Here is a 144,179-nt window from a genome sequence, read left to right as displayed (position 1 = left end):
TTGCCTCCTCCTGTCCCATCTGATACAGCTGCTTTCCCCCTTGCGAAGCCCTTACTCTGGTTGGACAACCCTCTCCTCTGGCTCCTCAGTGAGGCCATGTTGCCTCAGGGATCTCTGCTTTCTCAGTGGGAGGCCTGAGCGCGTTATTTCTGCTCACACCAGGAACTGCTGGTTCATGGTAGGTCAATGCTCACCCCTTCTAAGGACATCTGCATATGAGCAGTGGACATTGGGAAGCCAGCATCCTATTCGCTACACAGGCCCTTCTAGAAATGAACAAAATTGGTGCCTGTGAAATGTGGACAAGGCAGATTTGAGTTGAAGGTAAGGCCGAGGTGAGTATAGATTTCACAGCACCCTTCCCCACCCCACCCCCAAATTCCAGCCCACTGCTCTGATCCCCAGATGACAGAGCACAGTGTTCCTTCAAGACCACCCAAAGTGACTGCAAATGGGTGCATCACCCCAGCCCTGCAGGGGCAGGCCTGCAGGGGACAGAGAAGGCATGTCGAAGGTCCTCAGGCTTTTTCCTTTAGATTTTCTCTTATTGTCATCACCATGCCCACTAGTTTCTCACACAAACTCATTAAAAATCACAAATCAAACATTCTTTCGAATAAGCACCGAAGGAGATATTGGCATGTTTCCGCATAGACTTAGGGTACGAGGCGTCATCCATCAAGTCGTAATCGCCCCGGCCCATAAGACACCGTGACCTTACGTTTCGTCCCATTCGCCTGTCCTCGGCCAGAGAGCTTGGAATAAAAAAGCGAAGTGCCCCTTCCACCTCCAACGGGGGGCTCAAGAGACATCACCGAGAAACCGGCAGGAAGGACCCCTTTGGAAATTTCAACGCTGGGGCCCCAAAATTTCTATTTCTCCCGTTGTTATGTGCTTTTCAGAATCTCACGAAGCTCTTCTTCAGATCTGCTAAACAGTTACTTGTGAATATACGAATAGAAATTCACATTTGAGAGAAGTACTGGTGTCAGTACATTCTAGAGAGTCTAGAGAGTCCCCAAGGAGAGATCACGGAAAACAGCTTCTTACCAGGACTAAGTGGGCCTCCAGCAGCAACGCTCAAGACCGTCTGTCTCTTCCCTACACATATTGTGGCCACACAGTCTCAGCCCTTGGCTGGGGCTCAACGTTACTGGCCACTTGTCCGCAGTGGGGGGCGGTGGGGCTTCAGAGTGATGCAGCCCCAGTGCCCTCCTGAGCTTACGGCTGTCCCCGCTCTGGGAAGACAAGGCAGCAAGTGTGCCTGTCTGGGCTGTCACAGGCAGTGGGACCAGCCTAGAGTCTGAATCTGCAGGTCCTCTAAGCTGAAAGTGTTTGCTTTCCATGGGGTGGCAAGTGGAGGTCGGGGGGGGGGGGGGAGGAAACAGAAGGAATGGGGAGTAAAAATTTGGAATTTTAAAGAAAGAGTCAAACCAAGGAAAATAATATATGACTGTTTCCCAGGACAAATATGTACAGTCTACCTAAGGTAATAATTGTAATCATCTCATTTTTTATTTTATTTTTTTGCCCTTACGAACAGCTAGGCGTCATCCAACATTATCCACTCGGTGTGCATTCTAAATTGGAAAGCTGACTCTCATTTTACTGGAAAACTGAGCAAACTGCTAAGGCAGCACGTGGCAGAGCGAGGCCTGGTTCCTGGCCTGACTGCAGGGCCCTTGCTCGCAGTGCCTCTAGCTCTGCGTCTATAGGATCGGGGGGAGGGGATTAGCCCTCCTAGAGTGTTCTCGGAGAGTGCAAAGACCACGAGCGTGAGTGTCAGAACGAAGGGTTCGAGGGCCCTCTGAAATATTCTCAGTGTGTAACCTTCAGACAAAGTTTTATGTATCTCTTGGTGTCAGTTTTCTATCCTATAAAATAGAAGAAAATGCTGTAAAAGCTCCGAGTACAAGGCCCAGAATGTGTGAAAAGGCTCAGTATCAAGGACTAGATGCCTTCTTTGGCTTCCCGGAGGATGGGGGGGGGGGAGAAAAAATCAGGCCTGTTGTTTCGTAACCAGGAGAAAGGGGGAGGAAAACAAGTAAAATTACTGGCATCTTGAGGGGGAACAGTGTGTCCAGATATGAAGCTAACAGCATTATTGGGGGGGGAAATAAAAAGATCTTCCTGGAAAGAGAAATCAGTGATCAAGAAAGATACCAGGATTAGACAAGGTTGGAGAGAGGCAAGATTTGTGAATAAATATTTATAAAACAATAAAGAAAGGGTGGGAAAATGAAAGATCTAATAGCCAGTGTGATGAAGTCCTGGCCAATCAGTGAGTACAGCATCTTGCACATCAAAGATAAATGAAATTATGCCATTAAATTCTACTTGCGCTGATATCCTCTGTGCTCAATAAAAATCATATCAGAGATGCTGTTTCTTCTGAGAAAAATGCACTGGCTAATCTTGACTGTCAAGCTGTATAATTTATTCCAGCGGAAATACTAGTATTTGCGTGTACGTGTGACTTGACATCCCATGACAAATGTCCCCACTGTCTTTTAAGAGCAAACAAGTGGACGGTTTTCTAAAAGTCACGTGCAAAGAAGAAACATTTGAAAAAGAATTTCTTTAGTAGCATGTGCAGTTGCCAGTGGGCTAGGACCAGCGCCTTCTCCAGCCTCCCATCTTCCATCCGTATTTCTGAACAGCTCTGTGGGCTCTTGCGGTCGTTTCACAGATTTCCCCGAATGACTATGCGGCAGTAAGGGGAGGCACAGCTGCCGCAGACCGGTCGTGTCACAGCGTTGACAGAGAACCAAGGGCTGGCGCAGGCAGGCTGGTCAGAGAGAGAAGCCTGAAGATTACTATTATTCAACAACCAACCGCTGGAAGACCCACACAGCCTATTAAGGGGAAATGCAGACTAATATGACTTTGTTGCTTAAGCCGAATATTCTGGAACTCATTCACGTTAAGCTCTCCCTTTTTCTGCCCACGGCGCTTGATTTTCTGATAGGTCTGCATACATATTCTTCCCTGAGGCACATTTAGTTTAATTAAATTTTACTATTGAAAAGTATAAAAGCTGCCTCTCATAATCCTTAGGAAGCCTGGCTTGGAGACACGTTACCCGGGTAGCATTTCCCTGAAGGAGCTTAGAGGTCTTGACTCAGGCAGGTTTAAGGCCCAACAGCCGTCCCCAGAGGACAGAGAAAGGGGCTCGGGCACCACTCCAGCTGTCTGGCCCTGAGACCAGCTTCTTTGATGCAGGATCACATGGTAAAAGGGTCCGAGGTGAGAACACTGGGCTCTCCTCTTGGGTCTACCAGCTTTCCTCAGTCCTTTCATATTCTGCTTTATAATATTACAATTCTTTCTCTTCCTTGCCATTCTATAGAGAATTCACAGTCCTGGTGGTCAGGTTACCACCAGGAATGACATGGCGTCAAGGACCTTATTTTGCATCTGAGCCTGAGCAAACTCAGAAGCTGTTCATTTCTTCATTCTCTCGTCCAGCATAGACTAGGACCTACTGTGTGCCAAGGATGAGGCTAGGCCCCGGGTGGACGCAGAGGGGGAAGGCCAAGGCCTTCTGCCAAGGAATTGCAATCTCGTGATGAAAACGCCCCGCCTTAATCCTGTCTCACACGGACAGCTGGTCTTGAAGAAGCGAGTGATGCCAGCTGTTAGTCACCCTTAAGGAGAAGAAATGCGAAAACCTACTGCATCACAACGAGGAAGCCATCCTGGCTCCCTGAACGCTACAGGACTGAAACTGTACCCTCACAGGGAGCCGTAATATTTTTTCCCACGTGGTCTTTCCCCCGACGGGTTCACTGAATGCTCTGACCTGCAACTGGCAATCATCGTGCCCATAGTATTTAACGAAACAGACCCTGCTCTGTTCTCAGGAGGCACCACACAGAGACCCTAAAGCACCGATCAGGATGGAGATCCCTAATCAGGATGGAGAAAAGCACACCAGTCACCCTGCCCTGGAAGCCGAGAGATGCTTTTAGAGCCACAGTTCACACTGGGAGGTCACGAGCAGTGCATCCATCCACGGCCAAGTGCTTGCCACGGGTAATAACGGCGGCAGTTCCCCCTAACGCTTTCAAGTGCAGCATGAATGAATGGGCCGGTGCCTGTGTCGGGCCAAAACAAAGACTCTTCTGTGGTTCTTGTTTATTTTATTCTACATTCCATACTGGGCAGCAAGGATCTTTTTAGATGTCTGAATAAGTCATGAGAAAAAGAACTGAAATACGGACACAGATACAAGTGCCTAGACAAGGCCACGTCACTTCCAAAAGGAAGGCTCCCAAGTCTTCTGTGCTGGTAACTTCACACGTCACCATGAGGGAATCGCAAGCATTTCTTCAAAACGCATTTCATTTAGGCCCCCAAAGACTTTCTACTTTATTCCCCAAGGTACCACTCCTCTACAATGCTGTCAGACTAGTAGATCCCAGTTAGCTGGTCAGGCTACCCAATCTATTTTATTATCACCAGGTTTTGAAGACAAAACAGGTTCAGACTCCAGCTCAACAACCTAATCGGCAACACCAGGTAAGGTTTGTGATTTCTCTAGGCCTCTGTTTTCTCGTGAATAAAATGTAAGTAATAAGTAGATATACTTTGTAGAATGAGGAGAAGCTATGCGATGCTCTAATAAACCACAGCACACAGTGGCTTCACACAATAAAATTTTATTTCCTATTCAGGCTAAGTCCTCTGTGGGACCAAAGGCATCTCAGGGACCCAAGCTACCTAATTACTTTGACCCTCCCAACTCAACCCAGGGCTTCCTCGTAGATTTCCAAACACGATGGAGGAGAGGATCTCCACTGGTAACTGAGTGCCAATGTTATTCTCTTAAATTACTCATCAGAGTGTTTACCTTACAATCAAACTCATTTTTCTCAAATTCCCGGTAAAACCAACACTCTTTTCTCCACACCCATTTCACACCACTGTCTACTCCAGCAGTGATTTTTCCAGTGGGGATGATATGATTTAACATGTTCTAGCTAATTTTTAGGCAGATCTTTCTCCCCCACCACGTATTTGGGAAAATAAATCAATATTTGTTTTTAATCCCCTGAATCGGGGGGAAACATTAGATATTGGGTTTTGGTTGGTTTTTTTATTTCCTTACTATGAAAATTTGTTTTTAATCCCAAGAATAGAGACACAACAGTAGGTGAGCCCATGAAAGGAGTTACTTCTCACTCCTTATTTGTCTCACCCTTTATTTTCTCATCTCCTCATATCTGTCAACCCCGGTTCTAATTCTTTAGTCTTGCGGGGACAACTCTAATAGGCCTTCTGTGATCAAGGAATGGGAATCTACTGTCCTTGGTCCTAAAACAGCAGTAGCAAGCAGCACACAGGCGCACCAAGATTTACAGAAACTCCCGGGAAAGGCTAACCTCAAGAGCAAGGGGATTCAGGGGCTAAGCTGAGGTAAGCAACAGGTCACTGGATAAAACACATAGAAAATCTGACTTGAAGGGTGACCTGAAAACGTTGAAGTTCTGTAGCATTAAACAAACCTTCTAAAGTTCAGGTGCCAATCAGAGCTTCCGTTTGTAAAAGCAGAAATCTCAAAGGCTAACTCTGTTGACAAATTGCTAGCATTTCCTTCCTTCGGTCAGGCCAGAATGTCCCTGGAAACAATGTGTGCATTACTGGAAACTGTGACATCCAGCTACTGTGACATCCAATTGCAGGCACAGGCGAGAAAACCTTTTTAATTACGTTTCTTCAACGTCACTCCAAATTGCTCTTTCCCCCTAATTTGGTTCTTGTAGAAGTAACCACGAGCTGTTGAATGTCTCGCCTGGTCTCGCCTGGGTGAATGTCTTAACCCAGGTCCTCCCGTGTCATATGGAGACGTCTCCCTTGTGTAACACATAACACTGTCCACAGTATTGACACCGTCAGAATGGGCTGTGGCTTCTCTGAGTGAATTAACTGAACGATGGCACGGGTTAAAACTCCATTCTACTGCAGATGCCGGGGAATGAAGACTGCACCACTGGATCCTGACGCGCAAGAAGCATTTTGTAGAACACGTATATGTGTATTTTACATTCACACAGTTTTAGTGGGCTTTCTCTCAATTTTTCAATCGTAGATTTCTAGCTGGCTTTTTAAAAATATTTAATTGTAACTGTGTTCCTCCCCAAAAGCAGGTTGAAGGACCTGCACAATGTTACGTTGGGGGAATGTTGAAAAAGTGGAAGCACGGGGATCTGTAATTACTTTCTGACTTTTTTGCTCCATGGTCTTGGGGCACCCAAAGGGTTTGTGAAGTGAAGAGAGTGAGTGGGGGGCATTGCTGATGTGGTAAAGAAGGGGTCAGTGAACAGAGCCTCCTGGAGAAAGGAGAAATGTGCTGATCGGGAGAAATGGCTCCATGGAGAACGAGCGAGTAGACAGGACCATGGGCAGCCTCGCAGAAGATCTGCTCGTGGGACTGACATAAAGCAGCAGCAGGGACTCGCCACCCCTGATGGAGACACCTGAATCTGACTCATCTTTATCTCCCAAAATGGTTTCGCTCTGGAAAGGTCCATGGAGACCTTGCTAATTCTCTCTGGGCTGCTACCCCCAGTAAATCCCACTTGGGGCACCCAGGCATGACTCCTCTTTGACATCCCCGATATCATCAAAATCTGAACCAAAGCTGCAGAATCAACTTAGGGTGCTGCAGAGTGACAACCCCCAATGGCAAGGACAGTCATTCAGTTGCAAGCTGGGTCCCTAAGGAGGACCTGAGAGTCTTCTGTGAATGTGTACAGTTTGGGCACCCAAATGAGCTCTCCTTTTCCTCTCCCTGAAAAGGAGTCTGGAAGCCTGCCTGCCTTCGCAATGTGCCGTCCATCAGCATTTCCTGATAGCGCTTTCAGGAGGGGACAGAAGGAAGAAAAAAGAAGATGCAGACCTCAGGGACCTGGGTATTATTCAAGGGGATGGGGAGGACTTCATACAGTTGCTCCCCACCCCTCCCCACCGCTTCTGCCTCCTCACAATATGTATCCGGAAGGTTATTTCTCAGAAGAACCTACCAGCAGCCACTCACAGTATAAACTTTGCTCTGACCTTTGTCACCCTCTTCAGAAGCTCTTAGGTAACAAGTCACACACTGGAGTCATCTACAACCATAGGTCTCACCCTTGGTGAGGACCCAACACTACAAGGATGGAATGTTTCTTTCTGTCAAGAAACAAACTCTACATTAGATTCTTCGTGGCATACACAAGACACAGACCGACCCAAGAAATACAAGTTTAAATGACTATATAGGTATAAACATGTTTGCCTGCTTAAAAACTTCACAGTGTTTAATTAAGCGCCCTACATGGCAATACTGTCCATGTCCCCAACCCATACTGTATTTTTTAGGCTGAAACTAACATCATGACCTACTCCGATGTCTAAACAACAACAAACGAAGAGTTATAAGGGCTGCAAAAGATAAAATAAAAATAATATAGGAAATAAGTCAAAAAGAGAAAATCAGGAATCTCCATATGAGGTGGGCAGTTCTGTCTTAAAGCACGCGATGACCATCGGGGGCAACGGAGTTTAGAATGAAAGTTCAAACATACATGTAGGAGGAGTTCCTGCAACGAGAAGACAGAAGGTAGGGGAGATGTAATATTCTAAAAGAAAAAGGCTGAGAATGAAGAATGGCATACTTTTTCTAACGATGGTCTTGGGCAGGATAGATAAAACCAAACAGGCTTCTAGACCCAGTCGAGAGAAACTGGGGAACACTGAAGACAAAGATGAAACAACCATGAAAAAAAGGAAAAGTACCCGTGAAAGGATGACAGTTAACAAGCTTTCCATTAGCAACAGGAGAGGCCACAAGTGAGAGATTGATATTCTTTCATTATTTTCAGCCCTGCCGTGGGCTGTACTCTGTTATGGCAGCCCTAGGGAACTACGACAGCGGACGTTGCACCTTTCCAGGCACTAACGTCAACCTTGGTCAGGGGTCAGGGCTCAGGTTCATTTCATTCTGAAAAATGCAGCTCGTCAATCCCTTCCCCTGTGTCGAGTCAACCATAAAGAGGGGTTACTGAACGCAAACACACAGTGAGACCCAATTAAAATGGGGCTAGACAGCACTTTGTAACAGGAGGTATCGGGGGACCCAGAGCACATGCCAAGATGTCTAGCCTCACGCTCCTGACGATCAGGTGATGATTCCGAGCATCTGCCATTTCAACAGGAGGTACTCGCAGAGCACTCCTGGGAAAATCTCTGGGAAGCAAGCACCCCGCTCCCCTCTGTAAAAGCAATGGGGATACAAAGGTTCCTGATCCCAAGAGAACAATCACCCGCAGCCTCCCATGGGATGTTTTCCCCCCATTGCCCCCCACTCAGAAGGCCCTGGATCCAAACAAAGCTGGCCACGAACGCCAGGTGTGATAAAACAGGAAGCTGGACGCGGGCACGTCCATGCACAGATCTGTCAGGGCCGATTCCTAAATCCTGCGAGAAACGCATACGCCACTAATGCCCAGATGACAATTCGTCAGGTAAAGGGAACACTTACTTTTGATTTCAGATGAAAGAGAGAAAATCAATTTAAAACGCTATGAGTCACTTCATTATTCGCACTCACTGCTTGAGGACGTGGGTGAAGGTTGCACTGAGCTGCTCCTTCTAACTGGTGCCGAAGACACGGGTTCCACAGGCCTCGACCCGAGGAGGGGCCAAGCCTGGCGCAGGATGGGCCCGAAGGCGCCTGAACAAACACCAGCCCCCGTGGCTGTGTTCACACCTGTAAGCAGAGAGGAGCTCCAGTTTCCTGTTTGTGAGTGTAATTAAATGAAACCCGGCGCTGGGGGGCTCCGTGGGGGGCTGAGGAGCCACACGGGGCCGACTCTAGTTCAGGCCTCAGCTCAGTACTTCGTATGTTGCACAGGGCTTTCCACAGGCCAGAGAACCCTGCCACAGCCATGCCCTTCGAGAAAAAAAAATTAAAAACTAAGCTCTCTTATAAGAATAATCAGGCATTAAGTCTCTCTTTAAAAGTGTACGTTCTGCGTCAAAGTAGGGCTGCATTATAAACAGAGACTGCTGCTGATTCCGAGTCCCGAACTGCAGCTGGCTTTCTCTTTGCAGAAACGTCTACAACAACGTGAACATCCTACAGCTCTGCACAACTTGAACTTGTTTGTGTCCTGAAATGTGTTAACAGGCAACCACAGAGCACGTTCTCACGCCATTCGACCAGCAGACTTTGTTGTGTACAACATACCAGAAAAGTGTTCAGGAAAGTTCAGCTGACAAGGTGGAAGGAGGCAGACATTACAGTCCGTCAACTGCAGTTAGAAATGAAGGTCTCGGTAGCTAATGAAACCAAGGAGCTACAGCTGGTTGAAGAGCCAGTCTTTCACCCAGCCGGGCCTGGCTCACCGGTTGAGCATTGGCCTAGGATCCGGGAGATCTCGGTTCGATTCTGGTCAGGGCACATGCCCGGGTCGCAGGCTCCACCCCCAGTGAGGGGTGTGCAGGAGGCAGTCGGTCAATGACGACTCTCTCATCATTGATGTTTCTATGTCTCCCTTCCTCTCTCTGAAATCAATAAAGATATTTTTTAAAAAAAAAAAAAAAGAAAAGCCTGTCTTCTAACGCCAGGTACAGAGTTCTCCCCATACACGTTCAGAACTCCCTGAAGCCTTAGGACAGGAAAAAGAAGAGGCGGCCAAATGAATGCAGGCGAGGAGTTAGCGAAACACTTTAGTTTTCCCAAGAGAGGTCATTTCTAAAGGTAGGGCCAACTCTGTAACCACAGGTCTCTCTTGCCCATCCGCGCCCGACCCTGCCTCCATGACGAGCTGTGTCACCACTGAACCCTGGCCCTGGCCCTCAGCAGACTGTAAATGTGTCAACTCATCTGACCTCCCTACGAAGTTCTGAGCTTCTAGGACCACGTCCCACTCATCTCTGCGTGCGTCAGACCTCACCCAGGGTTTGGCATGAACTCACGACTTCATAAACAGCGCTTTTAAAGAACTGCTGAAAGTCACAGATCTAGAGAGCACACACATACATGACATGTGGCCATATTTAGGGAGGGGACATCCATGAAAACACAGAAACCAAAATTAAAAGCAATGTCTCCAGATATGTTGTATTTAAAATATAATTATAAGAATTCTCTGCTTCTCTCCTTAGGAAATTTTCATCTCTTAAAAGGGTAAAAGAGTGGACGATGACTGATAGGAAGGAGAAGATGAAGAGACATAGAGACAGACTATCTTTTCTTCTTATTGGTTTGGCCAGTAGCCCTCCTTTCTCTCTGCCCCAACACACCAGTTCCCTTCCAGTCATCGGACGCCTGAGATTCCTTCTCTCTCGAGCCCCTTCTCCTTCCTTCCACTGTAAGGAACTTCAACTGTCCTTGTCACTTGACTTAGCGCCTAGACTCTACCAAACGTGCTTGTCAAATTAAATCAGCGGCACGCATAAATTCAGAAAAGCGCTCCGGGTAATCCGAGGCCGGCTGTGTGCAAATAAGAGGACACGTTTAAGGTTGTCCGGGGCCAGGCTTCGTGCCAGATGAGGCCAAGCCACACGGAGGAGCAGGAGGTGCTTCGACTCCCCCGGCGCTGGCTTTGCTGTTTTTGCAGCGTGCTCTGAAATTACAGTGTATTTCCCTTTTTCACTCACAGGATGCGAAACATCTGCTCCCACCCTCTGGGTATAATCAACCTTCATATACTTGAAAAATGTTGAGTAATCATTTCCAATTCTCTCTTTAAGGTAACTAACCCAGGGAAAGAAGGAACCCTCTTGGTAGAGATTTGTAGTAATTTCTTTTCCGAATGTGAATGTTTACTTGTGACCGGGGTGCGAGTGAACCCACCTCAAATTCTCTACTTCTCCCTCAAAATGTAGAACCACGAACTGCATTCGGTCAACGTGAACTTAAAAAGGAATGGTCCTCATTTCTGTTACATTCGGGACTCTGGTTGGAATTCTCACTCTTGCGGGTTTTGTGACATCAGAACCCACCTCTGGTTCTTAAGTTTGCTGTCGTTCACTGTTGGACCTCCAAGCCCTGCTCAGTTTGTGAGGAGCTCACACGTAGGCTGGGAACTGGGGCATTCGTTTTAAACTCTGAATGTTGATAGAGGGGGGAAACCAGCTTGAATCAGATCAATTTACTTTCAACTTTTATATTGCTAGCATTACATTTAGTGACTTATTTTGGACAGAGAGTTTTGCCCCTTTACTCGAGAACATATAATAAATCTTTATTTCATGATAGTTGTTCATGGCTTCTTGCTCTTTGCTCTTGTCTTTGTTTCACTTACAATTCCACTACATGCAAAGGAGAACAGGTAAAGCATAAAGGTACATACCTCAATCAGCCAGGCTTCTCATGTCAGCAACACTCACAGAGGTCGCATGTGCAGAGTATGAAGACCACGGATAGAGTAAGATATGAAATTCTCTTGATTAAGAATAAAGGTAAGTTCAGTATTTCATGAAATCACGAAACAAAACAGGTTTTTTTAAGCTAGCATAAAAGAATATTTCTGTGGCTACATATTTTTTATTAGTATTCATTACTTGGACTTGAAGTAATATTATACTTTGGATAATAGAGTGCATAGATTTTTGCTTTTTTTTGTAATCTAAAGGCTCCCTCTTCTGATTGTGTGGAGTATTTCTTCATGTATTATTCTTTTCACATTTTCAAAGTTCTTGCCAAGTCGTCATGAGAACAAATCCGATTACTAGAAAATACAATTTGTGCTCTAACCTTGACCTGAAACATAACAACAGTACGTTTTAAGTTATTTTTTTCTGTCCAAAGTTTTGCTAAGTAACATTTCTGAGAAAATCAGAATTCCTTGTCTTAAGTAGTAATGACAAACTGTTTTGCTGCAAATATTACATCACTGAACCACCAGGGGTGGGGCAAACTCTTTGGTTTTTACAAAAATAACAAAATGTTATATAAATAAACTATCTCACAGAAAATTTTGAAAATATACAAGATGAGTTTAATTCACAGCACATTAATTTAGCAATTAGAGTCTTTAAAGATGCATCTTTCGCGGCTGTGTAATAATCTATGACCAGCATATGCCATAATTTTCTGAAATAATAATAGAGCTAATCTCTCCCATCAGCTTCCTTTTTCTGTCCATTGTGTTCAGTTTGGCTCCTGATTAAAAATTCTGCAGTATCGGATCTGTTCTTTAGGACTTCTAATACTGTTTTCAGTCCCACTGCTGAATTTCTAATTTTCCCAGATAATTTTACTTCCTTTTCATTTCTGATGTGTAGATAGCTGTGCTCACCTCAGTCTTGGGCCAGCCCTTGTCACCTTTCACTTCTCACAGCAAAGCCCCACTTGCCTTATACTTTACTGACACCATAAAGCAGCTATTGCCCAAATCTAATTCGCTCCCTGTAGTAAATCTTTCCAAAACCAGGTCCTTCCCTGGGTGCTGCGCAGGGTCCCTCTGCTCTGAGCTCTGAAATCCCCCCCAGGCTTTCTTCTGGAGGTTTTGTCCATGGTCCTCGAGAGAGGCCGGGCTCTGAGCCTCCTGCTGGCAGGTAAATGGAGGGGACGATTCCCGTCTCCTCACTGCCCATCTGCTTGCTGCTAGAAATCTCTTAAAGTTCAATGTTGAGGATTGTTGTTTTCTATTTGTATGTTTCTATTTAAATTTGCTTTACCAGTTTAGTGAAACCCGCGGCCTAAAAGACACAAGGAGAAGAAGAGAGCCGAGGGCAGCCGAGCCGTCGAGGCCCTGCTCCCAGGGCTTGTCCGCGTGCTCCCTGCGGTCCCCATGTCCCTGGGCCCCCGGGTGTCCGTGACAGGCCCACCCGCCCAGGCTGCTCCTGCCCAGGCTGCAGTTCTGAGGGCACTGCCTCGTCACTGCCCAGGGGAAGCTCTGCCCCCCGGCCCTCCGCCTGGAAGGGCTTCGCTGGAAACTCTGGGGCCTGCCTGGGGCAGCTCCTGAATTCCCAGGGCAGAGGCCGTCCCGAGGGCAGTGCGGCCCTGTCTGCCCAGGTTAAGGCCCATCGCTGCGGTTCTGCCGAGCTGTGCTCTTTCATGCCACATGCGTGCCATCATCTCGGGGGGGGGCGCTGAAAGGTCTTCATTGTCCCTTCGGTGTGAGACATCGGCCCCCATCGCTCTCGCCGGTAGAAATTCTTTCAAACTTCTCTCCAGTGACTGGGCCTCTTCCCTCGTTTTCAGTAATAACAATTTTCCCTCCCTTTGCTCTATAGCCTTTTGGGCATTTCAAAGATCTAGAAAAAGAATGAAATCCTTGGACTTCACAAGTTCCAAAGTGCTGTTCGCTTAATGTTTCTCCTCCATCCCCCAGATATATCAAGGGATTTGCGCTCGCCCGGCCCCAGCTGCTTTCAGCTGAAAATAATTTCTCCGCAGTCCCAACTGAGCGCTTTATCTTATGCTCCCTCTTCCATGTGCACTTCTCTTTCCAATTAGATGGTAAGTTCTTTGAGGACAAGTAGTGTAATCAACTCCACATGGTTTGCCCAGGATCTCTCCAGATTTGAGACTGAAAGGCCCAGGAATGCCCTCAGTCCATGGTGACCCAGAGCAGATCAAGGTCAATGTAAGCTTTAAGCCTCTCTCTCCCCCACCAAATAAAATGGTCTTGCCTGCCCAAAGCAGAAGCTAATGAAATATAGATTGAATGAGTCACTTTTCCCTGCCCCCAAGACTACATGCACATATGTATTCATAGGGTCACAGTCTATAGCGGTTAACAGAGAAACTCAGCAAATTAACTGGCACTGCGGGTACATTCATGTGGCGGAGCTGTGAACTTTTCATCATAAATAACGTAACCTGGCTCCTAATCTCTAGGCTCTGACAAATTAAAAGACACCTCATCACTGGAGAAGTTTCAGACATAATTACAAAGAGTAATGTATGGATAGAACGATTCCCCTAAGACTAATATTTTCAGAGAGTAGCTATTATGCCATTCAGGAGATATGCAAAATCTGTTGCCAACAGCACTGGTGCCTCGGGCTGCCCTCCACAGCCATTTAAAATGTTAAAATTAATTACTGGATGTGCAATAATACACCAAACGGGCTTCAAATGGAAGGAGTGGCTGAGAGCTGCAGCCCTTAACCTTTTCCCCGGGGCCAACTTAGTATCAGCCCAATGCCCCCCACCTGAACTAGGTTTTGAGCAGTTTCTCATTTTTCACAATATTTCTAAATGACTTTCTCTCTTTAAACAGGAAGGACAAGTCTTGCTTGCATCATAAGCACGACATCCAAGCCCCAGAGAGTTCCATGAGGAGGGGAGCATCCTCTCGGGTTCCTGGAGGAGATCCACCCACCCACGCGCTGTCTGCATCTCATGTCCAGCAGGACTTTGGAGGCACTGAGATCCAGGGGAAGGTTGAAGAAGCAGATAAGTCAGCAAGGGTTTTTCAAGCTACAACCGTGTGGTGCGGAAAAACCATGAAAGCTGGAGCAACCATGCAATTGATGCTGGGGAAAAACTAGAAACCAGAAAATGCTCCTAAGAGAGCAAAGGAGCAAAAAAAAAAAAAAAAACCACCTGTGAAAAAACAAATTTTCTTAAAGGAGTATTAGTTTTACAAATACAAGGATGGGCAAAAGTAGGTTAATAATAATAGTAAGTAATACAATAATAAATAATACAATAATTAAATAATAACACATGTGTTTCAGGTACTCACAGTTGTAAACCTACTTTTGCCTACCCCTGGATATTTAAGTTTCTTGAGGGCAAAGATTTTTCCTTATGAATTAATCCATTTTTATTCTCAGACCTCAGTGCACAGAAAGTGGTTCTGCATGTAAAGAAAAGAACTTGGATTTAGATAAATGCCACTCCCAGGTAGATGTTCTCTAGGTGGAGAAAGGAATGAAGCACAGGGAGGAACAGTCACTTGGAAATTAAAATTAAAAATCATGTATTGGGCCCAGCCAGCATGGCTCAGCAGTTAAGCACTGACCTAGGATCCAGGAGATCTCAGTTCAATTCCTGGTCAGGGCACATGCCTGGGCTGTGGGCTCGATCTCCAGCAGGGGGTGTGCAGGAGGCAGCTGATCAGTGACTCTCTCATCATTGATGTTTCTATCTCTCCCTCCCTCTCCCTTCCTCTCTCTGAAATCAATAAAAATATATTCAAAAATAAAAAATAAAGTAAACCCATGTATTGATTGTGGAGTGACTAAGCATTGGACAGAGATACCCACAAGTTTGCCATCTGTCTTCAGAAATTTCCAAATATAGCAACTGCAGGGCTGAGTGTGCAGATGATCACCTCGGCAGATGATCCTACGGTGAGCACATGGCCTCATTCAAATCCCAGCTCTGTCACTGTCCAGGTGAGTGACCTTGACCTCACTAAACCTCAGTTTCCTGGTTTATAAGAAATAGATGGTAAAAGCACCTTCCTCCTAAGGTTGCTAGTGGAATAATAAATGCCCCTTTAGAAGAATGGGTTTGTGAGAAATGATGCTGCAACTCTCTCTTCTTAGGATTTGAGTCCTTTTTGGCAATTGTTCTAATTTACCTCTAATGTGTAATGGACCCATGACATTTTCATATTCTACTAAAGATCACACTTAATGCCTTCTGCTTCCAAACCTTTAGTGGTGTTATGTAAAAACTCTTCCACCCAGCTCTAAAAGTATCCCCCAAAATTGGTCTCATTATATCGAAACCTTTGTCCCTATATTCCCAAATTCATATGTTTATATGTCTCTTCCATCCCGAATAGCTGCTTCATTTACCTCCCCCCATATGTTATATTTGTTTCTCCTCTTACACCCCACTATTTGCCCCCTGAAGTATTTTTCCCTGGGCCAGTTTTGTGCCTGTTTGGCCAGAAAAATTCATTCCCTGCCCTCCCCCTACTCCTGACTTCTGCAAATATTATCTAGGCTACGTTGACAGCTGGCTTCCCCTTGGGTTGGGCCAGTGGGGCAACTGGAGAGCAGTGGGTGAAAAGAAGAGAGCATATGTCTGCCACTAGCTATATCTCCTCCAACTCCTGCTCCTGCCTCAGAGTCCCTCCCTCTGTGGTCCTGGCCCACCACGGGCAGCCCTGTCCCCGCAGCCCTGCCAACACCATCTTTCCCTTGTCCTGCTAGCCCTCAGGTTGGTCCGCTTTCCATTGATCTAACTTGTAGCTTGAGCTCCTGTCCCTTCCTTTTCCTCTAATTTTTTTTTTGTGTGTGTGGTAAAATACACATAACCTAGAATTTACTATCTTAATCACTTTTAAGGACATTTCAGTAATAGTAAGTACATTCATATTGTACAACCAGCACTGTCTCCAGGACTCTTCATCTTGGAAAACTGAAACATGGTACCCAAAAAATATAACTCCTCCCCTTTTTATGTGTTTAGTCTTTCCAAGACTTTTTCCGCTAGTTTTCCCTATTAAATACCCTGTCTTGGTGGAGCTGGTGTAGAATTCTCCGCGTTCCTCATACACAATTTCCAAAACTATTTAACAGGTAGTTATTGAGTAGCCGATGAGGGTATGGCCCTGAGGGTGCAGAACTGAATAAGGCACCGTGTGGTTGCTGTTCTCGAAGAACGTACAGTCTCCCAGGAGACGGGCAGATCTATATGTGATTACAACACGATCTTGTGGATGAGCACAGGGGCTTTGGCGGCAGAGCACACAGATACGAGTCCTGGCTCTACAACTCTTGGGCTCTAAACATGGGCAGCAAGTTAGACACCATGCAAGAAGGATTGTGCATTTGGCCAGGAGGATAGATTGGGTTGCACTCTTTGCACAGTGGGGAGATAATTAAGAAGAGGCCTGAGCAGGAGCATTTCAGAGGCATTAGAAATGTGAGTCCACCATTTAGAAAGATGCTGCCTTAGCTGGAAGTGCACGTAAGGAGATGGAGGCAGGAAAGTTACTTGGCTGGTAGCATCATCCTGAATTATTGGTAAACTGAAGAGGGAAAGGGGAAGGGTTGAGAAATAAATAACAAATTTTCTGGTCATTTCTAAAGCCTTTCATGACTGTTCCAGGGCAGGCTGATCTCTTCTCTCTGAATTCCTGTTGAGCAATAAATAGTGAGCACCAAACAGTAACCCATTTCACTCTCTCTGTCTAAGGTGTTAATTCTTGCCCTCCTCCCATCCAGGTTGAATGATGGGTTGTTAAAGAAGAAAGCAATAACCCAATATTTTTCTATCCCCCAGAGCGTTCCTTATAATATTTCATATATAAGGGTGTTTAATAGATTTCTTTGAGAAATCTAGATTTTTAGAATGTTCTTCAAAAAATGATACATTACCACAAGCCAGATTAAGTAATAATTCAAGAATTTAATAAGATAACTAGAATTTTAGCTTTCCAAAACATCACCTCACTAAATATTATCAAACGGGATAAAAATGCAATCTTGTTTTCCAAGTGTTTGGTCTTCTACAGTTTCAATTTAATCTTACTAACCATCTTTACTAATAAAGAGCTAGCATGGGCTTGATGATTTGAATTCAGAGACCCAATTTGATTAGGTTTTCTGATTAAGTGGACTGATGCTAACTATGAAATATGACGCACGATAATATATAAAACCCCATTTTGGGGTTCTCTCTTAAAGGAGGGCTTACTGCATGATTAGAAAATGAAAAACGCACTTTTTCAAGATTCACTTACTGTAAATTGACTGAAATTGAGTGGAAAAAAACCCAAGCCTATTTGCCTTATTGATGCTATTTCCATGTATATAATAATTATTTCTTCACTTCGATTTGAGAAACTCTAATTTGCTTTCACATTTAATCAATGGAGAGCAACATTTGGATCTGAGGCCTTCTTGAGTAATATCATAATTACCACATCATAGAGCCTCTCTTGCCTTTCTCTTGCTAGCAAGCCTAGGTTTCCATTTCCCACTAAACCGTTTAGACTGCTTGGGATTCATGTGACATTTTACATGTAAAGGAGTGTGAAATGCCACTTTCCCTACTGCTACCTCATAAATTAGTCACCCCTGCTGTTTATCAGGCAGCTTCTGCTTATAGATAAGAGGTCACCTCTCTTTGCCGAACACATCACAACGGCCTAAACAATCAAAAATGATGGGGAACCTGCCAAGGGAGCAAGGAGAAAACCTAAGCCAGCACAGTCTGGGATGAGCTCCCAAACTGCACCCAGCCCCACCAATCTGACTTGATGAGAAATGATGACACTGCGTTTGCCAAAGTGTAGAGTTGGAAGAAAGGCCCGCACTCTGACTAGGGGACAGACACCAGAGTGTAAACTGCCTCCGTCTTGGTGGGTACGTCTACTGAACCAAAACCCAAATGAGGAAACGCTGGCACCCTAACAAGCAACCTTACAGATTGCCAGAGCTTTAACTATCAAGAGGCTCTATCTTTTAATTTTTTTTTTTTTTCAATTTTGGAAAATGTGGCAGCATTCCGAATATCTATATTCTCTCACTATCCAAACTTTGCTCCCCATAACTTTGTGGTGTTCTCCGTTGTGACCAGGTTTTGATCTGACCTATATTTTGACCTGGAATATCCATGTTTCGCCAATTTAAGAAAATTGATAGACTAACAATGCATCTTTAAACACTTGAGACTTAGTGGATGACAACTTGGCCAAAGATGCCTTGAAGTGATCATTACCAATAAAAGACCATTGAACTAAATACAGCATTTCTGGGCCGGCTCAGTTTGCTTCATTGAGTAACTTTCTTCACCACATTTGACTGAGTCTTACATTTGCATATAGTAGAGGATTAGATTTCTTTTACGATCTTATTATTTATTTTTTTAGAGAAAGATTAGTTGTCCCTCTTATTTTGGCCTTCATTGGTTGATTCTTATATGTGCCCTGACTGGGGATTGAATTCACAACCTTGGTGCATTAGGACAATGCTCTAACCAACTGAGCTACCCGGCCAGGGCCAAGATTAGATTTCTTTTGGCCTCGCACATCTCATTATGCGTGTAAAAATAACCATTTTCTCAATCAATAAAAAGCATAGTGAAAACCCTACCCTGTGCCTAACTGTGCTGAATGAGATGGTACAGTGACCTGAAAAGAAACCTAAGCTACACAATGGAGTGATTAGTATTAGATACCTCATGCTCTGGCCCCGCAGGGTGAGGTTGTCAGGGCACAGACTCGGACTAAAACAGGTTCCCTAACTACTCAATGGCAGAGCCAACACCAGAGTTTATATTTCCATCTCCAAAGCTATTGTTTTCCCACTTGCTCAAGGAGCCCGCATTCTGCCTGGGCAGTTAAGAATTAGACCTGCCTGGAGCTCAGAACAAAGCAGCATGTAGACTGTCATCAAGTGGTATGCTGGGGACACTAAGGGCAGCGCGAGTTTAGGAAATTGGTAGAAATGTTTTAATATGAAGTTCAAGGAAGGCCTTAGGGGAAATTTTCCTAGGTCACTAGTCACTAGCAGCCAAGGGGGCACCGTGTATGGCAGATGGCACCCTTTGGCCCTGGTTCCTCGCCCCTCCTGTGTCTGTCCTGTTTCTCATTCAACTGTGCACTGCGCTCCCACCGTGGTCAGGGTGACCTGCCCCGACTCTTGATTTTGGGCTCAGCCATGAACTTGCTTTGACCAACACGATGCTGGTGGAAGCGACATGAGCAGAAGCTCGAAAGCTGTGTTTGGGGCTCATTCCCTTGTGCATCCACCAGCTCCACAAAGAGACTGTCCTCGGGCAGATGAGAGACATAGGAAGCTGCGAGCCAAGTCCAGTGGAGGCTCAACCCCAGCCAACCTCAGCTGCCTCAGTGAGCCCAGCCGAAGTCAGCAGAGGCCTCGAGGCAAGCCCAGCCTGGATGGGGTGAACCCAGCAGGTGTGTGAGAAATGCATGCTTATCGCTGTATGCCACTGAGGATCTGGGGGTGTTCATTCCTCTGTTCATTACTCTGCCATTCCTACTTTTATAATATGGAACAAAATATCCAGAAGTATGGAGGCTAAAGAAAGGAGATCAGTGACCTTCTCCATGACCACAGCGTCTAGCTTCATGGACTGGATACCATGGGAATACGAAAGTTAGACAGCAGCATCCTAGTGTGTATCACGTGTCATACACATAAGAAAAAAGAGGCAAGAAAGGTGACTCGGCTGTTTCAAAGTGGAAATTGCCTTTCTCGAATCACTCTCTGTATGTGAAATGCTGCTAAGCAGGTCAGGAAAAATAGGGAACTGGCTTAATGGTGAGGAGAGAAGCCCCTTAGGGAGTGCACAACATCTGGAAGGGAAGTGTGTGCCATCCTGGTATTTCCACAAGCAACCTGAGTGTTAATCCTGGCGCTTCAGGGGCTCTGCCTAGCCCTAGACCTGCACCTCCTCGAAGATGAGAGAGACCCTCTCGCAGGCCGCCTCCGAGTGGAACTTTCCCAGGAGCAAGGTCCACGGCTCAGCAACGGAGCATCTCCGCTCCTCCGTTGGCCACTCCAGGCAGATTCCGATCGCCAAATACAAAGCCTAACAAATTCAGACCATCAGGTAAGCTGATAATTGTTCCTTTAAAAAAAATGCTACTCTAAAGAGATCCCCTCCAAGCACTGTGATGAGAGCACGGTGATGAGAGCACTGTGATGAGAGCACTGTGATGAGAGCACTGTGGTGAGAGCACTGTGATGAGAGCACTGTGATGAAGTTAGGAGCAACTCTAGGAGCAGGTCCTTTCCTCTGGGCAGGAAGAGAAGTGAAGTCGGCGTGGAGATGAGGCCTCTCCATGCTCCTCCCTAAGCGCCGTGTGCAGCTCAGCCCCGCTCTGTTCTGTACCAAGGACAAGCCCCACCAGGCAGGGCTTTTGCCTGGAGTGTCTCATCTCTGCTGTGACCTTGCTGTCACATCGCATTTTTCTCTTGGCCATTTGCCTCTATTTTAATAGCATGTTCAACAGACAGTAGGTTCTAAATGCATAAGACCAGGCAGCGTGAGAATTTAGGAAGAAGCGCTGCTCCGGGAAGTCAGAAGTGGCAGGCACACCACAGGATTATCGGCCGCGGGGGAGTCCGGGTGCCAGGGTGAGGTTCTGGGTGAGGTTCTGGGAGAGCCACCCTTAAGCGGGCCAGGGTCCCCAGCAGGGGAGCCGGGGGAAGCTGCAGGGACAGTGGGGGGAGCAGGGCTCCCGCGGCTCCGGTCCGAGGGGAGCAAGGCCTCCTGGCACCGCTTCCCGCTACCTGCCCTCTGGGTCACTCTAGATTACTCAGAGAGAGGAGGGGAGAAAACAGGAAAGAAAAGAGAAGTGGGGTGATAAAGGGAAGGGAGATTCGAGGTAAAATTTAAGGACCAGGAAAGAAAATTAAGTAGAGTCAAAAGTTTAATACAAACCGTGAAAGACCCAGTAATATTAAAAGTTAAATTTTAAGAACTGACTCAAATGTGACTAAGGAATTTGTAAGCTTTCATATGGAGTTAAAATAAGAGGGGTTTTTTCCTTCAAATGTGTTAAAAACGAGAATTTGGAAAGAAAAGATAAAAAGGAGAAGCAGTGGGCCTGAAACGCAAGCAGAGGAGGCCGAGGGGGCAGAAGAGGGAAACCCAGGGGAGGCGGGAGCTGGGAGCAAGACGCGGGGCCCGGGGCTGGGCCGGGCGTAGGAGGCCTGGCAGAGCTGCGCAGAGACGTGGGGACAGGGGGCAGCAAACCCGAGGACGCGCCGGACGCCCGAGGGGCGACACGGTGCACAGGAGGTGGCCGTGGCCGTGGCCGTGGCGCGGGCTCCCCTCTGGGCGGCGTGCAGTCACGTCACCCTGTGCCACTGGACACAGACGTAACTCGCTGAACCTCGGGACTGAGGCATAAAGGCCACCCCCTTTCTCAGCCTACACTGCACCTCACTGTCTTTTTCTCCCAATTTGCCCAAAGACTAGGCTTGGGAAGCCACGTGTCGGGTGGGGTCACAGCCCCCCAGAGAGGCACCTTTCCTCACTGTGCCCAGGCCCCGAATGGCTGGCTGTCGCCCCAGGTGTGACTCTTAAATCGAGCCCACGACCTCACCAAACAGTGTCAGGCCCAGTGCCTGGGCCTCTCAAAATCTAACTTCCCGAGAACTTCGCTATTTCAAACTCTTTTAATCACACTTGCACGTGATTCACATTGAAAGGATTCAGGAGTGAAATTCAAACAAGTATGTTAAACAAAAGCCACTTATGTTTAACAATAAGTATTTTTATTGGCAGCAAACAAACTCAAGAAGTTACTAATGCGGTTATCTTTCAAGAATATTTTTTCCTTTGTGACTGTTGGTTTATGCAAATCACTGCCTCCTAAGAGCCTCTAAGAGCTCGGCGTTGCATGTTGATGCCTGAGGATTTAACAGTCTTGTTGTAGCCCCTTTAATCTTCACCCAGCCTGCCCTGGTACTTGTACAGTTTAATCCTCGCATTAATATTTTAATGTGGGTTTGATTTGGGGTGAAATGAGAAAGGAGAGTCACCGAGCTCTATCTAAAGAGATCACTTGTGTGGTTTCATTGTGCTCCATTAGTATTCTGTGATACATATATTCAATTATCAGAATATATCTACCTCTGAGTCAGGTGTCTTGCCACAAGGCAATTTGACAGCTGAGCTTGAGGTTCATAAATAAAATAGCTATTTGGTTCAGGAAAAATAAAACAACTCTCAACTTCTCAGTTAAACCAAACTTTCTCCACTTTTCCAGATAGATTAAGAAATAATTATGGCTAATAATACATTCTTACAGGCATGTTATGTATATATGTAAATACACACATAACCATATATTTTAAATAGTCTTGTACTCTATATTCAATTGGACAATATCTTTCACTTTTTATTGTAATGTCTCTGTCAAGGAGACCTACCTTTAAATGTGATGAACCATAATTTATATATCCTAGCTCCAATTAATGGACTTGAAACTATTTTATATTTTCTACTCTATGAATAACTCGGTGACGATCATTCCTGTATGGATATCCCTAAACGTTCATTCAACTCTTTTTAGGCTAACTGCCTGCAAGTATAATTTCTATCTGAAAAAGTATGCATGTGCTAAATTATAGTATGTGTGAATTTTTAACCATTTGATCAAGACTGTTTACATCCCCAGGTTTTCTATTGGGATAGTGTTGAATTTGTAGAGTAGGTGAGCGAGGATCCATTCACTCATTCATTTAAGGAATATCAATTGAACTCCTGCGATGGGCCAGACATGAGCACAGCCGTGGGAAAAGCAGAGAGCCCTCCATGCGGCACATTCGCATCGAACCGTCAAAACCGATGAGCACGCAGCGCTCAGGCCACGAAGCCGGGGCAGGGCGTGGGGTGTGCTAAAGGTTAAGCGCTCTGAGGAAAAGATAAAACACAGTAAGGATGGCTTATCTGCTTTCCTGTATAGAAGGCGGTTAGGTGGGTTTCTCAAATCCATACTGATCAGAGACCTGATTCTGAGAAAAACAAAATGGGGAGTAATTTAATGTGAGTTTTACCCAGCCCGTCCTCCATGTAAGACAAAACCAAAAAACAAACATAGTGTGGCTCTAACCATTGTCTTTGTGTCTTTATAACTTTCCAGGAGGCGCGCTGCATACGGCTGAGAGCTTGGTAGCAGATCCAGAGCACACCGTGAAGGCCGTGCCACGAAGAGATGCTCCCAAGGACAAGCCCTCCTGTGACGTGGGAAGCAGCCTGGTTTCAGAGAATGAGAATGCGTGAGGCTGCCAGGGCTCCAGATTCAAACCTTGAGTCACTTAACTTGATAAAGCTTCAGTTGACTGAGCTGTAAAATGGAGAAACAATGTATTTGTCTTTAATAGAGTTGCTTTGAAGACCAAATATGAAAGGGCATATTAAAGCATTCCTTTAAGGGCCAAACACATACAAACGATGGCTTCATTAGGTTTCTAGGTCTATACCATTGGTTCACTTTTCAGGAGACAGCTCCTTTCACATTCATCCTGGGGATGGAGTGGGCCAGACATGCAAACCTTGAGTGAAGGCACTTGGGAGATGCAGTTCCTCCAGGTAATTTAAAATCACAAGGCAGGCAGGTGAGAAGACTGGAATCTATTCGTAATGCAGTATAGACAAGTTTCTTCACTGACTACATCTCTCATATAAAAATAACATGAAAAATAAGAGAAATACAATGGGTATTTCCCAGTGGCTGTCTATTTTTATTTCTCTTATTTTTGGCTTTTCTCACGCTTAGAGCATAGGACTCAGAGGATATTTGCAAACTGTGATATAGCTACAAGTCTTGGGATACTTGCCGAGGACCCCAGAGAAAGTACACAGAGCAGGTGAAACCTGAGACCCAACGTTATTATTTATTCAACTGGTGGTTTCCAAGCTGATCACATACACTGTGGAACACACTATGGTAAGCACTGCAGGGGACAGAGAAAAGCATTAACCACCAAAGAGTTGGCCACTGGGGTGGGAAAACAAAACACACACCAGTGAGCATTTAGGTGGTAAAATGACAGATGAAACAGCAGCAATACCAGAGGATATCAAAATAGAAGCAACAATGAGTATGGCTTAATTATCTGAAAGGACAGAAAGAAACCACTCAGGCTTCTTCAAGAGGTAACATTTGAGTGTCATATTGAGCATGACATTTGAAAGGATAATTGTTAAAAATAGAGAAAAGCCATGACTCTCTTACACACAAAAAATAAATACATGTTAAAGATTTTATTTAACTCATTATTAATGAGGGAAACTGCAAGATGTTACAACCAATTTAAAAGAGAAGTCAAAGAAGCACAAATTTATATGTAGTAAAGGGATGTTGAAATGCGTTTCCAAAGAGAGAGGAGATGGATTTTTTCCATGGAGGGAGGGAAGTCCATTGAACCATTAGACAGAATTTTCTTACAAGTCTATAGTCAGAAATTGTTTTGCAATGCTCTCGGTTTTCTACAACTTGCCCGTTGTTAAATAGTCTAAGACAGTGAAAAGCCCTCATAGAACCAGAGCCAGATAACCCAGAAGCGTGTGCTCAAAACATGCTTAGTTTTCCATTGAAACGCAAAAGGCTCAATTGAAATCTAAACTATCATTTTCTGTATTGGATTTCCAGAAGTGTCATTTGTTCTGAAGGCATTAGTAATATGAAAAGACTTAGTACATCTTTGTACCATGCTACATAATTTAAATAACTCTAATTAGTAATTTGTAAAGTAAATAAAAGCAATATGTTTATACCTCAGTATGATCAAGTATGACAGAACTATATTAACTGATATTACGTATCCCCTAACGGAATTAAATATACAATAATAATTTATTACATATAAATATTTGAGACAGCTATAAAATAAAGTCCCCATCCACATGAGAGGCTCTTAAAAGAATCAACATGGTGGCTCCAATAATCACTTGATATGTACTATGTTCAAATTAATACAAAAGAAAATATATCTTTTCAGAAAATTTTCTTTGGGTTGCTTTAAAGAGCTTCTCTTTAAATTTTGTTTTCTGGCAAAATTTATCATACCATTGATCTTAAAATAAATATGTCTTGATCCCTAAGGAAGCCAATGTCAAGGACCTTATATTAATTCAAATCAATTTTTTCCTCCCAAAATAACAATGGTGTGACATTCCCGAAGTAGAGAGTGTGTGTCCTGCTGAGTCATACTTCTAGCTGGTCACCTTGTCTCCAGCTTCTCTTTTTGTCATTTAATTACAAGCCTAGGACCTACTAAATATAGCATTTGGCTGCTTTTTCCTCCTTGGGGGCTACAGGTGATTTATGGAATGACAGTGATAGGAGCTGGCTGACTCACAGGTACCCAGCTTTCAGATTAATGCATTGGACCCTTCTCTGGGCTCCGAGCCCTGAAACTTGGTAGGATTGATTGCTTTATGTATAACTCTTATGAGTTTCAAAATAATTCTGCCTCTTAATTTCCCCTAGACTTAAAACCATGTTCTAAGGAGGCATTAAATCCCAAATTTAATTACAAATTCATGAAGGTTGCAGAGTGCTGCCCACTTGGAAAGCTAAGTAGTAGAGTAGAGTCTAAAAATAAAGCAGCCCTGCCTCCATGCCTTCGCCCCACGTGCTAACCGACCGCACTCCTGTGGAGAAGCGTCGCTCCTGGTGGAACCTGAAACACAGTGGACGGGCCTTCATTTGCTTCAAAGCCTGACACCAGGTACATGTCTCATTTCTACAAGATACTAGGAATATACAACATTAGAAAAGTATCGGTGCCCTCCATACAAATAGCAGAAAGAGCTGGGAAAGGTTACTTCTGCTGAACAGCGTAAGCCCTGTTTCATCAAGTAGCTGTGTCTGGATGGCACTGGGGTGACGTGGGACCGGGAGGCAGCCGGACCCAGGGGGCCCGGAGCCAGGCTCACCTCACTGCAGTCCCAGCTCCCCCGCTCACCAGCTCCCCATCCTTGAGCCTCCATGGCTCATCTGTAAAACTGGAAATAAGGATAGCTATTTTACAGGGCATTGTAATAAAGGACAAAAGTACATGGATTTGATAAGTTTTGACAATTTGTTTTTCTGCTTTTCTGCAGTAAATGGAAATTATAATCCCCAAATCAGAGGCAAAGGGTTCTCCAGTGGGCTCTCACAGCACCAGTTCTTTATCTCAAGTAGATCTGAAGGTCAGAGAAGAAAATGAAGTCCATTGTGCTCAGCTCAGGAGCTGCCCAGACGGACCCACTGGCTTTCATTAGCTTCAGACTGACCAACCCCCTGATCCATTCTCATGACTTTCGGGAGCAGCTGGTACTTATATGGAAATGCGCACTCCAGTGAGGGAGAGAAACAGCCCAGCTTCGCGTCTGGTACAGTGAATGGAGCACCCCTGTGGGAGTCAGCCAGACCCAGCTACAAAGTCTGACTGTCTTTGAGGCCACTTTGAGGCTTCATTCTCTAAGCTGATAAATTTAAAAAATTACTATCTTCTTTTAAAGACAGTTGCAAAGATTAAATAACATGTAGGTGCCACTTCTAAAGAGAGAAGAAAAATCAACCAAGAAGACTGTGCCCAATCCAGAGAGCACACAGCTGGCATCCTGATTTAACTCTTCATGGATGAGCAATCCTTATGACTACTGTGTGATTAAATATTGTGTCTCCTTACTGGTCAAAACCTCCCCTGGCCGCCACCAACACTTAATAGAAGACAAGACGCCAAGGTTTGAAGTGATTCCAGACTTAACAACATAAAGTGTTTGCTTAGACAGTTTTAATTTTACGCTGTTCTTTTTAGCATACCAGTTCTTTTTATAAAAATTATTGCAATTAACATCACTTTTTTGATAACAGAATTTTTCAGGTCCACAGGCTCTCTACGCCTTCGATACTGAATCTGAGGACACATGTGGCTGGTGTATATTGATAAGAAATGCTGTTGGCAGGGCTCAGGTCCCAGCTTAACACGGATGTTCAGGGGCAGCCCCTCTAACTAGCTACTTGCTATCAGAGTCCATATTTCTCATTCATTACGTAAAATCTAGTACATTACAAGTATCTCTTGTCAGAGAAAAAGGCTTAATGACTGGAAATTTATTAGTGAACATAGACATCTTTCCCAATAAATTATCCATTAAAACAAAAAAAGTCAGAGAAAAGGGACAAAGATTTTGGCTTCTGATATCTCTGAGCCATTTTCATCTTTATTGTTCTTAGAAACAATGATAACACTTAATTATCATTTCTTGAGTGAACATCTTCTGAATATCAACTGGGCATCCAGTCACTGATGGGAGCTATGACAGATGCAAAGTGGTTTACTTCATGGATGTGTCCTTCCTTCAAAGAGCAGAGACTAAAGTTTGCATAACTGCATAATAACAGCACGAAACTGTCACTGGAGCTCCAAGAAGAGAGTGGTCACTTCTACCCCAATGATCATGAAAGATGTGTGAGACACGGCTTGAGCTTGAAAGGCTGGGAGTGTTTGGGTAGATGAACATGACTAATGCATTTTAAGAGGATGCGTGGTGATAGAAAGAAAAAATAAAAGAAGAAGCCTGGTAAGGGAAAGACAAATAAATAAATGTTCCTAATGAAAAGGTATATGAGGTGTAGTAGTGGATAGCTAGATAGCAGGGTTGAAGAGGTATTTTAGAACAGTGCTGGGCTAGGCATGTAAGAATCTATTGCAAGCTTTGTCTTTAGCAGGGCTAAGATCAAAGCCACTGCCAGAGTCTTTGCTCCATATTACAGTCCAACATCTGGCTAGTTTGTGTTCCCAGCTGCAGCCCATTGTGTGTAGTCTGCATAGCCAAGGGCCATGCAGCTTCTAGGGTCACATGGCAGGCTAATAGGGGTCACACACAGAACAAGCAAGTGATAAAAGCAGGAGAGAAACAAGAAGAGCAAGAGAGAAAGAATTCTTTGTTTGGGGATTTTAGCTAGGAGTTTATCCAATGAATCCTTCAGGATTTTGCACTATTGCAGTGGCTCTACCCTCTCTAGCCAATTATCTTTTTCCCAGATCAGACTGACAGGCAAACAACTTCTCTACATCACCCCAACTTCACTGCATATGTGCCCATCTTCCCCTTTGTTGGACCCCTTTCCCCAGTGATTTGCAGGGAATGGAAGGGTGGTTCCCAGGGGAAGTGTAAAGTTGCAGCTTCCTGGTGAAGCTTCCCAGATGACCATGTTTATAATGTCTCACCTCCCCTTTGCTTTCTTCCTATTATTAATTTTAATAACTAGCTAGTTATAACTGTAACATAACTACTCAAGCAATATATGCTGAATTAAATTGAATAGATTTTAGTCGAGACAACTAATTTGTTTTAACTAAGTCTTCTGGGAACATACTACTTTATTCAGAAGTAATAAAAAATATTTTAAGTAAAATTTTTACTTAAAATATTTTTTTCTCAAACAAGTCATATTTTCTCATTAATTTTTCACTGATGTTTAAAGCCATTTTTCATTCTAGTTATTTTCAGTCATTCTTATGAAAGATGAATTACCACAGGGTTTCACCAAAATGACAAGAAATGACATCAATCAAAAATAGAGGAGAGTCATGTCCATTAAAATGATAGATATTGATTTTACAAAGGAATGTTACTTTATCCCTTAAACATGATCATTGTTATGACTGAGATGTAGGCCTTAGACCATAGGGAAAGATATTTGTCAATGAGTTTTTATAGTTATGTTTTCTTCTATGAATATCTTGGCAAAATCCTCTGGGAGCTAAATATCTCAAAGTATAGATTCTATGAGAATGACAAAGTCTCATGGTTACATACACAAAGTCTAACAAAATAATCAGAGAAAGAAAAAGGTACACTTTTCTGCCAGGACCTGCCCTCAATGACTCTGACTACTATTATGGTGGGGGGGGGGGGGGTTCAGTCAAGTCTAGGAATGAAACTGTTGTTTCTAGATGAAGTATAAAAAACGTGTGAGACATTAGAATTCAAATTTTGAAAAGTATATCGAATATGCGTTACCTGATTGTATAATGAGACGTTTTTCATTGTCTCCCTCTTTCACTCTCTCTCTCCTTTCTTCTAACATTTGCAGAATGAGGTTTTTGTCTGTTAATACTACTGTAAAAGAATATATAGACTGAATGGCTTATAAAAAACAGAAATGTGTTTCTCGTAGTTCTGGGGGATGGGAAATCAAGATCAAGGTGCCAACAGATTTGGTGTCAGGTGAAGGCCTATTTCCTGTTTCCTAGATGGCAGTCCCTTTGCTGTGTCCTCACAAGGCCAAAGGAGCAACGGAGCTTCCAGGGGTGTCACTTATCAGGGCACTAATCCCTCCCAAAGCCTCATCTTCAAATGCCATCACACTGGGGGTGAGGTTTCAACACAGGAATTTGGGGAAGACACAAACATTTGGTCTATGGTAAATGAAATGGTAAGAAAAGACCAAAATTTTACCTTTAGACGAGTCTTCATAGATTGTAAGTAATATACAGCTCTGACAGTCCAATCACGAGAGCTTGAGAAACAGCCCCTAGGAATATTCAGCGTTAATAGAGGGAAAGAAACATTGAAAATGGACCTCACTGTGCAGGTACATGAGATCTAAAAGGCTGTCCAACTCCAGCTTAAGGTGACTTCGTTTATGCGCTCACAGGAGGAATTCAAGTCTCAAACGGAAAGCATTAAGCCCAAAGGCAGGCCTAGAGTAGGTCCTCAATAATAAATGTTTGTATTCTTTCCCTTGAAAGACAAGACCTTATAAGTAAGACATCTTTGAATGCACTCTTTCATTAGCATCCTGGATGCAGAACTTTCATTACCTTCAAAAGGAATTCTTCATGCAAAGAGTCTGTAATTAGGATACCAGGGAGAACTGAGTACCAGAAAATGACAGTGTGTCTGCCGATCGTCCCCACTGCTTCTTTTCTCTCTAGGCCTGGCTCTCAGAAGCACGGGGAACAAATTGCAGATCCAAACACCAGACCAGCCTCAAAGTTCACTCATTTTCTCTTCGAAATACTGGCTGTGCACTTTTCTCGAAAATGGAACTTCAGAACAGCACATCCACTAATTACTGCATGATTTTTGTTTCACTTGAGTATTTTCTGTTTCTCTTTCACTATTTCAGCAACTGGGTATAAGAGAGAGAGAAAATAACGTCTCGACGTGTGATTCCGTTTTCAAAACCGGGGGCAGAGTCCAGTTTCTTGATGAAAGCTTCAACCTTTTAATTCTGACAAAGTGAAGCTAAATTTATTGTGCTGGAGAATTTGAACTGGTCTGCAAGGCACACGGTCGAACAGTTCAGGCTTCCTGTAATTAACTGTCAAATACTAGGCCAGGACCGAGCCATGAACTTCAAGTGGGTCAACCTCAGAAGGGTTTAAATTCTGATGAAATTTTACAGCAAGAATGGCTTTTCATGGAAACATTCATCCCAGTCAATAGTTCACTGTATATACAACAGATGGTTGTCAAAACCTCAGCTTCAACTCCCACTAGTCCCCACTGCCCTCGCTGGTCTTCACTGATGTTGGCTAGAAGCATTCTTCGGCTGGAGCTTCTGTGCACAAAGAGAGCAGGCCTTTGAGGATGTGAAGGTGGAGGGACTCACAAAGAGCTCTCCTATCGCTGTTGTGCGTTGAGCAGCAGAGGGAAATGCCCCTGACTCCTCGCCTGACCAGCAGAATGTGCTTCTCACACGCGCACAAATGAGATGCTGAACTCGACCACAAACTACACAGCTCGCAGTGTTCACAGGCAGAGTGGGCGAGCAGAGGGACCAATTTCATGTAGATTATTGTCATAATCTGAGCAAAACAGAAGTGCTCATCCTTTGACTCAGAAATCAAAATATTTCCATGACAACAGAAAGCTTTTTCAGCTCTACAATGACCAGGGGCAAATTCTCTGATCTCTTGGAATTTATAATCACAGAGCATAGAACAGTAGGCAGGGAACTTGTCTTCCACAAACCTGAATTTCATTGAAATTCTCCAAATTGTGCATGTATATTAGGAAAATTTCGGATTTCTTCCATGCTTCGTTTTTGCAGGCTGGTGTAAATAAAATCAGAAGTAAATATGAATTATTGGCATGAACAACAAAACTAGTTGGTGCAAAATAAATGTATTTCCCATTAAATTTTAAAAGCCTAGAAAAAAAAGTATAAAGCTCTAAAAGTCTTAGCTAAGGCACCATTTTACCCGTTGGTGGCTGCCATACATGCCTCATTCCATTGGTTAATGACAAGTTTTATTACTTCACGACTGCCACCTTCTATCTGCCAGCTTTCTCCCTTACTAGAAGATTTTCAAGTCCCTTCTACAGAGTAGGAATAAAATGCAGTTAAGTGTTCTGTAGTAAAACAGGGAAATTGTGCCTTAGTACCACAAATTGCTTTCTTAAAGAAATTTCAAGAAACTATAGTGATGACCACAGGTCACTGAAAAATGCAAAAACTAAACAAACTGCTTGTGAAAGAGGGAGTGTGGCCCCAATGGGCAGAGGCCGAAGTACATCAACCTAATGTTAAAGAAAATCTTCATTAAGACATTCACTTACTATATCTGGTATAAGTTTTGTATTTCAAAAAATTTAAAGAGGCACCAAATCCTTCCACCTTGTCTCCTAGCCTATGGCTAAACTGCAGAAGGCGCTGTTAAATTAGGATTTATCACTTCAGTATAGATTTACTGTGGCTTAAAAAAAAATTAGCAGCTTCGTTAGAGGATAATTAACAAGCAATGAATTGCACATATGTAGAATATCCAATCTGATAAATTTAGACTATGTATACACCATAAAAGTGTCATTCCCTTCAAGACAATGAACACAGTAACTCCCCAGAATATCCTCCTATCCCCTTGTGAGCCTCCCTTGGCCCCTCCTTCCATCTTCAGACAACCATTGATACCCTATCACTACAAGTTAGTCTGTATTTCTACAATTTTGTGTGGCTAAACCTTTTTATTTTGGCCTGGCTTCTTTTACTGAGCAAAATTACTTTGAGATTCATTTGTGTTTTAGCATGTATTAATAATTCATTCTTTTTTTACTTCTGAATATTCCATTCTACAAGTGTAGCACAATCGTTTTTCCATTCACTGGCTCAAGGACATCAGAGTTATTTCTAGTTTTTGGCTACTGCAAATAAAGAAGCTATGAATAATCATATACAAGTTTTTGTAGGAACATGTGCTTTCATTTATCTTGGGTAAATCCTAAGAGTAGAGTAGAATAGATGAATTAATTGTTAGGTGCATGTTTAACTTTTTAAGAAGTGGACAGATTGTTTTAAAAAGCGATTGTATTATTCTACATTCCAATTAGGAATGAAGAGAGTACCAGTTCTTCCATGTTCTTGCCAACACTTGGTATAGGCAGACTTTTTAATTTTAGCCATATGTGTGTGTGTGTGTATATATATATATATATAAAAAGAAGGAAAGAGGGCTGTGTTCACCAGATAAAAACTGGGAGCAGACATCCCCAGTTCTTTAATAAATTAAAAATACAATAGACAAAGTATGGATATTTGACCCTCAGAAAGTAGATATGATATCTAATGATTCAATAGGAGAGGGGGTAGTGAGCCCTGAGGTCATAAGTTAGCAAACTTTAAAAATATTTTAATACAGATCCCAGTAACATGTATTTCCAAGTGGTTATAATATTTATCCCATCAAACATAACAGCATAAGTACATTAATCTAATTCCTTCCACAGATAGGTTGGAATTATGTTAGTCCCTTTAAATCTGCCCCAGTGGCATATAACCTAGGTGATGCTATGGGACTTCTGAACCTAGATCATAAAAATTGATACAGCTTTGGTCTGGTGCCATCTCCCTCCCCCCGGGTTCCTTGCACTGAAGGAATATTGCTCCATGCAGAGAAGAAGCCCAATGTATTCCATGTGGAAAGCGGAGAGGAAAGTAGATGACATCTCGCAGACGACACGTCTGTCTGTTATCTTAGGCCTCCAATTATTTCTACAAACAAATTTGCAAATAAAATGTGTAGCTCACAATCAAAGACAAGCAGGCTAATCAGGAAACTCGATGATGTGAAAGAAAACCAGAAAGTACCGAACAAACAAGAATCCCAGATAATTAAGCACTAGCTTTATATAATTAGGCTTACTGTGTTCAAGAAAACAGAAGAGACAAGTTTAAATATTTTGGCAGAGAACCAGAACACAGCTTTTAAAAGGACAAAGCTGATTTGAAAAAGAACAACATAAAATTCTAAAACAAAAATAAATGATACTAAGAACATAATAGGTGCATGTGAAAGTGCACGTCTTAGAAACAATTAATGAAAGATACGTTAGTAAATAGGATAAACACCAGGAAAAATCCAAAATAAAGGCCAAAGGAACAAAACGTTGAGGAAAAAGAGAGAACATGAGCTTAAGAAACCAGAGCAGCACAATAAAAAGTTCTGAGGTGAATTTTATTAGAATCACAAAGAAAAAGAGAGAATTTGAAAAGGAATATTTGAAAGGCAAATGGCCAAAATTTTTCAAAAAGGTGAAAGACCACTACACAGATTCAATAAACTCAACGGATCTCAAGAATGACAACTACATATGTAAATGATTGTTATAAAATTAAAAAGGAATGAAGGAAGGAAAGAAGGAAGGAAGGAAGTTATTTACTTTTGTATTGAAAATATGAAACCTTTTCAAGTCTACTCCTAGGTAGGTATCGTAAAGAGCCCACACGTGCTGCAGGATTTATATAGAAGAGGTTCGTAGCAATATCATTTGCAACAGCCCAAACAAGAAACAGTCCAAATGCCTATCAGTAATGTGGATAAATAAATGGTGACCTGTTCATCCTGTGGAATACTTCACGGTGATTAACACACTACAGCTCCATGCAACACTGTGGATTGAGCTCACAAACATGATAGTGGACGAGAGAAGCCAGCCTAACACATTTGCTTTTTGTTTCCAGTTAAATACACTTCAAAGGTAGATGAAATTTAAGTAGTGTTTAGAAATACACACTTAGGTAGTAAAAATCTGAAGAAAAAGGTGTAGAAAAAGCAAAGAAGTGATTAGCATGAAAGCCCAGATGATGGATAACTTTGATAGAAAGGGGGGATTTGGCTAGAAAAGGGCTTGCAGGGGCTCAAGACACAGGCAGTGTTATAGTTCCTCATCTGAACGGTGGATACGTGAGTATGTGAAAGAAAATTACACTGGGTGGAGTGAAGCAGGCAAAGAAGACTTTACTCAAGACAACTGCAATATGGGAGAGAGACTGAGCTCAACCCCACTGAAACAAAAGGCCTTTAAACACTAGTGGGAATTCGTGGGTAAGTACAGGGGGGTTGTGTGTGGGATGGTCGGTGGGTGTGATTAGACCATCCGTGTTTGCTAATTGGCAATTATGCAAGTTAGGCTCCTCCCTTCCCACGGAGCCTGGGAGATAGGGGCCCTTTCTTTCTCGATTATTACATTTCAAAGGATGGCAGCCAAGCACTTCTTGGATTGACATTCCAGGGTTGTAGGTTTTCATGTCAAAGGAGCAGAGAAAGAATTTACAATTGCAAGTTTTTTAAGTAAATGCTCTAGAAAAGAGAAGTCAGGCGCGTATAGGCAGAAAGAAACCTGTGTAAAGAAAGTTTAGTCAAGCTGAGGGGAACGTTGAGGCCATCTTGGTCAGATATTAGCTTTACAATAATTCATGTAACTGTATATTTATGTTTTGTGTGGTTTCCTATATACATTAAAAAATCTTTTGGAACCAAGTCCATATAATATAATTTCCAATTTGTTTTAAAAGAAAGAAATATATTAATAGTTATGAAGCATAAAAATTCTGTTAAAAACAGGTACAAAATAACAGTGATCCATCATGAAGGATAGGATATTAAGTAATTTAAATTAATTTTTTTTTTTGCTTATTTTTAATTTTTCTTCTCCAGTCTTGTATGGTTTAGATGATACTAAATGATAATAAAGAAAAAAATATTTCCCCAAATGGAATGCACTTACCCACATTCTGTTTGTATGAAAACTACATGCTTTTTAAAAATTAACAAACAGTGTTTAAATCTAATTTTTCCCAAAGAATCTTAGGGTCTGTTTTGTTTGTCTAACAACCAAAATATGAAGAATGATGGTGAACTGTACTTACCCTTCCCCTCTCTTGATTTCCCACAGCCAGTGTGAGGATGCAGTGTGGGACTGAACAAACTCAACTGGGCCTTCCCCAAGTGTGGCCTATTGTCTGCAAATATTTTAGGTCCTGTGTGGAACAATGCATTGACTTGTTGAAGGACCACCCTCTGTTTTCAAGTAGGCATTTTTAGGCATGTGACTTGAAGAGCATCCTATAGGCCAAATGTCCTCCTAGGACGTTGTGTGTTTCTTCTGTGTGCTGCGTTACTTGAGTTCTTAGGAATTTGGAATACACTGAGGCTGGAGTGACTTTGTAGAAAGTACCTGAGCCAGCTCTTAGTGCCTGTGAGAAAACTCAATCTAATAATGCATGTTGAATATTTACATCTTTATAGGTTCATAATATCTTTGTTTTCCCCAGCCTTTATTATTGCTTATGTATACTTCTCCCCTCGATACTTACCAAACCCTGAGGCTACCCAATAACAGTGTAATGTTCCTCACTTAAGTCAATGAACTTTAACAGAAACCAATGCATTTTAACTGAATTTTTGTTTATCTCAAGGAGCACATTTTAATGAAATCAATACATTCTTGCTGAAAGCCACATGAATCCATTGGAAAGAATACATTGTTACCGAAACCAATATACAGTTTTATAATGTCTGTATGTTTTAGGGTAAGCATAGCCATACATTTTCACTGTAACCAATACATTTCTGCAGGGCTGGTACTGAGAAAGCCTTATTTCATAGTGGAGTCAATTTATTCTTACAGAAACTAATCCTGTATTCCAGCAATGGCAGGCTAAATGAAGACTATGATTTATAAAATGTAAATACTTCCAGAAATGACATTTTTTAAAAAGTAGTTTTGAAAGTGTATAAAATGTTCTAATGTCTTCATTAAAGTCACAAAAGAAGCAGAGAAAAGTTTTTGAATTGATAAGTCAAGGGCCTTGTTTATAATCTGTGTTTAGATTAAACACTCAAATATATTTATTATATTTATATCTTAGTCACTGAATTTTTGAAAATATGTGTTTCATATTTTCATTAGATGCCCACAAAATGTGGATATCCTTTGGGAAAGATCAGAGGCTAAAATGTTTAGAAATTTCCAGTCCTAACAACATTACATCTTCTCTGTCTCACCTAAGAATAACAAAACTCGTATGATTCCTCCTCTGAATTCCCTCCCCAAAATATGAATATTAATAGAGTCATTGTAGTCAAAAACTAATGGAGGAGCATTAAAGGAAATAAATTTAAACAGTGACTCAACCATGAAACGATCAAATAAAAATACTTTAAAAGTGTCATGCAAATTTTTACGTTCGTAATTCGCATATATGTATGTATGTTTGTATTTGTAATTATTATTGTAAAAGCCTCCTGGCCTGTATTATAGTATTTTCCACACCCAGATTGCCTACTACGCTTCACTCTTAGCCCAGGAACTGAAAATGCATCCTCTTTCATACCGCTGATACTTTACAATTCAAATGTGTTTGTATTTAGAAAGTGGCTGTTATCTGCCAAGACGTTAGGTAATTGGGAGAGTAACCTCGTTGTCTAATTCATCCAGAAGGAGAGCAAGGGCATCTCGCTTCCCCAGATATTCTCCTTTGCCGCGTTAGCCGTCTCCACTGATGACACTTCCAGAAGATGAATAAGATGAAGGGGGGACTTATGCTACAGCCAATGTCATAAACCCAAAGTCAAGTGTTTCAAAAAGCAGCTTTCAGGAAAATATACATCTTAGTTAAAATTAAAATGTTATATTTCACGTTCATATAAACAATAAGAAATCAATAAGCAATTTTAAAAATTCTCAGGCTGCCTAGTGGACTTCTCTAGTTAGGCAAAGTAGAAAAACACCAATGTTCTAAAGGAAGGACACTGTTCTTGTTTCAAATAACAAACAAACAAGTAAGTAAATAAATAAGAAAAATTCTACGGGGCAGATGCTAAACCAAAATATAGCCCTGGAAACATTTTCTCTCATTAAAACAGCTCTTAAATCATTCCAAGTCCTTTGGCTTCAGGGCAGCTTTGGAAACTTGTCCCCCTAGGGGTACGTCTCTGAATCTATAAAGATCTCAATTCTTAAATAGTTACTTTTACTCAGGGTTTATTTTTTTCCATAAGGCCCAACTCAGGTGCGGCATTTCACCCTATAAAATTAATAGCAAACCCCTTTAATTTCCTTGTTTAAGAATTAGGATGCCAGAGGCTGAAGTAGTTAGGGCATCTCAAAAAGCACACTGGCAGTGTCACATTCCCTCACTTCCCCTTTTTGGGGGCAGGGGGAGGTCAGGGGTCCACAGTAGCTTTACTATAACCAAGAAAGGAGGCAGCGAGAGGCGACCGTGGTTAGAGCAGGGGGGCTCTTTCCAGCGGGCAGCACGCAGGGGCGGAGCCCAGAGCCCAGGAGGTGGCCTTTCCTGGCTCCCTGCACTGCCACTCAAGGAGTGAGGGGCACTGAATGCAGCAACAGGTCCCTCGGGCAGAGGAAACACCCCACGGGAGACAATCCAACAATCGTGCGGGGGATGCTGAACTGAGGTGCAAATGAGTGAACCTGGAGCTTGACTTAATTAATGCTCGAGCCCCACGCGGAGGCCCTTGCACAGGGAGCCTGCCCCGTAGGCCACTCTCCAGCGCCCGTTTCAGTCACTGCTAATCAAGGTCCATCCGCACGGCTCTTAGGCTGGGTCCGAATCTCGCCTCCTCCGCACGCTCTCCCCATAGCACGCTGCCTGTTGGTTTTTAACAACTTCTAGGCATTTACTGCTTCCTACCGTGCGCTCCCAAGGCTCTTCACACCCGTCGAGGCCCCTTTCCTTTTGCAGACCCACCCCGGAATTGGCCTCTCCTCCCCCGGCCCCACTTTGTCAAGCCATCAAACAATCTTTAAGCAGCAGCAACTTAACCAGCAGCAGGGTGGCCCATCACACGTCCACGAATGCGGCCAAGAGAGCTACACTGATCCAGATGACCTTAGACGGATTATTGCTCACGGCGCAGAAGGCATGGATTTCATGTTCGCATGGTTCCCCTTGTCCCCCAGGTCCCACAGAGTGTTGCAGAGACAGGCCCACGGGGACACTGCACACATAATAAATTAGTGTCACAGTTGAGGGACTCCCAATAAGGAAATCCTGATCTTATATAGGACCTGCTGGCAAGCCTGCCACTCTCTCCCTCCAAAGAGTGACGTTATCTTTACTCCCAAGAATGCCCCTAGTGACGGGAAGGAGACCTCCGGGGAGACAGAGCCCTCAGTGCCTCTGCAGGGAGTCACTGTCTCTATGTCCCCCAAAGCTGTCTACTGTGCAAAATCCTTGACAAGGTGTCAACATGCTTTGCTCGGAAGATGTGTGGAAATGCCAGATCGTGGCGATTTCTCTCCCGACGTCCCTCCCTACCCCACCGAGACCCCACAGTTTGTCATGCCAGCACGCCTGGCTACGGTGCACACCGGCTGGCTAACAGTTTGCACACTGACTTTTTCATGGAATTCCTTAAGCAATATTGGAAGGAAGATCTCACAGTAGTGCAGCCTGATGCCTCTTCAAGTTGTCTCAAGGTCCGCTGGGCCCTCAAAACTCCTCAGGAAGCCTTTTCCTGGCTTCGATCAGGCCCTTTTGCTCTTTCCCTCCCCCCAGTGGCTAATTCAAACCCTCAAAGCTCCTACCAGCCTTCGTAACTCCCTGCCGACGAACCTGCCTCCAACCTGAGAGCAAACGTCCGCGCCATGGGCCCAGCCTCACTGCTCAAGGCCTCTACTTAGATAGAGGCCCAGCGCTCCGATTAAATCCCGCTCCTGTTCAAGCCTCGCCCATCAATGTGTCCTGACTATCCTGTGTATTTTATTCTTATTTCCCTGAAAGCCAAGCTTTCTAAATTTCTTTGCATCTTAAAAATAATCACATCTCCCACATTCTGTATTTATCACCCCACCCTTTGCCTTTTGTTCAGGGCTCAGCTCCATGGCGAAGTAACTGAATCACATTACGTCTCTGCCTGCTGTGCTCACCACACCGCACCAAGGCCTCTCTCTCTAGAGCAGTGACAGTGGACAGCCTCTGCCCGGTCGCTCCAGCCAGAGCCACAGGACGCCTGCTTTAATACACATACTTTTGGTGGGTCTCTCTCTTTTTTTGTAAAAGCTGTCACAGAATTGTTTATAAAGTTCTTCACAGGGTAGCAGAAGGAATATGCACCTGTTCCCAGAATGGACAGCATTTTCCTCCCAAGAAATTGTAAAAGATTCCAACTCCACCTCTATTTCCACTTATAAAGAAATAAATTGTGTGTTGTGCCACGTGAAGAAGAGGCTCATTGACTCCCCCACGAAGTCACTGCAATGTTTTAAAGGTAGAAACTGAGGCACACGGCAGTGCCAAAGACTTGCCCAAAGTGGCCGCCTGGATAAATGATTAAGCACAAATTTCATCATTCTTGCAATAGATGGCCCTCCTTCCCGAAGACCAGAAAGACCATGAAATTTCACTAATTCAGACTCTCTTTGAGGAGAATTTTATAGGACTTGAAAATGTGGGTTCTAGAATGTTCCAGGGAACACATGTTTACTACTTTCAAACAAACACATAAGGTTAATGTTATTATTACAAAGTGTTGCCAAAGAGAAGAGCTGCTTGGACAGTCTCTAATGAATAGTTACAGAGACTGGTTGCAACTAAAACATCAAAATGGTGGTTGTTAAAATTAAATCATTTGTTTTCGGTACATTAACTATTCCCCTGAGACCTTTCCACCCTGTTCATTTACCTAGGTAGGTACAAAGGTAAACTTCAACCAGCCACATAACTGTTACAGATTTTCAGATAGGTGGAATAAAAAAAATGAGATTTTTACAGTATATATATATATTTAGGACAAAAAGAAAGCACTGAATTATGTGAAAATTAACTTGAAAATGTGTGATATTAAAAAAAAAGTGTTGTCATCTACAACTCAAAATGGATATCATCGCCTCTTCTGCGAATGGCCCACATCAGACAGTCCCTTCTCCCTAAGGCATTTTATACATCTGCATTCTGGCAATTATTACAGTGTTTTGTAACCATTTATATGTCTGCATCTCCTTTATGACTTGTGATCTTCAAAGGAAAATGTTTTGTCTCACATGTCTTTGTATGAAAAGTAGTGTAATACTATTCAAACATCTTTTGAGCCAAATGGATTAAAATGTAGCTGCCTGTTCTGCAAATAGATACGGACATTTGTGTTAGAGACTAAGTGTCTGGCCCATAAAAAGCTCTCAATAAATGATCGTTGTTATCACTATTAAAATTATCATTATTGTTATCATTGATTCTCCAGTGTACTTCCCAATGTTTTGTATCTTAGGTACTCGGTAAATGGTTTACCAACAAATAACTTAGAAGCTAGTATGCACATATGATTACTTTAAATGACTGTCTTGTTTGTTGACAATGACCCTGTGTTACTTATTGGTGTTCTTCCAACAACTTTTCAAGTAGGTATTGACTAAATTTCTCAGTGGCCTTCCACTTCTTTAGAGAATAAAGAATAATTGTTTAGTTTTATTTATCTATCTAACTTTATTCCATTTTTTTACTATTGGTGTTCATAACTCTAAAGGCAGTTTTATATTTATAAAGATGCTCTTTGGATTAAACTAACATTTTCTTGCTACTTAAGACTTTCAAGCAGAAATTAAAGCTTGGGCATTTGGAAATAAGCCTAGTTTAAAATACTCAGACCCCATGAGCAGTTTCTAAAGGCCTCAAGAAAGAACTTGAAAACATCACCTACTGTGCACAGGCTAAGATGAAAGTCCCAGTGTTTCCATCCTGTACTCTTCTGGATTATAAAACATTTAAGATGTATTGATAAAAAGCAAATGGCATGGTTGTAGATTTAGTTAACTAAGGATTTTAATAAGCCCTAAGAGTGGTGACATTGGTGTAGCTTTAGTAAAGTGACTACACTGCTGTCCAGGCCATTAGAGCCGGCACCTTCCTCTGGTCCCTCGGGCACTTCCCACCATGCTGGGTGGCCGGTGTGGGGCTGGCCCTTGCCATAGCTGCTGTGGGTGGTTATGTTGATAGTCTCATGGATGAGCGTCAATAGACTCACAAACAAAATTATCAGATATTCTATATTCTGCAAAATCCCCTTTTCTAAGCACATTACAGATGCCCACTTTTGATCACGGAGTTTTCCCGTAAAATCAAATAAACTGTGGCAAAAGACTTGGCTTACTTCAACGAAACCACCACAAACGTCAGCACCTGAAAAAAGTTTTGAGACCAACAGTTGCAAAACTCACTTCTTCCCCCTCTTGCTTCTATAAAACCCACTCTTTTAAAGGGCAACTTTTAAAGGCTTCATGTCCTTCTGGCCCACAGGGCATCGTTACAGTAATGAGGAAGAGTTAGAGACCCAGAGTTAACTGACTCTACTTCACCAGGAAGGATATTCAACAATTAGGGGAGCGTGGCCATCAGAGATATTTATAAAGCATATAGCTATCACTTTGAAGATACAGGTATTTCCTTGATTTTGCAATACATAAAGGGAATAGCCTTTATCATTGGGGCTGCCCTCTGACACTCCTCACTGAAATGTAACCTATATATGACCCCCAGAAAGAAAATCTTTGCCTGTGGGAGCCACATCAGTCCTGCAAAAGGGGACCAGCCTGGGCTTGCATTCGGATGGCTGTTCATTTTCATATCGCATGACCTTAGCATTTTGTCCCTTCATCTACACCGTGGGCAGTGCTCAGAGCTTCCTAACTTCAAAGGCGTATTGAGTGAACCCTGCCAGCCTCTGAGTGCTTTAAAAATAAGGCAAAGGACTGCTATTCTCAGGGACTCACCTCACCCTACAGCTGCAGCCTTTTGTGATTTAAATCATGGGGGGAAAATGTTTGCAGTGGTGGCTTCTGGTGGTGACTTTTATTCTACTCTTTTTTCGCTTGTCTTTTCTACCTTTTGCACTAAGTACTTTCGTAATAACAAACACAAAAATATTTTAAAAGTCAGCTTGAATATCACATAGGGTCTTTCAGCATCACACACGAAATCAAAATTCTTGGGATTTTCTCCTTGCTTGTCCTCTAGTCATGAATTAACCTACGTGTACTTTTACTGTCACTTCGCCCAAATCTCTACAAAGAGAGACTGGAAGAGTGGATATTGATTTACGTTCAGTGCGGCCCACTTAAAGCATCTTCCATGATCATCTAAAAGCAGTTAATTCATACCTCTCTACCTATCCACAGATAGATCATTGTTAGTAAAATACACTTGTCATTTTCCCCTGTCATTCATCTTTGAAACATTTTAACATGAAATTCTGCTTGCTGGTAAACTCTGGTGACTACAAAACTAATGGTTTTATTTTGGGAGGGGGCATGCCTTTTATAAAAAGGGCCCTGATCATCGTATTTTTTATGTGTGAGTTATTAATCTAGTCTATGTCCCATGCTGTGCAGAATATAAAAAATAGTGTGAAGTCCAAAGCTTCACCACCCCTATCACATGATGGCTGGTGACCCCCATGGGAGCTACATTAGAACATTTTCTCTCAGCACACCTGGAAGTGGGCCCTTCTTATATTAGAGACATAGATTAAGGTCAATGTAGCTGAACGTAATAGTTAAAAAACAACAACACAGGACCTCAGTTCTAATTTCTAAAGTTTGAGTAATTTGGGGCATCACTAAGCATCTGTTAGTCTCAGGGAAAAAAGATACAGAGTTCCCAGGGGGGAAGAAATGTGTGCCGTGGACAGGAGTGAATATTTGTGCAACATTCTCAGGTTATGTGAGACTTTTTTCTAGATTTTTTTTTTTTGTGTCACACTGAGTAGTGATTTAAGAATTGTGGTTTGCATCCCCAAAACTGAGTCATTTCACAGCCAGTACAGGCTTTGATTCTACCCGTGGAAACTGAGCACCCCCAGCGCATACACAGGCCGTGAGCTACTCCCCTTCCTCTTGTTTGGTTCTCTGGTCTCCACCTAGCTGGTGTCCCAGGTTCAGCTCCCCCTCTCATTACTCCACCCACCCCCCTCACTGCTAAACCGCAAACTGTGCTTCCAGGCAGACTCACCAGCGGGAGGGCAATTTCCATGTGGGTGATGCTGAGGAGCGTGTTCCCCCTGATTGCAACCTGCAGAGCAGGCATCCGGGGCTGGTTCAGAAAAAGCTAGTGACAGAATATTAATGTTCAAACCCAAAGATTGGGCCAAACTAGCAAAGAAAACAAGCTATTAAGCCGAAAGGAGAAAGCCCTGCCTACCTCCACTCGTGAGTCCCGGGCTACCTGACAGCCCCCTGCCACAGCAGCAGCCAATCCATCGCAGTTTCTAGTCTGCGGCCTCTCCTTTGTTAGCCTACTAGCCCCTGAGGGAGGAGGGATCTATCTTGTTTATCTCATACCCCTAGTGCTTAGGCCAGGGCCTGGTGTGTACACACACACGCACACGAGCGCAACCCCCCTCCCCCCCCAAATGAGGAAATAGATAAAAAACGCATCCTAAGGAGCCTGGCTCCTCCGTAAGTCCCATTGAGTCTTAGCAGACTCAGGATGTCTGAAGCATAGGCCCCTCGCTATTGACCATCTGCAGGCGCAGCCCCACCCAGCAGCGGAAGGACTTCCTTCTGGCCTGTGACGTAGGACGACAGAAGGTGTCTTCCGAGGCTGTTTGTTCCTTCTTTGAACTGCTTCAAGTGTCGGGAAGCTGCGTCCTTCCTTGAGCCGACCCCTCTGGCTTCCTCCCACATTCTAGCCCTGCCCGCAGGGCTTCCAGCCAGGAGGCCTAACCTTTCAGAAGGTTGTTTGCCGCTGGTCTGAGAGCCATGTCCAGGCCCTAGTTTATTTCAGACTGAACTTGCTGCCAGCCTCACGTCTTCCCATTCACAAATCGTTGTAAGAAATTATTGGAAACCCAGTTGACATTGCTCAGTGCAGCGATATCAAAGGGACGGCTCTTTTCTTAGGACTCTGGCCCTGTTGAATCAAGAAGGGAGGAAAGAACTGTAAGTTGTTTGGTGCCAACAATGTGTCAGCTGGTTTCCACACACTTCCTACTTCACCTAATTTAACTTATCAAATCAGGATCCAAACAGTCTCATTATTCCCGCTTTTATAGACGGGCTAACAGGTATTGTGAAAGGAGCCAGTTGTCCCGGGTTCAATAATATAATCATCTGTACGTGATTTTAGATAAATTTGACTGAAAGACTGTCATAAATTAGTGCATGAATTACAAGAATAAATCCATATTGGCAGAGAAATTGACTTCCTCTAGGTGGGCACCATGGATTTTAGAATGAAAGGGATCTTGGCTCTATTTCCTGGCTCTACCTCTTCATAGCTGAGTCTTGTAGAGCAAGTGGTGTCACTTCTCTGGGACAGAGCGTGCTAGTCTGTGAAACGATGAAGGTTGGGGTGCAGATAAGATGAGATCATGTATGTAAAGGTTGAGTAAAATGCCCAGAACATGACAGTGGTGATAATGAAGAGACTTTGAGATTCAACTTCAAAGACTCAGGATTTCAAGCTGGGAGGCACTTTAGCAATCACTTAGTCAAATCTAATATGTATATACTGACGCGGCCCCTGAGGGGACATGGATTTTATTCAAGGTCATAGAGAAAGTCCACATTGCCTGCCGGTTCCCCGGGTCTGTGCTAGTCCCTACGGTCCACAGAGTCCCCAGGCTTGGCACCTCCTCCCACAGGGTAGAACGGAAATCAGCAGGCAGGGCAGCCCCTGGCACTCAGCATGCCCTCCAGCCTGCAGGAGGGGTGCAGGAGCGAGCACAGCCTGGTTCTCATCCATGCTCTTTCTCTAGTGTTCCCTTCATACTTAACAGCTGGAGACAGTCACAGGAAAAATAAATCATCATTTCTGTGGGACCCTTCTGCTCCCACCACTCGCCTGCAGTGAAAGATGCCTGGTCATGAATGCATCTCAACTTCTAATGAACAGTCAAATAAAACGCTGCTACCTTCAAGGCTGCCTCCTAGGGGATCAAAACCACAATGACAGGGCTCCTCCTGGGGCAACAAGCTATTGCCCCATTCTCCTAATCAGGACTATGCTCCTGATGCTGAGGCGGGAGAGAAGAGCCTGTCAAAGCCACATCCCCGGGACACGGGGCCCTCGGGCAGGCAGACATGCTGAGCATGAAGAGAGGCTGTCAAAGGCCTTCCTCACCCCCGCCTGGGGCACGGCAAACAGGCTGGGACCACCGTGTCCAGGCCTCCAGGGCTCATGCCCTAGTTGCTGGATTTCAACTTCAACTTCTTCCTGGCCCTGCTCGTTAGTTTTATTTTGTGGTTTTGTACAATTTGTAAAGTTTTTTTTCTTTTATCTTTTCCCTCTTACCTATGTGCTGCTGTGATACAGGATTGAAAGGTAGGCTCCCCCTGTCTAATTCTGACGGAGTGAAGACGGCGGAAGATTGCCAGGGAAGGGCTGGAAAGGGCCGAATCTTGTGTTTTGGTAGCTCCCGCCTTTCTTGATACTGCTGTGAAATTTACCCGCAGCAGTGGTGGGTGGGAATCACGCCCAGAGCACTCTGAACTTTCTGTGGGAAACACATGTCCCCCATTTTCCATCCATCTTCAGTGCGATGGTGGGCCTGTGACTCTGACCCTTCAGGGCAGAGCATTCACCCTCAATATTGATGAATGCCGACCTGGGCAGGTGATCCAGTCCATTGCTGCATAAGACTTTTTTTTTTTTCTGAGGCTGTTGGAAAACAATTAACTCCTCGAATCTGTGGACTTCAATCTGGAAATATATGAGCTTAGAAATGTTGGGGATCACCAGGTGAAATCAAAGAGTAGAGGCTACCCAATAGAAGGCAGAGCCCAAAAATAGAGACACCGGACTCTGATTAAATCAATTGAGAGCCTAAATTAGCAATGATTGAAGCCATAAACGTTCCTTTTTGCCAGTTTCTGCATTTTTTATTAGTGAATAAAAGAGAAACTAACTCATCAATCTCACTTGATAATCTACACTAATACAGGTTTTGGTAAAACAGGTTAAGATATGTGAATCTGCTAGCACAAAATATTGAAATAAAACCTCACGTATTATTTCATAACATGATATTGTGGATTTTTTTTTTTTGATTTTTTTTTTTGGCAAGCACCAGACAAGAAGAAAGCTATTAGGGGCAAGTTATTTTAATGATCTACTCCCTGATATGTCTCAAGCAGTACAATAAATTATCATCCATTTACTACCTTGATTAATTTTTCTGAACTCCAGTTCCCACTTGTAACAATGACTTTTTTCTTTCCTAGACAATGGGCACCTTCTCTGGGTTTCTTTAAGTGCAAAGAGTCAGTCTGACTGGTGTCCCTGCAATGAGAGGAAATGAAAAGCATGTTCAGCTCTTTGGGGCCACATGCTCCTCAATTACAGCCGACATGTGTAGTTCCAGGGGCTACGGTGACTGAGGACTCACTCAGTTTCTGGCCTGGTAAGAATTTCTCCAGATGCCAGAGAAAGAAATAACCCCTCTTCCTCAATGTGATGCTGAATATTGTCACTCCACGCCAACACAGGCATGAGCCAGTGCCCAAACGTTCTAGAACCAAGATACCCTTGGCTTACTCACACAGCCGTTCTTGGAGGCATGGCCAAAGAGCAGGGGTGACTGGATGACATAGAATTTGGCTGTGAGCCACGTTCTGTATCAAGAGATAACCCTTCTCTAGGAAGGTGGGGAGAAGAGGGGGTGCACCCCTGCAGGAGCACCTTTATCGGGTTCAGGAGGCCAGTTCTGGCTCCTCTCACTGAAAGCTGGAATTCTCTCGCCACAGGTGGGGTAAGCATGGGGGGAGGAAGGCTCAGAGGGGATGGGCAGTCAAAACACCCCGCTTTCCAGTGGTCCCCAGTAGACCCCACGTCCTCATACCAGTCTGACTTATTGTTTCTCCAAGGCATCAAGTTCGAGAGCCAAGGCAGGTTTCCCCGTGACAGCGGGGCAGGATCCCTTTCCTGGGGAGGTGGGCTCTCTCCTCCACTCTCCTCGGGTCCCCCGCTTCAGCCTCTGCGCCCTGAGCTGCTCTTCACTTCGCCGCAAACAGTCCCTCCCTATTTAGAGCAGCGCCAGCAGCCGGCGTGCGCAGGAAGGGACCCTGACGCACTTTCGCCTGTGGTGCTGTGGAAATAACACATGAGCCAGCCTCTGCGACATGTTAATAGCTGTCCCTGTGTGCCACCCTCGGAGCACTACTGACCATCCAACAGGGACTCACACTTCACGGGCCAGGCGGTCCCTCCGCACTGCCAGGGGAGGGCGGCCTCACCACCAGTCGCTCCCATTCCGTGGGAGAAGCACTGAGGCCCAAAGGGCCAAGTGGCACGGACTTGCTCAGAATAGTGACACCTGCCTGCTCTGGAATGAGGACAGTGAGAGTCACCCCCTCCACATCCAGCCTTCTGCGCCCCAGGTGGCATGCTCCCGATGTCACGCACGTGGTAGCGGAGTTTCAGCCAGGCCTTCTCGTTCCCCGATTTGGCGGTGATGCGGGGACATCGATCTGGAAGCCAGGTGGCAGCCAGCCATCGTGGACGTGGGGCCGTCATGGGCCACCGGTGCTCAGGAACTCCAGTGCCCTGAGAAGCGAGGGGAGACTGAAGAGAACACGTCGGGAGGCTGGGCACAGACAGGACAACTAAGGAAAGGACACAAGAGCCCCGCGGGGACAGCTGAGAGGCCTGCCCAGCGCCCTGCCCTCCACCAGCGGCGGTAACAGGACAAGAGCAGGACAACAGGAGCCGGCCAGGGGACAGAGTCACACCCGCACGCAGCCGACCTCAGCGTGCAAGCCCCTTGTGTCCCCGGGCCTCCTGGGGACTGTGTCGGCCCAAAGAATGGGGACCTGAGGCTTTTAAATCACATGGACACGCTGAGCCTGGAGCAGCCGCGGCCTGCGTGGCGGGGAGCGCGAGGTCGGCCGTGTTGGCGCGTTTTGCTTTTAGTTCGGGGCTTCTTGTTTGTGTCAGTGACACTGTCAATCCTGGGAAACAGAGAAGCAGAACCTGCTCCTGCAGATGGCAGGTGGGCCACCCGCTGCCAGGGGGGCTTCGGGGGTGAGGGTGAGCGGGAGGAAGGCATCACTCTTGTGGAGTAATTTCTAAAGCGTGAGCAGTTTTGGACGTCACTAAGGGTCCCTTAGTCTCAGGGATAAAAGATCCGGAGTCCCCAGAGGGGGAGGAATGTGTGCGGGGACAGGAATGAGCTCTCCGATATTGGTGCAGCGTTCTCAGGTTACGGGAGGGCAGCTGGCGGGGGCGCGAGGGCCAAGGGGACAGGCTTGGCCGAGGGGCAAACAGGGACAGAGGGAAGGGCCGGTGGCAAAAGCACCAGGGGAGACCTGCCTTTGACTCGCAGCCACAGGGGGTGACCCTGGTGTCCCCGAGGGCGGGGAGCCTGCCCAGCGATGCGGGGCCATCAGCCTGCCCGTGAACCTGGCAGGAGGCAGCGGAGCAGGGTGCAGAGCGGCCCGGCGCCTCTGGCAGCGTTTCTGAGAAGGAGGCATCGCCACAGGAAAGGGCTACTTTGGTTTCTGATTGCGTGCTGGCCGCTGTCTTTAAACCTCTGGTGGGTGACATCGTTTTTAGCACTGTTATGACCCTTACTGAGCACTCCCGGCCTTGGCAGGGCTTCCCTGAGACCGGGACTTCTCCCGTCAGTCAGGCTTCTGTAAATGGACACTGCCCCCTGCAGCGCACAAACCGAAGGGGAGAGGACGTAAAAACACAATCTAGAGGCTATGTATTAAGTTCAAAATATCTGATTTTTAACATTTGAATGCGAATATTAAAATAGAGACAACAGCTACAGGTCAAAAAATTTTAAATACAAAACACTAAAAACTTTCCATCTACACACACACAAAAAATTGCCTAAGTAATTTTTAAAGAATTAAAATGTCATTACTTAGGACCGAATTTTCTGAGGTAGGTGGTAAGAAAAACTCCTAGTGTGGATGTTAGAATAAAGGATCCTGGTTTGCTTGGTAGTAAGATGTGTTAAAACAAGAGTTGAGTGAGTTACAACCTTCAGTAGCTAAAATTGTTTAACGTTTCATTTAACAAGATTTGGACGAAGTGTTGTTACAGAACTCTTTTCTCAAAATGCCTAATTTTAGTTTTTGTGGCATAATGCTAAATACACACAAAGGATTTTTTAGCTGTTCCTAAAACCAAAGGCAAAATATACAGGAATAATTTCAATCCTGTAATCAACAAAGAACATAAGATATAAGAACCGCTCTCAAATAGGAGGGACAGTGAATTCTTTTTAAAATTGGTCTTTAGCAGGTGTAACGAAGAAAACAAATTTGACAAATTAGGAACTAATGAAGGCTTTGTAAAAATTACTATTCGCAAAGAATAAGTGAAAAGATGTTTGGGGAGAAAATAGACATACAGTAAGCAATAGGTCTGAATGGCAAATGCCCTAGGCTATCAAGGAAATTAGTCAGGAAACGTAATTAACTTAAAGTGACTTTTCAAAACTCTTACGGGAGATCAGGTACCGGCAGCATGGTACCCATCTTCAGAAAAAGATTTAAAAGAATGAGCTCAGAAATTACCATGGGGTAATTTTGTCATGAATTGTATTACTTATTAGTAAAATCAGAAGGTTGGAATTCAATGCAAGACAAAAAGACCATGGCACCAGAATCCTAATAATCATGAGCGTATATTTGTTTAAAGGGAACACCAAGTGAAACAACCTTTATTCTTTTTCCCTCAATACCACTGAAATACAGAGGGAAGAAAAACAAAATTTACATTAACTATGAATAGGTATTTTTTTACAATTTTGGAATGTGAAAAATCCAACATTCACTTGAAAAATTACTTGTAACCGACTTGTTTAGAAGTTCAGCTGCGTGAGCTGAAATCTGCCCTTGGCAAGGGAAGGCTGGTCATTATCTTCACATAAAAGAAGTCTCTAGTGAAGGGTCCCAATAGTTATCAGGAGCCTAATTTCCATTAGTCTCTACCCTACAGTAATGATGTCAAGACCGGACATCATTTGGTTAAGTCTTGATCATGAGAGTAGTCTTAGGATTTAAACTTTCATTGCTTTGGGAATTTGTGGTTCGTATTGGTATGGGTAAAGAAAAAAAAAAAGAGAGTGTATCTAAAATCCCGAAGCCAAGAGAGAAAAAATAGCTGTAAGTGGGAAAAATTGGAGACGAGATTTGAGAGGAAACAAGGTCTTTAATGAAGATAAATGTGTGGATTAAAAGCCGGTAATCAGTGGAAGAAGGATATTCCCCAGCCAGTGGCTATCCTGATGAATTATTCACTAGAACCATGCCCGGGGCCTGCTGGGGGCTGTCCTCTCCTCCTGCAGTTACTGGCGAAGGCGAGGGCTGTGTCCAGACTTGACTTCATGCGCACCGGGCCCAGCCTGGAGGGGAGTCAGACTGTGGCAGCTTTGGGGGAGTTATCTGCTTCATATTGCTGCAATAGACGGTAACCTAGGTCCACATTCTTGGGCAGAAAACTAGACACAGATGACGTGGAGAGAGAAAGACAGTGTTACCTTGCATAGTATTAAATCACGTCCCTGTAAGATCGTTTTCAGGTTCAAGACTAATAGTAACTCTCTTCCCACCCCCGAACAATGAAAAGTAGAAAAATTTTTCTGCAAAAAACAAACAAAACAAAGTAAAATAAAAAACACCTAAACGACATATTGATGCTAATTTACCTTCTAATCTTGGACAAATCTTTTCGTTTCATTGAATCTTTGTTTTCCTTTTTCAGCTGTAATATGGAGAACATTTTGTTTCTTTTGTCTTTGAAAGATCTACCTAACAAGGTGAGTGTGAAGATTAATGACATGCGCTATCACATGGTAAAATTACACACAGTGTGAGAACGGATCTGATTTTTTTTAAGAACAGTGAGTAAACAACATATGTGAAGACCTGAAGGAGACATTCATTGAAGATTTCTGGAAGGGCACACGGTCTGGTTTGGGAAAATTGAGCAGTACCATCCTGAATGCAGGGAGAGATGAGACTGGAAAGGTTCATGGAAACCAAATCCTGATGGTTTTACACAACATACAACAGAGGGTGAACTTTTTCTAGTGGGCAACAGTGGCTTTTAAGGGTTTTAAGCAGTCTGTGGGATGATCAAATCAGCATTAGTAAGGATTGAATTTAGGATTTGGATTAGGATGCTTTCTGCAGTCTGGATGAAGTGTAGTACTAAAGTGTTCTGAGGCAGGGGCCTGCAGACTTTCATTGTTCATAAAGTTTTATTGGAACAGAGACACATTCAGCGCTACAATAGCAGAGCTAAATAGTGACGACAGAGATTGGCTCCCAAAGGCTAATATATTTACTATCTGACTCTAAAAATGTTTGCCAACCTCTGATCTAAGGAAAAAATAGTATGAATGGAGATGAGAAGGCATTGCAGAAATATCGAAGAGTTAATTAATATTGACGGTTTATGACTGATTGAATATGGAATAGAAAGAAGGACAAGTTGAAGATGTCTAATGTGGATTGAATGAATAGGTGGTAGATAAATAAACTATATCTGATACCTTACCTTTATAAATGCTGAATTGCTATAAAGTTAATCATGGTCTCTGATAATCAGTTTATATTGGAATATACATGACATGCTGCAATATATCGACCCTACGAAAACATCAATGCATATGGGCCCACACATACATGTAACAAACCACTGTTTTATTTAGAATGAAAATTGGATTGCATATTATTTTCCAGATAAAGTTGAACTTGCCCCTTCAGATCTCACGGCTGTTTGCAGCATTAGCTATGCATCCTGGGCAAACCCTTTCAAATCTCAGTTTTCTCATTTGCAAAATCATTACTTATATTCTCCCTAACATCTAAAAGTTCAGACAGTAACGATTCATTTTTATGGAGAAGCTCAACACAATTACTGATCCCCCCCCCCCCCGCCTTTATTGTGTAATTGTCCTGTCAACTGACCAATGGGTATATTGGAAAGACTGAGATGGGTCAACTGAGATATAAACCTTGGGAAGCTGCTTTGATTTTTGATGTTCTAGAGACTCTTCCTTCTATAAGTTTCCTTTGTCTTGTCTTTTTCGTCTGACATCCTGATAGGAGAAGAGAGAAAGGAAGACTCTTTGGTGGTTTGATACATCTGGTTGATTCTAAAGACAATATTAGTCATTCAGAAGAGGAGCTTGGGAGAGCAAAAGTTGCACATCCATAGTATAAGTGTTGCATTGTCTTTGACTTCAGCATTTGGGCATTTGCATTCAAAACCCAGAGCACATATATTGTGAGTCAGAATCAATTTTGCTTTAAATCAGTTGGGTAGGTCCAGAGCCAAGGCACACTGGCAGCCAAGGCACCTGTTAAGGGAGATGATAAATTGAGTCCTTAAGCCCTTGGCAGAGGAGCTGACTTGGAGATAAGAGATAAGAAAATGAGTTTGCAATGGAATCTCTAATGATTAGTTAGGATGGAAATCAGAAGGTCTTCTGCAGTCTTGATTACATTTTTTATTACCTTGGCAACTTATTTGGCACATCAGCATCTTTTGCAACTTTCCCCCTTCAGTCCCCTCAGTAGCATCTTTTGCTTGAGTGAACAGTAAATAACAAGGAGAAACAGGGACAATTAACTATTATCGTAGCCCTATGACTAATGAAAATTTGTACATTGCACTTTGGGGAAAAATGTACTTATTAACATGCCTGCCGGGGGGAGGTTAATGTTGCCATTTTAACTTTGCTTGGGAGGAACTGAAGTAGAATAACTTACCCAAGGTTATCCAGCTCTCCATGGCAGCCAGAAGTACACGGATTTCCTCCCAGCAATGGCCGGAGCTACCTTGTGAAGGAAGTCCACGGTGCCTACAGCATCCTCTGGCCACACCCCAGACTCCAAACAAAGGATCCACCTCTGCAGAGTGAAGCTGTTTAGCTGGCTAACTAAAAATTTATGTATAAATTAATAAACCTTAATACTCCCAAAGCTTTTCACACACATTCGCACAATTATTTAATTATTCATTTTTGAGGATTTTCAAACCAAACAAAAACTTCAGGACCCCAAAAAGGAAAGTTTTGGTGGTGATGTGATGATTGGCAGGGTTGAGGTGCAGGTCTGTTCTCTATCAAATCACACTTATTTCATTATTAATTCAACCAAAATTCCTTGAGCACTTTCTGGGTAGTTCAGTGTCGCCATAGCATAAATCCTAACAGAGTACAGTAGCATTACATGCGGGGGGGATACTAAGGGCTTTCCGATTTTATCCTGTAGTTAATGGTCAGCTACTGGGACAGGTGGGACTTGGTTAGACTTTCTGGGCTGGTTCCGGCAACAATCCAGAGGACAGAGCAGAGGAGAAGCTGGAGCATGAGTTAGGACATAGCCTTTTTCTGAGAGAGACGAGAACTTGAGCTAGATCATTGGCCGTGGGTATGGAGAAATGAAGACAAACTGTCAGAGTGTTCAGAAAACAAGTAGGAAGACGTGAGTGACTGGAGGTAAGAGGCAGGAGAAAAGGGAAGTCTAGGGTGACTTCGTGTGTTCTGGGCGGGTGAGGGGGAGTCTAGAATCACAGGGGACACATGACATGGGGACCAGGCGGGGCACAGGGATGGAAAATGCCTTTACTTTGAAATGCATTGAGTTTGAAATGCCTGCAGACAGCTTGGAAGACCGTTTCCGAGAGGCCGTTTGCCACACAGGTCTAGGCCTCAAGGCCAAGTGTGCCAACGCAGAGATTTGGGGGTCGCCTGCATGCGCCCCGGCTGCCCGCGGCCCCTCACCCATCTGGGGCTTCGTTTTGAACGAAGGCTGTAGTGGTCAGAACTGAAAAGCTGAGACAGTTATTCATTTCCCTTTAGTCTTCGTGATGAACGTGTTCTTAGGCCATGAGGAAATCTGACCAACTTAGCGCGCGCTAGGAATGATCAAATACCAAGCTGTGTCTGATAAACTTTGGGGCGCTTTTATAAATCCACAGCAACAGGGGGCATAACTCACCGGGGTTTCCCGTCTCTTCTTTATTCCTGGTTTCCCTGAGTATTCCTGGACATTTTCTCTCTGCCTCATGGGAGTCATTAAGGTAAGTGTTTTTTGAGCTGCAAAATATTAAAGAATTAAAATGACACAATGCTGAAGATGATTAGACTTTATACATGTAAATCACTTCACAAAATGTATCCACATGACAATCAATATATTTTTTTTTACCCACCTCGTTGGACCCAAGCGCTTATATCTGCAGCACCATAAAAACTAGTACGGTGCTAATAACCAAATTACTAGTTGAAAAAGATCAATTCTAAATATTCCAACTTGCTTTGCATTGATTTAGTCTTGACAACATTTTTAAGAATTTCCTTCAGGTCCTTTTATTTCTGTTCAATCCACCGAAATGACTTGGATGCAATAACCTGGGCTTTTTATTTTTAATTAGAGAAGATTTATTTGTTCAGAAATGTGTCTACCGAAATCAACTCCAAATTGATTACTATTAAGTTTTGAAAAATAATATTTAAAAAGCAAGAAATTTAGTTGAATTCTGATAGATCTGTTCCAGCTTAGCCCAGAAGTATTTCTTTAAAATAAACAAGTTGTCATTTGTCTAGAATATGTGAAAAAGGAAATCATCGTTTGGTCAACAGACTAACAGTGACACCAAGTGGTATCATGTTGGAAATGTTTTTAGTCTGTTTTTTAAACATCAGAGAAATTACAACCTGGGGGAATGGTTACTGTGACCAGCGTATCTGTGAACTGGCCCTAAATGGGTGGAATTTTAAAAATTATAATTACAACCAGTGCTTCTGTAATAAAAATTTTGTCTCCAGCACAGACTCAAGAGTCCAATAAGAAATTCCATATGGACAACCACGGTAAGTACATAAGTGAACGTGAGTAATTTTGCCTATCCTTTTGGAAATAGAGGGAGGCAGGCGTCGGGCAGCAAGGCCTCAGCATTCTGCAGAGCAGCTGCTGAGCGTGAGAGGTCCCGACGGGAGGTCCAACCCAAAAGGTCAAATCCTTCTTTGCTGCCTATTAGCTGTGTCGAATTTGCAGCCCTTTATTTAAAAGATCTCATTAGTACTTTGTGTTCCCCCATCTCTAAAGTGGGGAGACCTAAACTTTTCCAATGAGAAGCTGGTGACGGAAGTATCCGGACCGGACAGTGGATCTGTGCCGCTTTCTGGTAGCTGGGCGCCTCTTGTCTTACCTTTACCTGGGGCCACCTGAGAAGTCCTCCTGGCTGCAAGGTGCTTATGACGACAAGAAACAGAGAGGAGGCACCCTGTTTGGCCGATAGATACCCGTGGGCTTGAGGACAGGAAGCGGTGTGGGATATTCATGAAAGCACCAGGTACACTGCAACTGGAACATTGCATACAAGTGCGAGGAAATGGGAAGGGAGGAAAATAAAGATTGAGCGAGCAGGCAGACCCGAAAGGGTGTGCTGCTCGGACAGGTTGGAATTATCATGAAGGCATGGAAAAGCAGAGGGTGATATGAATATACTTACTCTTTTTTTATTGAATTTATTGGGGTGACACTGGTTAATAAAATTATATAGGCTTCAGGTGTGCAATTCTATAATCCACCATCTGTGTGTGGTATACTTACTTTTTAAAAAATTAGGACCCTAAAAAAGATTAGATTCGGAGGGTGTAGATAAGTCTGCTCCAAACTAACCAGGGAAGGGTTGGTGGATGGTAGGGTTTTAAGGAATCACGTGGGAGGTACCAGAAAGGTGGAAATCAGGATGCTGCCTCAGTTTCTCTTGTTGTGCCTTGGGGGGTGCTGCTCTATCTTCTATAAATATAGAAGGAAGTGCAGAAACAGCTCTCTGTTATTGTCTGTGATGGTGAAAGTCTTAGGGCCTAGAGCAAGGGTCAGGACAGATTGAGGACAGGACACCTCAGTGACTCGGGTAGGCCTCACGCCTCTCCTCCCACACCCATCACTCAGGACTGCCCCCAGCAAGATTTGTGCTCCAGGGTGCTTCATTAAAAAATAGTTTAAAAATTGCTATAATGCGTAGGCTACATGCGGGTGCCGGGCAAGCCATACAAGCTCTCTGAGTCTTAGGCCTCACAAACGTGAGAGTGGTGTTTAGATTACTCCTAAAATCCTTCCTTATTTAAATACCAAACCTCGGTGACTTCCCAGTAAACCCATCTCCACCGCTTGTCCCTCTTAGCAATAACAATGTGTTTATCCCTTCCGCTCATCACCACTGATATTTCTCTCTGATGTCTACCTACAGCTACGGGAATCATCCTTCAGCCTCCCCTCAAGGCAGAAGTATCAGAGATCCCGGGCTTTCTAGAACAAACCTGATTTCAACCAGAAAAAAACACACAAAAACCTGGTTTCAAACCTGTTTCTCAGAAAACAGAGTTGCATTGCACCCTCACGCATCTCAAACTCTCTTCATGCACCTTCGGAAAAGCTCTGCCCCTTTGGGTAAGTGAGGCCTCTCCCAGCCAAAGGGCTTTATGACCATTTCACCAGCTGTGCTTTTCAACAGTGGACGACCAGGTCAGCGGGACCCTTGCCCCCAAACCCAGGACTCCCGGGCCCCTCCTGGGGAGGAGGCACAGAGGGTCTGGGATATAAATAAACTGACTTCCAATCAGCAGCGGGAAGGCAACAGGAGCCACGGAGCCTCGAGGGGGTGGTGTCCTCCAAATCCTGGTCCTCTAGTTGAAGGCCAGCTCTCTTTATTGGAAGAAAGGGTATTGCCCAGAGACGTGGTTGGCACACGCAGCCTTGCCCAAGCCCCCTTCTCGGGCACAAGCAGCAGCCTGGGAGCTGTTAGCAGAGGCCTAATTCTGATGAGAAAACCTTCGGAGGCCCCGCGTGAGGGGAGGAGTGTCACTGAAGATGCTGGAAAGACAAAGAGCAATATTTCCACTGACAAAAGATGAAGATGAAACACATGTTAGAACAGAAAACATGATTCTATTTGGCGACGCTCTCCCTGGCAACCGTCATCAGAGTCTTGAACCGAAATGAAAAAGGGATCGATGTAACAAGCACACTTACATTTCTAACAACGAGAGTCATCTTGAAAATAACAAAAGCTTCCAACGTAATGAAAACACGCAACGCGGAAGCAAAGGGCATGGCCCCAAGTAGCCTCGTGCTGCACGTTTGTTCGAGAAGGTCAGAGCTGGAAGCCACTTAGGGATCCTGTGGACAAACCCTTTAATGTTACAAAGGAGGAGACGCTGAACCCAAAGGACTTTCAGTTACCTGCTCAAGGTCACAGAACTAGTTAGTGACTTCTGAATTGTTAGCAACCGCCTTTTCTGTGTCCATGGAGCCAATTTCTGAAGTTTTCTATCTACCTGCAAATCCACCTTTGCCCAGTTACTGAGGGCTGAAGCTCAAGGTCGCCAGATGCTGGGCCTCCTATTTGTCTGGCTGTCTTAGATCTGCTCTGTGTTGTGCTACATAGACTTGTTGGAAGACACCTCAGTCATAGACTACACCCCCCCCCCCCCAGCTGCAGATTCATCTGGCACCATATAGACAGAGACAAAGGCTGGAAATTCCACAGAAATCCTGGGCAGAAAGGATGGGGAGCTGGGGAAGACATGGTGCATCCTAGAAACTGAACCCCACAAAATTCAGTATTATAGATCAGGGGAAAGGCAGGCAACCCAAAAAGTTAAAAAAAAGAGAATTTTTGCACTGCTTAGTATGAGGGGTCCTGAGGATCAGTCAATAGGGGAGACATTCGAACAATTCACCTTTCAGAAAACTGCCAGGGTTTTGGAGTTCTGTAGCTTATCTGCCTTTCAGATAAACCGATTACACGTTCTTAAAAAATATGTTAAAAAATGTTGTTTTTTAAAGCACGGAACCTGTAGAGCTAAACAACTTCGGATCAAAGGGAAAGAAAGAAGCAGCATGAAAAATACTCCGAGAAAGACAATCTGAGAACGGCCTTCTGCAGAACCTAATGTACCGGCATGCACGGCAGAAATCCAGATGTATTATTTATGAAATGGGATCACACAATCAAGGAGAGGAGAGCCTGCCTGGCACGAGACTGAGATAATTGGCACAAGGAAGGATCGCTCCAAGGACACACCGCACACTCTCTTCCCAGGTCCCCTGCTTTCCTAGCCACTTTCATGGCCCCTCATTCATCTCAAACAATCTTCGGGGCTCCAGACCCGGCCATGAAGCTGTCCTCATGAGATAACATGAGAGAGCATGGTGCAGGCGTCTCAATGCTAACAAGTTCAAAATGGGACCCTTGGTCCCCATCTCACCTAAAACCTCCTACTCCTGACCCCCCTCAGCTGCCCCATCGCAGGAACACACCTTCTTCCGTCCCTGCGCTCCTGCCAGCCCTTCAGTAGCGGCACTTGTCACCACCACCCCCATTCTGTCCAACACTCGGACCTCTGAGATCCTCTTTAACAGGTGACGCTAACCCATTCCCTTCCCTACATGTACCTCTCTACTCATCTAGTGTGAACGGCCCTCATCGCTTGTCAAGATTATTACATAATCTTCCAGCTGGGCTTCTTGTTTCTACTTTTGCCCCTTTATTTTATTCCCCATAGAGCTGTCCAAACAATCTTTAGAAACTGCCCATTTAAGTGCAACCCTCCTCAACTTAAACCCCTTGAATCACGGGTTTACTAGAGAAGGGCCAGCACTGACACTCAGCCGAGCTGATCTGGAAGAAACAATTCCGACAAGAACATTAAAAATTCCAATTAATGTCCTCAGCTAATGCTAGAAGTTATTACACATGGGTACACACACCTAGACACACACACACACACACACTGGCATGAAAAAAGGAATCATCAAAAGGCCAAAAAAAAAATTGTGAAATGTAACACATTACTGCCCCCCAAAATCAATAGGAGCACTGAGAGAAAAAGCTCAAGAAATCTTTCAGGATTGTAACATGGAAACTAGAGAAAGCAGAGAAGAGCTGAGCTGTGGGTCTAACACTCAATGCACAGGCATTCTAGACGGTGAGACAGGGAGGGAAGACATCATCCAGTAAACCACACCCATTTCATCGATTCCAAACACACTATTATTTCATGCATTACTAAGGAAATGAAAGCTCTGCCCATTGAATTATGATGCGATACTTTCTTTCGCTTAAATTTTTATTGTATAAATATGTAGAGTTCTTTTATATATTTAGATATTTTAATGGACCTATTCTTGTTCATAAGTAAAATTAAATATTTGCAAAATATACTACAAAATAACCTTAGAACATGTTCAGGGACTCTGTCATTTTCATCACGATGGGGCCTAAAACCATGGATGTTAATGTTTTTCATCCCAATGCTGTATTTTGTGCGGCCAAGAGCTTTGCTGTGTGGGTTTCACCAAACACCACCAACAGGGGCCAACACAGCACAGCTGTCCCTGGGATTCTCTCCCGAGCTGACCCGCTGTTGGCACGTGATGGGCCACCTTTCAGCAGGGCTTTCTCTGCCTGTCGTTCTGAGCTCCGGTCATTTGCAGTCACTGCTCTGCGAGAAAGCGGGAACTCGCACTCATCCCTCCAAACATAAAGCATTTGCTTCTCTGCTATCAAATTCCACATCACTGTTTCACTCCAATCATTTTTGACATTCACAGTAATTTTTTCAATGCCAAATAATAATATAATCTTTAATAAATGACAAGGGTCCTCAACACATAACAAGTGAAAAAATTCTAGCCGTCTATGACTAAATGCAAGTATGTATGGGCAATAACAATTACCTGTCTTAATTTCAGAGATGTGGAGATGAACAAAAATGGGTCTTAGTATAAAATACAGTGTAATATTGAACTTTTTCATCTAACTTTTATGATTTATTTTTTTCTATGCTCATCTGTCCAATATTGAAAGAGACATGTTGAAGAATACATTTTATCTTCCCTATGAATCACACCCTTTTCTCTATCAAATGACAGCATTTCTCCATTTTAATTCATTTCCTTAAAGTCTATTTGTTCTGACATTATTATAGCTTGACTACCGCTGTCCTTTTAAATTTGCCTGAACATCTTTGCCCATCAGTTCACGTTCCTATTTTGTGTCACTTTGAGAAATGCTAATTGAAATCCACGTTTGGCAAAATACTGTTGTTCATTTCCAACCTAAAAGATTTTGTCTTTTAACAGGAAAGTTACATTTAGTTTATTAAATTTGCAATATTTGATTTTATCTTTTAGCTGACTGTAGTTCTCAAAGCATCATATTACACCATGATTCATCCATTCTTTTGTTAAATTTCTTTCCACTGTTAAATGTATCGTGCATATAATGCAATGGACTTACATACATGCATATTTAAAGGTTAATAGTGAATTAAACAATTATCTAATATCCACTAGCCAGCTTAAAAAAACAGAGTATCATGAATAAATTTAAAGCTCCCTGCTGACCTAGCCAATCACATGCTCTCCCTGCCCTGGATTTCTATTATTCTATATTTTGCATTAATTCCTGTTTTTCCCTGTATAGCTTTACTATACATATGCATCTCTGAGCACCACAATAGTCAGTTTGCCTATTGTTTAACATGATGCAAATGCAACCGACACTCGTTATTTTTGGTCGGCATTGTGCTTTATGGTGGTAGCTATGATTAATTTATTTTGCCTGATATATGGTATTCTGCACAAATTTGTACAGCCTCCCGAAGATGCCAGTAACGTTATGTGCTATGTGAAACGTGCCGACTATGCGAATGGTGCCCCAGAGCTGAGCAAGGCAAGGACCCCGATTCCTTCCACTGCATGAGTGTAGCATGATTGATTCATTTTAATAATTCAGTGTTTTTCCTACTTTTTGACATTTTTTTCTTGCTGTGATGAACAATGTTGCTATGAGCATTATTTTTATGCCTCTTGAACATACTTTTTTTAGGGTTTTTTAGGACTGGGATATCTGGTCACAATATGCACAGATGCTACACATCGCAAGGTCAAGTCAGATACCTTTCTAAGGGTAGAAATGAGCTACAGGAAGGCATGATTAACTGTGTTGAAATGTTTATCAACTATTTACATACATAGAACAGGGAAGGTATCATTGTTTACAGCAGTGACTGCTCAGTAGCGCAACTGTGGGGGACAAATTTTCTTTGTATACTTTTCTATAGTTTCCAAATTGCTGCCATAACACACCAAAAAATTTTTAATCAGAAAAATTATGTAGGGAGGTCTGTTCTTAAGTAAGGGGGTGTTTGAGCCGTGTCTGACCACCTATGATTAACTAGAGGGTCGCTGCTTCCAAGAAGTGCTCGATGTGGGTTCTTTCCCGGTTGTGTGTATGTTTCGGAAGCAAAGGGAGTGGAGAGGATTGGGCACGTTCCAGGATTGGGCTCCAAGCTCAGTCCTGAAGCTCCCTGCTGAGCCTCTGAACTCGTATCAGGTTTATGGCAAAAAGACCTGAAGGAGTGATTTTTATAAGGGACCGTGAGAGACGTGGGACATGCGGATATGAACTGGGGGACAGTGTCTGAGCTGTTGATGAGACACTTGTGGCTGCAGTGTTCACTCTGCAGCATTCACTCCTGGCCTTGTGTGCAGGGGGCCTGGACACTGGCTTCTCCAGGTGAGCTTGCCAGCGGTGGTGGGCACCTCAACGGTCTTTGAGATCACTGCAGGATGGAAGGGCATGCTGATGTGCCAATCCATGGCAAGTTCTTAAAGATGCCCACAAACTATGAGCACAGACTTTGAGGACAGCTGGCCGTCCTCGGACAGGTAGGCGAGGGCAGAGTGTGAGAGGGAGGAGCTCCCTGAACATTCCCGAACAAGCACGCCCTTCTCCTTCCCAAACACCACACACCTCAAGCCTCAGTTACTCTCAGTGGCCGTGGAATATTCGGTAAAGACAGTCACAGGCGTCCTAGGTGCACACGCTTTATTTTGGTCATACAGAATGTGAACCACGGCGAGGCTGGCAGAGGGTCAAGGAGAGCCCCTAGGCAACGGCCCCCCTTATGGAGAAGAGAACCTGCCGCAGAACAAGAGGCTGTTGGTCCTGTGGTGCCTGATGAAGAAAAGGAAGGGGTGGTCTGCGCAGAACCTGGGCTCCATCCTGCTGCAGCGGGAATTCCTGACCACGGCCGTGGCCGCGGCCGCCTCCGTGCCCTCCTCCGTGACCTCCACGAAGCACTTGTGCGCCACCTTGGACACGGGCACGTTCTTCTTCGTTGACATTCCGGAAAAGTCTGCCTTGGCCTCCTCAAAAGCATCGATCATTCCTAAACCTTGAAGGAAGGACTCCAACTCGTAGCTCTCCTCCAGCTTCAGCCGAGGGAGGAAAACTTGAACTTTAATCTCAGTCATGTTTTCTGGGTCCGTCCAGGCTCTGAGCTTCTCGTACGTAAGCGCTTCCTCCACCTGGAGCAACGGAGAGTCAAATCCTAAAATCCAGGTGACGGCAGCCCGGTGCGATCCCTCTTTACCCCTCACCCCGTGACACGCAACAAGGCGGTGAGCTGCGGTCCAGGACAATCTACAGAGATGGTCCCTCTCGTAAACACATCAAGATTTTCCCTCAAATTCTCATCTTTTCCCTGTTTTATGGGAACAAGAGTAAAACAGCTGGAAAACACCTGAGACAAGGAGAGGGTATTTTTTTTTAAACCACCTATAACAAATTCATCTCAAATGTTTTCTAGTTTAGAAAATTCTCATGACCACTTGAGTATATTCATGAGATGCACATTACGAGAGTTGGAGAAATTGCTGACAAAAGGGAGACAGAGCAAGGCTCGGAGCTCTGATCTGTGCAAGGAGGAAATCGGGGACATCTGAACGGCAAGGGGGACGTGCTTCTGGGGAAGGGAGAGCGGCGATGGGCTGTTCAAAAGGACCGATGTCCTGGGATCCTTGCTTGCCCGCCGCCTGCCCCACGTTCACACCCTGTGCACTGTGTGCAGGAGTGGCTTGTACCTCCGGTGGGAGTCAATTGTTAAACCCTTGGTAACCTAAACTTAGCCAAATGGGAGTATTTACACCATGAAATCAGCCAACATCATAAATGAGGGCTTCTTCCACCCCCAGGGAGCCAGACAACCAGCATGCTGTGGGTCCTGCGCCTCCCACCTTACGAATTTGCCTTCCTCCTGAACCCCGTTCCTCTTCTGTCACGGGAAGAGGGCTCTCTCCTGTCTAAGGTGCGTTTCTCAGCTGTACTTTAGGCTGTTGCTACTCAACATGTGGTCCATGACCAACAGCACCTGCATCACCTGGAATCTTATTAGAAATGCAAAAACCTCAGGCCATAAACCCCCCTGAATCAAAATCGCGTTGTAACAAGATGCCCAGGAGATTCCTATGCACACGACTGGTTGAGAGCCACTGCCCAGCTCCATCCTACCCTCTTCCAGGACCTTCATTCAGCGTTACTGGGCCCCAACTAGCCCCTCTTCAGAACAAAGAAGAATGCCCTTAAATTCTTGGAACTCTCTCCTAGCTTCATCCACATTTGCCCTTGCCCACAATTCCATTCCTAGCTATAGACTTGATTGAAACGCATACACCCCCCCACCAAAGACAAGCAACGGTGTTCATCCAGCACTCTTTGTACTAACCCCAAACGGGAAACTCCTCGAATGCTACCTGGTGGATGGACTTAAAGAAAGGCGCCAAGGCTGGATCCGCAGACGCTCAGACTCACTGCCGAGGGCTCACTTACCACCGAGAGATCAGTGCCATCCTCGGGCAGCAGGATGAACATGCTCAGCTCCTGCCCCTCGTAGGGCAGCTCCAGGATCTGGCTGTGCACCTCCTCCACACAGCCCATTTTAAATTTATCTTGCTTAAACATCATCTGCACTGTCTTTTTTTCCTAATGAAAACATAAAATTAAAATCAGATCACTGAAAAATGAGCACAGTTCATTAAAATTATGTCTAATTCACAGAACCCCTAGGTGCATATAAGAGAGATATTACTTCTGTGTGTTTATGCTGATAAACATATGACAAAACCCTCATTATTACATGTTAGTATTGAGTACAACATGCCCATGCCCATGCCCCAGCAGAACAAATACAACCAGGCAAGAGAATGAAGGGTGGAGTGTAGACAGACAGAAAACCCTCCCATTATTTTCGGAGGAAGTTGTGTTTCTGATCTTTTGAAAAAATGCATAAGGAAGCACACCCGGTGACCTTATAATTAAAAATTATTTTCCTAAGTTGAGAGGAGAATTCACCAATATTCAGGCCTTTGGGCTGAAGGGTCAGGTTAGGGAAGATGGACAGGCCGGAGGGAGTTAGGATTTATTTTGAAAAGTTGCTCAATTATAGAATTGGTTTTACAGCTTTGGTTTTCTTGGAGGGAGAACCTTAACAAGATGCGTAGGGCCCACCGTTCTTAAACTTGCATCAAATATATTCTAAACTTTCAAACTTTTATGCAACATGCTGTTATCAAGTTGGTGAAGGTCGAATTCCAGCTAATAGCTATTGATGCCCCCACGCCAGCCCGTCAGGCACTATCATACACGAAAGGGAGTGGAGACGAGTATTTTTAAAGTTAGGCTTATAAGTCTGGATATCTTCTGTCCAGCATGGGGGCTACAGTTAATAATACTGTACTGAATACTGAAAAGTTGCTAAGTGAGTAGATTTCAGGGGTTCTCATCACACACAAGAAGGTAACTATGTGGGGAGATATGTTAGCGTTACTGTAGTAATCATTTCTCTAAGTTTATCAAATCATCATCTTGTACACCTTGACTATATACGATTTTTATTTTATTTTATTTAAATATATCTTTATTGATTTCAGAGAGAAGAAGGGAGAGAGAGAGATAGAAGCATCAATGATAAGAGAGTCATTGATCGAGCCCGCAACCCGGGCATGTGCCCTGACCGGGAATCGAACCCTGATCGCCTGGATCCTAGGTCGATGCTCAACCGCTGAGCCACTCCCGGCTGGGCCGATTTTTATTTTTAAAAGATGCGAAAAATTAAAAATAAATAATCAGCCTCAACACCTGTTAACACCTTCTTCCCTGTGCTCAGAACTGCAAAGCCATGGGTTCTGAGGCAATAAATAGGCACAGCCGTCAGTGACACCAAGGAGATAGCTAAGTGACAGTGTAATACGAGCATCGTTCCAAGGCTTAGGAGAAATTTTCTTTCAATCGCAACAATATGACCAGAGACAGAAGGTCAGTTGGATCGCGGATGGAAGAAAGGAAACTATCAATAGAAAAATATTCTGTTTTTCTCCTCCCTTCTCCAATAACAGGTAGATGGGGGAGTGAAATACACTCAGAAACAGATTAGCCACCGCGGGTGGGAAATAAACGGTGGAAGTTTTCCCCTCACGGCCTTTCCCGGCGCGTGACCTGAAGACAGCAGCGGAGTGCCTGACACCTCCGTCCCCACCTGCTTGGCTTTGAAGGGCATCCCCCTGGTGTGCTTTGTGTCGAACTGCTCCTTCCACCTGCCTTTGAAGTAGATGGCGTTCACCAGAACCAGCCTGGTCAGTGGACCGACCGTGCCGACACCCAGGATCTCGGAAATCTTGCCTGTAAAGAAGAGAGAAGTCTGTTGCTATTTGGGGGGGGGGGGGGGGGGGAATAAACATTCTCTTACAAAAATCCCCCCAACACAGAAAGCCAGGCTGGAATCCTGTCTTTCGGCCACCTGACGAATCGGGGCGATGATGCCTGGGCTGGGCACCCACACAGGGTGTTGTTTGTCCTGAAGCAACACTCCCGAAGCAGGAAGGTCAACCACCCGTTTGCCCTCAATTGACAGACGCAGAAATTCAGGTTCGGAGCATCTGCCTGACTTTTTTGCTAAGGTCACTAGGTGGCGAGACTGAGCTGAGGAAAAACCCAAGAGTCCTGATTTTAACTGGAAGCCTCTGGGCCTTGGCACCATCATCTCTCGGCTGTGCCGCTGCTGACATTTTCCACTGGGTAATTCTTTGTTGGGGGACTGTCTTGTGCACTGCAGGACGGTTACCCAGCAGCACTTCCCCCCGTGGTGACAACCCACAATGTCTCCGGCCATTCCAAACGTCTCCTGGTGGTTGGTGCTGGTTGAGAATAGTTGTTCTACGCCAACCTTCACATCTCATCCAGGTGAGGAGAGCCTTCCAAGAATGGGAAATACAGGCCTGTCCGTGGGAGAAGGCAGGTCCCCCAAGTGGGGTCAATGAGGCAAAGGAATTAGGGGGATGCACTGAAGGGGCCCAACTTGAGTTGTCCGATGAAAGCAGGGACAAGGTGATCCCCAAGGCACCCCCAGCTGTAATATTCTGGGAAAACACGTGGGTGGCCAGCCTGATGGAAGGAAAAGTGTGAACAGCTGTAGAGGGGACGTGACAGGTGTAGGAAAGTGAAGTGTGGAGACGCTTTTGGCTTCGCAGGTGACTTAGGGCTGCTCCATCTACTGGGGAGCGAGAGACCACCACACATGTGACGTACAAAATCGTGAAGGGCTCTTCCCTTCCGAAGGGCATTATTTTATGGGCGTTTAGTATAATTGTGACCGCTGCTGCTGCCTGACACACACGGGGGTGCCATAAAGGTTGAACGGTGGAATGATGAGGGCTGGGCGGGCTCGTGGAGAAACGAGCGGTTGAGCTCCCCACGTGTGGAAGTGTCTAAGTCACATCAGCTCTGCAGAGTGCTTGCAAGCGTGTCCTTCCCCGCACTCTCGGCGGAACTGGCGGAACTGTCTCTGCAGAGAGGGAACAGGGTCTGGGCAGGGGATGCTCCAGGCTCCGCACCGGCTCGGCTCCTGGATCTGGAGCAAACTGAGAAAAGGCCACGCTCCAAAAGCAAACGCCACAGCCTCCTGGCAAAGCAGAGGGCCAAGGGCGGAACCGGAGCTGGTCCCATTACAACGAGATACTGTCAAAACGGCCTCCCTCAGCTGCCACCCAAATCGGACGTCACTCTGCCCTCAGCGCAGGGCCAGGGCCCTCCCAGACAGGAGATAAACAGGGCCTCCAAGAGGATGTGGTTTTCCAGAATTTTCCAATCGAGTCCAGAGGGGAAGGTGTCTGAGATCCTTACACCGGGTGTAAGTATTTCTTCTAAATCACCACTCTGGGATCTGATAAGCCCAATAAAAATCACAGAACTGCGTGGATGGCCTGAAATTGCAGCACACGCACACACACACACACACACAGAGGCCACAGGTGACAGGGTGCCAGGAGCAACACCGTGGAGGTCACACCCCAGGCCATCTCGACTCCCTTTCCTTCGCGACTCGCCAAGCCTACCGAAATGAAACCTCTCACCTTCAGTCTTTTTAGTGACCCAGTCGTTGATGTGTTTCCTGCATTCCTCGGTGTCCTTGGCAAAGGACAGCTCCTCCAGCTCCGCCTGGTAGAACTTCTGGCAGGACTCCTTAAAGGCCTGCGAGCAAGATTCCAAACAAGATACAGAGTCAGGCCCCACACAGCACAGCTTCCCACGGGGGGAACACATCTGGTTTTTCTGAATATGTTTCTACCCTAACAGCTTGCACGGGCCCTCCTGCCCTTTAAGACTCATTCACGTAATTCACAAAAACGCACAGCCCGCCCCCTCTGAGCCTGGCCCTGTGCTGGGTGCTGGACCCCAGGGTGGAGACATGACATGAGACTGGAGGTGGCTCCCAGTCTGTGAGAGAGATGACGTACATACAGATAATTACAAGATGCTTTGAGAACATACAGGGTGGCAGACACGCGCCAAAGAGCCCATGATGAATGCCCATCCAACACTTAAACTGCACATTGACTTTCTGTTTGGTTTTCCGTGTCCCTCCCCCCACTAAGCATCCTAATTTTCTTTTACTCATTTTTGCATCACCAGCCCCAGCCCGTGTCTGCAACATTACTGTGGAATGACTGGGAGGCTCCATGGGAGAACTGGATTATCAAGAAATCTCACAGGGCCTCCAGGATTGGAATGTGACCAGCCTAGATGGGTATGTGTGTGTGTATGGGGTGTGTGGGTGTGTGTGTATGTGTGTGAGGGATTAGGGGGGAAAAACAGGGACAGGGGATGAGCCTTGATATGTAAGGGGGGATCACATCAGGAAGGGCCTGTTCCCAATACCTTAAACCCAAAGATAACTCACCTCACAGAAACTTGGTTTCAGATATAATGTGCCTGGCCACTGGTGCCTATCCTCCGCCCATCTCCTGTTCTCAAATAGTTTAGCTTCTACAGAAGAAAGAAGATGTAGAGAGAAGAGCCGAGCAACCGAGAAAGGTGGCAGGTAGCTAGCTCCGTGTCCCCAATATTCCCCAATGACAATATTCAAAATGAGCATCGATTAACCAGGAGATTCCTGGAATCACTCACGCTTATCCTAGAAGACCTAGCCAGCTAAAAGATCCAGAATCATCTCCAATCATTTTTTTTTTAATACCCAGTGCAGGCGACCTCCACAGGGTAGAGCCCACCAGCAGGCAGGGCAGGATGCATTCAAGTCTCCTGGGAATGGCCAGCCAGTAAGACAGCCAGGCTCACCCTGACCATTTCATTCACATCGAGACAGCATCCCTCTGGACATTACGTAGCGTCATTTTTTGGACCTCGCCTACTGAATCGTGACAGGCTTTCTTTCACTGGGAACTCTGGGGAACTCTGGGGTTATATCCTGCAATCAATAGGAACTACTCAAGCCCAGTGGGGGAAGCAGGTCTGGGTGCCCGAGGATGGACATATTGAGATTAATATTCAGGTGAAATATACCAGAAATAATAAAAAAAGAACATAATTCAGAAGCCATCATACAATTTAAAATTATGACAGAGGCATAATTCTAAGCAAAATTTTAAGGCAATAGAGTTATACTTGATCTCTGTTCCTCTGTAATTTCTTTTATTTCCAATTTATTTTTAATCAGTATGTGAGTACTACTGCCCTGGCTGGTATGGCTCGGTTGGTTGGGGTGTCATCCCATGCACCGAAAGGTCACGGGTTCAATTCCAGATCAGGGCACATACCCACGTTGCGGGTTATGGCTCATGCAGGAGGCAGCCAACCAATGTTTCATTCTCACATTGATGTTTCTCTCTCTCTCCCTCTCCTTTCCCCTCTCTCTAAAATCAATAAAAGCTTGTCCTCCAGTGAGGATTAAAAACTAATAATAAATAAGTAAATAAAATGTGTGAGTACTACTTACCGGAAGGAAATCACACGTCTTTTCCCCAAACAGTCGGTTGGCAGTTCTGAGCAAGTACTGAGTGTCGGATCTGTTGACATCCGAGAGAAGTGCCTGGAAACCTTGGTGGACATCGCCACCTTTGTCCAGACAAAGGGCCTGGTAAGAGAAAACACAGACTTTTAACACTGCCATTCTGCTCCTCCAAACAAATCTCCACACTGAAAATCACAGCAGGTCCTGTCTCGGAAGGAGTCTGCTTTCACCAGCCAACACAGGGTTTCCCAACCTGGGGACAACTGACACTTTGGGTCAGTTACTCTGTACATTGCTGGGTATGTTGCAGCAGCATTTCTGGCCTCCAGCCACTAGATGTCAGCAGCACCTCTCAGTTATAACAACCAAAACTGCTTGCCATTGCCAAATGCCCCCACGCAGGCAAAATCTCCAGGGTATAAACCGCTGCTCTCCCAGATGCACCCAGGCCAGGAAGGCAGGATGTGAAAACTCAGGAGGGAGATAGAACACAACAAATAAATAGCTGGAATGGATCTAACCTGACGGAAAACTTCAAGAATGAGAAGAAATAAACATGAAAATGTCTCATCAACAATTTTACAGTTCTCCAGCCCAGACTGTGATTTAAATGTCAGAGTAAGAATTCAGGTTGTTCCCGTGTCACCCAACAACCCGAGTCCAAAACCTCAGTCCTCCTAGGAGCTGGAAGAAACAACCATGGAGATTCAACTGTAGACATTGGATGCACTACCCTGACATGAGTGACAGAGTGACGGGCATGTGCAATTTTCTGGGTTGCTATCACAAGACGGTCAAAGAAACTAAGACACAAAGAGGTTAAGGACTCCTTCCCTAAGGTACCATCCACTACTTCATGGGTAGCTGACGTCATACATAGCCCACGTCAGATCAGTCAGATCAGACATTGCGAGTTACTCCGGAAGACAGAAGTCCACATCTGTGTGTGTACTTCATCCACTTATACACAATCATATGCTAGAAATAAACTTGTTGGACAAAAAGTTCATTTACATAGCTACATTTCAATTTGAAATATGTTAGCAAAAGTAAAAATATAACAAAGCTTAAATCCTTTGCCTTTTTGTGGGACAAAATAATAATTTACCTTACTCCTCAAAGATACAATTTTGCTATAATATATTGACGCTTTTATCCACAGAAAATAAGGTAATGACTTGATTTCTTCCATAAACACTAAGAAGAGATTCCCTGTTTTATACAGTTTACCTACGTCTGTGCTTTGTCAATCAGCACGGTGTCCCACCTCCTGCCTACCAGCCACACTGTCCTTCATGAGCTGGGGTAGATAGGAAAGGACAAGCTCTGTGGAAGCAGAGAAAGAAGCATGCCATTGATCTTCCCTTGTGACAGGCACACCTACCTGCGACATCTGGGCTGCAGTGTCTCCTTTGGCCCCCATGAAGACCATGGCCAGGGCAGAGGAGATGCTCAGGGGAGAGAAGAACACATTCCGTGAGTTGTCCTTTTCACCCAACATTTTTAGTAAGTTGATGGCAAAAGTGCCATTTGCTTCTCCGAGATCATCCATCAGGGAAGGTCTGAATCAAAAACACAACACAGAAGCACATCAGCCAAACCCTCTGACACTGACTGGGTGTGGTCAGCAGAAGAACTACACCCCAAAGATATCCATATCAAATTCCCCAACCTGTGACTACATTATCTTATGTGGCATTAGGGACCTTGCTGATGTGACTGAATTAGGGATCATGAGATGGGGAGAGTCTACTGGGTGATCCAGGTGGGCTCAATGTAATCACAAGGTCCTTATTAGATGAAGACAGGAGGGTCAAAGTCAGAGAAAAAGATGTGATGATGGATGCAAAGGTCAGAATGATGCAGGGCCATGAACCAAGGAATGCAAGCAGCCTCTGGGGGCTGCAAAAGGCAAGGAAACTGATTCTGTCCTAGATCCTCCAGGAAAAAAAAAGGAACTCTGAGGACCTATTTTGGACTTCTGAACTCCAGAACTGTCAGATAATAAATTTTTATTGTTTTCAGGCGCCAAATTTGTCATAAGGCGTTGCAGTATCAATAGATAACAAACACAATGGTTTATTCACAAAGTAAATCAGAGCTTTACTCTGATTCACAGAGTACAGAGCTTTACTCTGATTCACAAAGTAAATTCACAGAGCTCATGATTGGTCCCACCCTTAGCAACGGGACCTCTGCAGAGGCTCAGACACTCTCCCAGACCTGCTGACTCCCAATCTCATTTGTACATTGAAGCTGTGAGAGGACTGGAACTTTAAACAAAATGGGCCTTGCCCAGTGAATCTAAAAAGGAATTAATTCTAATATAAAACAAAATAACAGCTTTGGGCACTGGTGCCACAATTCAACTATGTCATAAAAACACGACAATGTGGAAAAGATCTGATTCCCAGCCAACAAAATGAATTGGCATTGAACTAGTGTTCTCTTTACAGGTGGACAAGGTCCTCAGGTCTTATAGTAAGAGTGGTCCAGTCGGCCACAAAAGCAAGCCTTCAGTTACCAACCCTGTGCCATCTTCTTCTTCCTGCCAACTCCCTGCTCCCTCCCCCTCCCCATATACACATCTCAAGGTGAATTTGTTCAAAGAGCACTTATGTAGACCTTTCCTCATATGGGTTTGCAGAAGGAGATGAACAATAAATGGCATCACTCCTGACGGGACGCTCCCTCCCTAGGGGACACACACAGACATAAATGTGTGGTTTGAAGTCAGCCATGGGCTCTGCAACAGGAGGATTTGCAAAGAGCGGAGGAAGACCACAGAACAGCAGAATGACTTCCCTTTAAAAGCCCCTGTGGCGAAGGTGAGCAGTGAGGTGGCTCTGCAAGGTTGGGGAGAAGTTTCTGTAAGGCGGTGAACGAGAGAGGTGAATTTTAAGGCTGTGGCTGTGGGATTGGCAGGTGCAAGGAATGTAGCAGGGGCCGTGCTTGTGTGTGGCCAGGGAGCAGGTCTGTGTGGAGTCCCCTGAGAGACAGGGCGTGGTGAGACAGGATGGGCCCCTTATGCCAGGTTCAGAAATCTGAACTTGAGCTATGGGCTGCAAAGCCATGCACAGTTTTTAAACAAATGTTTTACAGGAAATACATTGGAGATTTAGAGAAATACTGTGGCTCACCAAATGGTGTGGGAAAAGGCTAGGGACCAGCTGGTCCACCACTGCCATAGATTAGTGACAGCTGAACACAGAGGAAGCTTGCCCACAAGAGAGTGGGCGATGGAACTGCCAGCTGGGGGACTGATCACACCGGGGCAGGGAGCAGCAGGAGTCAAGGATTACATTAGCTTCTTAAAAGACAACAGACCCCAAATGGAGTCACTTATGGGGAACCCCACATCACCAAACCAAGACTTGACTTCATTACAGCTTCAGCTCTCCCAGAAATGGGATGTGAAAGTCCATCAGGGGTCCCCTGATCAGCAAGAGTGAGGTCATCTGCCTGACAGATGCCTGCCGTCCCTAAAGGAAAGCAACTTTGCAATAACAGCCGCCTTCTTGCGGACTCTAAGTTCCTTGTCTTCTGCCCTTGTGCCTCTAAGTCTCATTTTGCTCAGCTGCTTGGAGCTCCTTTCCATCTGCTGGACTGGAGGCTGCTGGATTCAAAGTGACTTTCTGCTGAAGCAGACTCTTAAAGTTTGTAAGATGCCTCAGCTCGTCTTCTGATAGCCTGCCAGCTAATCATGCCCAGGAGGGGCCCCAACCACGGGAGGTTCATCTGAGGAGCCAGCCGGGAATGGAGAAGGTGTGCATTCCAGGCGAGGCTGTGGGACACGCCACACCAGGGGAGTGGGGCAGTGGGGACAATGACAGCCAGGACGTTTGCGAAAGTCAGCCGGTTACTTAAGACGAGCAGGGGTCCTAGAGGGAGAGCTTGGGAGCCAGGGGCATCCCCGATTCCAGGGGAGTCTAGGCAAATGGGGTGGCATTACTCAGAAGGTTCGGTGGATGCAGGAGACCAGAAAGACACCTAGTTCTGGAGAAGGTCCAGCATTTGCAGGTAGTAAGGAAGGCCCGCCGCCACCCAGCACTCAGGGGTGTCCTGGCAGGGCTGGGAGGGCGAGTGGGGGCCAGGGAGGCTGGGAGGCTGGAGGAGGGGGCAGTGACCTGGGGCCTGAAGCCGCCTCCATGAGAAGGGCAGCTGGGCCGGACGGAGCCCAGGGCTGGGCGTCTGGGAGTGAGGGCTCCGTCCCCTAAGCACTGTGGCTCCTGTGGAGGAGACAGGCGAGCACCCACCTTTTCTAGCTGAGGGCAGGCAGCCGATGAAGGGGCGCAGATGGGAGCGAGGATAGCAGGGCAGAGAGTGGGAGAAAAAGAGCAAAGGGGAGCAGGGAAGGGAGGGCGGGACGGGGGAGGCAGGGAGGGAGGGAGGCAGGGGAGAGCGCAGGAGAGACGCACAAACAGGCTGGACCGCAGAGGGACGGGCCTCTGCGCGGGGGACGGGCATCCGCGCGGAGGTGGCACCGCCCCGCGCCCGGGCCCGCCCCAGGCTGCGCGTAATGCCAGGCGGGGCGGCGACCGCCGCGCGCTCCTACCACGCGCCTCCCGGCTTTCCGTCCCCCGCCGGGTCCCGGGCCTCTTCTCCCCGCCGGCCAACGGCCACGCGGCGGCGTCCCCGGGCCGCGGCGACCCTCCCACCAGGGCCCCCCTCCGACCCCGGGCGGGCGGCCGCGCTCCTGCGCTCGGGCCCCGCGCCCCCGGCCCCGGCGGGCCCGCCGCTGGCGCCCCCGGGCGCCCCCAGCCCAGCGCCCCCGGGCGCCCCCAGCCCAGCGCCCCCGGCACCGCCGCCGCCCCCTAGGCCTCCCCCGGCGCCGGCCCGCGGCCTTCCTCTCTCCCGGCCGCCTTCCCGAGCCCCCGGGAGCTGCGGGCCGGAGGGGCCCGTGGGAACCTGAGGTCCCGAGCGCCTCCCGCGCGCGCACCTGGGAGGTTCCTGCTGCTCCAGCTGCTGCTCCAGCTCCCGCGCCTGCAGCTGCTCCTGCTCCTGCCGCCGCGGCTACTAGGCCAGCTCCGGGGGTGCTTCCCGCCCCCTGGGATTGCGGGCGAGGCTTCCGGCCGGCGGGTGACTCACCGCCGCGCGCTGGGCGCGCCCGGGCCTCCCGCTGAGCGACGCCCGCCCCGCACGGCGCCCGCAGCGCAGCCGGGAGGAGCCTGCGCGCCGGCGCGGGAGGCGGGCACCGGGCCCTCGCCCGGGGGCACCGGCTGCTTTCCCGGCCTAGCCCGCGCCCAGCGCGTGCCTGCAGGAGCGGTCTGCAAACTGGGGCTTGGCTTTGCAAATTAACCAAAAGCCAGACCAGGGGTTAAACGTGGTGGCGAAGGCCTTATGTTTGCAAACTGTTTGCGCGGGGCACCCATCGGAACAATTGTTGAGCGTGCATCCCTGTGCCTGTGTGAACTGACGGGTGCTAATATGTTAAATACTAATAAAGGGCCAACGCTCTAAAACACGTAAGCTACAACTGGAAAGAATAAGAAAGATCTTTATTAGAAATGTATACACTTTTGTGCTCACAAAAATTATTTTAAAATTTAAGGAGCCCAGTGTATTTGAATGTGTGTTTGTTTTCATCTTAGTTTAAGGCTTTGAAATAGAGTGAATTTGAAAACCTGGTTTTAAGTTCAGTTTATATTTCTAAACTTGCAGCATCCATCGATGGCTCTCAGGAGGAAGGGCTCCTCCGGAAATGGTTGATTTCAATGGAATAAAGGTATCTTTGGTTGTACTTACTAAACCTTGACACTTGATTTTTTCAATCCATACACTAATTATGCAAAGATTTCCAGTTGAAATCTCACTAGGAAAAAAAACATGCTCTTGAAAATTAGTTCTTTCTGCACGCCAATTTTTTAAATGTTGAACTTCTAATATTTTAACAGTGTGAAGCCCACCAAATGTTTTCTGTTTGGAAGATTTTTATGAAGCTTTGAAATTATATTTCCAAGTTTAAGTGCAAATATATTGAGTGTTTCAATATCTCTTTTAGTAATAAAGTCACCTAATGATGGAAAAATTCACAAATAGACGGTCTCAAAATGATCACTCTATACTCTTTCAAAAAAAAATAGTTGATTTCTCATTCACAGGTATAATGCACCTTTACCTACAGGCAACCTAACTGTGGAGGGATGGCTGACACCGGAATGTGCCCTCTGCCAGTGGCAAAGAAGTTTGCTGGAGGTCAAAACTGGTTCACAGAAGCTCTCTGCTGTTGCAGGAGGTGGTGGGCAAGCTGGAACTGCGCCATGGAAGCAAAATGCCAGGTAGAAAATTCCCACGAGGGATTTCTTTCTTTGCTACTAAACATGAGATGTTAGGGACAGAGGCAAATGTTTCGTAAAGATATGATAAAATGTCACGTATGTGGCAATTTTCCATCTTTGGAGCTAAGACATAGAATCATTTGTTTATCCTATAATACTGAAAAAAGATTTGATACAGAGAACACATTTTCTTCTATTAATTTATACACTGTTCAGGTCTTATATTAATTTATACACTGTCCACTCTTCCATTTATTAAATGAATATCAAAAAAGCAACCTAGAGCGGTACAATCAATCTCTAAAATTAGAATAACAGCTGGTGAGACTACCAATAAGCAGTTTCTAGGGAGCCAAAGCAGCCCCGCCGAGGCTCTCCTGTTGCTTCTTCTACCCTGAGACCTCCCTTTGTTTCACTGTCCCCAGCTTTAATTAACGTGCCCTCGAAATCACCTGGATTCTTGTTGTGAAATCTGTCCTGCACAAAATCAGGAGCCCACACACTACAGGCCTGTCCTGCTCCAGGCGTGGTCCCTTTCCGGTGACACTGTCATCAAACATGACCATGATACAGCTGTTAAAACTAGGAAGCCAACATCAGTGCATTGCTGTTAAGTGAATTCCACATTTCAGTTGGCTTTTGCTAGTTTTTTCCACTCATGTCAACATTGTATTTTTTAAAATAGATAACATAAGAGGGAGTTTTAATTTTCCAGTGGTAATTTATGAACTATCAGAATTATATTTCTGAAAAAATTCTTGTTTATCAATATATCCCCTTTATAAAGATTTTTCTTCACTAAATGATGCCTGTGAAGTATAAGTGATAATACAGTGACCAGACAGCTCAAGAATGATAAGGCATTTGCGTGAATAACATAGCATTTCTGAAATATACATAAAAAGTCACAGTAAGACAAAATGTTTAGTGGTAGAAATAAAATTTGCCAATCCTTCCAGCCATAAAGATAGGACGGTATCACTAAAATGCATTATTTCAAGGTTTATTTGCTAATATTCAAATGTGAAAAACACTCGGACTGCAAACTAGTTTTTATTATCATTGTTTTTCCATCTTATGATGGATTTTTCACATCGTAAGATGGTCTTGTTTGCTGAGGGAGAAGCAGGTTTAGGGGGAGCAGAATCTCCCGTAAAAGAGAATGGTATTGGTTTTGTTGTGTTTGATGAAGAAGAGGAATGGGTGGTCTGCATTGAATTCAATGGTCGGGAGTCTAGTTCGAAAGCTCACCTCACTCCCTGTCCCAGCTGCGGCCTCTGTACCTTGTTCGTTTATTTCCACGAAAGACTTGTGGAAAACATTGGACAGAAACAGGTTTCTCCCTGCCGACATCCCTGAGAAGTCGGCCTTGCCCTGGCTAAAGGCGTCGCTCATCCCCATGCCGCTCAGGGCTGACTTGAGGTCGTAGGACTCTTCCACCTTGAACTTGGGGAGGTGCAGCTTCACTTCGTACATCTCCATCATGTCTGCGCTGGTCCACTCGCTCAGCGTCTCGTAGGTGGCGGCCTTTTCCAGCTGCAGGTGGGAACCGAGAGACAGAGAGACGGAGAGACAGAGAGACAGAGAGACAGTCAGCACTTCCAAAGGGGAGTGGAAGCAGTGGGTGTGTGAGCTCTCCATATAATTCTGCAGATGAATCAGGAGGACTCCCCTGACCCAGGGTAACAAAACACACACATTTGGAAATTCCCTGTGTCCCGACATCCTTCACAGGGCTGACCTACAGAATCTTTGTTCTGCAGATTGATAGTTCTCCGGATATCAGAGAATTCGATCTTGATTCATAATGAAAGCACTTCTATGATGATACGCCAAATATCAACTGTCCACTCAAACACATCAACACAGATATGACTTAACATGTCGTCTACACAAAAGCACATACTATAGGACAAGTTGTATGTCAGGGTACAAAAACCATTAATTATTATTAACATGAGAGATAGTTCTTTGGACACAAAATCTGAGATAAAATAAGATGTCCATAATCACAGTAATGTGAATTTAGTAACCATAAACAATGGAACAAAGAAAGAACAGAAGGGAAAGGAAAATCTCCAAATCTTAAGAGTAATGACTTAAAAAATTCATTGGGGTGACACTGGTTAATAAACTTACATAAGTTTCAGGTGTTCAGTTCTATAACACATCATTTGTATGCTGTATTGGGTGTTCGCCACCCCAAGTCAAGTCTCCTTCCATCACCATTTATCCCTGAGTAATCACTTTCTTTATAGTGTTTTTGAGAGTGTTTTTTCTCCTCTTTATATTTAAAAATTTTAAATAATAAATATATATGTATGTATATATACACATATACATATGTGTATGTGAAGAAGAAAAACAGTGTTTGAGTTTTTGAAGCATGTGCTTTTGCTACTTTGAGCGTTTTCTAGCCCTGAGTTTTGCTGTCAATGACATACTTGTAAATGATATGCATTAAATGTGACAATATCTTCAGCTCAGGAACCTGCACTCTTAGGAAGAAGGAATTATCTCGTAAGAGTGTGACTTGGTTTTATTTTTACCATCCTCTCCAGTTTCACAAATTTTATGATATAATTGGAAATCTTTTCTACACACTAGTAGGACCATGGAAACTTCTAAATATAAGAAGCCTAGCATTCAGGAAAAATTAGGCACCATGCAAAGAAAGACAGGCCTCCTGTTACGGAGAACCCGGTGTCCAATGTAGACATGCAAACAGCTCAGGAACATCATCTGGCCAGAGTTGTGTCAGACTTAAGCGAAATGTGGCTGATAAACAACTTAAATAATACTTGAAGAGAGTACTTATACAGACTGTTCCTCCTAAAGACTGTTGAGTTGATAAAAATGTTTTTTTAAATCTTGGAAGTAAGTTTGATGTTTTAAAATGTATATCTAGTGCTACGTTAATGGACGTGATTAAAAAACCAATCTCCCATTAGGTAGGTCCTATCGGAGGGAGAAGAAAGACCTAGGCCCACTGAACAGTCGTCATGATCAATCCACAAGCTTTGTGGCCGTATCTGTCGTTCCCGTGGCTGTTTGGGTGGCTACCCCAGGCTCCAGGTGTCTACCCATTGCTTCTGCTTCCTAAGGAATAGGAATGGCATCCTTACAGAGACTTGTGAAGCTGAAAGGACACCTGAGGGTGAGGTACCTGGGGCTCACGGTAGGTGGGTGGCCTTCCTCTAGAGGAATTAGAAAACAAGGCGGCCGGGTTACACGGGTAAACACCTGGGCCCCCTCCACACGATACGGATGATGCCTCACCTGATCCAGCCCCCCAGCGTCTTCCGGCAGCAGCACAAACAGGCTGAGGGCGCGGCTCTCGTAGTAGAGCTGAAGGCCAATGGCTTCTGGCTTTTCTATGTGAAAAACGGGCAGCTTTTTCTTCATCGACATCATTTGCACCGGTTTGCTTGTGGTCTACAGAAAATAAGTAGCCAAGTCACTGAGGAGGTGGTCCGCCAAACCCTTCATTCTTTGCCACCGGTGGTCCCCTCATGGGCCAAGTTGGTGATCCCCTGCTAAAAGCTGGGAATTAAATAGAATAACTACCCTACCTTCTCCAGCTTAGCTGTGGCAAGGACTGAGTGACAAAATACATGAATAATATTTTGAGAAAAAAACAATGAAAAGGGAATTTCAAGGAGGGATAAAACTGGGAACATTCAGTTCAGCCGTCCGTGCCCTAGTAAGAGCCATACTTTATAAGAACATATATTTAAAGAGGGGTGAATTTAAAATAGAATCCCCTTTACAATGCCACGTGAAAATCCATACTGATTATCGAAAGGCTCCTACCTTGCTGATTCGGAAAGGCTTTTCTGTGGTGTCTTGGACTAAGAATTGCTGCTCCCAGGTTCCTTTAAAGTAAAGGGCATTCACCAGGACCATTCTGGTTGCAGAATCTATAGCATCATCAGGTAGGAGGTCCGGGATTTTTCCTACAAGAACAAAAGGACAGGTTTCAAATAGTACAGTTATATCTCGATGGCATGCCACACTTACAAAAGTGATGATTATGAAATGCTGTTAAATGATAGAGCCACCAGTAATCCAGCCCAGGAAGTCAGCATTGATAGAATCCTATGAACAGATCTTACTCAAATTTTATCAGTTGTTCCAATAACTTCTTTTTCTGGATCAGAAGTCAATTCAAGACCTCAAGTTGCATTTAGTTGTCATTTCTTCTTAGTCATTTTATTATTTTAGTTTCTTTTATTGTATCGTATTTTTATTTTATTTTAATTTTCATCACCATTTATCCCCCCCCGTGCCCTCTTCCATGTCCACCGGCCCCCCTCCCTCTTAGTCTTCTTTAATCTGGGATGGTTCCTCAGTGAATTTTTGCCTTCCTTGACCTTGACACTTTTGAAAAAGTTTTGTAAGAATTCCTATCAGTTCTCAGTTCAGATTAGCCGGACGTTTCCTCCAGGTAATATTTAGGTTATGCATTTTTGCAAGAATATTACTGTTGTGGGTTGAATTGTGCCCTCCGAAAAAAGATATGTCAAGCCCTAACCACTGATGATTTGTGAGCCAGCCCTGGGGAGCCTTTGCTGTGGGCTCCAGCACACCCCTCAACTGCTACGGTCTCCCACGGGCGTCCCCCACATGCTGTGCAGCTTTATTTAAAAGCTCTAAGGGCAGCTCGTCTAAAGTGTCCAGTAGGTCTGCAGTGTGGCTTGAACATGTCTACTCAAAACACAACAAACAAAACAAACACCCCTCCCCCCATGAAACAGACTCCTTGGTTTTAGAAATTAAGTTTAAATTTGGTTTTCAGTGCCCATGTGAAAACTCCCTGAAACATTTTCGTGTTTGTTTTTCTACCTGATTAAGAACAGTATATTGAACTTAATTTGAAATTTCTTTGATGATTTAACATGGAGAGTCCCTCTATGTCATTTTTAAAATATTTTTTTGCACAGAGGAGTTATTTTTTAAAGCTCTGTGTCATTCTAAATGAATTATTCTATCATCTGATAGAGCTGCAGATTCAAGTAGAGAACATACAGAGGATTGAGATTTACATGGGTGTTGATCTCAAGCTGGTTGAGAGCCAGCTGATTTAAGTGTTATCGCTTTGTTCTAGGGATTCATAGGTTTTCAAGGAGCCTAGCCTCTAAATCCACAGCCCTGTTGTTAATGTATTTGACAAAGCAAGTACAAACTGTACTTACAGACAACTTCAAAGTAATGCAAAGCAAAATGACTCAGAATTCTGACTGTTTTACACCCTCTTGAGAGCTTAAGTGCCACCTATTGGCTCACTCATTGCTCAAGTCCTGGGTAGCTTTGGGCAATGGGAAGGGCATTGTCTTTGCAGATATTCAGGTCAAGTCCTGCAGAGCACATACTGATGTGACACTAGAGCATCCAAAGTGCCAAGCACGTGATAGATTTTGAGATTACAAATACGTACACAATAACCTTCTCCAAACCCTCACTTTTTAGGGCCTTGTAGACTATAACGAAAACCAGAAAAAAATCGTAGCAACATATGACTGGCCCTATCTCTGAGAATTTGACTCGGAATGCCCGGGGTGTCTCACTAGTCATATGGCTGTTTGGAAAATGGCCTGTTTGAAGGGCTAAGGGGAGAAGCTTCTTTCAAGTGGTTCAGATAGAGCTGAGTCGTGCCAAAGAGTTTCTATCAACTTTTCCATAAAGACGACACAAAGAAAAGTTCCTGAAAAGCTGATCAATCAAGTCTTTACTTACACTGATGTTGAATAGTTCCCCAAAAGCAGATATTTGCGTCCAATATGTAAAAGAACCTACAGAAAGATTTCAGCTTTCCTCCCTTGTTGGAAGGTTCCACTTCTGAGAAATGGAGCCCACAGGGCCAGCTGGAGGACTGCAGTCAGCGGGTGAGGGAAGCAGGGGCTTAATCACATATTCTGGCCATGCCCAGGGTGAGCGTAGTTGGGGGCCCTCTCATTTGATAACTGCTATGACAACAGGAAAGGGTGCCCGTCCTGTATTTGGACCATCTAGTGACCATAACCTGAAGTTTAATCTTTCCTCCATGATTTAAAGTATTTGTTCGGTTCTTCTAAAACAGATTTTCCCTGTTGTCGAACCTGATAGCCACCAGACAACCACAGCAACTTAATTAAAATGAACTGAAGTTAAAAATTCAGTTCCTCCGTCGAGTTAGCCACATTTTAGATGATCTCTGGTCACATGTGGATAGAGCATGTGACTGTATCAAATTGGGCAGGGCAGGTGTGTGGCACCTCTGTCATCACAGGGAGGTTTCCCGGGCAGCTCCGTCATCTAGACAGTTGTCATGCTCCCTGAGTGTGTGGGTCCACACTGGGGAAGCCTGACCAGGAGGGCCAAGCTATGCAGCATCCGACGACAGCCTCCCCTCGGCTCTGAAAGTCTTCACTGGGTGTAAAGAGAGCAGATCAGCTGCTTGCTCCCAGCCTTCCTATCTGTAGGGCCCCCGCCTGTCTCCCAGACAACATACTGGTCGCCAGGCTAAAAATTTGAGACTAGAGATCTAGGTCAACCCCTTACTACTCTTACTCCCACCTCTACCATGTTGAGTTGTGTGTCACCATGTGCTTTTCCTTCTACCATCCCATTTGGTCCTCAGGCAAACTAGGACAGTGCAAGTACCCAGTAAATGCCAGCTAGTTCTAATTCTAAAAAGCCGACTTACTTTTGGATGACTCCAACTCGGGAATAAATTAAATATAATGGTCACTCTTGCCTTGCCATGTCTTTTGAGTCACTAGTTCGATAAAAAAGGAACAGGGGATTTAGGGCTGCCAGCTTCCTCTGTTCACATCAATGAACATAGTATTCCAAACAACTACTGTGAGTGAGCCTGTTAATGTGTTAGTGATTCAAAGCTCAAACTCGAATATGGCAGAGCCATTGTGCTTGGGGTCCTTCAGGGGAGGCAGATGAAATGAAGCATCAGAATTAATTTCAATAAAACTGTGGACAGTGTAACAGTATGATGCTTGGAGAGAGCGCGCAGCCCGGCACCTCGGTGGCAGCTTACCCTCAGTCTGGCTTTCAACCCAGCAGTTGATCTCCTTTCTGATTTGGTCAGAAGCTTCCAAAAAGTTCACAGACTGTGGCTCTGCACCGAAGTATGTTTTCATGTCTTCTAAATATTTCTGAAAGATACAGTAAAATCCCCTTTTGTAGAGTTTTTCCAAAACTGTGAGAAATCAAGTGTATTTAGATTATCAAAAAGTTAGGTAGAGGAACAATTGCCCACAGACACACACACACACACACACACACACACACACACACTCAGAGCTCCCTTCTCTCTTCCCCACTTGAGTTTTGGTCAAAGATTACCCCCACCCACCCCTTTAAGCTTTGCTGGGCGCTGACTAGCCATGCAGAACCCTGGGTATGGAAGGGAGGCCTGCCACCCACAGCTGTGACATCACTGCTTGAAATCTAGAGGTAGTCTGATTGTGTCTGTTGCTATGTCCACCTATCCAATGTCCTTGCTTTTTGCCCACTGGACACCTGTGTTTTCCTGCTCCTTTCTGAGATGTGCCACAGGAGGTGATGGCCAAGTATGAGAGAAGTAAATGCTTGTCCCAGCTCTCGATGGACCCTTCTAAGGAGCCCTTGAGCCTGAACTGGGGATGAAGTCATGGTCTGCACTGTGGGGTTCCGACCACCTGAGAAGGTGCGAAGTTGATATTATTCCATGTTAAGAGTCTGTTCAAAGTCCTTAAAGTTATGGCAGGAAATGACTCATCTGATTCCAACGTCAGCTTTGCTCTCGAGTACAGTCTCCAGGCGCACTCCTATGGCCGACACCACCCTCTGCTCCTTCGGATTTACCCTGTGTCTATACTCTACATATTTTGTTCCATTTCCCATTAAACAAATGTTGGCACAGGGATTATATAAACCGCATTCATATATTATTACTTTGGATAAAGTTCTGATCACTAGGCCTGGTTTGAGACCTATTGTCGGTTTTCTTTACAACTAGACACTTACGGGTTGATTTAAATGACTGTTTACCAGAAATGCTGGCCCAATTAAAGTTGTCCCTGGGACCCCTAGAGAAGTGTACAGAGAGTTAGTGGATTGTCTCACATGGCTCTCTCTTGCCCATCAGCTTTAAATAACATGTTTGAACTTACACTGAGAAATGGATAAGTTTTCTCCGCGTATATCCCGTTGGCTGTTTTAAGTACATAGGCGTTACTGGGATTGTTGATTTTGGAGATGAGTGTCTGGAAATCAGAGTGTATTTCTTCAACCTTCCCCAAGTTGAAGTCCTTTGAAAGAAAAGGGACTGGTCAGTGAACAAGAGCTGAATATATAGGAACAACCTAGAGCTAAATGAAATGATTTGGTGCATTGTGAACAAAAGCTGAAATTAATTCTAAAGCAGATAAAATGTTTTCTCTAATGCATCAGTGCAAAAAACATCGAGATAATTGAAGGCATCATTTTCTTCACATTTAGTTTGCAAAAGCAGGAACAATTTTGAAAGTAGGGCAGTTTTAAAAGGGAAGTAAAGGAGGAGGAGAGAGAATGTTAAAAATATGACCCTTCCAAAAAGTATAAACATTTTGTATTATGAAAAAATTTCTATAATTTTAATACACGCTTCTAAGACTACCCAGAAAGGTTGCTTAAATTAGCCACTAACACGCAGGTGCTAAAAGTGGTTTCTCCTTAATCAGCAAATGGATATTAAAATAGAAAATATACCGTTTTCCTTTTCTTTTCACTTTCAGGATAAGACTTGATGTCCTGAGCTCTGTTAAACTGAAGCACCTGTAATTTCAATAAAGACAATAGGTGAGCTCACTTTGCAGAGAAAGTATTATATGAGACACGCCTCGATAAAAACAAGTCCTTCCTGTAGCTACAGAACATATAATGAATGAACCAAGGGGGTTCTGATTTGATTTAACAGCGTGTTAGCTGAACTAGTACAGTAAGTCAAGAGTTGCTTTTAAATAAATTTTTCAAAAGTCTAATTTAAGTTGATCTTTAATACTTTTTATAGGACGATGGTGTTGGCAATGCCTTTAGAGGTGAAATTCTCTTGTGCTCCAAGCTTCATTTTTATCTATGGTGGCTTTGAAAAGAAGGCTATGTGCTCAACTGAGACCATCATTTAGCAATTTAAGCAAAAGCCACCAGGGCCCCAATTATCTGGAAAATGCAGGGGTTTTAAATTTTTTTTTCCTAGGTTAGTGCTTCCCTTCCCATTGTCTATCACCATTTGACACAGGGGTGCATTCTTTATTTTCACCCCAGAGTTTTATTTGCAGATTAGTAGGAAGGATGTGGGCATCCTTGCTTCCCCTGAATTGTACAACAGTAAAAAACGAGGTGATAATCTCATCTCCCACATCCTGGACCCAGCTCACAATGAGGAACCAAGTCTGTTTGACCCAAGACTGTGCTGGCAAATGGTGACAGCACAGGAACCATTTGCCGTACAGAAAAGTGAAGCTGTTAATGTTTAAATAATTACTAAATAAAACAAGGGCAAGCAACTCCCAGCAATGTATTTATATGAAATAGACCAAACTGGAACTCACCCAAGATTAAGTCTGTCGCATGAATGGCTAAGATTTGATAATAATTATTATCAGGGTCTGTTGTTGCTGTTTTAAACCATATAGCGTCTTGTGAACTATAAGAATAGGGGTGATAGCCTCAGTCTAAACTCGCAGAATAGATATTCCGCCTGCCTCACTCAGAATTACTGGCTGTACCCACGTCCATCCTTGGCACAGAAGACACCTCCCTGGGTGGAAATTCTGTCATTCGGTCTCTCCATTGTTGTATGATTTAGGGCTGGGTTTACTCTTTTTTGTGTTTATTTTTATTTAAAACACACACACGTATATGTCTAAGTTTACACATACATTCCCACAGATACATACGTGGCTATTTTATTATGTACTTTATCTATGGTCATACATATACACACACACATACTACATTTTGAGGATGCTTGCAACAAATCAGTAATTGCTTAAACAATAATATTGTTTTTCATTTTCATGCTATTAATGGGCTTTTTAGGTTCACCTAGACAAATAGGGGCTGAAAAAAGAAACAACCAAAGAACAAGAAACAGAATTCACTTCATTTTCCTATTTGTGTTTTCAAAAAAATCCTTCTGAAATTCAAAACATACTAATTCTACAATTTAATGGTTGAGCCATTATTTCTTGAAATGTCTTCAAAATCCAAATAAAATTACTTTTGGTGCTGAACCAAACTTGATAACCTCACCATCTCTCTCTCTATGATTTTGCTAGAGAACACAGGTTCTTAAATGGTTTTCCAAGCAAGTCAGCTTCCTTTCCCAGACTCCTTTTTATGGTCTAGAAAACTTAATTTTAAGTGCATCTTTCATTTCATCAGAATTTTGAAGGATATAGTTCTAGAATGTGAGATATTTGGAATTTGGGAGAAAAATGAAGGTAAAAGGTAAAGAAAGCATTTTGTTTAAAGGCAACAGAGGGTGACTGAGCTTTGCCACTCACCTGGGCTATTTGGGATGCAGTGGCACCTCTGGTGCCCAAATACAGCATGGCCAAGGACACTGAGATGCCCCATGGAGAAAAGAAAATATTTTCACCCTCAGCAGATTCAGCTATCTTTCTGCTAAATTCCAGAGCAAATTGGTTGATTGATTTTGTTAGAGAATCCATTGGGAAAATCTAAGAAAAATAAAAAAGAGAGAGAGAGAGAGAAACATGTTAATAATCCTTTCCATTCATTTTACTTTTATAAACCATTTGTTAACTTATATATTATCTTTTTAATTATCCTTCTGTGAAATGACAAAAATATATATTATTGAATTTATATTCCTAAGACCTGAGTGGGCTTATAGGCTTTAAAAACATTTGAGTCCAACATTATTATTTTACATATTGGGAAACTGAAGTCCAGAGAGTTGAAGAGAGTTGCCTCAAATTATAGTGCTGATGACATCAGAGAACAGCTGGGTTCGGGTCTGTCAGCGGCTCTGGGATGAGACTCATGATAAAAGTGGCAGTGGAACCAGGGTCCCTCAGTCCCTCAGCCAGTGCATCTTTTCAGTACACCCATGACTGCTCACTTCACACAGAAAATGAGAAATAAGGGTGCATCTCAGCAACTTTGTAGTTTTTCTCACTTTTCATCCATATTTTAATTTTTTTAAATGCTTTTATTGGTTTTTAGGGAGAGAAGAGCGAAAGAGAGAAACATCCGTATGAGAGCTGAACATCAGTTGGCTGCCTCCTGTGCGCCCCCTACTGGGGATCGAGCCCGCAGCCCGGCATGTGCCCTGACCGGGAATTGAACCGGCGACCTTTAGGTGCGACGCCCAACCAACTGAGCCACACGGGCCAGGGCCATATTTTTATTTCTAAGCCTTATTTATTGCTTTACACCTTTATATTACAATAATCCTGGTTTCTGGAATGCCTGTATTCTTCTTAGTTCTACTGAAACCCTACTCTATCCAAGTTTCTCTTCTTTCCTGAAAGCTTCTCCTGACCTTTCGGGTGCACCGGAGCATGCCTGCCACCAAGGTCCCATAACATAGCTTTGGCCACCTACTTAGCATTTGCCACACTGCTAGTTCTGTTTCCCTGTGTTTCTGTCTCTCCAACGCCAGGGTAAGGCCCTCCAGAGGGAAATTTTCTTATGCTACTTGTAACATCCCAGAGCACCTAGCTCAGCACTTTGCACAAAATGGATGCATATAAATACTTGTTTATCGCGTTCATTGTCTGGGCTCTAGCCACCATTTTTTTTATCCACTTAAATTAAAAATCATGCACAATTTAGTGAGAAATGTTTGTAGAGAAATAGAGAAGCCAAGACTTTGCCTTCATTCTCACACACCCGAGACCCTCTGAAACTGGGCTTCTTGAACAAAAGGAGTCAGTTTCTCTCTCTCTCTTTTGACATTATATTTAACTTCTAAATGCCACATTTAGTTACCCTAACATTTTAATTTAAGCCTTTTCAGACAGTGTTTTTATTTTTTTAAAATAGTTCAACTTGTTGCCATTTTATAGCCAAATAATTACTCAACCTGGTTAAACAACTCAAAATAAATCAAATTCCTGGGCCTAGAACCTCCTATTAGTGCTAATGTTGACTAGAACTGAGTCTTCCACAGACACCACCTGACTGCCTGAGAAAATCAGAGTGAGAACTTGAGAAAAGCCAGTTATCTCTGGTCTAACAGTTGAATCGAGGGAGAGGTGTGTGTAGACAAAGTCTTGGCTTCATCATGACTGGGATTAAGTGATACTATTGAAATCCCTCCTAGCTACAGCCTTACAGTTAACAAAACAGCTTCCCAGCCTCTAAATCATGCCCTGGTTATAGCTCCCGCCTGTTCCAGAAGCTGATGCTAATCCTAGGCTGACATTGTTGATTAAAGAAAAAAACAAGTCTAGTTTTGTAGTAGTGCTACGCCCTCATAAAATATTACCAACTTGCCTGTGAGTATTTTTTGCTTATCAGATTCAATGCCAACTTGGAAATAACCTCCCTTTTTCCCTTAGGGCGACATTCATTCAAATAGCGCCTTGCTTGCGGCCTATCCTTTAAACTTTATCTTTTCAGAACTCATGAATTACATTCATACGGAAAATGTTTGGCTAGTTAGCCAAACCGTACTCACCATGAAGGGAAGAGAGGAGAAAGTACTGTCTTAGGGTCTGGGATTTTTATCTTTCTACTTGTGGTTACTCTAGAATTTAGTTACTTATAACAAATTCCTGAAAACAATAATTCTCTTTAATGAAACAGCTAATTTCTTGTGGAAAGTTAATACCCAGCTATCTTCCACTTCATGAATTCTTTCATTAAGATCATTATCAATGTATCAGATGTAGCCCAGATATATTAGCCCAAATACAAAGCAAAAATTCCTTTTTTTTTTTTAAAGAAATTGACAGAATTGCTAAACCAGCCATTAGTAAAATTTAACCCAACAGTGGAAAGTGTTTTCTGAAGGATGCAAAATTTTAGGATGCAATTTTATAGGAAATAATTTGTCCATATAAAGGTTGAACAATGATTTTGTTCAAAGAAGACTATTAATCTCTAAATCGGAAGCCAACTGTGCCATTTGTAGAATATAATGCTCTTTTGCTTCATCTGCAAAGGGGCTTAGGGGAGAAGCTAGGAAACTAGGAAAATAAGAAAGCGATTGTGCCTTTCATCAGAGTGTCTCGTTGTAGAGACACATGCTCCTGCACATCAGAACTGAAAAGAACCTCAGGGTCCCCCGAACCCAATTGCCTCATTTTACCAGCTAGGAAACTAAGACGCAGAGAGGTTAAATGTGCCGACCAGCAGCACAGCTACCTGGCAGCAGAGTTTTCTCTGCAAACCCGTTCTCTGGATTCTCAATACAATTGCTTTTCTCATTGTATCTCATTGTCACTGAGATTTTAACGGCAAAAGGGGGGAATTGGGCTATGAAAGAGGGTGGACAGGAGGGCGAAATGAGGGGTGATGAAGAGGAGGGCCTGGGACGGAGTCCCCTGCCCTTTCCGTAAGAGGACGTCCAAAGTCCCTTGACCTGATGATCTGCTGATGTTTCCATCTATATCCTGAGTCGTGCAAATCAGAAGATGGCCACCCCCCACCCCAGCACATTTCTACACCGTTTTCCAAGGGAAGCTATAGCTTGGGGTGCTTTCTGATGAGCACCTTGTGTAAGGTTGGGGGTGGCTGGGTAGGGGCTTAGATTATTCCATGAAAGAGAAGAGTGTTATTGGCTCCTGGAATGGTGGCTAGGACAGGATGTTGGGTGGGGACCATGGGTAGTCAAGCCATTGGACCCACACATTAATGACTAGGGTCAGATTCATGTTGCCAAGCGAAGGGTAAGGGTTTGGGCTCAATTATTCGGAGAACATTCTATTCCTCTTTGCCTATGTTGACAAATACAGAGGTAGCAAATCCAGAAATACGACTGAAAAATGCTCCATTCATAGTTTCGCAGTCCTGGTAAACTATTTCTCTCACTTCTTTGGAAATGAATACTCTTCTCGCCCCCCCTCCCCCCCCAGCCCTCTTTCCAGTAGAAACTTTGAACCAGCTCAAGGTTAAATCTCTCTGACTTGCACAGAATTCTTGGGAGTAGAGCTTTATATACTATTTCTGTTTCAGGAGCTCTCGATCACTTATTTAGCTAGGCACCTCAACAAAGAACGAAAGCATAAATAAACATTTTTAAACAAAGAAGCATTTACAATACCTTATCTTCTTCCCCTAGAGCAGGATTGGAAACTCGTTCCTAAAATAAGAAATTGTGGCTGAGTTAAGTAACTTTTAACTGTAGAAACGTTAAAAAAAAAGGCGGCCCCTCCCTCTCCCAGGCCCCACCCCTTTGACTCACTTCCACAGGCCCACGCTCGCTCCCATTCTCGCTCCCATTCGGGTCCACCTTGGCCGGGAGCTCCAGCCGAAGGACAAAGGGAAAGCTGAGCAAGGTTCTGCCTGAATTCTTTACTTACCCACCTTTTCCATGTCTGTCCACATGTGGAGGCCTGAATTCCCACAAAGTGTAACTCACAGTTTCCTTGCTTAATCTCGCCTCTAGTCTGCCAACTAGAAGCAGTGAGTATTTTTTCAAGAAAGAAAGCAAAAGGAAGCTAGCTTCAAATCTGTGGGCAACAATGGGCGAGGAAATGGGACAATTACCGGTGACGTGTTTGCTGTGAAAGCCCCTCCTCGCGTTCCTGCTGGTGCCCAAGCCCTAGAGTAACTACCATGAGTGGGGCGTCCATGCCCTGCCCCGGGGACAGGGAGGTCTGGATCAAGGTTTCGGACACAGTTCCTGAGTCCGACGTTGCTTCATCATTTTCTGGTTGCCTTTTGTTTCTCCCTGTAAATGTTCCCCTCGCTCCCCCGTATTTATTAGGGAGGAAGATAGTAGGTCATAGTTGCTTTTCCTGTCACAGCCGCATTGCACAGAGGACCGGAGGAGGGAGTTAGGAGAGGGCTGGGGACGGGGGGACAATCCCGAAGGGGTGAAGGGAGAGGAGGGGCCTCTCTGTGTGCAGTGCCCCGGGTGTGTTCTCCTGCAGGCGGTTTTTAGTGCTCTCTGCCTCGGGGCGCACATACTCCATCCCCTCTGGCAAACTGGCTCAGAGCTTGAGTTGAATGTCCGTGTGGGACCTAGAGCAGAAGGCTCCTCCGGGGTTCACCGGGGACTGTGACCTGTGCTAGGAAGCTCTGAGATGCCCGCCTGACGCGTGCTGAGCAGATGTATTTTCCATGGATGCCTCCAGGCTATTCTTAGCTGCAGGCGTCATCTGGAGGCTCCAGAGAGAGGGACTGTTTGTCGTGACAGGCAGCAGTCCACCAGAGAGGGACTTGGGCTGCCTCTCTGCGCAGTAGGAAGACACTCTAGAAATCCTGCATTAAATGCATCAATGTAGATGCTACTCAAGCAGCCAAAAACTTAGTGTTTTATTTTTTCCCCCCAAAACCTTCCCCAGATTCTTTTCTCACTTCCCTCTTGATAAGGTAAGGGGAGGGGGGCATGCTAACGAGGGCGTAGCTGCACAGCCCCAACTGGATGGGGAAAGTCTCCGTCCTGTTGGCTGACACAGGACGCCGGGAACGCCTTTATGAGGGTGTCCCAATAGCAGGGACACCGGGCAGGCAGGCAGTTCAGTGCAGGCTTCTCCCTGGAGCCTGCTTTGCATGCGAGGCCCCTGTGTAGAAATGGCTGCTAGGCTCTGTTTTTAAATTCGAGCCCAGTTGGCCTCCAGGAGCCCTTCTTTGTAGGGCACCTTCTCTCTCAGGGTCGACACCTGTGATAAATCTGCAAGGCGTTGCTGCTACTTGTTCACTATACAGCATGGCTAGAGATGGCAGTGGGGACTTGGCAGTCACAGGCCAGATAAAGGTTGAAGACCTTTGTTCGTCAGTTCTCTTCTGGGTGGCATTTTCCTCTAAGGCATTGATTTCTCCTTCAAGAGATGACAATATGACAACTTCTTTCTGGCCCATCTGCAGCTCCCTTACCCACCCAGGAAGTCACCCCTCTCCCGCGGCAGCTGGTGTCACAGCCTCCGGAAGCAGCTTGTCAGGAGGCAGGGCTGGCTGTGCCTGAAGCTCCTCGGCTTCGAGAGTCTTAATAGAAACGCCTTTCACAGACATGTCTGTACACTGATGAGCCGTGAGCTGGCTCTAGAAGGAAAGTCCTGCTCCTGTGAACTGCACCTGGAGATGCCTTGAGCTGGGGCGGGGAGTTTAGCTTGTGTAGGCAGGAGGGGAATGAAATGTGAGAAGGAGTGGAGGTGGAAACCATCCATCCATCCACCCACCCATGTACCCATGCATTTAGGCATTAATCAATCAATTTCTTTTTTTCTTCAACAAGTAACTAGACTCTGGGTCTGGCTCTAGAATTAGAAAGACAAGGCGTGTCCTGCCTTCAAGTTGCTCAGTCCTGTGGCCAAAACAGACATGCAAACAGAAATTCATTATACACTGTGAAAAGCACCATAATAGTGCATTCGCGTGGAGAGGCAAGCATAGCTTTTGGAGAGGGAAGAGTGGCCAGAGAACTTTTTACAGAGGTTACATTCATGCTATGTCTTAGGCCAAGGGACCTGGAGGAGGGCTGAGTTGTGATCCTTCTTGAGAGTGTCATAGATGAATGTGTGGCATGTGCGAGGATGCCCTCCACGTGAACAAGAGTGGTGGGGAGGTGGAAAAGTTGTGCAAGGTGCTTGATTGTAAGGAACCTCACAAGTGTGGCTACAGGATTTGTGCTTTTTCTACAGGAGATGGGGAGCATTATGAAGGGGTGCGATAACAATCAGAACTGAGCTTTGAAAAACCATTCCCCGTGCTCTTTGGTGAATGTGGAAAAGAGTCCAGATGGCAACCTACTGTCCAGGCAGGAGGCGCTGATAGCCTGAACCCAGGCGGGCAGGGTGGAGGTGGCAGGCGATGCTTTCTGGAAAGTGGCTCTGGCACAGGTGAAGGAGAGACATGGAGGGATGTAAGACAAGGCTCGTAAGTCTAATGCTGGGGCACCTGGAGACCTGGAAAGCGGGCTGCAGGCATGATGGTGTGGGTGTGGCATGTAACCTATTGTTTGAGAGCTCCCAGGATGCCAGGTGAAGAGTTGGCTCGTGACTTTCAAACAGCTGGATTTCTTTCCAGAAATGGTAATGAGGGGGGTGTCATCTGTGGGCGTCCACGTTTCACTCCATATGGGCTAAAACAAAGGGTGAGTGATACTGAAGTGTCCTGATCCCTGTTTCTAAATTGAAAACTGACCGTCTCTGGACAGGGACGGCCTCTTGCTTCTAGTTACACAGGACTCCCTGAGAGAATAAATAAGACCTGCCTCGTGGTGGGAGCTGGGGAGGTTGCAGCTCTTTATCAGCCCTTCAGCTAATGCAGCCCCTTAGCGAGAGCTGTTCTTAGCAGACTTTCATCTGTCAGGAATACTTTGTTTACCCAACCAAAGAGAGAAAAATATCTTTCACAAATGTGCTGGGATCCCATTCAGGACACAAAGACATCAGGTGGTTTGGAAGAATGCTAACTGTTCCCCATCTTGTTCCATCTGCAGATCTTGATTGGTTTAATAAAATAGTTTGAATCCAAATTAGGCTTCTCTGGTGTGGACAAGCAACAGACCCAAATGGCTGTTTGTTTTTCAGCTGAGCTACGAGTTGGGCTCGGGTGACAGGAGGTGTCATCACCGAAGGCTGGAGAGAACGGAGCTGCGGGAGTTACGGAGCCGTGATTTTGTGCGTGCTCGGCTCCTCCTCTCTCTTTTCTTCCTTCCCTCCCTTCCGCCATTCCTTCCATCTATCAACTTTAATCTCCCGCTTAGCCCAGGAGGACCTAGTTTAGTGAAAATCCAGGCATAGTCCCCTAGAGGTGACAGGGACGCGGTGAGTACACCCCCTGGCACTTGCCTGGCCCCTCACAGAGCGCCTTGTTTTCAGTCCCTCCCTGCCGGTCAGCAGGTTGCATGGCCAGGTGCTGAACTCAGATTCATGAACCTGTCTCCCTGGCCTGGGAAGCGCAGCCCGGAGCTCACCGAGGGCTGGAGGAGAGGGCTTCGGGGTGACAGGAGACGGACAGCACTGCTCCACGAAATAGACAGTCACCTCACTGCCTGGAGCCCAGATGCATCATAACAGCAGAGGAGGCATGGCCCAAAGTCCAGAGCAACTGCAACACCGAACTCCATGGAGGCCGAAAGCCTGAGACATGTCAGACCCTGGCCACTCCTCTCACCATTGTCTGGGTTTGAAAAGCCCAGGCTACCCCCACCCCTGGGAATGTCTCACCCCAGTGCTTCTCCAGGAAGGTACCCACATTCCACCCCGTACCCCAATCATCCTGCCATGCTCTCTTTTCTACCTGGTGGATATGGACAAGCCTTTAGAGCCCCCAATAATCTTCCCCTGACCTGCGGCTCACTCAAGACACATTCTCTACTACAAAGACCCACAGCGACTTTCACTCCTGAGGTCACCCCGCCCTCCTGTGGGCAGCTGTACTGGCTCTTACCATGATCTTATCAATATCCTTCCTGCCAGGCAGGACAGCCACTGGCCTACAGAGCCCTGCTGTACCTTAAACGGCCCACAGCTACTACTCTCTCCCTCCTCACCCATGTGGAGCCCTGACCCCCTCCTGTGGGGCTCAGTGAGATGACAAATCCACTGCTCGATTTACATGCTTGTTTGGCAGGGGGCCAGTGGCCTGCTGGCCTCGGGCATCTGTGGGTCTAGTGTCCACCATTACTTTGTTAAGATGAGCAGTCTTCACATGAGATCCCCAGGAACTGAGGTTCCCCCCACCCCAGGGGGCAGCTCAGTTCATCCTAAAGACTAGGGAGGGGCTTCAAAAGGTCCCGGGGTGGAGACATCATGGCAACAGGTTCGCACACAACCCCTGGCTCCCTCCGATGCTGAAACGTCATCAAGAGCAGAGCACAGACGCAAAGGTGGCCTCTCAGTAGGAGGTGGGCCAGCTGCATTCTTAGAGGGGTCAGCCTCCGCTCAGGGTCTGAATTTACGCTCAATGGTTTATTGGTAAATTGTGTCAGCAGATGTCAACACCCGGCAACAAATGCAGGTGTCTTTGAGGGAGAAAATGAAACACAAAATTGTCTGCATAAGGGCTGGGACTGAAGCCAGTGCACAAGAGGCCTCTCACAGGCCCTATAAACCTCAGGGGTGAGGCCCAGAAACCCAGGGCAGGGTCTCTGAAAAGGCAGCTTTGGCCCTGCGGTAGCTGCGGTGCCCATTCGACACTAGGATATCCTGGAGCAGCAGGGAAGGCTGCTCCATTGATGCCTTTTAAACACAGAGGCTGCTTCAAATGAGGGAGACCTCTGGCATCTTAAACAGTGCCAGGAGACCGACGGGGCGTAGGAATGCCCTGGCCACCTTTTGAAGCGGCTGGTCCTATTGTCTGTCCCCCTCGGTGTCCTGTTAGGGACTGCTGAGCAGCACAACAGTCCTCAAGTGCGTCAGGGCCACCATGTCCTTCTAGATTCACATCATCTTAGTTGTCATTGTGGCCACCGTGGATGAAGCAGCACCCTACGCAGGCCCTGCACTAGGCACCGGGCCACACGATCTCGTGTGGTCCCAAGGACCCCAGCAGGTAGGTGACGTGACTCTCATCTTAGGAGACCTTACTACTGTCCTAGCAACTGAGTCCTGGGTGGCTCTGCAGTTATTTAAAAAAGTAAAAACTATAAGTGAAACCTAAGAAACAGTATTAATCAGAAAGAAAAGTCATAAACAAAACAGCTAAAAAGTAATTTTTGTTAAATAATGAACACTCGGGAAACAGCAGCGAAACGGTTTAAAAATGTCTGATTATTTCTCAGCATTCATCTGATAACGTAAGCAGCATGAAGCAATTGTTGCACTTTTAAAAAATGACAAGAAAATAGCTATTCATTTAGTCAACGGAGAATGTTCATCTCCTGCTAAGATCACTAGTGCCACTGGGTGTCACCAAGGTGAGTGCCAACGCTTGTCCTTTCGCTGAGATGGTGTCCACAGCTCCTTCACCTTGAATTCCAGGAGTAAACCTTGGTGTCCTTCTGGGAGGAGTCTTGGGACAGACTGTGGCCTGCTCCCCTCTCCCCCCAGACCAGTGAGGCCCAAGATTGCAGATTGCTGTGTGGTGACTGCAAAGTTTGGGCATGTTCCAAGGGAGGTTGGATGACCCTAGGCCGGGGAGTGGAGGGAATGAAAGACTGAGCCTGGGGACAGGTTCCACACTATTCTGACTGCACTCAGGGCTGGACCCACCGAAGACCAGTGACAATGGGGTTCCTGCCAGAAGTTCTGTCTGTCTTTCTGCTCAGCCCTGTTTTCTTTCCATAGGGAAGGTACACGGACAGGGAGAATGACAGAGGAGTCAAGCAGGGCAACAGACGGAAGAGTGACACGTCCCCACCTTCCGTCTATTGCACCATAGTCCATAAAAAATAAACACATTTTTACTGTTTGTGTATTGCTAATGCTATGGCTTTCCAGGCACTGGCAGGCGGCAGAGAGAGCTGCACTGCCACTAATCCACCAGAATCCATCCAGAGACAGCCTCAAGGGTAAGGATCTTTGGAGCTTCCAGTTGGAAGGGTTAGCAGTGCCCATCTGTCTTGTGTTTTACAGTGTTGTGAAAATAAAATTAAAGGGTAAAATGAAAGAAATCTCCACGGGCAGAAAGTGTCAGGGTGTTATCGAGTCGTTTGGCAATAAATTATACTCTACAGCATCACACAGGTGTTCCTCCCTCGCTCGCCCTGCGTGCTCTGCGTCTGCACGAAGCTGGCCCAAGTTGTTCCCCTTGTGCCAGAGGAGCTCACAGGTGACTGTTCTTGGAGAGGTAGGCAATGAGGGCCACGGCCACGCCCACGTAGATGCCGGTCCCGATCGTGATGGAGAGCACAGCCAGGAACAGGGCCCGCCGGGAGCTGGTGCTGGCCTGGTGGAAGTCCCCCTTGGCCACGGCTTTATTGGTCTGCGGAGTTGAAAAGAACGGAGGGAGAAGCAAAAGGAGGTCAAGGCGAGGCGGTCAGAACAAAGGAAGAGAGGGCATGGCTCTCCTGGCTCCCTCCAGCCTTGGAGCTAACTGACCCAGGGAGAGGGGACTCGCCAGGGGGAGCCGAGCCTGCTCCCCTGATGACAGCCATTCCCTCTGGCTGGCAAGGAAGGGATGGGGACTGCTGGTCATTACTGCTTGCGTCTCCACAGCAAGGCACTCAAAGTGTAGGAGAAAAAAAGAGCCTCACACCAACACCCCCGGTCAGCAGTAGCCCACCTGAGCACCACCGATGTGGGGCCCGGGGTCTCGGGCACCAGCATGCCAGGGGTGGACTAGATACCACACCTCCAGTGCCCCGCTTTCTACCCGATGATGCCATTTCCTTTTATCTGAATAACACTAAGTTTTCTAAAGTATGTTCCCACTTACCTTATGCAATCTTTGCAGCATGGTAGGAGTGTGGGAAAGGATATTATGGTTCTCATTTCCCAGAGAAGACACTGCGGTATGATATTGTTAAAATGACCGCAGGATACTTGAGACTCTACTCTTCAGCTGGTGGCCCTGGGGTCATGCTTTCCTCATCGTCTCCCTCCCTCTCACAGCTAGAGTTGGTACAATTCACCCTTCAATACAGTGGTTTGGCGTAAGATCAATATCTAGATATGTGGTTGCCCAGTTACATAACACGGTGATGGTTTAAGAAGATTCATGTTTCTTATGGCCACGAGGTGGCAGGAACATGGAGGTTTTGGATGTTGCTTCTGATCTGGTATTTTTCGGTAGATGCATGCATCCACTCCTTCCTGCCTGAAGGACGGTTTCTGGCCTGATCTCGTTTCCACATGTCACCAGTGGTATTTCTGCAGTGTGTAGGCAGGTATAGGAGTCAGTGTATTTTTCACTCAAACTAAAAATACCAAGGCCTTTGCAATGGACCACAAAGGGTGAAATCCGAGAGGACTCACAAAACGAAGTTCTGCTGTCTTGTGGTCCTGACACGATCTGATGAGGTCTGGAGCCCTGTGTCAGGTTGAGAAGGGACTTGAGTCTGCTTCATGGCCACCCCCCTCTTTTCCCTAATTTTTGGATCTTGAAGGCCAGTTTTTATGTCTTCCTCCCTTTATTTTTTGGCTTGGAAGTGAGCTTGGGATCTAACTACCAACTATTTCTAATGAAGCAGGGCCAAGGAAATGCACAATGGGAAGCCTCCTAGGACAGTAGTAATTAAGTCTTAATTAGCTGAGTTTCATTTTCTAGCAGCACTCCTGCGCTCCAAGGTCCTGGAACATAATCCACTGTAACTGCCCATCTTCAGCCAAGCAGCCATCCTCCATTAGAACGTCATTTGCTGCTATCTCTCTCATTAGCACCATCCTTGTCACCACCCAACCAAGGCTCTGCTGCAGGAGCAATACATACAGAGAGGAAGGCAAGGTGGACACTCTGCATTCCTTACCCCCGGACGCAGGCCCCTGCAGGGAATTTCTGTCTCAGAAGACTATCCCATCAGAGTTCATGCATTTTAGTAGTGTCCCCCCCGCTTTTTTCTGTTTCATTGATCTACGTGCCTGTTCTTATGCCAGTCCCAGGCTGTTTTGATTACAATGGCCTTGTAGGATAGTTTGATATCAGGTAGTGTAATACCTCCAACTTTGTTCTTCTTTCTCAAGTTTGCTGCGGCTATTTAGGGTCTTTTTTTGTTCCATATACATTTTTTGGAATATTTGTTCTAGATCTGTGAAATATGCCATTGGTATTTTTATAGGAATTGTGTTGAATCTATAGATTGCTTTGTTTGTGTAGTGTGGACATTTTAATGATGTTAATTCTTCCAAACCATGAACATGGTATATGCTTCCACTTATTTGTATCTTCCTCAATTTCTACATTCAACGTCCATCCTATAATTTTCCGAGTACAGGTCTTTTACCTCCTTAGTTATATTTATTCCTAGGCATGTTATATTTTTTGTTGCAATAGTAAATGGGATTGTTTTCTTAGATTCTCTTTCTAAGCTAAGTGCTGTATCTCCTTCAGTAGCTCGCATTCCAAAGGCAGGTAGCCTACAGAGACCTTTCTCTCAGCACTGCTGCTGTCACTGTGAAGGCAGAACCACAGGGCCAGCACAGTGACTGGAGGGTGGCACCATCCAGCCTCCAACCCAGTCTGCAACCCCATTCATGCCTTGAATGTGGCAGGCGAATGCTTGTTCCCTCTTTGGGAGGGGACCTCCCTTGTGGCCGGATACTCCTCTACCCCACATTTTGCCCACAGGTCACCAGTGAATTGTGTTACTTTCTTTTGGGGGCCTTTTGCTCAGAAAACTTAAAAAAAGAGGAAGGTGGCTGGCTAAGCCCTGAGCAGCACCAGCTACCACTTCTGTGTGCCAGTGGGGGCTCGGTGGGACTCAGAGAGCAGTGACTTCCACTCGCATGAAGTCTTCTTTGAGTAAGAGTCAAAGGGGAAGGAGAGAGCCTTAGCACAGAGCTTAAGATCAGAACACAGGAAGCAGGAGTCAGAACCCAAGAAACACTTGGGCTCCAGGAGGCTCACTGTGGGCAGGGCTCAGACCCAGCCTAGACAGAAGAAATCTTTTAAACTCACACCCAGCAGGTGCTGAGCTCATGCACAGCCCACTGGAACGTTTCACGTCAAAACACTGAATGTGCACTCTGGTTCTTTAGTTATATAACTACCTTCACTTACCTGGTTGTAAAGATACACAGAAACTCTGACTTTTAAATTGAAGGGTGAAAGTAAAACATTAGTGCTAAAGCTCATGAAAACAACTGACTTCCTCTCCCTGAGTAATGTGTTATCTGAACTGAGGAAATGAAAATCATATAAACAGAGCATACAAGGACAAACATTCTTCGTCTAATATTTCTACCACCAGAACTGTGATGCACTGGATAAAATAGTGAAGTCAGTCACCATGTACACCTCTGATCATGCCTCCCGAGGCTGGGACAGCCACCAGAACAAACCACCGTGCCAGAGGAGCGTGCTATCAGGAAGCAGAATGCTCCTTATATGTGTTTAAAGCTCATTTTGCTCAGGTTTTCATAATGAGAAATTACCAGTGTGTAGCGTAATGAAGCCAAATTTGCATTCCTCGGACAGGACTTTTTAATTCTTATACTGTATTTACCCACAGGTACATCTGGCGGTTACAGAACCTGTGACTGGTAACATTTAGGGGGTGGTTTCATTGCAAAATTGGCACCTTCTTGTGGTCTGTGACCCGATTCCAGGCCCTGCTTTCTTCTGATGCTTCCGGCATGTCCAGGTCTTGCCTACAGGGATTCGCCAGGCTGTCTTCACCCACTTCCCATTCTATCTCCCTTCTCCTGCCCACCTGAGGTCCCAGGCTTACCTAAAAGACTTATCTTGGTGTTTATTGGCATGCCAAAGCCCCTGCATAGAGGCCAGATACCAGTTCATGCCTGGAGAACATAAGAGGCAGAGGTGGGCAGACCAGCAATGTCAGGGTCCAAACCAAGAGGAGTGGGGACAGGACAGGCGCTCCCCATGGGTCAGGGAAAGGAGGCTGGATGTTTTCCAGGGTTCAGGTGTGGGCTGCCATGAAGACTGCTCTGTGGGGACAGGACAGGCCCTCCCCATGGGTCAGGGAAAGGAGGCTGGATGTTTTCCAGGGTTCAGGTGTGGGCTGCCATGAAGACTGCTCTGTGGGGACAGGACAGGCGCTCCCCATGGGTCAGGGAAAGGAGGCTGGATGTTTTCCAAGGTTCAGATGTGGGCTGCCATGAAGAATGTCTTAGATCCTGTTCCACGAAGCCCCACTGAGGGATGCTGATGGAAAATGCACAGCCTCGTATCAAGCAAACTGAAGTTGATGATGCAGAATGTGTGTGGGGGTGTCTGCAAAGCACCCATCAAAATGTCCAGATGAGAAATCAAGTTGTACAAGCTTTGGAGGCCCAGGGGGCATGACCTCATATGACAATCCAAGTTAGGTGAGGCCTCTATCTCCTATCTGTCGCTGCTCACCATGCCTCCCTCCAAGATGGCAGACACCATGGACAGCAAGCTGGGAGGAGGGGAGGGGGAGAGACCATGCCCCTCCTTCCCAGTGTGCAGGCATGCCACTGCCAGCTACATTTTCAAAGAACGATGCTCTATCCAACCCCCGGAGTGACTCAAATGGAAAAGAGAACCAGTACAAAATGTTGGCAACAACGCGGAAAAACTAAAATGGTCATACCCTCCCGGTGAGAGTGTAAATATTTTTATGGACCACCCCCACCTTCTCCTTTTTAGCAACTCTTCTAATTCAAGCCAGTAAAAATCAAATCTGTTGTTAGTTATGTCTGAACAGCAGAAAGGATATCGTTCATGAAACAAATGCACCAACTGTGTCTGAGTAACTAACTCAGCTGTGTTTGTGTAGGGACAGAGCCACCCCACCTGTCCCTGGTTTGGATCCCTGCACTTGAGGGGAAGGAACTTCCTACAGAGATGTCTTCAGGTTCCTTTAATCGAGGTTCCCCATTCTGTGGATTATTTTACAGGGACCACAATCTCAACAACGTAAACATAAGTGGAACAACAGCTGCTGTGCCAGGCCCATGCTGGACACCTGAGCTACTATTATCTCTCCATTCTTCACGTGAGATCAGAGAAACCTCAAAGCCTTGGAGCCGCTCAGCTTGTGAGTGGCCTTCCCAATGGCCTTTCTCCCTGCAGCCGGGCCCTAAGCAGTGTCATGCTCTTGCACTCTCTCACATGCTAACCTCTGGCCCCATCCAGAGAGAAGCCTGCCTTGGTGCCCCACACACTCAGGTTTTCTTTGCTGTGAGATGAGGGCTGGGAGGCTGGGACTCCTCTAGTGAGGGCACAGGAAACTTCAGAGTAATCTAAGCAAAAGGGAACCCCTGCAGGAGAGTGGAGGGGTGCCTTCCACTCAGCCCTGCCTCCTGGTGCCCTCTCACTGCCACCTCCCCCTATTCAGGCTGGTGGTTAAGACTCAGGCCTGCCATCCACATTCTCAAAGCACCCCCTCTCTACTCTCCTACCCAGTGCTGTCTCATCATGCTCCTGTTCTCTTCTGGGAGTTACTGGTGCTCAGAATGCAGGTTATTAGGGAGTCATACAATATATAAGAGGGTGGTCGGCAGACATTATCTCCCAAAACAGTGCTATTACTTCCAGAATTAAATAATTCCAAAACAATTCATTTTTCATCTCCATTACAACTCAAAAAGATTAAAATAATTAAAAGAATTTAAGTGATTAGAAGGAATAAAAATCCACAGTGAAAGAAGAAGAAATTATATTTTGTAAATAAATGCAAACTTGGAAAATACAAAGCTAGAATTTTTAGAATTGAAAAGTATACAGTACTGGATATAAAAATAAAAATAAACAATTTATGAGTCAAATAGCAGACTGACTAGATGCAACCAAAGAGAGAATCTATATGCTAGAAGATATATAGAAGGGAATCAGTTAGGTAAGCAAAGAAAGACACAGAGATGAAAAATTGGAGATTCAGCGCATAGAAAAAGTCCGACATGCAACCAATAGGAATTGCAGAGGAGAGAATGTGGAACTAATGAGGCCACAGCAATATTCAAAGGTGAGAATTGTCCAAATTTATGGCAGATATGCCTCATCGGATTGAAGGTGTTCCCTGAATCCTGAGCAGAACAAATAAAACTGAATGCACATAAAGACACACTGTGATGGAACAGAAGAGAATGGATTGAAAGAATCAACAAAAGGCTTATTCTAAATGGTTCACATTCCCATTTTACAGTTTTACCCTGAGGCATATCATTGATACCCATAGCTTTGATTACCATCTCTATAGTGAACTTTTATAACTCCAGCCTGGATGCATATATACAACTTGGCATCTTGGATATCTCAAAAATAAACTCAAATGTAGTGCTCAAGACCAACCTTGTCATCCTTCTTGCTGGCCACTGCCCCCCTCACCCACCACCATCATCATTGCCATCACCAGCCTTCCTCATTACCTGCCCTTCCAGTCTTCTCTGGGCACACTGGGCTGTGCCTACGAGCCCCGAATCTACAATGCCTTCGGTTCACTGCTATAACTTTGGCTATGCCAGCCTTCCATTCCTCATCCTTCACTTTGGCTAATTTGAAAGAGGAATGGAGCACATTTCTAAAATACACACCACATGCTCTTCCATCCACACTCCCTTCTCTCTTCTTAAAACAGCCCCTCAGTAGCTTCCCATCCTTAAAGGGCTCCCCAAGACCTGCATGGTCTGGTCCTGTCTGCCTCTCTGTCTTGTTCCCTTCTGTCCATCCCCACTGGTCACTTCTCCCTGTGCTCTACCAGTAGCCTTCTTGGTCCCTACCTGCCTTCACAAAGGATATCTCCTGATGGAACACAGGCCCTCAGTCCCCAGGGAAATTTTGCCTGACTCCCAATTTGATCACGCTGTGACCTTTCATTCATGCCATTTATGACACTGAGGTTCAGCTCCCTCTAGGCTATAAGCTCCAAAGGAGCAGAGGCCACCTTCCTGTTAAGCTGCTTATCTTCAACATTTAACAGGGCACCTTGCACATTAAGGGCATTAAAAAATATTCCTTTAGTGAAGGATTTTCACAGTTCCATATTTTATAATTATACAAAACATCAGTGATCAGTACCTTTTTCATCATGAACTCAAACACCATGCTGACCTGTGAGTACAGCAATGATGGATCTTGCGGACACAGGCCTCCGCCAGCTGTTAGCATCACAATGTTTGCTGTTGAAAGTGAGTCTGGCTCAAGTGGCGTGGCCTCTGTGTGGCTGTGCTCAGCTCGCACACTCATTTATAACACTTATCTCCCTCCCTCCCATGACAGCTTGCTTAGCAGGGAGCTGGATATGTACTTCCTAAAATCATTTTGCATCTGCTGCCAGCAAGCAGCCCATGCTGGTCTTCATTTCGGGCTCACTCCTGACCATCTGGCCTTTTCCCGAGGAACCTCACTGCCTTCTGGTTGGCTGCAGAGTCTGCCAGCTGGGGGTGTGCACCTCCCAATTCTACTCCCTCGGGATTCAGTAATTTGTTTTTATTTTCCTGCTGCAAGAATTCCTGACCTGAAGCAACCCCAAGTGTGTGAGGGAGACATAGTGGGAAAGAGAAAGTTGGGCCTCAGAACTTATTTTTGAGTGAAGTGAAATGAAGGTGAGGTCATCATGGTAGGAGGCATCACTAAGAAGGTGACACCGGGCTGCACCCTAAGGGACAAAAGCTGCAATCACCCATGAAAATCCACAAATCTCCTCTATCGAAAATACAAGTGTCCACCTGACGACAGAGGCCTCAGCGTAGCTGATGTTGCTTCTTTCTCTCCCAGAGGCATGTCTGTGATCCAAACAACAGACTGACTGGGTTCTCCCCAATTTCTATGTAGAGGCTCGAACCCTCAAAGGGAATGTCTTTGGAGGTGGGGCCTTAGGGATGTGATCAGGTGTGGACAAGCCCATAAAGGTGGGGCCCCTATGATGGAGTTGCTCAGCATCACACAACTACTCTGGACACCACACCTTCTGAGGCTCTGCCCACAAAGCTGCGAACGGTGCCTTATTGTTGGAAATTAGGGTATCTGTGAAACTACTCTGTAGGACACTGTCCTGGTGAATACCTGGCACTATCCATTTGTCAGACCCATCAAATGCCACAGCACCAAGGATGAACCTTAATGTACACTACTAAAGAAATTGATTAGAAAGCCTGGGGTTACCAGGATGGAATGCAACTTGTGACAAAAGAATCTGTTACAAATGTATGAAACAACCTCCCTGAAGGAAATGGGGCAGGGGGAACATGTCCACCGAAGTAACGTCAGGGATGAATGAAGACTATAATGCTAACGGCAAAAGGGCTGTACATAAGCTACTGAATTCTAGTTGGTAGAGTTGCTTCCCACGCAGAGACAGGGAAATAACTCTGAAACTACTATAAACTCATAGCAGACTTAAACATATAAGTAAATGAATAACAGATAGCTAGAGCCAGGTTTTTCACTGCTGGAGTGGGAGGTCACAGAGAAGCAGGGGAAGGGGGCTAAAAGGACCTGTGTGATGATGGATTACAGTCGAAGACTAATCGGTATGAACTAATATTTAGCTTAAAACAGATATAGATACATACATATAAAATAATTACACATATATAAATATTTCTATATATAAATATGCAGAAATGTATTACTTTCTACATATAGAATTAATGACATGCATCCACACATACATATATTTCCCACTTCCTAGCTCTGCTATTTTAAAAACCAGAATCAGTGACACCCAGTAGCAACCAGCACACCCAGTGCCCAGATCTTGGATTCTAATACCATTTCCCAATAAAAGGAACCAGAAATCCATGGAGAAGTGGCTGATACTAGGGCCTGGGCACGAAATATACAAGATGAACCTTGAGCAGCATCTTATAGTGCAAAGAAGGAACGTCCTCCAAACAAAAGGACAGGGACATGTCAAGGGACACAGCAGCAGCCTAAAAGGGCTCCCAATGCCCATTAGACCTTGAACCAATTATAATTTTTTATGTGCAGCTGGTCTTTATTTTCCCCCTAAAACAGCATTATAATACCTGGATGGCTGTTGTGACAAGTATTAGCAACAATAGCACAGTAATCTACTACTTTATGTCAAACACCATGCCAAGGCTTTACCTGCTGTGTCTCTTTTCCTCCTTTGCACAAAATCATGGAGTATATACCATTATTTAATACTGCTTTCCCCAATAATGTATTATGAAAAAATTTTAAAATACAGAAAAGTTAAAAGAACCTATAGCGAACACCCGCATATCCACCACCTCAGTTTAGCATCAGCATTTTGCTATGTTTATGTGATTGGTTATCTGTTCATCTAGCCATTAATCCATCTTTTAAAAAATGCAATTTACAATAGCCAAGATCGGGAAGTAACCCAAGTGCCCATCAGTAGATGAGTGGATAAAAAAGCTGTGGGACATTTACACCATGGAATACTACGCAGCCGTAAAGAAGGAGGATCTCGTACCCTTTGGGACAGTATGGAGGGCCCTGGAGAGTATTATGCTAAGTGAAATAAGCCAGGCAGAGAAAGACAAGAATCACATGATCTCACCCATATGTGGAATCTAATGAACAAAAAAACCTGATGAACAAAATAGGTCCAGAGACACAGAAGCATGGAGCAGACGGACGAATCTCAGAGGGAAGGTGGGGGTGGTGGAGTGGGTGGGGAGAGATTAACTAAAGAACTTATATGCATATATGCATGACCCACGGACACAGAGAACAGTATGGGGAGGACCTGGGGGTGGGGCGGATGAGGGGTGGAGGGGATTAATGGGAGGATAAAGGGGGACACCTATAATGCTTTCAACAATAAAGATAAATTTTTAAAAAATAAAGCATCTTCAAGAACATGAAAAAATGAATGAATGAATGAATGAATGAATGAATAAAGCATTTCAGTGTAAATTACAGACCCTCCCTGTTAAATATGTCTTCATGTGACTCCATTCACATGGTTTAGGGAAAGAAAAACAAGGAATTAAGGTTCAGCGAGGCGAACTTATCCACGGTCACGCAGCGGTGGGCGCAGAGATTCGGGCTCCTGGGCTGTAACATGTACTCCTGACTGGAAACTACCACTGTCACCCTCACCCTCTCGGCAGAAGTGCCACCTCCTCTCTGGAAACAAATGGGGAGGAGCTTAAAAGAGCCAGGAGAGAAAATCAGGCCCTGTTCTTTAAAAAATGTTTTGGGGGAAATGAAAATTCCTAGGAAGAGAAATGGGTGCTTGGGCACCTGGGACCATCCGCTGTAGTGGGTGCAGGCCCGCTGGTGTCCACCCACAGCGTGGGCACTCCACTGTGTGCGAGGACATCCCCAATGTGGCAGCTGTTTTGTGCCACTGCAGATCTATCAGGGCGCTGGTTTGAGGCCTCTACAGAATGTGTGGGTCCACCCCATGTTATCTGCAGAAGAACACCCTAGAACTTGAATTTTTTGTACACAATAAACTTTCTCAAGTTTGTTATATTATGGATGTCGTGTCGGTTCCTTCGTTCTCCTTCCAGTCCATTTTACAGAAAACCAATCGCATAATAAACACAGCACCCTTGTTTCAAAGTCTTTCCACAAGAAGGCTGCTAGATAACCAGGAATTATAGTGTCTTAATGACCCGGAGAAAGCTTATTTCTTAAGAAGAGTAACGACTATCAAAGATTTAAGTAAAAGATAAAAAATAAACGCAGTGTTATTTATTAGACTGGAAAGATAGGGGGGGATCTAAATGCTTTAAAGTGTGAATAAATAAATAATCAAGTTATATCCATATGTTGAGATATTAGGTAGCCACAGACAATAATGCTTAGGAGGCATTGCTAATTATATGAAAAATGCTCAAGATCTCAGTTACAAAAAGGCAGATTTTAAACCTTGATCTTACCTATATATATAGAATAATATACCAAAAAACTGGAACAGGCTAAACTCTTAAACATAGTTGCTTCTGAATGTTCCCCGTCTTTTCAGTTTAATGTACTGTCCAAAATTTCAATGGCAATAAATAAAATTACTTATTGATACTGCAGGTGTCATTTTTTCCTAGACAGCATCCAGCTAATGACTCAATATATCTCTCAGTGTGCAGCCTGGGAGGTGTTGGTGTCCCGTCATCGGCATGAGAAGCCTCGAGTGCAGGGACATCAAATCACTCCTTCAGCACTGCAGAAGCTGGGACACTTCCTGGAGCCCAGCTGTCAGATGCTTGTGTGGACATAGGCTCTGACCCACAGCCACAGGGACCGGCCACAGCCTTCTGCAGGCTGAGGACCTGTCACAGTCATGTAGTGAGCCTGGAGCTCCAGGCCACACCAGCCTGGCCCCGTCTACCTGTATTTGGGGTGAGTCCCTCATGGGCCACCTGACAACGCTCTCCTGAACCTGGTCACACTCTCCTTGGCCAGCACTCCCCTCCAGGGCACGCATTCTGCGCTGCACTGTGCGATTCTCTCCTGTTTCCACACTTCCAATGGCAGCACGTGGCGCTGTTACAATTATTTGTGCGGTGGCCTCTGTCAGCTCTGCAGGGAGGATCGCGCCTCCTTCACCTCGATTTCCTGGGCACCCCATTCATCACCTGCACCGGTGGCCCCTGGAGAGACGAGGTGCCCGAGGAGAGCGGGTCCGTTTTCCAGGCCAAGCTGGTGGGCCGCTTAGAGCAAAGTGTGAGAGCCTGGCCTTCAACATTGTGGGACTGCCCCCGAGGCTAGTTCGGAAATTACACAGCGTGTCCACTCTGTGGACTTGGAGAAGGAAGGGGTCATAGCCGAGCTGAGAGTCACGGGGCGCCTTTCACAGCAGAGCCCCGAGCTCTGGCCTCCCATTCAGTCGCCGTTTATCCTGACAACTACCCTTCCTTTCTCCTGCTGGCTGGTTGGCTGGTTTTCAGTGGCAATTGCAGCCACACATTTTTATCCAGCGGCACATTTAAAGACCATCCCAATTCTATTTTCATCTTCCACCATATTATTTCTAATATATTTGAACGTTTGTCAGTTATTGTCCTTTCTTTTAAAAATCCAGCTTCAGCCCAGCTGGTATGGCTCAGTGGTTGAGCATCAACCCATGAACCGGGAGGTCACAGTTCAATTCCTGGTCAGGGCACCGGCCCAGGTGGTGGGTTTGATCCCCAGGGGAGGCAGCCGGTTGATGATTCTGGCTCATCATTGATGTTTCTATCTCTCCCTCTCCCTTCCTCTCTCTGAAATCAATAAAAATATATTTTTTAAAATCCAGTTTTACACCAGCAGCTGAAAGACAGGGGTGACGGCCTTGCCTGAGAGGCGGGAAGCTGATCTGCAGCCTCTCGAACCTCACTCACCTCCTTGGGCATCTATCTGTTCCCTTTTGGACCTCACCTTCCCAAGGAGGGTAAGAAGGGGCATGTCTCTCAAATATGCTGTTAATGGTAATGCAAGGATTTCAAGAAACCCTCGGCACTTCACTCCCATTTCTGTGTCACGTGAGGTGACGTGAGGCCAGGTTTTGCCTCTCAAGGCTGAGAAAGTCACCTCCCCTGGAAGCCCTGCTCCTCCTGGTGAGCAGCGGTGAGCTGAGAGCCAGTTTAGGCTGCCAGCTCCTTGGGAAGAGGCCAGCTCTCTGGCTGAGCCTTTCGCTGGGTGAATTGTGACCCGTCTGTCTGCTAAGTCTGCCAGCCTCCCCCATCTGCCCGGCAGCGGGGCCGAGTGCCAGATCATCCCTCTTCCACGCGAGCTGGCTTGCTTGTCCCGGCTGCGTCTGGGTTCTATGTCACTGACCCTCTCAGCCAGCACTGACCCCAAGGGGGTCGGCTTCGGTACAAGTTGGCAGTGCTGGGTTGTGTGGGTAGCTTTCTTCTGCGAGTGAGGGGTGAGCAGTACTTGTTTGCTCAAGGGACCCTGTCACGTTCACCTTCTATGATCCCTGTGAAGTTCGGCATGTGACACCTAGAGGGAGCACTCTCTCCAACACTCTGGACAGCCGGGTGTCAGTCCCAGCGTGGCCATCAACCAGCTGTGGCCGTGGCCAAGACATGAGACCCTCAGGGTCTCAGCAGTTTCTACCTATTTCCATGAGGGTCCTGAACTGTATCCAGGGAGTACTGACTACAGAGAGTCTATGGGGGGTTGAGAGGTTTCCCGGGGCACGGGGGAGCCTCAAAGGGGCTAGAAGTGAAGAGCCTCTCTGGCTGGGAATCAGTAACAACAGCACGCTCCCAGCTGTGCCCTTCCCTCTGCCCACCCCTCTGGACCATTACATTTGTTGAGTTCCACCTTCGGGTCAGGTATAAACAGCCTGACCTCTGTCCTGTTTCTCTCACCCCCTCCTAAGCGCTGAGGGACAAAGGAGACATGATTGATGTTTCACAAGTGACTTGCTGCCTCCAGTCCCCTGATAACAGTGACATTTAAAGATCAGACTTCACCGTGACAAGGGACAGCTGAGCCTGGGATGCCTGGGTGTGCCTGCTTCCTGGGGGAGGCACAGTACCGTCTGCTGCCCTGCAGGGAGCTTGCAGGGACACACTGCCCCAGCCAGTCCAGGCCTTTCTTACCCACCTGGCTAAGGGTCCTTAGGACCCAACAAAGGTCCAGTGTGGCTGAGGTTTCCAATAAGCCACACTTCTCGGCAAACAAAGTGACGTGTTGTATACTTTCAATATAAACGATTTTATCGATCAGCTATACCTCAATAAGGCTGGGGGGGAAATGATAAACCCAAGAGCACGGCCTTCCTCTAGACCCTCCTAGTGGTTCTAAATTACAAGGAGCTTCAAATAAAAGCCCCCCACCTGGGGTGTGAACGGGACCTCCCAGCTACTCCGCGAGCTCTAAATCTTCTCATATGAGAGTCTGAGATTTGCAGAGGCCCAAACTGGAGAAAATGGGTGCATCTCTTTCCCTCCATATCATTTCATGACTTTCTGCGTTGCTGTTGTTGCTTCAGTTGAGGAAATGCTAACTCTGGAAGATTCCCTGGTCGCTTGGCTATAGAGGACTGACCTCGGCAATACAAAGAAACAAAACAGAAAAGGCAAAGGTGGAGGGGAAGGAGCGGGGGGGGGGGGATAGAGACTCTTCTAGAAAGAAGAAAAGGTCACTACGGCTATTCAATGTACGAAACGGCCCGTCAGCTCTATCATGCGGAGGGCGCTCGCACTATGCACCGTGGGAAGGAGCATTTTAATACAGAGCGTCTCTTTTCCAGCTTCAAAAGACAAGGCTGAAATACAAAGCCAGTGAAATGGCTGTTGGGATGATGTCTTTTCTCCTTGAGGGCTCTGCAGGTTGGCAGAGTAACAGGAACATCATTTGCCAGGTCAGAAGTGACCCTGGCAAGAGAGGAAGAGACAGCGGAGCCCTCAGTGCCAGCAAGGCCAGGTGCTCTGCCTCGGGAGATGCTGCAGGCCCCCCCCCCGCTGCCCCCCCAGGCCCCCCTCACTCAGCCAGCGGAGGGGTGAGAGAGCCCTGGCTTAGCCCACCTGCTAAGAGGGCAGAACCAACTGAAGGGCTTTTCGGAAAGGCCGCGTGCTGGCTGCCTCTGCCCGATGGAAGGAAAGGATTCTTTGGAGCTCCAGGAGGAGGAGCACATGAGAGTCCCACCTTCGCCCGACTGACTGAGCTGAGTAGGAAAGAAAGACAATGGAAGCAGTGCTGGCAGGAGCCGGGGGCAAAGGGAGTGAGTAACTGGATGCCACAGAGGTTCCGTCCAGCGAGTGAGGCTGGCAGATGAGGGGGTGGGGGCATGCACACAGGTCTCGCGGAGCAGGGCTCCCTTTGAGGGCTGATTATTTAAATTCTCACAAGCGCGGGGCTTATTTCCTGTTCTCTTCTGTGTCCCCAGCACCTGGCATCAGGCTCAGCACCTGGCATCAGGCTCAGGACCTTGCAGGAGCCCAGTTAGGAGTTCTGAAGTGCACAATGACAGAGAAAGCAGATTGCACTTCAGGATGGGAGCCCGATTCAGGGAGGACAGCAGGAGCTGCAGAGAGGAACCTTGAGAAGGCAGATCCTAGAGTCAGAAGACCTAGCGGAACCGCCAACTAGGAATTTCAGGAGGGTGTGTGTTGCACCTTGGGCTCTCAGAGTCCCCCCTTTTGACACACATTGGGCAGTGCACACACGCTCCTCACCCTGGCTCATTTCAGACGGGTGTTAGGGTATCAGGAACTTGGAAGGAACATCACATGGGAGGAGCAGGCTACCTATTAGGATGAACAAAAAGCTGTGCGGGCCCATTTACGTGCAGTTAAAATAATAGCGAGGAAGCTGCCTTACCTACATAAGTTACCAATGTCTTCAGAATTTGGCCAACACGTACAAATCATTGGTTAATTTCAGCTATTAGCTTCCACTTATTAAAGTGGGCCATTGAAAAAACTCTATTGAAATATGAACTAGTTATCTGTTAGGTAATAGAAGTCCTAAAAAGCAATAATGCTGCCTTAAAAATATTAGACCATTCACATTTTTTAGGCCATTTCCCCACACGTGGCTCACACTCTAAGGTATCATTGGATTCTGTTCATTTCTTTCCCCAACATGCCCATGTTTAAAGACAGGACTTACACCTTTGGGTTACATTAACTTATGCATAATAAATATTCTAAATATATTCTGAGCCTTTAACTAGGCAAATCAGGACTTCTGTTTGACAACAACCTGTCAATTAGTACTTTAATCATATTTATGTCTTATTTATACCCTGACAACCTCCAAGAAGGATCCGAGCGAAGGGTTAGCTCGTTTCCCACATGTGAGCGGCCCTTTCTCACTGCACGTTCCTAGTCCCAGTTCTTAAGGTCTAATGAAATGCATGCGCTGATCATGATCACTGCAAAGTCTTAAATGAGGACTTGCCGTTTTTCAACCAATGGGAGCGGAAGGTTTTGGAGAAAGAGCTGTTGCATGGCAGGCCCGTTTCATCTTGGATGACACCTTCCTGTTTTAGTCTTTACACCACCGATCAGCAAACACACAAAAATGTATTTATTATAATCCTTTACTCGGCCACAGATCACACAAGTACTAAACACCCTAATAATGCACATTAAGATTGTAAACTGATGCACAGCCCCCTTGCCCACCGGTGTGTTCTCCTTAATAAAGTTCAAGCAGCACTGTGAGCGGCCCTCACCCGTGTGGGGGGCAGCACACTCTGTCCATCCAAGCCACCCCAAAGCCTTGAGGCCCATCCTCTCCTGTCTTCAGATGCTCAGCATGCAGACTCAAATCAGAGGCATTCCCAGCAGTTAACATAAACACAGATGGCCCTGGAAGGAAGATTTGTCACTTACAAGATTCGTTTTGGTTTTCAAACTCTGCATGTCATTTCCAAAGGAAAGCAAGGCACTTTATACACCTATAAGGACCAGGCAAAATCATGTGAAATAATCTCAGGAAAGCACAGAATGATTTTAAGATTGAGCTCTAGGAGAAAGGGTCTCTCCACCTACTTAGCACATCTCCACTCCATATAGAAGGATTTCTGGGAGGACCACAAAGCACAGCCCATCTGTCCTTGTGCTTTCTATGTCTGGAAACCATTCTGGGACAACCCAGAAGCTCCTGTGGCTTCCTTGGTGACTAAGAAAACCACCAGAGACCACATCAGCCTGGGATGGGGGCCGGTGGCGTTGGAAGGTAGCAACATAGCAGGATGCTGGAGGCAATGGCAGAATTGGGGGAGCTGTTCTGGGATGGGGGATGAGAAAGCCCCAGGGCATGGTCAGAAGAGGTGACAGGCCCCAGGAACAGCTGACTTCCACTCATAAATTCACTTGCATTCTACTATGGCCCAGTGCAGGGCCAGCCAGTTGTAAAATAAACCTCTCTGTGTGTCTTGTTGTTTCCAAGTCCCCTAAGCAACCTGCAGGCATGTCATTCAAGAACTCATTGCTTTATTTTTGAATTGTTTTTTGAGGCAACCAGTCTCATAGCTCTCACCTACAAGCTTACAAGCTGAGTACACGGGGCTCACCATGCTTTCTAGTTTTGTGTGAGCCTGAACATCGCTGCAAAGCAAAGCTCAGGTGGATTAAGTTACACACCAACGAAAACATGTTCTGCGGTTGTATTTCAAAGTGTCCTTACTATTTTATACATAATCTGGACAAGTTAAAAAATTGTGCCCTGTCTAAAAGGAGATAAAAAAATAGAATTGAGGAATATAACATACATTCTCTGCAGGTGATAGCACATGCTGTGCTCAAGGTCACGGTTTCAGCAACCCACTCATTGGTGGAGCATCATGGAGGAGTGAGGTCCACACTGCCTCTTAGAGGTCCCTGTGGAGTTAGTGCTAGCTGTCCACAGCCCTGCAGAGGGCACAAGCCCAGAGTATTTGGTGACTTGATTAGATCTCATGCATGGCCAACTCCTCCCAACTCTGCCTGGACACATTTAGATGATAGTACATTTATGAGCCACATGCTTCGTCTTTACGAAATGACGAAGCAGAACATTGGTGTGCAGATCTCTGCATCCATCACACAAAGCCAACCAGACTTAGAGAGTTGCTACGAAGCACCAGACCCTGTGCTTTGTATGATCTACAGAGGATGCCACTTTCTCGGAGTTTGATCAGCCGTGTCCCATTTCCTCACATAGTCTGTCAGCCTAAGAACTGTAGTTGTTGTGATCGCGCAAAGAGTCAGTTTGAATCTCTGTTAGCACCAGAAAGGGTGGGAATTCAAGCAAAGATAATCCAAGTTCCTCAACCAAGCCTTCACTTTTCCAACTTAAAAAATATTCCCTGTACAAACAAGTAAGGAAAGAGAGAAAGGCAGGTTTCTGCTCCCAGTAATATTGCTAGAAACCCTCCTGCAGCAGACAACTAAAAACCCTTGGGGAAATATGAGAGAATTCTAAAGCACCGAGAGATGAGGAAACGGGAAACTATTAGGGCCCAGACCAAGGGAGAGCAGGGGCCTGGGGGTGAGCCAGGCGCAGGGAGACGCTTCTGCCCTGGTCATGTTTGCTGAGCATAAGCGAGGCCTGAGAGGGGTTTTGGTTACTTGGGGGGTGCCAGGCCAATCAAAGAGGGAGATCCTGGCAAACCAGCCCCTGCCATAGAATGGAGCCCCAAAAAGCGAAAGCATAAGATAAAAAGTGAAGCAAAAGTACACCCCCTCTCGTGCATTACAGACTGGCTTCGCATCAACTCAAAACCTGAGCTTAGACCGAGGTGACTGAATTGTTTGTGCCCTGTGTCCTGACAAAAGCAAAGAAATAGTCTATCTCAAGGAAGGTGGCATCAATCCTCAAAATACTCCGGTGAATACTTTAAAAAAATAATCACCAGCATACAATAAAAATAAAAAAATAATAAATAAAAAAACCCTAAGAAAATATACCACGAGTGAGACCAAGGAGAAAAACAAAAACAAAACCACCCCGGCTCACAGGGGCCCAGATGCTGTAATCAGCAGGCACAGCCCACCGAACAACTCTGTTTACTACATTTAAGAAAATACACCAAAAAATCTGAAAATCTTGGCAGGCAATTGGACACTATAAAAAAATGTTACAGCCGATCAGAAAAAGGAGAAACCGAGAAATTCTACAACTGATCCATTACAAAAAATTTAAAAAAAGATATTATAACTCAGTGAACAGGTTTATCAGAAGGTTCAGTACAACTGAAGAGGAAACTGTCCATCAGAGCTCTAGGCCTAGTGAAAACACCTGCAAGGGTGAGCGTAATGAAAGTGACACAAAGCAGAGAAAATGTGCCACCAGCTGGTCCACACTAAAGGAAATGCTAAAGGACATTCTCTGGAAGAAAGGGACATTAGGCCAGCTAGAAGGTCAGAGGGTTAGGAAGGAAAAGGGAACAAAGAGAGTGGAATGTGTGGACACATACAAATAAATACTGACAATATAAAACAATGACAGCATTGTGGTTTTGGAAGTAGGTATATCTATCCATCTATCTACCTAGCTGTCTGTCTGCCTATCCATGCATCCTTCTATTTATATCCAAAAAGAAAGAAGGAAGGCCCAAGTTCATACTTTGAAAAGATAGATAAAATTGATAATTTAGATGAAACTGACAAAATTATAGAAAAATACAACTTGCTCCCTTGGCACCCACAACCCTCAGTCTTTTATTTCTCTTGCCTCACTTCCTACGTCCATACCCAAAGGGCACCTGCTTCAGCCATGAGGTCCCCTACGTCACTCTCAAACACACCAGGCGCATTCCTACCTCAGGGCCTTTGCACTGGCTGTCCCTCCGCCCAAAAAGCTCCTCTTCAAGAGATTCTCTGGGCTCAGCCTATAGTTTTACTATGAAATGCTATCCTCAAAGAAAGCCATTCCATGACCACCCTTTTTAAAAATGTGTACCCCACATCCGTAGAGTGCCTAATCGTGATGAGTCCATCACTCTGTAATTTACTTCTGTTGGTTTCCTGCCTCTTGGCACTAGGATGTCAGCTCAGTGACGACGGGGTTATGTTTCACTCACTGCTGCACCCCTGCACTCAGAACAAGGTCTGATGAATGGCAAGTGCTACGTAAATGTTGGATGAATGGATTTCAAGGACATAGTTCCTGGCCAGGTTGGATGTTGGTTCTCCTAGGTTTCAGTGCCATCACAGATCCCTTCTCCCCTAATTTGTTCAATTCCCTTTGTTGATGCTGTTCATAAAATTCATAATCTGATTCTTAATGCCCTTTTCTCATTTAATTATTGTCATAATGCTGCAGTTAGCAAAGGAAAGAAATATTTTATGAAATAAAATGCTCAAATGCAGAAGATAGCTGCAGCAGAGGCAAGGCGTGTAACCCTCAGGCCTGCCCCGGGCCCAGTTCCAGACCCACAGCCTCACTGGGGGTGGGTCTCCCCCTTGTGTCTCAAGCTGGCAGCTGCCACGTGGGAGTAAGGCGCTGAGGGCCAGTATCACAGGCCTGTCTAGAAGGGGCTTCTCTTCCTCACTGCACACCCTCCACGCAGAGAGGGGGACTGGATTTCGAAGCCAGAACTGTGCTTCTAATTTTGTTTTCAAACAGATAAAAAGGGCAAAGTTTTACTGCAGAAAATTTAATTTTCAGGAGTAGAAATACTTATATTTGCATCACGTACCCATACTCACTACCTCTCTGATTTCTGTAAGTTATCTAATCCCTCAAAAGCAGTTGTTTTCATGCATAAAATGTGGAGAAGCATTTCCCACCTTTCAGACTCATTGCAAAGATTAAATAAGTGTGCATGTTAATTGACTCACAGAAGTTGCTCGGCAAATGGCGGGTTCATGTCTATTCTCCGCATCGCTCAGAGCATCCGCTCCTGGCCATACCTGCCAAGGCCGCACGCGGTCCCCCCTTCGGAGAGCGGCCTATGAGGCCCGCGTGCGCCGAGCCGGATCCACGGTCAGCACTGTCGGAGGAGAGGGTGTCTCGGACCAACGCGGCACGCGGCCTCCTCCCCGGCCTCCACGCTCATCCCAGCCAGCTGCCTTTCCCAGAGGTGGCTCGAGCCAGCTGCGGCCTGAGGCCACCATCCAACCTCACCGAGCCTCGGGTACGAGGCCACACAGTGATGTCACGGCAGTGCCCCATCACAGGCTCGCTGTGAGGCCATTGTGGGCGACAGCACTGCTTGAACTGAGGCAGCATCGGGACCGGCTTATCCAGATGCCGGTTACTCCCCGACCCCCCTCCCAGAGGCTCTGACTGAGCAGAGCTGTGGTGGGGACCAGTCAATGCACATGTCAACCTGTGCTGGGGACGCTGATGCCGCTGGTCAGGACCACACCCTGAGAAGCAGGTGGGACCGGCACTTAGTGGATCAATATAGGTCACCTACTTTACAAGCACTTTTATTACTACTGTTACTACTACTACACTTTTTTCAAATGATAAAATCTGTTGTAGTCAAGATTCTGTCTTTTTCTAGGCATCTCTTCATCTAGGGCCCCGCCTGTGTGCCAACGATTGGGGTTCCCAGGAGAGCGTGTTGGGCACCTGCTGCTCTTCCAGGTACCACATGGGCACCTCTTCTCTAACCTCACTTCCCTAACACCTGGCTAGCTCCATGCCGTCGGTTATTTTAGCATCATTTTGTGGATCAAGAAACTGAGGCATGAAGCAATTGCCTACTGACCTGGGCCCAGCTGGACTAGGACAGAAGAAAAAACATCCTGGGTTTTGTAAGTCCGTGCCACTGGCAGAGCCCAAGTGCCTGCTTGAAAGCCAATCTCCCCAACATATCTGCGTTTCCCCAGTGGACACCTGGTCCCGTCTTCAGCCCTTTCCCTGAAGACTGCCCACCTTACCTCGGGGAGGCCATGGGGGCAGTCCCAGGACGACACTGAGGTGAGGTGGCCCTGGCCTCCCTGTGGCACCCCGACTTACCCAGGCATGCTCTCCAACCATAGAGTAAAGACGCCTCTGGTGGCAGGAGTTGACTGTCTTCTCTGGCTCTCCTCCTTACTGGCTTGTGTGCTATGTGTGGCCTTACCTCGTGGGACAGGTAGAAGGCTGCAATACCCAGAGGCCAGAAGCAGCAGAGCATGGAGAAGACGCTGAGGCCCAGGTGGTCCCGTGGGGGCATCATGAGGAAGTTGTCCTCGCTCTCTGTGTCACTGGAGTAGTTGCTCTGCAGGAGAGGAGGGTGGGGCGACACAGGAGAGAATTAATAGAGGAACCACTCTGGGGCGCCCTCTGTGTGTGGAGGTGGAACAGGGCACAGGGAGATGCCTCTGGGAAAGTCGCAGATGTCATTCCTGCAAGTCCTGTCCTCAAAAGGAAGCTCCCAGATGAGGGAGGAACCCTTACTGGGGGAACAGGAAGAGGCAAATCCCAGGGACTGGGCTTTGGGTCATTCCACAGAAGAAAAAATCCTACGGGAGTCAATCACTTCCCAGGTTTTGGGATGGAGGGATGGACAGTGGGTGTAGAGGTCTGCTCTGCAGAAGCTACAACTGTGTACTCTCAGGAGGTACACACTCTTGTGGGTTCCATGCTTTATTCGGGGACAGAGGGATTTCTATTTATTCATTTTGTTTTACTCATTTTTTAGAAGGAACAGTTTATTGACTTTTAGAGAGAGAGGAAGGGAGACAGAGAGACAGAGAAACATCAATGTGAGAGAGCAACAAGGATTGGCTGCCTCCTACACGCCCCCCACTGGGGATCAAGCCCCCAACCTGAGCATGAGCCCTTGACCTGGAATCAAGCCTGCAACCTCCTGGTGCGGGGACTACGTCCAACCTACTGAACCACACCAGCCAGGCCCGAGACAGAAGGATTCTTAAAAAGCAGCTCAGACAATTCCAGCACTCAGCAAACCTCCCTGCAGAGGGCACACCAGAGCCCTAGGGCACTAAAGGGCTGTCATGCTGTGGCAGGGTAGGAAGAAGCTAGGAAAATCCCTGGGAAAGTGGAAGGGGGAAACTGAGACAAGAAAATGAAACAAGGCCAAACAGTCTGGGCAGCTTGCTTCTAGCTTGTGAACTGCAAGACCTTATCTTACCCAAACAAGGACACTGGAGAGCAAATGGCTTATACTCTCCTCCCTAACCGGAGAATACATAGCTTAAGTCACCCTGGCCTGGGAAAACAGAGAACAGAGACCCAATTAATGCCACTTGTGTCAGCTAAACCCAACGACAGATGAAGTTGGAGAACAAATAACAAAACCCCATTAAAGCCAGAAAGACCCAAGATAAAAAATAAAACAGTAAAACAAACCAAAGAATAATCCCAAACTCCCCTATACACTCATTTTGATGCATCAGCATATTTAAAAAGCACCTGAAAAGCTGATGAATATTCTGCTGAAACCCTCCCCTAAGATTCTTACCTGTGGCAAAAAAGTGGGGGGGGGGGGGAGGAGATAAAAAGCCCCCAGGACAAAGATTCAGTGTGGGCACTCATGCCCCTTCTCAGGCATGAACATTCTATTTCTTCCTAAACTCTAGGGGTCCCCACAAGACTTGCAACCAGGGGAGCAGTGAGCAGCTGCAGCCCGACCCGGGCTCACCCCCTGATCCTGTCTCCAAGGCCCCCTTCTTCTCTGACTTCCCAGTGAGCTAAAGCAATTGGGACACTGTGACCTTCACTTCCCGGTGAGCTAACAGCAGCTCCACCTTGGCTCACTTACGTCCTATAACGTTTCTAGGGAGTCAAAGCAGCCCTGCCTCGGCTCTCTCCTACCCTAATTCCTTCCTTTGTTTCACTGTCCCCAGCTTTAATAAACATACTCTCGAACCCATCTGGACTCACTTTGTGAGATCTTTTCTACATGAAGTCAAGAACCACACATGACAGGCTGGCCTGAGGCAGACCCGCTCTGGACGGGTCCCTGTCCGGTGACAATGTCAATGCGCTTCCACCCCGACCTGCCCAGGCAGGGGATGCTTTTGTTCTAATTAGTCATCCCACTTGCCGGGCCCCCACTACAGATTTCCTCTCCTCATCAGCACACGGCACACTCATACTGGCTCATCCCAGGCTGGGGCCACTCTAGTGATTGTTTTCTACAGAGATGGAGTCACACTTTACTCCAGCTCCTGTCAGCTACAGGAGGTGGTTAAACAGGTGCCCTCCTGTTGCAGCCTGGAGACATTCAGGACCACACCTCAGTGCACGCTGGCCACTTCCCCAGGTGGCTTCAGAGGCAGGCGGTCACCTGAGGTACCAGACAAACACTCAGGTGGGCACACAATGACCCTAACACCTGTGCAGATGCCATGGCCACCAGCCCCGCCCCAGCAGTGCCCCCTCATGCGTCCCCTGTCATTCCTATGCAGACAGACACAGATGAAGACCACGGGTGATGACAAGGTCCTTTCCTATTTGGTTAATTAACATGCATGTGAGATGCGAGCAGAGCCTCTAATCAGTGTGCAGACAGCAGTGATGCTTCAGCGAAATGACAGAGGCTTCCTGTTAGGACTTCCTTTGTCTAGTTGACTTGAGGAAAACAGGCAAGTTCTGATGGGCTCACTCGCATCACAAACAAGGACCTTCTCTGGAGGGCCCGTGATGAGAGTGGGTGACACACTGTCTACACAGCATCTGTCCACCCCAGACTTGCAGGTCGGGGGCTCCGAGTTAGCCCTTCCCAGAGAGGCCAGCTCCTTCCTGTCTGGTGGGCACTGTACCCTCTCAGGTGAGTCACAAGCACTGGTGAGTTTGGGGTCACACAGCATACCCTCCAAAGAGCTGTGTCTGTGAAATTCAGATTCTTTTTACTCTGCAGCATCACCTCCCATATGGTCTCCCCAACAATAGAGGGAAATGAAAATGACTGTCTTTATGTCTGTCAGAGAAGGGAGCTAAACAGCCTTTGGGGATGCATAATTCATGGGCGAGATTCACGGGGGGACTGAGGGCTGCCTGGGTGCAGGTGCGCGGGTGCCAGCCCCTGGGACGTGGAAACCTTCCATCTGAATGAAGGCTGCGCAGCGCTGCCAGGCAGAGCCTGGGTAGGGTCATGGCTGTTCCTCTCCACAGGCAAACGGCCATGTCAGCTTCATGGCCCCCGGAACCTCGCTCTGGAAAAGGTCACCTGGAGGCTCAGAGCTGCATGGGAAAGGCTGAGCTGCACTTTGAGGGCCCTTGGAAGGAGGCTCTAGGGAGGTCTGGGGAGGCAGGATCCTCCAGGGACAGTCCCAGGTGGAGCCGTATCCAGAGGGCCCTGGGAGAGAGGAGGAAGACCAGGGCCGAAAGGACAGCCACTTCTAACTCTCGTGTCAGTCCCCGAGTTAATGACCTTCATGCTGACGGATCAAGATGCTGCCGGGGGCGTCCTCACACAGGCAACAACCGCTCTGAATGGATTTCTGCTTAGTTCTTTTGATTGTTAGTTTTCTGTGGGGGATTTTTGTTGGTTTTGGTTTTAGTTCACAAAGAGTTTTGTATGCCTTTGTTGGCTGTGTTCTAACAGGCCTCTGGAAACAGGTGTCGTTCCTATTTTATTGTTATTTCTATTTTACAAAGGACAAAGCTAGACTCCGAGAGACTGAAATCTTGCCAGAACCAGCCAGTCAGTGGCTGCTCAACCCAGAGCTCTGTACTCCGGACATCAGAAACGTGGCTCTGGATACACCCCATTTTACCTCCAGGGCTTCTCGTCCAAAGATAAGGTGTCTCCCCTGCCCCAAGGATTCTGATGACTTTACTTGTTGACTGGTCCATCTCATGGCATGGACATGGAGGCCGGTGGTGAGAGTGTTCAGTTGAGAGTTTTCTCAATCGAACAGCCCGGGCTGTGGGCACCGCTGGCATGCTGGCAGCACAGGCTCCCATCTGTGGAAACCGCTATACCCACGAAGCTAAGAGTCAGATTTCAGGGCACTCCCCCAAAATCTGCGCCGATTTTTATTCAGGAGCATAAGGGAAGCACACTACAAATTACAAAGTTGTGGCTACACGGCCCCAGAACAATTAGTCAATCTGGATTCAAATCGATTTTAAAATAGATTCAGACAAATTATAGGGTAGACGAAACAGCCCAGCTCTTTTCATGGTCTTTCTTCCATTAGTAGGTTATAAGTGGCCTTGGGCATCACGCCACCAAACAGCGAGGAGAGGAAATGAGGCCGCGTGCTTGAGGCTACGTACGAACCAACAGACCAAGGAGAGAAAATAGACACAACTCGCAGCACCACTGAATTCAGCCCCTGCTGCGGCTGTTTCTAAAATTCCTCCCCATGGGTCGTGGGACTGCAAGACCTGCCCGCAGGTTGAAGGCATTCTCATGGGGTTGGGGCCACATGGAGGCCTCCCCTCTGAGCTAACCCTTTAGGGGAGGCAAATGCTACAAAAGGTAGCGAAAGGCAGGCGCTGCTCATCTGGCCTCTCCCCCCACAACCTGCCTGTTCTCTGTCCCGTTTTTATTGCCTCCACCAGTGGGATGGCCTTCAGTCACCTTGGGGTTTTCTTCCTTGGGATCTTTTAATGGAATAATTATAATGCTGGACACAGTGCCGTGTCTCACGGGTCAGTGTTTCACAATCTCTCAGCTCCGTGAGCAAGGGCTGCGAGGGTGCCATTTAGAGGTAGGAAGCTGTGCTCAGCTGTGTCACTTAGTCTCACGCAGGCCTCGCTCATCCCCATATTGCCTCCCTCTGGGCCCCATGCTGCTCTCCTAATTCCCCCTGGCCCCCCCTGCCTGCTAATTCTGGAGACATCTGCTGCTCGGCGTGAGAGCGAGCAGAGGGCCAGAGAGCAGGATGGTGCGGGCCTGGGCCTCGAGTAGCCCCGAATGCAGAACTTCCTCTGGAGGCTTAGTTTGCAGGAGCACAGTCTAAGAAACACAAACACAAGCATGCAGGGGTGTTTGTTCTGGAGTGTTCCTGACGGCGCTGTTTAAAATAGTAAAATGATAAAAGAATTCTACATGGAATTCTATACAGCCTTGAAAAATGATGGCATGGCTGTTTATGGACTGCCCAGGAAAGATGTTTATAATCAAGGTTTTACTATATAGTATAGATATAACTTTGGATGCACTGGGAAAATTCTACATGAGTCACTGTATTGTGATATATGCTTGACAGCACTGGTCTAGACCTGAACCTGCAATAACTCAGAGGTGTGCCTGCGTTTAGAATGCCCTCGATAGTGGTAAATACATATTTTGGGTTTTTATGTTTTGTTTTGTTTTGTTTTGTTTTGTATTAAATCCTTACTCAAGGATATTTTTTCCATTGATTTTCAGAGAGACTGAAAGGGAGGGAGGAGGGAGAAGAGAGAGAGAAACATCAACGTGAGAGACACATCGATTGGTTGCCTTCCACACATGCCCCGAATGGGGCCTGGGATTGTACCACAAGCAAAGTACATGCTTTTGACTGGGAATCGAACCCGCGACCTTCTGGTCTGCCGAGCAACGCTCTAATCACTTAACCAAACCGGCCAGGGTGAAAATACATATTTTGTAAAAGTAAATTTAATTTCCAGATAAGCCGAAGTAATTTCTACCATGCTTCTTTATAGAATAAGGTGGTTGCTGCAGTCTGGGGCTGCAAAATGAGATGAGACTGTAAGAAGATAAAATAGATTCCCTTGTGTGAGTGATCCACACACAAATACAAAGAAACTGGAATATCTAAAAATATATCTATATTTACAGACTGCCCCAAGGCAGGAAAATGAATAATTTCATTTTCTAATGCTATAAGAGAATATATGTAATGTTATTTAATGATAATTAATTTAGTCTAAATTCTTAACCTAGCCATAAGCCATCAGTGGGAATTTAAACATAATCTCTGTCTGTATCTAGTGCACGCTGGAAAATGCATGTCTAGTACTTCAGATAATATCCTGGCAGCACTTCTTGAATGGGGGGTCAGTAGGTAGGCAGATTCTGTCCCCAAGGAAAAACCATGTGAGACTATCAAAACAGCCTTCTAGGGGCTCATGACATTGCCCAAAGGCCAACAATACACCGAGAGGTGCTACTTACCAACCACTGCTGAATTCTGATAAGAACAGTGAAAGTCTCTGGTGTCCTTGCCCTGGGATGTTTCACGCCCACTGCGAGTTTGACCCGTGAAGCATTTTTACCAGGGTGGGACTAGGCGTGGAAACCAGTTTATTGCCAAAGGGGCTCAACTGATTGAGAATGGTGGGTGGAAAATCTGGTCCAAGATATGAATGGGAAAAGCTTGTGCTCTTCCAACCTAAGAATATATTCCTGGTTGGGTCAAGTGCTGGACTGGAAGATACCCCAGCAATCAAATAAGGAGCTCCTGGGCATGGGAGCACCACACAGGAGCTGGGGACGTTTTCTTCATATCCCTGGCTGACACGGTGGCTGCGCAAATGTGTACTTAACACCAAAAAAAGGCAGTAGGAAGAAAAAGAGAAACAACAACAACAAAACCCAGAAACATGTAGAAAACAAAAATCAAAAGGGCAGATGGAAACCCAATCATATAAAAATTACATTTAATGCAAATGGACTAAACACTCCAATCAAAAGGCAAGAGATGGTAAGACAATTAAAGAAACAAGACCCAACTATGTGTTTTCTGCAAGAGACACACTTTAAATTCTGAGATAAAAATAAATTCCAATCAGAAAGATGGAAAAAGATATATCACAAAAACTAATAATAAAGCTTGCGATAATCCTTCCCTTCCCTTTAGGCTATCAATTCTGCTACTTCTTCCAGCAGGTTTTAGCTGTACCAATGATCCCTTCGCAGAAACATTGGGACACCAAATTAAGGAAGCCACACATGTGTAGCAGCAAAATTACTTCCCAAATGGTCACCACACATGCATTTCTAGCCTTTTGATGCCCTAGGACCACATGCCCCTCTCTTACCTTGCTCACTTTTGCCAATGACCCCTTTTTCCTGTGGGGTGTTAGCGGGAGTCCCCATGTGACCTGCTAGTGCTGGCAACCTTTAAATCCACCTGTAGCCCCATCCCCACAGCTATTACCTAGGTCATTTCTCATCAGAATCCCTGCTGAAGCCCTCACTGGATCTTGGTCACTTAGTCTCTCTCCACTCCTCCCATTTTCCACAAATACTGAAGAGTTAAACGGCACCCAAAATGCTTCTGTTTCTCTGCATTTTCCCACTCTAGTTTCATTCCCTAATTTTTGCCAGGCACGTGTGGGTTCCCACCGGGTCACCACATCCCATTCCCATAGGCCTATGAGAAGCACATCCTGACCTCCAGCTCCTGAAACTCCTCTTCCTCCTCTACATCGTAGGAGAGGGTGTGGATTTTGATGTCATCAGCTGAGAGGTCAATGAACTTCCCATCGGGGTACTCCAGGCTCTCTTTGGTGGGTGAGCGGTCCTCAATGAAGGTGGTCTCGCAGCAGTCAGCAGCCACGCCATCCCCCCAGGAGCGTAGCATGCCCTCCGAGTAGAGGATGATGTTAGGATGGTAGTGGGACTCCACTGACTGCTGAAGGGTGTTGGGGTCCAGCAGCTGCTGGACTGGCTCATTCCTGCTGCCGTCCAGGGCGGCTGGTGCTGCACTGCCTGCCAGCCGGCAGTTCTGGTACTGGGGGGCTGGGTAGACAGACACCAGGCCATCTCTGCTCTCGGCCATGAAGTTTCTGGTGTTAATTAGGCCATTCCTCTTGCCAGCATCGTTGATTTTACTGTGCATCAGCATGCTCCTCTGTTCAATTATGCCGTCCATGCTGCTCGCCCTGCCCAGTTGGCTGTCAGGCTGTGGCTGCAAGGCTGGACTTCAGGGTCACACTTGCCTCAGGGAACCCATGTCTCCTGGAGGGGGGGAAACAGATGAGACAAGAAAATCACACCCAGAAAAAGCTAATCCCTAGGCCCTTGTTCTTTCTGGTGTATGAGTCAGCCAACACACACAGTGGCTAGGAGAGCGAGAACTGGCCCACCTCATCCACCAGTTTTAGTTTTTATTTTCTAAAGAATTTTTAATTGTTTGTTTTTTGGGGTTTTTTTGGGTTTTTTTAGAGAGAAAGAAAGGGAGAGATAGAAACATCAATAATGAGAGAGAATCATCGATGAACTGCCTCCTGCACGCCCCCTACCTGAGATGGAGCCTGCAACTGGGGCATGTGCCCTGACTGAGAATTTAACTGGAAACTTTTCAGTGCCCTGGACAAGGCCCAACCAACTGAGCCACATAGGCCAGGGCATCTAATCCACCAATTTTCCAAAGGCTCTATCAGAGCAGCCGGCCAGTGTATAGCAGAAACTGATTGTTTGCATCTCTAGAAAGTCTCTGTTTCCAAAGAAGACTCTGCAGACATTGGAACCACTGCAGCTCTAGAGCGATCTATGATGGCAGCACTCATCCTGAATCGCACAGGTAAACCCAGTCCCCGGGAAAATGAGCTGTACATCCTAACAGAGCTGGACCCTGCCAGGGCCATGGCTAAGCATTTAAGCAAAAAACACACACCCAAAGAGGAAAGGGTTTAGAATAACGTCCCACAGAGATTTAGAAAATAAATGCCAAGAAGACCCCCTAACCATTAGTACTGCATATGGACAAAAGTCTCCAACTGAGGAAATACATGTACGTTCTAGTACATTCTGATGTAGGTATTAGAATTAGCTCAACACACATGCCTACTGGCCTCCCAGCAAAGTCCCAGGAATCAGACTAGAAATTTCTTTGCCTTAATGATGCTTGACTTAGAGAAGCATCTACATATTAGGGAAACAATTAAGAAGGCCTCCAATTGTTTCTCCCTAGATTGTGTTTCTTTCTAGGGGTCCAAATACCTTTTACCAAAAGAAAAAGACACACAAGCTGAAGATTTTTGGAGATAAAGAGTGAACTTCCTCAGACTTTTCATCTTTGCAAGTTAACTACATTTAGGAAAATATTCTGTCTTGGGGGCTTAGGGGACTCTGGCTTTCTATGAGATTTAAGCATTTTCTTATATAACTGTTTTATTTAGTGGTAGTTATAGGAATCTGCAACTTCAGAATGACTAAAGGAGGAGAGTTAGAGAGGACACCTTGATGACTAACTGGAAAATAATATTTTAATAGCTGACAAATGACTCGTCTAACTCCAGTATATGCACTGAGAGAGTGGTCACTTTTATTAATGTTGCACTGTGTCACGTTTAAGAGAGGTCAAAAACATACTCCCACGTCTGCTTACGTAGCACAAAGAAATATTTGGCTCCGGAGGCGCATTCACAGACTGAGCACTTAAAACCATTGATTTAAATATTTGAACAAGATTTGATGAGCACTGGCACACAGGGCACATGTGTTTGAGCATCATTTCGGTGCTTGTCATCTTCCAAGATAGCACAATATGCTCACTGAGGTGTTTCAGGTCCAAACACTACACTTCTTTAGTCTCCCTCCTTCCACAGAGAAGCCACTGGGTTGGTCTCAATGTCAGGCCCCTCATCCGGTTTGCGATCTGTTGGATGTACTATGAACACTAGAATAATTTTCCTGAAGCCCAGTTCCTTCTCAGACTTGGCTCCTTCCACCCAGATCCACTGTAAGTATCTTCCAAAAGATACTTGGTTCGCATTTCAGCTCCTCCACGAAGCTGCCTGCTCTTGCCCAGCCAGGGTAGCCGCTTCCTTTTCTGACCTGTTCCTGCTGGTGCAGAGGGATGAGCTTGGAGCCGGGCTTCAGACAAAGGAGGAAGCTGAGAGGTGAGCCCCAAGCAACAGCTTCCAGAAAGCCTGTACTATTATATGCCGCTTCTCCAGGAACCACATATGTGGAAATAAAGGCGAATGAGAAATTGTTTTGGCATCTGGTGTTGCAGATGTTGATGGTCCCTGTCTGTACGCCCTTGGCACTCATCACTGCAGCATTCACCAATGGCGTCCAACCATAATCTATCAAAGATGCTATCGTGGTCCACGTGCTTGATGGGCTGGGGAAGAAGCAGCCTCGGCCACCATACGCAAAAGGATAAAGCCACCAGCCCCTGGCCTGCAGGTGCTGTAACTCTGAAAAGGTCCTGCTTTGTCTCCCCAGCAGAACTGACCCTAGTCACCCTTGGTGGTGACTCTTGATAATGAGCCATTTATTGGCTTCCCTCCTTTCTGTGCTTAATTCCCCACCATTTCCCCTGAATCTCTTCCCAAGGAAGTCACATGTACCCAAGTCCTTGGCTTCGGCTCCAGTCTCTCCTTTATTCTAATATCCCCTCCCGACTGAATGAGAAAATGGGCTGCAGGCTGCCTCACCCATTGCCTAACTTCTCTCCTCGTATGGCTGACTCAAACCTGCGCCTCACATGGGACCTGGGGTCCACAGGCACAATTCTCTGTCAATTCTGGGCATCGGTGTGGTCTGTGGTGGACCACGCTGACCTGGCTTGGCAGACTGAGGAAGAGCCACCTTGCAGAGGGCTTTAAACAAGATGAGGACAATCCCTGGACTGTGCCAACAGGGAGCATAGTTCCTTTTCAGCAACGAGGACAGGCTGAAGCATCCAGATAAGGAACTTTCCTGGTGGGAGTTAATGTTATATGACTTCGAGAGACTTGGATTTTGGAAAGTGTAGTTTGAGATCTTTTCTATCCAGCTTACAAGGTAAAAAAAACCAGGGACAATATGTCAGAACACTGGCCACCCTTAACTCCGGTAGCACCAAGGAGGACTGTTATGTTCTCAATCTCCTCAGGGGGAATTTCTTTCTTCAAAGCCGGGCTTCGTTTCCTGGGAACTTGGATGTGTTTATCTTAATTGTATTTTCCTTTCTGGGTATGTTGGGTGTGCTGCCAGTTAGATACATGTTTTAGATAAAGGTTTAACTTACCTAATTTCATGTGCCTTTGCTCTTAAAACACTAAAGATAGGTGTGCCTGGGTGGACACACCATAGCTGGGGCAATGGGTATGTTCTCAGCCACAACTAAATTAACCAAAATAGAAAATTCTTCCATTAAATTATTTATAAATAGAACCTGGTGGTGACAAATTGAAACACTTGGGATAAACTGGGGCTGGGACTCGATGGTGTGGGGAGCTAAATCCTAATCCAAGCCTCAAGTTCAGCAATGAGAGTATATCACAGACTCACTTTTATTTCTGCCATCCTGGGGCATCTATCTATTCTGAACCCCTTCAAAGAAAACATTTTCCTTTACACATGCTGTTCTGTAGTGGCAGAATAGGGAGATTGAGAAAACTGAAACTTTCAATGACATGTCTTCATAGACTTTTCAAAACTTGCTTCGAGTGTACCAGGGTGAGGCTCTTTCCTTCTATATTTGGATTTCTGGTCTCCTGAATAAGCCGTAGCCTCACTATGCTTTTATGTCTAAGACCTGGCTTTCGAAGGAAAAACACTGAGGTCTGCCAGTCAGCCTACACACCCTGAGCTGGTCAGTAAAGGAAACTGTTACATGCCCTTCAGTAGCCTCGGACTCCGGAGACGCTATGAATGAATGACATCCACCACAGCCCAGCTCAGCTGCTATAGACTCCAGCCTATCGCTTCTTTTACGGGGTCAATCCATTGCATATTTGGTCTTCCTCTTTTCTTCCTGCCTTCTATTTTTTTCCAGCATTACTGTTTTTTCCAAAGGAGCAAACTATGAAAACAACAAATATAGGTGGATGTCACCTGGGATCCTATTAAATTCAAGTTTTATTATAAATGTTGCAGTGCCGCTAAAAAACAAACCCCAAAAACATAAGAAATCAATGTGGATGCCTGAAATCTACCCAAAATCAGCTGTGATGTTGGGAGAGAAGGGCAGATTTGGGGCATGGATATGCAGGAACCAATCTGGTCCCCTCCCCCGATTCCACTGGAAGAACCTGTGGCCTAAACATCAATGAGCCAAGAAGATACTTTCCATGCTTCACCTCACTTTTCATGCCAACTCTCAGAAACATGAGCCCACTTATCTCTGAAATCATTTTCCCCATGGCTTCCCCAACTCCCTCCCGAGACAGCGCCCCCTACTCTGCCAGGCCACCCTCTTCTATCCAGCCGGCAAGTGTTGGGTTTGAGTCCTTTCCTCACTCATGCTGTCACTGTAGCCCATGGTGCCAACTATCACCCACATGCCAGTGACCCCTAAATCCACGAGAAGCTCCACCAGGAGACTGCTCAAGTCCAAAAGTACCAAGTTCAATATGCATCAAACCCTCTGCTGGTTTATAACCCCACCCAATGTCCATGAACAATCCCACCACCTGTCCACCTGTCCAAGTTTCAGACCAGGGAGTCTGTTTTGCCATTACCTTCTCCTCACCATCAAAACTTAGTCTTTGACAAGTCCTGCCAGTTCCTCCACCCACCCCCCGTCACCCTAGTCAAAGCTGCCATCATCTCTCACCCATACTACTTCTACATATCTTTTAGCTCTTCCCACACATGCTTTCTTGGTCAGTGCAATGACCATAGGGGTCTCTTAGGAATACAATTGATCTTGTAACACTCTTGTCTAATTAGTTTGCTGACACTGCCCCTGGGTAGACAAAAGGTCTTGGTGTAGCTCATGAGACCCAGAATAAGCCAACTCCTCAACTCTTGCTCCCCACCCCCAACTTTCTTTGCTCCAGGCCCACTGGCCTTCTTTCACTTCTTTGAAGTAAAAGCTGGTCTTTATGAACTACAGAGTTCAAGTTGAGATGTTGATCCACTCTGAAGAAAGCTGAAAACTAATAACCTGCATGCTTCACAGCAAGAAAGATAAAACCTGATCACTCAATCCCTCAAATAGCCTTATAGCTATAGACGGAGATCTAGAGCGAAAGTTAGGACTGGTTAGCCCACAGGTGACCTGAGAGTGATCAAGTCTAGCTTGCATAGGTTTCTTCACTTTGTCTCAATCCTCACCTCTCCCTATTTTCTTTTGATGTGCTTCTTTAAACAGCTTTGTTATTTATATGATCCCTTTATGCATCCTTACTTGGAGTAGATATATCAAGATCAACATTGCACTAAAACAAGCAATCAGTGACCCACGCACCAAAAATGTCTGCACTTGCCGGATCCCACATATCTTCTTTCTAAGAAACAGACTCAGTCAAATAAAATTTATCCAACCCAATCATTTAACAAATAGGCACTGAGCACCTGCCCTGTAGCAGGCATCATTCTCATTGCTGGGGGTACTTAGGGGAACCAGTCAAAAGAAGCCTCTGCTCTTGTGATGCTGGTGCTCTACCTAAAGGTGAAAGGTAGACGGTAGATTTAATAAGTGAGTTATGCTGATGAGAGGAATGGACAAGCTAGAGCAGGGTAAGAGAGATTGGAGAGCTGAGCTGGGGCAATGAAGCATTCCCAGTGGAGTACTTTTAGGGGATGCTGCTCATGGCAGTGCAGTATTCTTTCAAAGAGAACCTTGCAGCACATCTCAGGGACAGAAATAGATGAGCTTCTCATGAGTCCCTGGACTATTTTTATCACTTGGACACTGTGAGTCATGTTGCTGATTGTATCTCCCTCTTTTCATGGCTGCTGATGAGCTTACAACCAGTTCTGGACATCAACATAGATATTTGGGGTACTGACTTCTGGTTTTATCTCATTTTTTTCCTAATTTTTTTCCCTTCACCTTGTTATCATCACCTAAGAATTAAGTTAGTTGATAAACCAATCCTGTTATATTGCCGTGTGTCTTTGTCATGCTCTGGGTGATAAATACCATGTGTAAGCAACCCATTTTCCAGGTAGATTTCCATTCATGAGCAGCTCTTCTTCCAGCAAGAAAATCTAGTCTTGTTCCACATCACCAGGAAGAGGTGGCTGAGAGGAAAGGAAGGGGGCCTTGATTGCTCACCAGCATCACTTGAAGATCACGGAGTTTCTGAGGCCCTGACCATGAATCTGGGGCAAAGGACCATTCACACATCTGGGATAAAGGACCCTTGAGACTTGGAAAGGAAATGTGATATGCTTAATGCTATGGCTTCTGAATAAGCATTGAACATAATTTTGTGGAAGTAAATGTCCACTGAAGACCGTAACTAGTCATAATTTATAGTAAAATAAATATAAATGCAGGTAAAACTCTATGGAAGGTGCTTTCCATATAAATCAGAAGTATGCATCTGATGGTAATCATTAGAAAGCTGCCAGCACTCATCTTACTTCAGTGGCCTTTGATTTTATTACCTTTAATGGCAAAGGACAGCCCCACAGGCCTTCACGCCTTCCTGACAGGAAGCCAAATGGCCATGCACTGCACTGCGGAGAATCTACATTTGATGTGAAAAAGTAGATGAGCTCGTTCGTAAGAGATTTGAGGTAAGACATCCATGGATTAACACTCTTGCTGCTGGGGTCCAAGTAATGATTGTTTCACAGTCGTATTCTTTCCCATCAGGCTCCAAAGGAGAAGACTCATTTGCGAGGATCCTGATAGTATCTTCCTGAAATTTACTCCTGTCTGTGCTGGGATGTGATTCATCTTGAAAGGGTTTTGTCACTCTGTGAATTAGGGCAGTAACATCAATGCACAAGCAAAGCCACTTTGCAAGTGACAATGCCTCTCAATGTGACTCATCAATCCCCAGCTCACCTCCTATCCTAGGAAGAGCCCACTTAGAAAGTAGGAGAGAAGCACCTAATGCAGACAATTCTACCATTTCAATTAGGCTATGACTCCTATGTCCATGGGGATGCCTAAGACTTCCCACTGGGAGGCCCTCAGACGAGGATTGAAGTGTAAATAGTTCATTAGAGAGGTGGTTGCAGAAAGCACTGGGCAGATAGTGGTAAGGCAGAGGCCAAAGAGAAGCCAAGAGAGTATGTGCAATTAACCCAGTATATGCTGCAGGCAGCTGGGGCTTAATCTTGTCCAGACGTCGGGGAGGCCATGTAAAATACACACTCTGAGTTCTCTTCCCGAGGGTGAGGGAAGCAGGGCATTTGTACACAAACTTCCTCCCCATCATTGGTCAGCGGCTGCCCCAGGAGCATTCACTCTCTGGCCCTTGCAACTTGCCCTGGTGTGGGCTGAGTAGTCTTCCACTGTTGGAAAAGAGCCCCCAGGTAGAAAATCTCAGATGTTAGGTGGAAGAAGCTTTGGACTTGCAGAGGTGAGTCCACAGAAGATACCCTGGACATAAAACTCTCGGATGAGACACCACAAGTGGGATTCTTTTTTTAACTCCGTAAGTTACAGCCTACAGTGTGATGGATGGATAGGATCAGAGGAAAGATGGGCCAAGTGCCTCACAATTCAGTACGTCACAACCATCCTGTGAAGAAGACACTGTTATTACCACCGGCATATGCAGTAGAAGGAACTGAGATACAGAGAGGTAAAGTCAGCTGCTAATGGTCAGAGAGCTACTAAGAGGCAGTCCGGCCTCAGAGCTCCTGGCTCCAACTCTGAGGAGCTTCCTATAGCTTCCCATCAGAAATGTAGCTGGCCATGCAAATAGACCCAGCCAAAAATAAGGCCTGAAATAAACTTGAAGGCTCATTAATGGGATCCAGCAAGTGGGTGGGGAAAATCTTCATTAGCTGCTGTTGCTCAGCAGGGTCACATATACCCAGGGCTGGAGTGCTGTGAGTGAGCCAAGTCAGCTCCAGCTGCCATCAAAATGCCACGGCTTAAACAACATTCATTCATTTTCTTACAGTTCTGGAAGCCAGGAAGTCTAAAGTCAAGGTGCCTCTGACTGATTTGGTTTCTGGGGAGGGCCCTCTCCCTACTTTGCAGATGACCTCCTCTGTGTCCTCACATGGCCTTTTCTGGGAAAGAGATTCCTCTTTTTATAAGGCCACTAATCTCATCATGAGAGCCCCATCCTCATGACCTCATCTAACCCCAATCCCCTCCTAAAGGCTCCACTTCTAAATACCATCACAATGGAAGTTGGGGCTTTGACATGGATTGTGGGCGGAGGGACACATTCAGCCCCTAGCACAATAAAATAATAATTCTCAAGAGCTTTTCTTATTATATATAGAAATACAGTATTCAAAGCAAAGCACATATATACTACTATATAAAGTATAAAATAAAATGCATGATACACTTTATATAAAATATGCCAATATGCTGTCTCTGTAGATAGGTAGGTAGATGCATTTCTTTTTCTAAAGGCTTCAAAAGATTTCAGATGCCTGCTGGCTTGAGAAATCTCATTTTTACATGTAAAAAATTTGTTTATAATGTAGAGTTGGTAAGCTACCTGCTTCTACTTAAAACTTGTCTCCCTCGGGACCCCCTGGGGTCCCTGCTCTGTCAGCTTGAGCCTATGATCACCATCTATTTTATTTATGGGGAAAGGATCTCCTGTAGCACAGACTTCCAAGGAGAAATCACACATCCATGTCTTGTGCTCTTCCTGGGGCAGTGCTGATGTTCTAATAGACCGGCTGAGATGAGCAGCATTTTAAAAGCTGTGTCTCAACTAAGGGCATTGTGGAGCCAGGCATGGGAGTCCTGCCTAAAGCGCAATGCCGTGAGCACCTCAATCAGCGCCCTGAATTTCATGTTCCCAATGCTGGGGATGGTGCCCAGCATCTGAATTAAGGCAGAGGCAAAAGGAAGAAAAGTATCTACTTCTGTCTACCAGCTAGAAACACTGGACTCTCTAAGTTGATACGAAAATGCTCAGGTAGTTTAATATTCTGTAGAAACTCATGGAAAAGAGATTAAAAACAGAACTGGATAGAAAGGAAGGCAATACTTTCTCTTATAATATAAAAGGCGTTTCTATTTTCTTCTGGCATTTTCTTCCAATTGTATTTACTGCAACTGTATTAACATCTTCCAATTATATTTATTCATTTCTTAAAGAAGCACTGCAGTCGCCATTTGGGTCATTAGTAGGATACAGATCAGTGAACAAGAACATTCCTAAGAGGACCAGGGTTGCTTCTGTCTGCACAGAGGCCCACACGCTCCCCCTCCAATGAGTGGATGACTTTCTGGCCTTTTTTGTTTCACCCATACCTGTACCTTCTGGCCATCTGACTTCCCAGCTAACCTCAGGAAAGGTGTGAGAATGAGGTGAGAATGACTATGACACTTCTAAAGGCAGCTATTTGCATCAGAAACGTGCTTTGCTCAGAAGCATTCAAATTAATGGCACAATTTACAAGGCATCTATCATCTCCACCCCCTTCGCTGATAATCAGGAGCCAGCTTTACATTTATTTATTTCAACCATGCATAAAGATTTTCATCCTGTTCTACAGAGTGAGTTTTTAAGTGACGGGAGAGTGGCCACTCCTTGCTTTATCGAGAATGCTTCCTTTAGCCCAGCTAGCATGGCTCAGGGGTTGAGTGTCAACCCATGAACCAGGAGGTCATGGTTTGATTCCAGGATTTGAACTCGATCCCCAGCAGGGGGTGTGTAGGAAGCAGCCGATCAATGACTCTCTCTCATCATTGATGTTTCTCTCTCTCCCTCTCCTTTCCTTTCTGTGAAATCAATAAAAACTTTTTTTTTAAAGTCTCACTGACATGTCTGGTGGTTCCTGGTAGCTGTTAGTGGAAACACATAATAGCCTGGGCTCTTTCACAGGTTGGTGGACAAGATCCAAAAGAGCAAGTTCACGTGCACAAGGCTCCTTCATGAAGCCTGGGTTCAGGTCGGGCACATTTCCAGTCCCACTTTGCTGTGCTGGTCAGCGTCAGTCATGAGGCCAGTCCAAGCCCAACGGGGCTGAAACGAACCCCTCCTCTTAATGGGACATGTGGGAATGTCCCAGTGCAAAGGTGGGTGTGTGGAAATGAGGAACTGCTGAGGCCCACACTTACAAACAAGCTACCACACTTCACATGGGGCGAAATGGTGAGGAGGAAGCCAAGGCAGGGGGTTACCACGCAGGTGCACACATATACACGTATACACACGCCCACTGTGCGTGTGTGTGTATTTATGCGTGTGTGGTATGTATTCGTGTATTTATTTGGCCACACTGCATGCCAGGAAGTAAACAGAGCACAGAGGCGAAGCTCAGTCAGGATGCCCATGGCCTGCTGCCTTCTGAGCCTAGGCTCTAGCCCCGCGTCCTTGCAACTCTCACCTCAATGAACCCACAGGCACGGCCGTTGCCAAATCTAGCATTTGTTTTTTACCTCTAAGTGTTTAAATACAAGGGACACTAAGATCGTGTTCTTTTTATATATATATCATAAGACAAACTTTAAGTATATTATATTTTTTGACCCCCAAATTCAGGTTATGTAAGTTTACATAAGGTGAATAAAATCACATATAAGAGTCGTCAGCCACCCGGCCGGTGTGGCTCGGTGCTTGAACGTCAACCTATGAACCAAGAGATCACGGTTCAACTCCCAGTCAGGGTACATCCCCCGGTTGCAGGCACGACCCCCAGGAGGGGGGTTGTCAGAGGCAGCCAATGGATGTTTCCCTGTCACCATCGATGTTTCTATCTCTCTCTTCCTTCCTCTCTCTCAAATCAATTTTTTTTTTAAAGTTGTCAGCAAGCTTGCCCTGTTGGCATCTCCAGCGAAAACAGCTTTTACCCTTCCTTGCCGGAGACCAGGGACAGTGGATGCAGCCCTCTTCTTCCATGCCTCCAAATGCCTCAAATGCCTCCCCCTACCCTCTCCCACCACCCTAGCCCTTTACTACCTGGCTGCCCAAAGTGTGTCCTGGCAGGGACTAGCAGCATTGTCATCACCTGGCACCTGTCAGAAACTCAGGATCTGGGGCCCCCACCCATTCCGGCTGAGCTAGACTCTGCACGTCTGCAGACCCCGGGTGCGTTGTGTGGGCATTGGTTTGATGAGTGCAGCTTTAAAAGATGTTCCAGGAAGCACAACTGGTTCAGCTGCTTCTTTAATATTATTGACCAAGTCAATTTATATTCTTTACATGATCGGTGTGTAAACCAACGTTTCAATATCTCCAGATTAATCTATTCTGCAACCAAGTCTGAGAACCACCTGAACCCGGGCTACTCAAAGTGAGGCAACAGCATCAGCTGGGTGCTTGGTGGAAATTCAGGATCTCCCGCCCTGGGCCACGACATCAGAACCTGCGTCTTACCAGCTCCCGGGAGATGGTGTGCTCACTCAGGCTGAACACCTCTGCTCAGCCTCAGTCCAAGTCCTCTGCCTGGCTGCCCTGGCCCAAGCCCACGCCCAAGCCCTGCCCCCTCTCTTGTACCCACATATTTGCCATCCCTCCTACACACACCATACACAACTTCAGAGTTACCAGCAAACCAGTCTTGTGTTCACAAATGCACACAGTGCGCTCTTCCCGTCCCACGTCTATCTCCTATGTGCCTTGGTGTCATATGTGACAATTACCGGCCGACTGGAGATCCCACCACAGGACATTACCTTTGCCCACTGTCTCCTCCTCATCTGAGGCTTTCTTATAACCAAGAGTGTCTACAGACGCAGCTCTGGCAAGAGAGAGCTGCGGGCAAGTGGCTCTGCTCATCTCTCCCACTCTCTGCCTTGACCTCCCATGTGCTGTCTGAGGCCGTAGCAGCCACCCAGGAACCAGAAGGATGCTCGAGATGCAGCCCCGAGGCCACTGAGCCTCTGAGTCAGCACCTCCCAGCTCACGGCTTGTATCACCGTGGAAGAATAAACTCCATAGCTCAGCTCCTGTATCCCTGGTTTTCCTTCATTTGTTGCTGTTTCATGTCTAACCTATGTACTCACACAGTTGCTTAAACCAGTCTGTTTTGCACATGAAGAAGAAGAGAGGGGAAAAAGCAAAAAACCTAGATCCAAATCAGCTTTTCTGCTGTTTCTGTATAAATCTGGAGAAGTTATTAGACAGGCAGGGACATAAAACTTCCATTTTTTCTCACCTTTCCCTTCTACTTCTCCAGTGAAAACTCTGGAGAAAGGGAGGAATTAAACGCAATTCCTAAGACCTAGAATTCACGTACATAGCAACTAAGGCACCCACAGAATGTGCAAAACTGGGGCTACTAATCTATGTCCCGGTTTCTGACTATGGACCTAACAGAGATAGTATCACACTCTACAATGCACTTTTGAGAAACAATAGGACACACTAAGAATTCATATTGACATTAGAAAATAAGAAAGTGGGAGACTCCATATACCGGAAATATGGATCTAGATCATTTTCTGGTGAGAAAAGATTTCAAGTTTCATATATTCATTGCCTATAAAGCATGTAACTTGAGTATTTTAATTTTAGTATTTGTGTCATATATTTTCCAAAGGTGGACACGATGTTTCCCATCCCACAACTATGCCACAATGTGGCCTTGGCAGTGCTCTGAGAGGCGTGGACTCTGCCCCCTCTCATGCACCTACGTGGGCTTGTGACTCCCATGTAACTGATGGCATGTGGCAGCAGTGTTGTTGTGTGACTCTTGAGGCTACGTCAGGAAAGTCCATGCAACTTGCTAGGAGACTAGCACTGAAGGCTTGAGCAGCCACTGAGGGAATCCAGTACCTGGAGGCCACCTTGCTGTCCTCCTTCATGAAGTCCAATGTAGTTCAGGTGGCCAGACTACATGGACAGTTCCTAGGGTTTCAAAGAACTGCCAAGCTGGCCCCCGGCTACCCAAGTTCCCTGCTCTTCCAGCTCTGGCTACCCTCTTACTGTACCCTAACGATAAACTGGAGCTGGAAGCACCCAACTGGCCCCTCTCAAACTCCCAACCCTCCAAAACTGCGAGCCTTCCATGCTGGCAAGTTCTGGGATGTGTCAGAAGCAACAGAGAACCACAGCTGTCTATGAAATGATCAGACTCTGTCTACAGTTTCTCTTCTGGGTCCCAGATCTGAGTAAACACCATTGGAGCAGATCAGATTGCGAGGCCGCACCAAAATGCCACATCCTAGTACCCGACCGTTACGACTTCTTTCATCCTGCACCCTCTGTCTGGAAGACCTCAGTGTATTTTATTTCTTCAGCTAGATGCTGGATCTTATGGCAGTCTTATTTTTGATTTTTGAGGAAACTCTGTAATGTTTTCCATAATGGCTGTACCAGTTTACATTCCCACCAACAGTCCACTTCCTCGCCAACACTTGCTATTTCTTGTCTTTTTGAGAATAGCCATTCTAACAGGTGTGAGGTGATGTCTCATTGTGGTTCTGACTTGCATTTCCCTGATGATTAGGGATGCTGAGCACCTGATGGCCACCTGTATAAAAATTTGATTCATATCATCTAGAGTAACATTAACTGAACTCCTAGATAAATTCTTTTTATCTAGGAGTAAATATGTAAAATTGTCCCCTGGGTTGATCTGAAGTCTGCTTTTGGTTGCAGCTTTTATTTTTATTATTTTCCACATGTGCAAGTTCTTTCTTGGTTGTGTCATGCTTAGTTTTAACAGTCATCCTGGGTCACAGTGCTCATCTGTTGTTTTTTTAGCTCTTTTATTTTATGTAATTGAACAGGTTACCACAAAAGGGTGTAAGATTGACTAGGACTTTTGATCTAAACAAAGTTTGTAACTGAATCATCAGATATTAGAAATAATGGTTCTTTGTAGTTCATTGGTTATCTGCTTTATAATATTGTATCCTAGAGAATATGCATCATATAATTTTTATAATGTGATGTGCATCTGTTTAGCTGTGTTACGTTTTCTTGTGTTAAGGCTATTGCCCATAGCCTTTCCTACACATTCCCTTTAAACCCCAGCAGACATGACCGTCTACACCACTCAGGCACGTCCCTACGTGGTAATGCATGCCTACATGGACCTACACGCACTGTCCTCACTCTGACTCCGGCCAACAATGAGTTGTAGGACACAGGCACAATGAAGGCCTGAGCTCATTTTCTCTTCTCGGAGAACCACGGGGGTACAAAGGAAACATTCTATTGAGACACACAAAAGTGTTCTCAATCCATTCTTCCCCATATAAAAAACTGTGACAACCTTGCATAATTTCGCTTTCAAAATCCTGGGAAGAACATGGATGAAAAGAAACAATCTCAGAAAAGTTAAGTGGTCTGAGATCACTCAGCAAGCAAGCAGCAGAGCCGGGAGTTTGAAACCTAGTCCTCTCACAGGCACAGTGAGAAAATAGCGTGGGGAGGAGGGGCAGTCGTGGACATGAGAAAATCACCAGTGTCTCCCCCACACCTCCCTCCCCACCCCCAGCTGAAAGCCAGGGTGCGGCCTGAACGGTAGCCTGGTGCCTGAGAGTGACTGCAGCCCCTCTTTGAAACACTTGTTTATGAACTCTCAGGAATAACCTGAAATGTCTACGTGCCTGGCACAGAGAATGCTGAACAGTTTGTTAAAACCACCTACCACTCCGTTCCAATTCCAGCCACACGGGCAGAAACTTGGTCAGCCTATCTTTAATGTTTTGAATATTTAATGTTTGACTATCTTGACTGTTTTGCTTTTCTGACATATCGACCCAGTGTCTGCAGTGTACTGAATGCTGGGTCAAGAGCTATGCTCCAATGTCGCCTCACATCACCGTGTTTCCACAAAACAGCCGTGTGACTTTCCACGGAAACAACAACAGACTGTTTGGCTACTCGGTCCCACTGCTTGGCTGCTGCTGACAAATGAACACCCCGTCCGTCCACATTTGCCACCTTCGCCCACTCATGCACAGAATTTTGCTGGCAGATTGAAGTCTGTACACATTACAGGTCACAATCAGTCCGTGGTGAACATGAGAGTCTCCAGTGTGCACGGGGATCCTGCAGAGGAAAAAGTGAGGGGCTCGGGGTCATGCTGGTGTCATGGAAAGATAAGGTTTTATTTAGGGGGAGAAAGACATAAAGCTGCTCACTTACAGGATGGTTGTTCATATTCCAGAAGAGAAGCTAAGGATGCCTTTAAATAGTCACCGTCTAAAGGTACTCTGCAGTCAGTCTGGCTGAGTCCTCCTACAATGTCACTGACAATTTTTAGAAACAGCTTTGATATAAACGAAGGTGCAGAGGTGTGCAGGGTGTAGGGGGGCCATGTAGGCGTGAGTGTAGGGGTCGCCCTCCCACTGTCTCTGGAGGCCTTCCCCATGCCATTTTCCAGCCAACAGAAACCACACTGAAAATCAAATTCGAGCAAGGAGCACGCCTCTCCAGAGGGTGCTGTGACCAGCGTGATGACCAAATGTTTTCTAATCGAGAGATGGAATATTTAGTACTCTTCAGAAACCTCAGAATAGCAATGACAAGTGTCTTCGATAGAAAACTTACCTAAGAAAATATATTTTTACTCTCTTATAATAGCAATAACTCCCAAGGAAAAAAATCAGTTAGATTCAATGAGAAAAATGGGTCGAGTCCAGTGTAGAGCCACTATTACGTCAGGCTAAATGTGGAGGAAATTGTTTATTGTCTACGAAATAATTTTTAAAGCTTCTACCAAAAGAAAGTTATTTTGCCTATCACGGTTCAACTAGCTTCTTGTGTATCTACTGCCCATCAAATGGTTTAAGTCAAAACCATGTTGTTTCAAAGGTCTCTTTTCCCCAGGATCTATATTTCCCCTTCTTTCAGTGCTCCCCTCCTCGGTCATGCCGCCTTCATTTTTATTTTAACATCCTCTACGCTCTAATGGAATAATTTAACGCAGTCCTGCAGTCATTTCCAGTAGATGAAAATGAAACGTCATCAGCTGGGAATACATAATACTTGGAATATTTGGAGGTGAAATAAGCTTGCCATGGGTTTTTAAATCCATCAGACATGGCCTCCAGAACTCTGCGGAGGGGCAGAAAATAGGGGTGAAGGGCAAAAGGCTGAGTTTGGTGGTGGGATCAGGGGTACGCGGAGCGGGGGGGGGGGGGGGGGGGGGGTGTTCTGTATACTATTATTCCCTCTACCTTGGCGTGCCATTGAAATTTTCCATAATAAAAAGCTTGAAACATAGATTTCCCAGTGTTGTCCTTTATTTAACGAGGCCCCGTTGATCACGACTATGTCATTTTCATGCAGTAGGTGGGAGAGGGCACCAGATTGGCTACAAATCAACATTTGCTCCCCGCAAAGGCGCCAGGGAGCGTTCCAGAGAGGGAGGGGAGAAGGGAGCTTTCTCACGCATCCCACAGGCCCCGCACCTGTGGTCTCATCGCCAGAAAGTCCTTCCACACCGCTGCAAGGCGCACGGCATGCAAGCATCCACTCGGAAATTCGGCCCCAGCTACCTCCCGCGCTGGCCCTGCCTCCCTGGCGCGCCTGTCCCCTGGCTGCCCTGAGAATTTCGGGAGGCAGACCCCTCTTGGCAGACCGCATGCCTGCACCCAGAGACTCTGCCCGGGCCGTGGCACCTCGGCAAGGAAAAGTTGGCTCGTCTCCCCCCGGTTTGTTACCAGGCTGCTGAAGCCTACAGGCTGCAGGTCTGTGCAGCAAGCCTCTCCCTTTGGGCTCTGACCAAACGCGCCGGCGAGCGGGAGGGGGGCGGACAGATACACAAACACGGGTGCAGGTCCCTCTGCCCGAGCCCTGAGTCTGATCACAAAACGTAGTCACGCACTCCCTGGCCCCCAAATTGGCCAGACCTCGGCCAGTGTCTGCTGCAAAAAACAAACAAACAAAAAAAACAACACACAAAAAAAAACAACAACAACAAACCGCAGACCTGGCCAGGAAGGCGCAGGCTGGGGGTGCGCGCCCGTGGCCAGGCGGCGCCAGCGCATCTGACGTCGCAGGCGGGCTCCGCGCACCTGAAATCTGGGTGCCAGGAGTCGGAGCCCGTGCGTGCGAGCGGACCCCTCGAAGGAGCTAAAATGCAACCGGAGGACCCCTTTCTCTGTCTTCCAGAAAAGCCGTCGCCCACTCTGCTGGGATCTTGGAGAAACACAGAGATCACAAAGTCCCTTCCCCAAAGAAAGTGCCCCACTCGGCTGGGAGCCCATCCCTCCCTCTGCTGCTTGGAGAGCGCACGCGAAGAGGCAAAAAAAATACGCAGAGAAATCGAGACTGGAACTTGAACACCCCCCCCCCCAAAAAAAAAAAAAAAAAGACACACAGAAAACGCATCCACTCGCTTTCCTTTCCGCTCCCGGGCTGGTGGTGAGCAGGGAGCGGGCAGGGAGCGGGCGCCCGTCCTGCGCTTCCCGGCGGCGGCGAGGGGCTCCGGGAGCCCGCGCCCGGGTCGCCCGCCGGGAGTCCCCGACCTCCGCGCGCGCGGGCCCTCGCCTCGCTCCCCCCTCCGCTCCGCGAACGGAAGCCCGCTTTCCGCCCCGGGCGGACCTCGGTCCCCGGCTCCGCGGCTCCCCACTCCCCAGCCCCAGCCAGTCATCTCCAGGGGGGTCGCCCGCACCCGCAGAGCGCAAGCCCGCCGCGCGCCTTCTCCGCCGGGGCGGCCCCGCTCCGCCGCGCTCCCGGGTCGCCCGCTCTCTGGCCGCCACCGACGTCGCACGGCAGCCCCTCCACGCGCGGGGTGCCCGGGGGGCGAGGCGCCCGGCTGCAGCCCGAGCGGACGGCTCCGGCCGCTTCCTCCGCATCCGGCCAGCCGGCTCCGCTCGCTCCTCCCGTCCGGCGACCCCGCGGCGCACGGGTCCCGCCACCGCGACCACCCCGACTCACCGCGGGCGCCGCGCCGCCGGGTCTGCGCGCTCCCAGGCGGAGCCAGGACGCCCGCCCTCGCGGGGCCTGCCTCCGGGGCCCGCCACCCGCCCGCGCACGGTCCCCGCCCCGCTCCCGCCGGCCCCTCCGCCGCCTGCGCAGCCGGGGCTGGGGGACTTACCTCCGGGGCAAGGTGACCCGCCTCCGGCGCCCAGCCGGCCGCCCGCGCGCCTCCCGAAGGAGCCAGGGCGCGGGAGCAGCGCGGCGCGGCACCCGCCTTTGATCCTCGGCTCCCCGGCTCGCCCCTCCTCCCCCCACTCCGCTTCCCTCCGCGCCTCCCCCCCGCACCCCCCCGCACCCCCCGCAGCTCCAGCCCCGCGCTCGCCGCCCGCGCCCCCAGCTGCCCCGCGAGTCCGAGCGCTGGACGAGGGGCAGCTGCGGCCGCCGGGGAGGCGGGGAGCTCCCGAGGGGCGCGACGGGGCGGAGCCGGCCCTCTGGACCCCGCGAAAGGAAGGGGTGCGGGGACACTCCCGCGGCGCGCGCCCGGGCCGGACCAGGGGCGCCCCGGGGCGTGCCGCTGGATCTGCCGAGCCTGGCCACGCGCGAGCGGGAGACAGCAGCCACGGGCTCCAGGGCAGGATGGCAGCGAGGAGGCGGCGGGAACTTCCCCGCGTGAAGGTGGCCGCCAACTTTGCCCAGGCCCGT

The 144,179-nt window shown here is 46.0% G+C and overlaps 2 protein-coding genes across 3 annotated transcripts; both read right to left on the bottom strand.

Annotated features, from left to right (window-relative positions):
• Positions 1–59,731: 59,731 nt before the first annotated feature.
• On the bottom strand, positions 59,732–90,602 carry LOC308562359 (uncharacterized protein). The gene is made up of 16 exons (XM_081148344.1): positions 90,555–90,602; positions 90,292–90,330; positions 86,561–86,737; positions 84,762–84,827; positions 84,185–84,322; positions 83,068–83,185; positions 79,848–79,990; positions 79,314–79,469; positions 77,168–77,570; positions 74,665–74,839; positions 71,141–71,318; positions 69,742–69,879; positions 67,862–67,979; positions 65,989–66,131; positions 64,284–64,436; positions 59,732–62,983 (listed from the first exon to the last, which is right to left on the bottom strand). The coding sequence occupies exons 1-16, from the start codon at positions 90,573–90,575 to the stop codon at positions 62,579–62,581; spliced, it is 2,571 nt and encodes an 856-aa protein (XP_081004470.1). The 5' UTR covers positions 90,576–90,602; the 3' UTR covers positions 59,732–62,578.
• Positions 90,603–95,743: 5,141 nt separating this feature from the next.
• Positions 95,744–143,780, bottom strand: SYNDIG1 (synapse differentiation inducing 1). 2 transcript variants are annotated; one of them, XM_081148744.1, is made up of 4 exons: positions 143,656–143,780; positions 125,285–125,850; positions 118,105–118,242; positions 95,744–97,061 (listed from the first exon to the last, which is right to left on the bottom strand). In XM_081148744.1, exons 2-4 carry the CDS (start codon positions 125,762–125,764, stop codon positions 96,903–96,905), a joined length of 777 nt encoding a protein of 258 aa, XP_081004870.1. In that variant the 5' UTR covers positions 125,765–125,850; positions 143,656–143,780; the 3' UTR covers positions 95,744–96,902. The 2 variants fall into 2 exon arrangements, with proteins under 2 accessions (XP_081004870.1, XP_081004871.1); XM_081148745.1 differs by lacking the exon at positions 143,656–143,780 and adding an exon at positions 143,496–143,542.
• Between the last annotated feature and the right edge of the window lie 399 nt (positions 143,781–144,179).

This window comes from Miniopterus schreibersii (genome assembly GCF_964146895.1).
Source record: "Miniopterus schreibersii genome assembly, chromosome: 10".
In the NCBI taxonomy this organism is placed as follows: Eukaryota; Metazoa; Chordata; class Mammalia; order Chiroptera; family Miniopteridae; genus Miniopterus; species Miniopterus schreibersii.
Note: the sequence above shows the minus strand (reverse complement) of the source record. Positions and strands in the feature narration are given on the sequence as shown.

Bases quoted from the DNA above. Each gene is read 5' to 3' on its own strand.
- SYNDIG1 (XM_081148744.1), bottom strand. From the start codon at position 125,764: ATGGACGGCATAATTGAACAGAGGAGCATGCTGATGCACAGTAAAATC. The intron at 118,243-125,284 runs GTCAGGATGTGC...CCTCTCCTGCAG, and splicing joins AGGAGTTTCAGGAGCTGGAG to AGCAACTACTCCAGTGACAC. The intron at 97,062-118,104 runs GTAAGGCCACAC...TCAACTCCGCAG, and splicing joins CCTTCTACCTGTCCCACGAG to ACCAATAAAGCCGTGGCCAA.
- LOC308562359 (XM_081148344.1), bottom strand. From the start codon at position 90,575: ATGTGGACAGACATGGAAAAG. The intron at 84,323-84,761 runs GTATATTTTCTA...TTTCTTTCAAAG, and splicing joins GTGAAAAGAAAAGGAAAACG to GACTTCAACTTGGGGAAGGT. The intron at 79,470-79,847 runs GTAGGAGCCTTT...TATTTTCTGTAG, and splicing joins AGCCTTTCCGAATCAGCAAG to ACCACAAGCAAACCGGTGCA.